A 144,179-nucleotide genomic window follows, 5' to 3' on the forward strand; every position below is an offset into this window, starting at 1 on the left:
CGGGACAAGTCAAAGTCTGGAGATAATTTCAGAGGTCACTCGATCTCAGGTTAGCAACCAGTCAGATCTGGATGACTAGTTTAAGCTAACAGCACCTGCTGGATCATATTCACGTTAATATGATCAGCCTGGTGGCAACTCTGTTCTTTAGCAGCAGCCCTAAATCTGAAAGCCAGAGGGAGACGAACAAAGCCCCTACTGGGGAGTTCATCTCGTCTGACGAGAAGCAGGGGAACGTTCCTCCTAGGGGTGCTCCCTGAGGGTCTGATCCTCCCATAAATCTCTCATTAGCAATGGTGATGCACACCACCTCCAGGTGGTTTAAAGGCGCGCTGTCCCCCTGGGCTTTTGTCTTCTGCAGAAGGAACGCTGCTCCTGGGCAGGAGGCGGGGAGCCCACCGAGGCGCCTCGTCAGCCCTAGAGCGTTTTCAAGGTACGGATTAAGCGAGCTCAAGAGGGAAGATGGCCGAGGCTGTGGCCGAGGGCCGGTCTCACGCCTGCACGCAGCTCTGCAGCCCGCTGCTCCGCACCTTCCAAACTCGCTTTCTCCCGTCTCGCTCACAAAAGCCTCGTGCGATTAAATGCCGTTAGATAAAGGGACCTCTGCAAAACTCAACACCTCTGCAGACGGTGGCCCCCAACCCAGGCGAAGCACAAATCCCAGGGCAGACCCCCGAGGATCTCTCTCTCCTCCCCCACCCCCCAAACACGCCCGGAGCCCCTCCCAGCCCGAGCTGCCCGCCCCGCACAGCTGATGGGCGCAGCGCAGCCCCCGGCCCCCTCCCACCTCCCCGCGGCCCGGGCCAAAAAAGGGGCGCCGCGACGGCGAGCTCGACGCGCCTCCTCCTCGTATTTCCTCCCCCGCCCACTTCCAGCGGCGGAGGGGCTCGCTGCCGCCGCCGGCTGCCGCCCGGCATGAAAAGTTCCCGGCCGCAGGATGCGCGGCGCGGCGGTGAGTTCCCCCGGCGGGGCCGCGGGGAAGCCCGGGCGGGGAGGGACGGACGGAGGGAGGGAGGGAGGAAGGAAGAGAGGGAGGAACCTCCGGGATCTCCGCGTCAAGCCGCGGCGCTGCGTGTGCGTGGCCGTGCCGGTGCCCCGGGGGCCGGGCGGCGGCAGGGGGGAGTGCGACGCGCACGGAGCCCGGCGGCAGCGGAGCGGGGCTAAGGGAGAGGGAGCGCGGGCACGGCCCGCCGGGCGGTACGGAAACCCCCTCGGTGACCCCTCCCCCACCCCCCTCCCGCTCGGGCCGGCGGCGGGGCGTGGGGGCGTGGCCGGGAGACCCGGTGACGTCACTGCTCCGGCCCGGCTTCCTGCAATAGAAAGTGAGGGACGGTAAAACACCCCCCCGCCCCCTCCCTCCCGCTCGGCCCCACCTCCCCGCCCTGCCCCGGTCACGGCGCGGCTCTCCCCGAGGGGAGCCCGGCGGGGGCCTCCCGCCCCGCCCCCGGCCACGCCCCGCCCCTCGGCGCCGGGGGGGGCGGAGCCTGGGCCGGCCCGGGAGCGGCGGGGTGGGGGGGGCACGGCGCGGGGAGGAGAGGAGAAGAGGAGGGCCGGGGCCGCGCGAGGCGGCGGTGGCGGCGCTGGGTCATGTTTGTGTTGGAGGCTGTCAGGGGAAGGAGGCTGCCGCCCGCCCGCCCCCCAGCGCGCCGCCATCGGCCGCCGCCGCCACGGCACCTCCGCCAGGTTTGTAGTGGGTCCGGGGGTAGGAGGGGGGTGCTGCCCTGGAGCCGGGGGGAGGCGGGCGCTTTTCCTTCCTAATCCGCAGGGACCGAGTGCTTCTCTAGACCTGATTTTAATTTCTTAAATTTCATTTTTTTTTTCTTTCAATATCTCGTTCTTATTTTTTCTTGTTTTTTCTTTTCCCTTGTGTTCCCCTCCCCCCATCCCCCTTCGGCCCCGCTGCCGTCAGTCCCCCCCTTTACCACCCCCCTCTCCCCCCCCCCCCCCCCCCCCCCGACGCGTACACGCGCAGCGCTTTGTTCGCTGTTCGGCGCGGCGTTGCGGAGGGGTTTTCCCAGGCTCCGCCCTCCGCATTCATTCATGTTTTTTTTTTCCGCTCCCCTCCCTCCTCCTTTCCCTTCCCTCTCTCCTCTGTCCTACCGCGGTGCCGCCCGGCTCCCCCCCTTCTTCCCCCCCCATTCCCTATCGGCACCTCCCCCGTCCTTCGCACAAAGCAGCCCCCCGCTCGGTATTCCGTCCCCGATCCCGCAGTTCCCTCTTGTTGCTCCCTTTGTGTCCGTGCCTGCCCCTCGTTGGGTCCGTGCTGCAGCCACAGACAAAAGCAGCGTTAAACATTAATGCTCCTTTGAGCTTGGGGCTGCGAGTGGAGTTCTGAATTCGGTTTTTAACGAAGCGTCTGTTGTCCGGCTTGAAAATGCTAAAAACCCTACACGCTCTCTCCTATCAGCAGTCATTGTGCCTGTATTAAGAGCTGTGTTGGAGTTTATATAAATTCAAGTAAATTCTTCCTGCTGCTAACTAAGAAAATGTCTCAACTCGACGTTGAGACTATAAAAATAAGTGGCGTTTTGTTCAGTTGAGCTGGAACAGTGCAACAGCTCCACTTATACTCTCTATAAGTTCTGTAAGTGCTTTGCCATAGGTCTGTAAGGGATTTCAGGTAATGAAGCATGCTGGAAGTATAGCAGCAGAACATTAGAAAAGGGAGAAAGTGCTGTGAGTGTTCTGTTCCCTGCTGCAAGCATAATTCTTCCCTGGGAGTTCCTCCAGACCTGCACTCCAGAACTGTGGGTTTCCCTGTGTGTGCTGGTTCTGCCTTCCCCCCTGCAGATGAGCATCCCTTATCTTGAAGCCTGATGTCAAGTTTAGTTTAGTTTTCTGGATTTATTTGTGTGGGACACAAGTTGTTGGAAGCCGTTTTCAGGCTAGGTAACAGCTGATGAATGTGGAAAATAAAGGATCTTGTTTTTCTCATTCCTTCTGAGAAATCCCTAAAACAGTGTCCCCCTTTTTTAATTTCCTTATCATATTTGAATACGCCATTCCATAAAAGGATAGGTACAGAAATATTTTGTGCTCCTCTCTCTTTTCCATAGCTGATTTAGGCAGGCAGATATCTTTTTTCTTTTTTTTTTTTTTTTTTCCTCCTTATTAATTCACACACCTCTTAACTTTTTTTTTCTATTAGCATATGGATTAAGTGAGCCCTCTGACAAGTTTATGGAGCTGCCACCTCTCTGCTTGCTGTACTTTTCATTTCTGGGAGGAGAAAGCAGTGTACGAGATTAGAGGAAAATGCCTCGGACGAAGCAGATACATCCCAGAAATCTCAGAGGTATGTTGCTGTCAGCTAAGGGAAAAGGGCTTTTTGGGGAACTTGGGTGTGCTTCCAGCTATGGGAGGTTGAAGGAATATGTGCTTAAGGAGGTTGCTTTGATCCAAGCACTGTTTGCCAGCAATTCTAGGAGTAACCCAGGAGGCTTCTCAAATTTTGAGAGAAATAAGCAGAATCTGTTCTTATTCTTGCAGTGTGCATGACAGCACTCTCGTTCTGCTTAAAGCAGTAGCCAGCTTGAGCTTGGAAAACGCATTGTTTCCTTACTAAAGAATTTACAATTGAAATATACCAGGAGATGGGAATTGAGTATGTAATGTAGGGGCAGTGTGAGAGCTGTCAGCCAGGGGTTGTTTTTCTTGATAGCAATCAGCGTGCCTTGCTGTTGGGGGCTTTTCTCCCAGGCATGCCCCCGCACTATTTATCACCTCTGTCACTGTGCTGCCTCAGGAATCTCTGGGTTTGACCTTGGTCTCCTTGCTGCACTCCCTTACACACAGCTGAGCTCAGAGAGGAGCAGGAGCGTGAGCGACCTCCCCATAAACTGGGCATCTCCTTGAATAGTATCCCAGCACACTGCGCAGAGCCAGGGGTGGCAGATGAGCACCAGCAATCTGATCCTGCGATTGTTTGTTGCTGTCTTGGTCAAAGTGGCCTTGGAGGAATTAAATAAGGGGGAAAAATACAGATTAGTTGAAGAGCAGACGTGTGTGCAGAAAGAAAGCACTCTTCCACTGCTGCTCTGATCAGCAGCAGTCAGGAGGCACGCTTCCACCTGCACCCTCACGTGTGGCTGTGATCAGCCCTTGTAAGGTGAGCTTCACAGCTGCATTAGGGAAACATCCCTTTAGAAAATAAAAGCAGTGACAAACCACAAATAGCAACATGAAGTTTCAGAGGCAGGAACAGCATTTGTTTCTGTGCTACGTTTTGTTTTGATGGGTGGTTGTTTTTTTTGTTTGGTTGTTTGTTTTTAACAGCAACACCCAACAAATGTAAGCATATGTTTCACTTAGTGTACAGTTGAGAGGCTTTTAAGCACCAGTGTATGCAGCTGTACCAAAGGCATTGCATTTGTGACCTGTGTCACTGCTTGCTACCACGTGGCAGCTCTGCTGTAGAAGACATTTTAGCAGTGTCTTCATTCAGGAAGTGCTGAGTAGTGTTGTTCAGCATGATGGATCAACTTCCATCACAGACCCTGTGAAAGGAAAAGCAACAGTGGGCAGCTCAGCAATGGCTGATGTTTGGTGATGCTGCTTCCCCTTCTGAGCAATAAATTAGGTCTCAGTTTTTAATACTGCTGCTTAACAGCTTGCTGATACAGCTGATGTTATGTTTTCCAATCAAGTAGAAAGGTGATAGGTTTTTAGTGTTCTGTTATCTACTCTTGTATTGCTTCAAACTAAAAGGAGTTGAGTCTGATGTGAAGTTTTCTAGCTTTGTGTTCACTTCAGTAAATGCTTAAATAATCAAATTAAATTCTTAATTGTGTAAGAAAATAATTGCTTTTTTCTTTCTTTGTGTAACTTCCCCAGTCACTTAGCTTTTATTGCCCCTATTATAGAAGTTTTCATCAATTTATATTTCTCTGTAACAAATGGAGGTTTCAAATAAATCAAGTTGGGTTAAATGTTGGGAAAAGAAATACAGGTAGAGAATGAGCCCATAATTTGAAAGGACAACGAAACCTTTCATTAACAGATAGAAATGGTTGTTGAAGCTACCCAGATTCTGCAAACCTCACCATGTTGTGAGCATATAGTGCTACTAAATGGGTTATTAGAGGTGAAGTGATTTGAAAAATCAGTTTACTTCTCATTAGTTATGCCCTATTTCCATTTTTAGTCTAGATAATGAGGAGAGATGGATTTCAGTTTATTTTACTTGTTTCTGAGAATGTATCAGAAGATGCTTGCTGAAAACATCAGGTTTTGATGGAATTGGAAGAGGCTGAAAGATTCTGTATTTCTGTTTTCCCACAGCTTATTTTTGTGTATGGGAGGTTGCACCAGCCTCAAATTGAGAGCTTTAACCCTGAAAAATAAAAACAATCAACCAACCAAGTGAACATGTTCTATGGCTGTGGTGTTTTAATTTGTGGCTGTTGGTACAGATAATAACAAGATCTGTAAAAAGAATATGTGGCTGCGATCTAAGATGAAATGAAGATGCAATATTAAGTGGCTTTTGTTCTGAGGATAAAAGGCATGTTTACATTGTCTAAACTTAATTATTACCTCCTGCACTATGTGCTAAGAATGCCCCATGCCCCCACCTGGCTTCTACCTTCCTTGTCTCAACCCCTCTGGTTGCCCCATAGTGATTGAATGGCCGGTGGCTTTACCTGGGCTTGTCTGGGATTCATCAATGTTTAACTTTTCTGAGAGAGCGCTGTCTAACAACCCTTGGCTGCTCTGTTGTGCGTTGGATGAGTTGCTGAGTTTGCACTTGCTTTCCAAGTAAGCCTGAAGAATAAACAACCGAGTCCAAGAACCTAAAATATGTATACAGATTCTGAAGCAAAAGAAAACCAAAGCAACCAAACACATAACTTCACCTCCTCCTCCTCTCCCCCCTCCATCTCCCTACTTCCCCTCCCCCAAAAAAAAGTTAATTTGTGGGTTTCTGCAGCATAGAAATAAGTTCTGAAGGTTCTAATGTTGCCTTTGTTTACTGTAAGTAATGTTTTTGTCTGAGGAAAATGAAATTGCGTTGTTTAATGTATAGAGCTAAACTTAAGGTTTTGGCAAGAAACCTGAAGGCTCTTCTTTTTTTGACATGGCTTTATTTTACTTATTTTGTATGCTTTTAATAGCATGGATGGCCTCTGTAAAGATCGGATTTGCTTACTTATTTATTGAGTGTGTTTGATTTTCATTTTGGAGGGTAATGAGGTCCTGTACCCTCTTCCTCTGTCTCGGTTTCCACCTTCTGTTTATAGATGAGTCAATATATAGTGCCATACTAACCTGATTTTCACAGCAGGAAAGAACCTGTGTCAAAAGGGCAGGATATGGGAAGCATTATTTTGCAATTAAAATTTATTTATCTGTATATATGTGTGTAAAACCAACAGAATAAGTCAGCCGTTTGTTTTCATGATTATGTGCTAGTGACATGGTTTTAATGCTTGACTGCAGCTGAACGAGCATGTTATATCTGATGCCTTATGTCAGTGAGGCATCAGCTATGCTGTGCTTGTTTTGTTATTTTGTTTTGTCACGTCAGTCTTCCCTGCTTCTCAATGCAAATAGGTCCTTAGGTTTAAAAGCATTAGCATCAGCAGGGGACTGCTTTGGTGAGGAATCATGTGTGGTATCAGACTTAAGATGAAAGGGGGGGGGGGGTGGGGAACAAAACCAAAACGCTAACCAGATATCTGAGTTACCTGTCAGCCACACAACCAGAATGGATTTCATAAGCAGACATTCCTGATGTTGTCTCAGCCCCTTGGATGGATGTTTCAGCCATATATCGCGTTGCTAACGAAAGTGTTGTCATCCTCCAGAAAATGAGTGTGCTGTCAAAGAGGAAAACATCCGTCTTGCTCAGGAGGTGGGCTGGAAACAGTGGGATCGTTGCAGTCTTTACTGCTTACAAGACATCCAGAGCATTGTCTTTCTTAGAATTAACCTTTTTTGTTGTGTCATGTTTTAGGCAGCTGGTAGACTGCTTTGCGTGCAGTCACACTGTATGTTTACATGACCAACGGATACATGGATGTAGCAAACATTTCACAGAAGCAGAATTGTATTCCCGGAGGTACAGCTACATTAGAGAATCATGCTTTTAACAGTACAGAGTGAGCTGGGTTTGTTGTCAGATGGTTGTGAGGATATAGGAGGAAAAACAGCTCATGTTTTTGTTTGCTTTGGTGTACCCAATTGCAGAGATTAAACTGAGAAGTTATTTATTCTTTGTATTCTGTTTAGCAGAACTGTGATGCACTGATATGAAATTGTTGCAAATATTTTGAACTCGTTCTTTTTCCTAGATAAGCTTTTTTTTTTTTTTTTTAAATACAAATTCTGCTGTTTCTGTTTTTCCTTGTCAGTCCAATTTTTCCATTTGAAACAAATGGTGGATGGGCCCATAAACCTCAAGAACTGTGTCTAAATCTCTTTAACACTTTGTGTTTGTTAAGGAAGTGCAAGTATAATACAAGCTGTTTTGTTCAATAGCTTGATAGCTTTGTTGTAATCTGAAAAGTGTGCCTAAAGTTGCTGGGAAGGCAGTTACGTTCTGTGTCTGATTTCCAGGAGAGTGAGATGTCTGTGATGTCTGAAGAGTAATTTAGCAAAGGCTTTTAGAGTTGGTTGAAATTTATAATGTGCTTTCAATATTGAAATAAGCCTGTTGACATTAGAAGCTGATGGGTTAATATTTTGCATTAGTGCTTAGTCATGTAGTCTGTAAGACTTGGGAATCGATCGTTGTGCTGTGCTGTAACTCATGATTTGCATTTCAAAAAAAAAAAAAAGGGAAAAAAGCAGTTTTTTATGGGATTCACATCTGTAACTTGTGCTTGGTCTATGTAAGAGAAATTTGCAGGTGTAACACTTGACTTTCAGCTCATAGTACTGTTTCTGATATAAAAATAATGCACCGTGATAGGGCAGTTCAAATACGTATCTTGCTGAAATTTCGAAAGCATGTGTGACACAGGTAGAACAAGAAGTTAGAGCTTTGTCTTGGTGATTCTGTTAGAGATATGCATCAATTTGGCAGCAAGTGTTGCTTTCGTGTATTATTGTTTCTAATAATTTCACTTCAAACTAAAATCTCCCTCATAAAGATGGAAGGATCACCTGGTCCTGTAGGTATCAGCTGGCTGGCCAGGCCTGCCTGCAATGCAATGCGTAGTCTGTATCTCCTGTAGACCATGAAAGCAGTCTCTCTGTGCCTTGTATTTCTCAGCCTGGATGTGGAATGATGGAATTTCTCTCTCTGTTGTTTTTTGTTTTGTTTTATGTATTTGAAGTGTGAATGCGAGCTTGCATGTTAATAACAGAGCTTCTTGGCTGCAGCTGTTAAAGTCCATTGTAATGTCAATACTATATATTTTTATGTTTGAGAAACTAAGATATTCTGCAGTGTAAGAAAGTCTGAATTAAAAGCTATAGTTTGCCATCTTTTACCTGGTATACATCCCCAAAACTGATAGTGTAAGCATTTTTGACAGGGTCTGATGCAGTTCACTGCTCAGGACGGCTGGGCCCCTTCTGTCAGTGGCCACAGGCGATGGTCAAATGTCTGCTGAGAGTGGATTGCAACAGAGGAAAGGCTGGCAGGATGGATAAGACTGCATTGCCTTAAGAGAGCTGCATTTTGTTCTTGCCTCTGCCTTCAAGCTTCTTGTGTGAGGTTGAGTGATTCTGTTAAACCAAGCTTCTGCAGCCAGCTGCTAATTGTATTCTGTGTTTTGCCAAAGCTGAGGTGCCACGGCATAAATTCTCAGTTTTTGTAACTGTGGTTTGTGTTTTATGTTCGAATTGTAATCATGGTCTTGCGGAACACCCTGAAAAATGAATTAATTCAACTGGGACCTAGGTGACTCAAGTTGAAGACCCAAGATTAGCCAACTCTTTTGGTGCATCTTTTATTCACTGTTTCCTGCCTGTAAATTGGAGATACCGCATCAGTTGCTAAGGGCCTAGAGGATAAGGTGGTTAGTATTGTAAGGCAGGCACTCAGTGCCTAAACAGTGGGGAAAAAAGAACAAAAAAAGAAAAAAAGAGCAAAAAAGAAAACAGTAGGAAATCCCCAAGAAATTCCATCATATCTAACCACAGCGCTTCCCATATGAGTCAGTGCGGTGCCGGGACCCTGTGAGGCAAGGGCAGGCATTCAGCATGTAGGCTGTGCCCTCATGGAACAGAACTGGGGATGGAGGAGGAAACCTGTCCTCTGAGTGAGCTTTTTGACTATTGGTGCTGGTGTTAAGAGCCACTAGGGCCTTTGGAGAGAATAAGGCTTATGGGTTTAAAACGTTTAGACCATTTTCTGTAGTAGCCTACTTCATGTGCTTGGCATAATGTCCCTGAGAAAGCCCCTGGGTGCAGGGAGAGCCTTTAGAGAGGAACGTCATTAAGGTCATAGCTTCCCAAGTGGTACTGAGGTTGTTTTAGTTCTGCTAAGACCGAGGGCAGGAAGCAATTTTTAGGCTGGATCAGCCCCCCCCGGTCCCACACACCCTGCAGGGTTGTGTCTAGGGAGAGAAAGCACAAAGGCAAGCATAGCTAAAACCCTCCTTGTTTCACGTTGCTTGGGCTTACAAGTGTTTGTGCTGGTCTAAGAGTGGGGAATGGAGAGGAAAAAAAAGTGCCTGAAGCAGAGCAGGTAGAATTACTGAATGTTTTTTTTTTTTTTGTTAAACCTTATTTCTTTCAGTGTGTTGAATTGCAACTTGAACTCATTGTGAAACTATGCTGGAAACATGTATTTGCCATGTATAAGCAGGCTTTTTGAGAGTCTGAAATTGCCCAAAGATGAGTATATATTTTTATCAGGATAGCATTAGATCTGTTCCTTACATCTGGGCTGTTTGCTTTTCCCCGCAAAGCCTCCTTCTGGCAAATCTCAAAACTGAGAAGCAATGGAAGTTCTTAAAGGAGTGACTAAGAATTTTAGTATACTGGTAAACCAAGAGGGAACTGAATTTTTCCTAGTTACACATTAATGAAAAACACAAGAAAATACTAACAAGAAAAAATACCTGTTCCTAAAACTTGACATTCAACTGTCATGCAGAATGGACAAAGTATGACTAAAGTTGAAGTAAACCATCAAAACACAAGCACATTTAAATGTAGTTGTAACTGATTATTTCTATATATAGATTGTTGTGTAGCACGTGCTAAATATTAGAAAAAAGGAATAATGCAGAGCGAGCCTGCTGGATGCAGACAGTAGCAAAAATAGGTGCTTTCAGAGGGAGAAAAATAACATTAGAAAGGGGGATAAAGAAATGGTGTTCCAGGTAAAAGGATTGCAGAGGCACATCTGCAAGGATGACTGTTGATTTAAAGGGGAAAAAAAAGTGGAGGAAACAGCTTAATTCTGTTCTTTTGATGGTAGAAAAGAACAAATTGTTTGTTTTGTGTGGACTGGATATCTTTATCATTGCAGTTCGAATCATGATGAAGCTTGAAGAAATTATTGAAGAGTAAAATAAAGGTTAAAAAAATAATTCATACAAACTAAAAAGCGGCCACAGAATGGGGCTTGAATATACCTTAGCAGCAAGGTAGATTTGAGGAATAAAAGTGAAGTGAAACAATGCTGATAGATAGTGGTCTTAACTTTGCATCCTCTATCTTGCTGATTGTTAATTGAGTAAAGCATATGAAATGCTACAGGACTGGGCATTTGCTGAAGCACGAGCTCCAGTGTGTTTAGAAGGTTTGGGGAAAAAAAAGATGTAATCGTAGCTGTGCAAAGAGAAACAAAAAGTAAGATTTCCACAGTTCTTTCAAATGTTTGTATTAAAGCAGGCATTTGGCTTTGGGGTGAAACTGAGTCAATTTTTTGGACTCTGAAACGTTTTGTGAGAGACATCTTCTTGTGAGCATTTACAAGAATAGAACTTTAAATACAATTTTGCCAACCTGTATCATCCTCTCAGCTTAGTCTAGATGTTGGTTTGCAGTGGATGTGTATGTAGCATAGCTGCCTTAATGTCCTGTGTGGGCAGTGAACTTGCCCACGCAAACAACAATGTAAAAGCTATTTTCAGGATGTCACCTTTAGAAAATAGCTGGTAGATAACAAAATCTGGGTAGGCCAGAAGAGCTTATTTATCAGAGCCTCCTCACAGTTTTATGGTCACTGATGCTCTGAATTATCTGTTACAAAAGAGGACAGACAGGCTTGGGGTCTCACATTTTTTTTCTCTGAAACTTCACAAGTTTTCACTTGCATCTGTATTTTCAAAACTTCTATACGTCAGTCTTTATTCCACATTTCCTTTTATATCTAGCAAAATAAGCTTTCTGAGTACATTGTAAGCACTTAAAAATACACAGTTGCAATGAACTGTCTGTAAGAAGTAACAAAGGAATATGTAGCAGTTTCCTTCCATCTGTACCTTGATCCTACTTCATGGCGCTTGGAAAGAATAGTATGGGAAGTGCTTGCTTGCTGCTCTAGGCAAGCACCCCTGGGCTCTGGGATGCATTCCTCCTCCTTGGCAGGAAGGAGAGGAGGTGTGCTGGGCCTCCCTCTGCTGCCTGCACGCAGGGCTGGTGGTGGGGAGTAGCATCTGTCTGACAGAACACTTTGCTCAGTTGCTGAAGGGGTGAAAACTCTTGTTCTAGCCACAGTCATCTGTTACCATCAGAACAGTCTCCTTGTAGTCTGACTTGAAAAGGGTAGTCCTCTGGTTTTGGGCTTCCGCTGTGTTTGTGTTTGAATCCTGAAATTGTTCCCTTTTGGTGCAGAAGGCATGTCGCTTGAATTTCTTGTGATCAGACAATTTGATTTCACATTGCAAACTGCTCTAAATATTTATGCCAGGAAACATAAATGAGACTTTCCAGAGCTGTGCATTTTCAAGGAGCTAGTTATACAAGTATGTGCTTTCTAGACTTGCTCGTTCTTTGGTATGTCGGCCTTCTGCAGCAAGAATTTTAGCTCAGTAATGGCTTTTGAGGTTATGAGGAGGGAAATTGAGGCTCTCTGCTCATTTGGAAAAGTAAGGCTTTCCTTTCTTAAAGGAGATGAATCAGCTGGGCTTTACATTTCCAAGTTGTGCAAGGTGCAGTCTTTCCCTTCACTTGTTAAGGGTACCATAACTCAGAATATTTACATTAAGAAGGAGGAAGGGGGGTAAAAAAAAAAAAAATATAGCAGATGCTTGGAGCCTTCAGTGATGCATTTGTGGAGGGAGTGGGGAAGCTCTTGTTTAGTAGGGCTGGGTGGGACTGTTTGTTTTTGTACAATAACTTATAAAATGTCTGTAAAGTTTCTCCCAGAATGAGACGGCTCAGAGAATGTGCTGACATAGCATTCCCTTATGACCTCTGGTGACTGAAAAAGAAATGGCTTTGTAATGACCTGCAGGTGTGAACAGTGGAAGACTAAAGCTGAGAAAGTCAGTGTGTGTCTGTGTGTGTAGCTTTAATCTTTGACTTCAGATTTTGTCTATACTTCATAATTGCATCTGGTTAGTGTAATAAACTGCACTTAACATCTTTGGTTGACAGCTGAAGCAGCGAGCAGAGAATGTGTGATAAGGAGGACCGTGAACCCATACGTTAAAACGCCCTGTGAACCGTTTTCCCCCAAATTCCTATGTGTTTAAAAGATAAACTTGTGCTCAGCCCCCTTTGTGAATCCTTCTGTTGGGCCAAAACTGCACAGAGTTTGGAAAGAGGTGCGGAAAGGAAAAAGTGGTAGTTGAGCAGGATCCTGTGGTCTAACGTAGCTACAAAACAACTGTGTATGTGTTCCTAGTTACCTATGAAATATGTGGCTCGAGCCCTGCCAAGCAGTGGTAGTCATGGAATATCCAGAGCATGCCACATGATTTCCTCTGATTTTTTTTTGACCTAATTTTGGGGGCTAGGAAGTAGAAGTTAATGCTGAGCTATATTGTTTTCAACTACCGAGTGCTGCTAAATCAGATGGAAGATCAAACGCTTGCTCTTACTCTAAAGATTGTGATGCGGTTGTGATACCGAGCCAGGAAAAAGGAAAGAATGTTTAGAAATGGCACGTAAAATATAGTTTCTCTGATGGTTTTGCTATTCCAATACCTCTGTGGAATCTCTGGCAGTTGTGCCTTTTGAAGAGGAGCACATCTCAGAGGAGCAGATGTACAGTTTTTACTCCTTGCTTCAGGATTTCATACAGCAAGAAGTGTTTGTGTTTCTGTCCTGGTTCTATCGAGGAAACACAGTGGTGTGTATGTAATAATTGTGTTTAAAATATTTTTACTCTGCAATTTTTATTAGTAAAATGCATCCTATGTCAAAATGTTCCTGTAATTCTCAGTTGTCAAGCGGCAGAGCTAAGTATGCATGTTGTGATAGTTTAACGCATCGAATCTTAAAAGAGAATTGCCTCCTTCAGTGTAAGGACAATGCTTTTCTGAGGCAGATTTGGAACTGTGAAAATACAGAACTTTATTAAAGGGCTGACTTAATAATTTTCCAATAAATCTTTGTGCAGTGTACACAGTGAATTTGTCTTGCACACATTTGTCGATGTGTTCTTTTTCGTGGCACTGATTCATGGAACATTTCAGTTTTCTTATGTTGTTTTTCCTTTGAAGAAAATAAAAATAAAAGACAGTATATTTCTGTGTACGTGAAATCATCCACTTTAAAATGGTTTAATAAGTCCAGATAATTGTTCATCAGTATGTTTGAAAATAGTGTTTCTTTGTGGATTTTTTTCATTTTTTTTCTGGTAATTTTGGAATATAATGTGCCAACAGTGATGTAACTTCTGTCCTAAGAGCTTCTTCAGCAAAGTTCTGTACCAAGATGACAGCATTTAAAGAGCTTTCTGCACAGGCAAGAAACCCATCACCCCAAGGATAGCGAGAGCAAGCCTGTTTGTTGTTGGCTGCTGCGTACACACCTGCTTCCTGCCCAAATGGTCCATCTTCTCTCTTTCAAGCTCTTTAAGCAGGCTTCTCCTTTTCTGAAGCATTCGGTGGCTTCAGTATGCTATTAACATATGCAGGAAGGCTCCCCAGGCAAACTCTCAAATTGTGGGCTGGAGGAGGAATCTCCCTCTGGGGGCCTTTGCCTGAGGGATGCTGTCTGCCCAGGTGAGTGGGTGGGCAACACCCCAGGCAGAGCTGGGCATGTCCCAGTGAGTGCTCCTGGGAGGCTTTCACAGGCAGGATATGGCCACAGCACAAAAGAAGTTTTGATTTTTAATGTTCTTTCAGTGTATGGCTGCCTTCTACCATGCTTCTTCAAAAACAAGTGAATAGAAAATTCTTTAAGACTACCTGTTCAGCTTTTTTGACTTAACAACTCTTAGGTGAGTTGTTTTTTTCCTTCTCTTTTTCTCCATAACAAATTCTCACTGTCTACAGATACTGTTTGGTTGCATATGGCCTCCTAGCAATCAAGTTTAAAGCTTTAAAAACCACACTGTCTTTTTATTCCTTCCTTACTTTTCTTCCTATTCTTAAACTTTATAGACCTTTTGATATTGCTGACATCTTACGTGTTCTGGTTTTCTCACTGACCAGAGTTGTAGATAGAAAGATGCTTAAGAGGAGATGACCCTGAGTTTATGTGAGGAGGCTTTAAAATTACTAAATTCTTTCAGTTAACCAAGTGTGTTCCTCAGGAACAACATCTCACAGTGCAGTGAGAAAGCAGAACAAGGAGTTCTCTATAGAGAAACATGGTGTATTAAGAGCCAAGGCTCAGAGGTTTGCAGCATGTGATATCTGCCTGTAACATACTCAGAAAGCGTTGCCAAGTAATGGGTTATCAGTATATCCCAAAATGGACCCTATTATTTTAAGAGGTAGTTCTGCAGTCTCCTCAAAATAAAAGAGTGACCGTGTGGATGGTTATATTTCTGGAATGTCTATCAACACACTTAGAACTGCTAGGAGTGCAAAAGGTGCATGAATATTGAAACACTTTCCCAATCTGCACAGTGATTATTTTTTTGTGTGTGCTTTTCTTCCATCTGTAAAAATTCTCGATTCTCCATTCAGTTGAAGGCCCACACTTGAGCAGCTTTCCTTCTGAATGAGCAGCCTCTGAGCTTCAGTAAAGCACTGCCCAGGTTTGCACACTAGATAGCTCCAATTTGCTGCCTTGAACTGTCAAAAGAACTTCAGTAAAAGGGGAGCATGTGGTGAGCAAGCTGGTGTGCCCCTCACAGCTTCTTCTTCCATGTATATTTGTAACGTCAAGGGCAAGAGAGGTATTGAATCTGTTGGGGTATTTTCTAGAGAACCTTAGTATGCTGTCTGTGGCCAGATGTTAAAAGCTTATGCATGCAGCTTGCAAATTTCCTGTTTTCAGTTGGGCTGGGATAGTCTGAGCTCAGTGATGTTGGGCTTCTGTAGCTGGATATGGTAATTATAAAAAGCTATTTAAAAATCCTTAGGAGCAGGGAGGAGTCTGAAAGTTAATGTCTTTTTGGCAGGAGAAAATGGCTCAACAATCATGTAGTGGTCAGTGTTTTCCTGAGCTTGAAAGTTTCTGGTTAACCACTTAATTCTGTGAGGGCATGCAGAACTTTGAAATGCTTTAAAATTTACCAATGCTTGGAAAAAGGGCAGAGAAGTCTGCTTTGGAGCTACTAGAAGGGGTTAATGTTTGTGCACAGTTACGTACGTACTACCTGCAAGTTAATGTGAATGTTGCTTTGCTAGCAAATGCTGACACACAACTCTTCTCTTAAGCCAGTAAGATAACTGATCAGCTTTTAATCCATGAAGCTCTGGATACACTTTTGGTGACTGTAGCTACGATGATGTCTTACAGAAGAACCCTCAGTAAATGGAAGGAAAGCTAGCAATCAGTTTTGATTAACAGATCTGCATTCAGTGACTTAAATGTCTCGATTAGCCTGTATGCTGCATTTAAATATGCAGTTCTGTATAAACAGAATGTGGTGCTCGGGGAAAAAAGGAGCCTTTTGAATGGTGAAGACTGAGGATGTGAGGTAGAAATGTGCAGGAGATGCACCTGTCTTCCACACCAGTCCTTAGGCACGACATCTGTGGGACTGATAGTTTCAGTTAGTTATGGGGTTTCCTAATCAGATAAGGGAAAAGAAAGTGTGTGTGTGTGTGTGTGTGTGTGTGTGTGTGTGTGTAGGTAGGCTGTTGTTAGTGTTTGGTTTCTCTTTAGCACCAAAGAAAGACAAGCGTGTACAAAAGCTAGAGATGTTCTGGATTATTTAGCATCTGCTCATTTAAATGTGCATTCTCATTGTGATATTTGCTGCATATGTGTATGCAGAACAGTTACTCTTATGTTGTTGGTAATGCTTTATTCTTTCTTGTGAAAGCACAGTTCTTTGGTATCAGAATATTGTGGCTTGCTTTGCTGACTTGCTTGTGCTGATCCTTTGGCCAAAAGGCCAAAAGCCTCAACTTTGCATGTGTATCTTTCTGGGTTACAGATCCTGGCTTTGGGGGAGACTGACTGAGCAGAGGTTGGCCTGCCACGTAAGCACACAGTAAAAAATGAGCTTTGGGCAGCTCTGTGGCTTTACGTAGGGGATCTGACAAAAGCATATGGAAAATTCATGCAACGGGGATACTGTATCAAAACAAATCCTGTAGAGAGGCAGACCCAGGGCTTTTCCCTCGCTTCTTCCCTCTCTTGCTTTCTGCGTTGTTTGCTTCTCATCTTCTGCATCTTAAATGATTCATTTTTAAAGAATCAAATTCTGAACAGTTCTCAAAAAAGTTTGAGGCAAGAAAACGATTGAACTTGGAAGGGAAATAGCATCAGGGAGGTGAGGCACGCTGGAAAAAAAAAACAAGGTTTCCTTTCTGCTCACTAACTACCCAAAAAGAGAGAGCATGCTATACTAACACATCAGAAAGAGAAGTCCTGTTATAATAATCTTTTAATTATTTTTACTTTAGCAAATGTTGTAGCTTATGTGTATAGTCTTCCAAAGCATGCTTGGTTCTATTTCTGTGCCTTCTGGCTACTCAGGCTCCCACCTGTCCCCAGGTATGTTTTTCTTAGGTTACTTTTGAAACTCTGTGGAAGGTTTGGAATCCACCTTCTTCCTGGGCTTAGGGAGCAGAGGCTTCTTTCTGTTTGCACAGAAGGGCTTCTGTTGTTTGTGGTGAACTGGCAGTGGTTTTGAGCACTGAGAAGGAGTAGAAAGAAAACACATGCGAGCAACAAATAAAACAATCGCCTTTCATAGCAAGCAAGTCTGCAACTGATCTTGCCAACTTCTTTTTGTAGGCATTTTCTTTTCTTTTCCCCTCCCCTTCTGCTTCAAATGTTTTAAAAACTGTTAGACATAAGCAGTACCAAAAATAAGTAATTTGCAATTGTCAATCTTTCTGCATATGCAATATCCAAACTTCTGAGTGCTCTGTTGGTACACTGTTGTTGGTACAGAACCATTCATACAGCCTGCTCTCTTGTCTCTGCCAGAGAGCAATGAAGAAAATCACCAGAACTGACTTATGCATTTATCCTGTCATTTTTCTCCTTATTGTCCTCAAAGTGGTCCAAAATCAGTAACAATTGAACAGTAACGTTTTTCACCATCTGTCATTTGGGCTCTGCTGTTCTTCTATTTTGCTTCTTTTAACTGGCCCTGCAAAATAAGGTGATTCTGCTGCGTCCGCTCCAGGCAAAGAAGATGAGATGCAGAAGAGTTGAGAGGGTTTCTGACCAAGCTGTGTGGACACCTCCTAGCCACTAAAGCCTGAGGAGCTGCTGTGGCCAAGGGCTTTGCTGGATCAGGCCCTGCAGTGGTCATCTGGGGTCATGCTGGAGATTGTAGCTGGGTCAGGCTATCCCATGCAGCAGCATTCCCGCTTGACTTGTTGTTTTCCAGCAGAACCCTTTCCTAAAGTCTTTGAGCTGCATGGCTCTCCTTATAAATTTTATTTTTTATTTGCCTCGTGAGCATAGGGCATGAACAGGCAGAAAGTGCTGTGCATTCTAAGACCTGTTTCACATGCTCTTCGCTCTGCCTGTGGCAGGGTTATATTGCCTTTCGTTTGAGGGAGGCTCTTCATGGTGAATGAATTATTGAAATGAAGTGCCTGAAGGTACAGTTAGGCTTCAGCTCATGCTGAAAAGTAATTAACAGCTGGATGTCTCCCCGCTGAGAATTAATTCCTTTCAGTAGTGTCCAGGTTCTCCTCTGTGTCCCTGCAACTACATCAGTGTTTCTTCAGCTGAGTGGGTCTATGGCAAGAAACATGGCAAGTATCTCTGTAGATGTACTGGACCTTGCATATAGCAGGCTTGTGCTCTTCATTCAATTTCTGCAGCAAGTGCTGGGAGCACAGGCTGTGGCTTTTCCATCTGGCTGCAGCCTCTGCTTCGTGCCTGGGGACCTGTGCTCTCCTAGCCTAAGAACCACAGAACATGAATCATGGGGATTAGATCCTCAGAAGAAGATAAAGGGAACAGGCTTCTGGCTGTGTGAAGGTGGGAAAGGCTTTTCTTCATCGCTGTTGCCATCTTTGTGCCCAGGTGTGTGAAGGAACTTAGTGTGGCTATGCGGTGAAGGTTGTTGTGAGTTGAGTTGTTTTTTTTTTTTAATGTGCCTGTGTGAGAAAAGGTTGCTTTTGTAAATGAATTCTAAAATATATTCCTGTTTCATATGTAAATCCAAGCGTGGGAATTGCATATCGGCTAGCTCTGCACTTGGAAGCTGTACAGGGCTAACGGTGCTGCAGCATGGGTTGAGTGAAACCATGCTCTGGCTTTTTGTGTCCTTGTGCTGCACAGCTGTTAGCAAACCAATCAGGAGTCCTCTAGTGAGGAGGACACGGGGGCTGAACCTCTCCTGGTGCGTTATTCCTTTGCTCCTGTGGTAAATCTCTGATAGATAACAACTGGCTTTGCTTTTTTTGGAGCTGTCGTAAGTCATACTGAACAATCATTGCAACAGCACCACAGACTTTTACATGAAAAGCCCACTGGAAAAAAGCTGAGTGTTTTTCCAGAGATGCATCCAATCTTTCCACCTCCTTTCTTTCTTTTCACAAATTGCATCTCAGAGATCATTAATACAGTAGTACCTTCTCAAGTTAGTGTTCATTTTACCCCATTCATACTAACCCTGCTGCTGTGCTGGTGAGGAAGTGAAGAAATGCTCTGGAACTCACCCCATCACCCTTGGTACAGTAACAAAACAAGTATTTGTTTGAGGTTAGGTAGATAAACATACTCCGGAAGCACAGCTTTGCCCATACCTGTCTGTAGCTGCTGATGTTGGAGCATGCTGCTAAGGGGAAGAGGTGAGTAAGTATTCCAGCTGAGTTATCCTTGCTTCTTAGTAGTTATCCTTTTCCATTTCTGCTTAAGGCCCATGGAAATGCTGTGTAATTCCTTAGATGGAAATCTGGAAATTAGGAAAGTGGATGTGTGGCTTTTTATTTGATACCGATTTGTTTTTATGTGTACTGCTGTCCTGTATTGAGCTGAGTTTTTTGGTTTGTTTTTTCCCTTTTACTTTCACAGGAAAGGGAGGCATGTACTCATGTCAGGAGCATAATTCCTGCTTGTTTTCAGCAGGTGCTTAAACGCATTTGTAAGTTCCAGCTTATCACAGAACAATTCACCTTCTATTCCCTGTATGTAAATTCAGACACAAGGACTGGTTTGAATGTATAAATTATACCTTTCCTAAGAGTGGAATTCCCATTGAGAGACCAGGCCTAAAAATACTGAATGTTTCCACAAACAATTCCTGTGCACAGCATGTTGAGTAATACAGCTACAATAAGCAGAGAGTTTCTACTGACAATTTCCCAAATGAATGCAGGAGTCCAAGCTGAGCTTGTTTATATATAGTTTTTATTATTGGTCATATGCTTTTTACCAGAAATCCGGGTGCATTTGAATCATGCAGCTTAGTGACACGAAATGATTGTTTGCTGCAGGATGGAAGATTTTTGCATGGCATAGATGTGATACGGTATCTTCCAGCTAATGGCTTGAAAATATTTTGCAGAATGCAAATGAGCGAGTTAAGGCACGTAAACAAAAGTTGTCAGACTTCTTTTGAAGGTCGGTGTGTGAATTGTGTGTTTCTGTAATGTGACTGGAGTTAAAAAGGAAATTCAAAAGATAGGGCTAAAGCATGGATGTCCAACCTTTTGGCTTACCTGGGTCACATTGAGTAAAGAGGAACGGTCTAGGGCTCCAAAAGTAATGCTTGCTATTTATTTCCATGGGAGCTACAACAGAAACATAAAACTAATTAACACAGGACAGGCAAAATTTATTCTGAACTAGTACAAAAATCGTGTAGGAGGGAACCTGAATTGGTTTGTTTTCAGGTTTTAACATGGCAAAAATTTGGGTGCCAGCTAATCTGGAACACAAAGTTTAGCGTGAAAATAGTTGGGGTTATGAGTTCAGATACTTGTTGGTGTTTATGTCAAGTAGTGGCATAAGCGTATTTGTGCTGCATTAAAAACCCTAATTTATTTATTTGTTTTGCCCTACTGTGCCACCTTTGGAAAATCCTGGTCAAGTGACCATAGGTGATGTAGAGAAGCTGTTTGTAGTGATAAAAATGATGGTATAGATGCTTCTATCACCTATAAATTTTCTCCTTGCTTGTTGGGAAAGCGAGCTTTTTTCACTCTTACAAATTAGATCAACTAACATATCTGCATTTCTGCTTGTGATAGTCTACGTGAGATGTCAGGCTGTCATTCATGAGTGACGCTGCTGAAGGATGTTGGGTTGGGTTTTTTTAAGGGGGGGGGGGTTCATTCTTCCATCAATGCCCTGTCTAGACTAGGGGCAGAGCAGCTTTTGGGTCAAAGGCACTGATGGCAACTCTGGGGATGGTCAGATGCCTTCCAGCCTTTGATCATTGTGGTGGCTAATGCTATTCTGTTTAGTCCTGCTAAAACTCACTGAAAATAGTCAGAGGTTTGTGCATGCTAACATCATCTTCTTTCCAAATATGATAATGATGTTGGTAGGAACACAGAAATTCCTAAGGCAAACACAGTGTTGACACAAGTGTTTTCTCGTGGGACATCAGCATTGAGTTCATTCTGAGTTATTCCTTACACGTACCTATACTTCTGGGCTTGTAATATTCTCTGAAAAGCAGCTTTATTAGATGTATGCTTTCTGAACTCTCCCACTAGGTTATCTTTGGTATTGTAGTCATAATTGAAGTCATATCTAGAAGCAAGATAGCCCAGGTCACATATAAGTGTGGGAATGATAGAAGGGGGCAGGAGCGTGACAACAGTCTGTGGAGCACTGTAGTTTACTTCCCAGTATGAAAAATGTCCACATCTGTGTATGAATGAAAGCTCCAAAGGCCTTTTGCAAACCTGAATTTTGTATTTGCTTGAAATAAAGGTAGTGGAGAGAGATATGATGTTACCAGAGAATATGGAGTACGTTCTCATAGGAGTACAGATTGTCCTGTTCTGAAGAAAATTTTTTTAAATTATTGGTGTGATTGAACAGCAGATCTGAAAATATGTACTAAAAAGCTAAAATATGTACTAAAAAGCTAAGAACCAAGGACAGACAGTTAATGATAAATAAATGAAAGCCAGCTAATCCCCCCCAAAACAAAGACAAACAACAAAATACAAACACAGCCCAACACAACTGGATCCAGATGGAGGAAGTGGGATCTATATTGTTTAGCCACAGAAAGACTGTCCAATCTTTATCCCTGTTTCCCATTATTTTCAGCACAATGTGAGGAATTCTCCTACATTCATGTATTGGAACCGAGAGTAAGAAAGTAGTAACGAGTCTGTTGTCAGTGTGTTGTGCTTTCTTTAATTTATAGCATCATCACTGTGTTGTGCTGCCTTGAAGGACAGAATATATCCTTTGTCCTTACTCAACATTAGCAGAACCAACAATGATGCATGCAGTTGGCAAAGGCCTAAATAACAAAGTCCCCATTCATTGTTGCGGAGTAGTTTGTTTTAGCTTTGTGCATGGTGCCTCTGTTGCATAAGCCATTTGTGGTATAATTTGGGATATCGCACAGAATAATATTGGGCATGAACATCTGGCTGTTGTGCTGCCGAGTTGGGGGAAAAAATACCTTGTTGCACTCTGGATAGGCCTTCAAACATTAGCTGAATTGAAATACTTTGATCAGTTCCCTTGGTAGCATCATATGGCAAGTGCTAACAGAAATAATGTGCGAGTGCAATCGATGTCCTACTTGCAGAAATATATAGAGTTTTACCCTTCATGAACCTACTGCCAGCGCAGGTGGTTTGTCAGGTGGAATAGATGGAATAGGAGAAAGTTTATCCTGAAAATACGTACTGTGAGTTACCAGCCTCATAGTGTAACTGCTGTGTTTTAGTGGAGCTGTAGTAACTACAAAACAAACAAGAATTTTGTCACTGAGGTCTGGAAAGTTGCTGCCATTAGACATCGTTTGTCCTGAAGGTATATCCACCTGCCTTCTGCAATTAGCATTCTGAGCATGCAAAACAGTATGAAGTAGAATAGTTTTGACTGCAAGGGAAGGCAATGCTAAGAAGTTAAAAAGAGCCCCTGAAATACATCAAATGATGATGTATGAAATACATCAAATGACTGGAAAAACTGCTTTGTTATCCTGAATGCTGTTTAACAAAGAAGTAAAATGCTGTACAGGACTCTTCAGTTAAAGTGAGGAGTCTGTGCATTGTGTTTTGAAGGGAAATAAAGAAATACAAGCAGGCGTTTCCCAGACTCATTGATTGCCTTTGTTATGTCTGAACTTTGCTAGGAAGGCACTGGATGTGTTCTGCTAGGGGAAAAAAAAAAAGTTTATTTTTCTTAGCATTTGTTATCACAGGTCCTCAGTGTGATCTTGCAAAGTGGCTGGAGATGCTGGAGACGCTTTAAGTGAAAGCAGATTTTTATCAGCCAAGTGATGGGTTAATTTGTTCATTGCTGAGTAAGCACAAACAAAAACCAATCAGCATTAACAACCAAGCATAGACTGGGTGATTAATGCCATATTGTGTTTCATTGTTTCTTCAGGATTTTGTCTGAGGTACTTACAGTTACAGAAACCTGAGGGTTCGTCTCTGTGTGGGTGTTCTTCATAGTGCTCACTTTCAAAGGTGGAGAATTTTGGATCACATTTCTGTTGATATTTTTGAGTTTTCTTTTTTTCCTGTTTTCTCGTCTTTAGTTACATGGCAACCATGATAGCAGTGGTGTGTTATTCCTTAAGCTTATCTGGGAACAAGTCTTGATGATGAGTAGGAGGACGCTCACAGTTCCTGTGCTTTACCTCTTAGGCTCTAAGTTCATGTACCGCTGTTTTCTAGAGCTATCACACTTCATAGTGATTATATATGACATTAACATGCACTGTTAGTTTTACTTCAAGACCAAACCTGACACGTTAAATCGATGACAGACTTGACCTTAAGAGGGTCATATTTGTACACTGTCTTCAACTGTAGCCTGTTCTACATTTTGCCACTTTTGGGGGCTGGCCATCGCAGTGGTGAATTATAAATACCATTTGAGAACCTAATTTCAGTGTCACTACAGTTTTTTTGCATTCATAAACGGCGAGGGATAGAAATGCTGATGACAAATTTCAGGTCATCTTGATGTTTTTGGGGGCTTCTTCATTTGGCTGTAAAATTGAACATACCCAGCTGAATCAAGTTTTCTGTACGTGGGGAATGCGTAAATAAATGAATGAGGAGTTCTGGTATTTGGAGACTAATTAGGATGTAAAGGAGGCATGACTAAAATGCAGGGAGTGCTCCACCTTCATGGACATGCTTATTCTGGGACCAACTAGGCCTCTGTGTATGTTTAGCATTGCCCATTTTTGAAGTATTTAATCAAGAATAGCTTCTAGCTGTGAGTAGCTGGGCTTTGTGTATGGAATTTGTGTGTTTTGCTTGGCTTCCTAAAGAGGCAATATCCAAGTATTATTTCACTATCAGATTTCAGGCTGAATATTTTGAGTTCGCTTGTTATGCAAGCCCCTGAAATTGCTGTAACTGAGAGAAAGGAAGCAAAAAGTGTAGTTTATGCATTTGATAACAGTATGTATGTAATCAGCACCTCCTGTTTAATGAATTAGTTGACTGTTTCTTTCACACATCAATAGGAGGGAAGACTGCTGGGATAATCAGCAAGCATTGGCAGAGGGATTCAGCAATGTGTATCAGCTAATATTTCTTTTAAATAGCTTTTGTGCAGACTAGATCAAAATTTTGTCCCTCTGTGTGTCTAATTATTTTCCAGAAATGGAGTCAAGTTAAATATTGTGATCTGTACAGTACTTACGTTCTTAAACCTGAAGGAAGCACATTGAACAATTTTATTTCCCTTCTACAATGCAATCACTGCCTACAGAATAAACTCTTAATTTAGATTTAATGTTGTTAACATATTTGAAGGCTTTCCTGAGAATTTTCCTGTAATGTCAATATCAATACCTATTATTTATTTTTTTTTCTTCAATGATAATGAAAATGTTCTTTCTATGGACACCAGTTGTGCTTGCAACATAGTAAGTACTTGGGTTCACCAACACAGAAGCAACGGTGCACACAAACTACTTGAAACTGTTGAGCCTGAATGTGTGTGTATTCATCCCATGTCTGAAAGCTGCCAAATTCTAGATGCCATCTTTCCTGGGAACTAACCAATGCTCTCTGGCATGATTTTAACTTCCCCTTATGTCTATATTTGAGGGGAAAAAAAACAACAACAACAAAAAAAAAACCCATATGTGTAGTCCTTAAACGAATATAGTGGTTAACAAGCTATGGATTACAACCCACGAAACATATTTTAAGTTTCATAATGCCTAATGGAAAACAAATATCAGACCTACTAAAACAAGAATATTGCTGTACATACATGTACTTCATGCATAATAAAAGCTGCAGGAGAAATCCCCTTCTGAGTTTTTCTTGACTCTGCTTCTTCCTCCTGGCTTTACTTTGCTAAAAATCTGGGGAAATAACCTGTTTGTTGCTGCACGTATATTTCCTTGATAGGGCAAGATGTTTGTATGGTGGGAACTGCAAGCTGCTATCATTACGTTCCCTGCTCCCCATACCAACTGCTGGATGCTCTTGGAGAAGATGAGGAGCAGACCTAAGCTGGAAAGGGGTGTGCTGGGATAGAGCAAATTTTCCTTCCATCAAATTGCCAAGCTTGCTTGCAGTTCTTTGCTGCCCATCCTGGGTAGCACTGAGTTAGGGAGCTAATTCAGCTAGCACACAGCTAGCTTGAACACGGCACCAAATTAGGGGGTTTTGATTACAAAGAGCTTGTGTTTAGTCACGTTCTTAACGTCAGGGGCTCTGTCTTGAGCTAAGGCTTTCTGAACTTGGCTTAAACTATATGATTTTTGAAATTTCAGAAGGAAGGAACCTGAGATGTGTTTATTTGCCTTCTTTCATCTGTTACTCTCACATTTGCTTCTTCCATGTACTGTTGTGAAAGTTAACTTAAGAAGCAAATGTGAGATTTCTGTAACCTTTTGATTCCTCTGTCAAAGCTCTTAAGAAATTATCAAACGCTGCCAAGGTTTATGACATAACTGAAGAATTGAATACATTTTATAATTGCCTTATGCTCCAAGTAGAAGACAAAAAAATTGGTTGTAGAATAATGTGTAATCACACATACATATTAACTTTTAGGTGCTTGTGTAAGCATTCTCAGTTCTGGTAAGTGGAAATTGTAAGATGAGATGGTCAGCACTTCTGATCTGAACCACACCTTCCCACCCCCACCCCACCTCGCCATTAGTTTCTCAATAGTTTGTTGACACTAGTGCAATTTCTATTTAGGAAATAGAAGATATCTTCCACATTAGCTGCCTCTTTTGATTCAGTGGCTACTATGAAACATCTACCCATCTTTCAGAGTTCTTTTTGTTTTTTTTTTCCATTTTGTGTGTAATAAAACAGCTTTTTGTATATGCATGTGTACCCTAATGTATATACATATGTTATTTAGCTAGGAAAACTGTAGTTACTAATGTGGGAAGTTTCTGTGGTTTTCTGATATATAACTTTATACAACCAGAAAGAGCTTGCCTTTCTTGTTTCAAAATGAGTTGAAGCATGGCTCCTAGGTACTTTCCAAATGAGTACATCATGACATCTCATGTAGCTAGCCAATACAAATCTCACTCAGTACCAGCTGTTGTTACCCTGTCAAGTACATCTTGTGAAGCCAAAGGCCATATCTGCCATGGACTTGTTTAAGGTTTTGGTTATTTCAAGAAAAATGAGGATTGATGTGACAGTTATAAATAAAAGTATTACCACAGCTTAACATTGTTTATTTTTCTTGAGCTTTGGAGCATATGTGCGTGTGTGGGATATAGAAACTTTCCATCAAGCAAAGCTCAGTATTACAACAATCCTAATCTACTTCCGTGGAACGACAAAAGGAAATAACTCCTTCAGTTGAGCCTGTCTGTACTATAAAACAAAAAGTATGTGTCCAACAGTCATTCTAATAAATTGGCAAAAGTTGCTGTATCTAAACTCGATAGTTGCTTTGCATGAGATGCGAGTCCAGAATGATGGTGATGTATGTGGCCAAGGCTTTGGTAAATGAAAAGTATGGTAATACTGTAAGTGCTGAGATGTTCTGTGCTGTCTGAATTATTTCCTTGGAAGGCTACAGTTCTTAAAACCCTTCCACTCACCGTGTTGCCAGTAAGAGCCAGAAAAGCATGTCAGTACTATGGCTGAGATCTTCACTAAGGTTGTAGCCCTACAAATTTTTCATAAAGCTATAGTAGTTTTAGCAGGGTCTTTGTAATCTACCATGCTTGGAGAACATATTTCATCTCCGGACTTGTGTTGGAAGCCATACTGTGAAAGACAGCGTGTATGTGACAGTACTCTTGCCTTTAAGACATGATGGTTAGTAAACAAAATTCTCCATAAAATGGAGCTCCGGGCATCCAGGTGATGGCAGAGCCTCTCCAAGCTTTGGAGCAGTCCAGAGACAGGAGAGCACAGAATGGTTTTTGAAGCCACTTGCGTTGTTCTGTGATCTGTGATTTGTCCCTTAGAGGCACAGTAGTTTGTATCCCAAATTTTTAAGACCTTACTGCAATGTCTGTCTTCTTACCTAGTCTTACTAAGCGTTCTGCATCTTCCATCACTCCTTCAATCTTACTTCCTTTTTCCACCCTTTCCCTCTATGTGAAATATTTCTTAATTTACTCAACCTTGATAGAAGAATGAAATTTGATGTTGTCTTTATGGATCACTGAAGCTTGGAGATGTTTGTTTGGAGCAGGGAGGCACTGGGAGTGTCCCTCTTTTATTGGAGTTCAATTCGCTTGACCCTTCACATTTTTCTTCTCTCCTCTATTGTGTGGCATAGGGAAATTAGGAGCAGCAATTGAAAAGAGGAGCTAGTGAAAACCAGAAAAGGTTGGAAGGAGAAGAGAGAGCAGAGAGAAATAAAGGGAAAACAGAATTAAAATAATAAAAAAAAAAAAAAAAAAAAAAAAAAGAAAGCTTAGTTGTGGAATGGGGAAAAAAGAATACTTTTTATAGGATAAACCCAAACTAAACCCAGGGAGATGAGAGATATGACTCATTTGTTTGGACATCTGATGGGTGATAGATCTCTACGGTCCAATAGAGAGAGATCCCTGTTTTGCTAGGTATGATACAAAGAAGCAAGTGAATTTTTAGCTCCAACTGCTAGTAGTTTGTGTAGACAAAATACACCTGTGAGAGGGGAAAGCAGTATTGTTAACTTAGATGTGCAGAGAAGCTAATTTCAGCAAATGATATGCATTCTTTGCTGCTACAGTGTAGAGAAGTCAGAGGTGATGTTCCAGTAGATTTTTGCAGTTATCTGTATGTAGACCTTGTGATATCTAACTATGAACTACTCCATTCTGTTTTCTCTGTACCGTGTTAAGTGGACTTTGGCTTTTTCCTTGGTTCAGGTGACTCGCAGGACTCACATCGCTACGTCACTGTTTGCTGTTCAGCTGTAGGCTTACTGCTGGGCCAGGGTGTACCTGACCTTTGCCCAGGATTACTGGGGACATCGAGACCAAAGCCTCTCCTCTTTCTGTATTTTGAAATTAAAGGACTGCTCCTCTCTTGGTGGGGACTTGCTGCTGGGAAAAGAGTGAAGAGGTCTGCATAAATGCAGAGTTACAGGGGCTGAACTAGATCCCCAAGAAATGATCTAAACAGCTTGCCCTGAAACAAACCTGGCCAGGGCTTCATCACTGCTGACAGGATCTAGCATCTTCATACATAGGTGTATATTCTTCATCATACATACATACATATATATATATATATATATATATACATATATATATAGAAGATAACTTATGAAATGAGCAACATGGATGCTCTCTCTCCCCCCTCCTATCTCTCCCCCCCCCCCCGATCCCATACAATATATAATATCACACACACATGTTCTGTTGAAGTGCATTTCTTTGTCAGAAACATTTTCCACTGTTTTGGTTACAGTCTTTGGTACTGTAATTTGTTATTCTGCTGGCCATGGATAAGGAAAAGTTTCTTTCCTCTTGGCGTTATCCTTCTGCACAATTGAAGACTCTTTACCTTGGCTCCCTTCAGTTTTCTTTTGTTTAGGTTAGATAAGTAATTTATCCTTTCTCTGCTCTTTTGGAAGTATCTTGTGATTTCTCTGTGCCTTTCTGAATGTAGCAACAACAGCTGACCAAAATGCTTCTGCTTTCACCCAGTTATAGAATCACAGAGTTGCCAAGGTTGGAAAAGCTCTTTAAGAATATTCAGTCCAGCTGTTCACCTATCACCCATTTCCCAGTGAACCACGTCCCTCAGTAGAGCAGTTACGCTGGGTACAGCAGAAGGCTTTCCTCACAGACCTCTGTTGCTGTCTGTGCGCTCTAACACAATATTAACTTTTTTGCAAGGATTTCTTATTGTGCACTGCTCTCTTTCCCAGAGCTTCTCTCTAGCTGTGAGATTGGAGATGGAGTGGTTGATAACAGGTGGAAAATTTGGTTGTGAAACTAGAAATGGGATCGTGGAATGGGAGGAAGGACAACAATTATTCCATTAGTTGGAGGAAAACTATTGGAGTAAAGAGTGCAAAAATATTGCAATGGATAAAGCTTAGAAGACTTCATGCATATGTTTTCCATGGTCACTAAATTTGATGCCAAAAGGATTTCAGCAGTAAATGTGCTGCAGTCTAGCTTGGGTGTAAATGATATGATCTGACTTAGACTAGGAGATAGCCAACAGAATCTGTTTTTGTTGTATGTATAAGACGGTACTATTATTGGTATTAGTGTTAAAAGTATGAATGTTAACATTTCCTTGGTTGTGTGCCTGAATGCTGTCACTTCATAGCCCAAGTAGCTTGACCTTTCCATACCCTTTGTTCAAAAAACATTTCCGCTGAAGTAATTTTAATATGAAGTGCTAGAGAAACTCGCTTTGTTTGATTTGTGCGTATCTTCTTTGGAAAAGTAATAGTAATTTGGTACGTTTCAAGAAATGGTACATTACAATTTTTCTGATTTTTTTTTGTCTCACATTTGGCTTGCCAATGTGTCGCTGCTGCGTTATGGTCTGGGGTGGGTACATGGGGGTACCTGTGCAGAACAGGATGTTCTTGGCTGTCTAGGCTATGTTACACATGCATAGTGAGTTTCTGCATTCTGAAAAGAGGGAAGTCCTCACTCATTGAAACAATTTGTCTTTCAGATTAGGCAAAAAACTGTGGGTCTTTGTAGTGGGCTAAAAGCCTGCAAAATCTCACCACTGTATTTTTTCCACTAATCCGAAGATTGTTTGCTCAGCTGCTTCCATTCAGCGTAGCACTTAATATGAGTACTTCAAAAAAGAGAGGTGGCTAAAGCAAGGAATAGATATATATTTTGAAGTTGACATATACTGCTTGTTTCAAACCTCCTTCCATGGTTATGTTATTTATTTTGTGTGTGCATGTGTGTGTGGGGAGTTTGTTTGGTGCATAAGCACTGTGGGGAGGGATGTCAGCAATTTTTGCAACTGAATCAGCAGAAGTTGTTGGAAAATGGACAGAAGTGTAGCAACTGCTGTGGTGAGCACTGCGGTTCACATAGTGTCTGATTCTGATTATGGGCCTTAAGCTCATACTGACAGGCACACTCCCATTGTTTATGAATCGGCCTCTACATGCTTTCTTTTGGAGATGCACGCAACCATGAGCACACTGTAGTTTGTTTTGATGTTTCCTCATTAGCCTTGAAGGAGCTCTCCCGAAACCTGCTGCCCAGTCGTCGTCTTCCATCACAGTGAAAGTAACTGAGTAATGCTGGGTAGGGACTGGTGCTGGTCCTAGGTCAGGGACCTAGGAAGAGCACAAGGGAAGGCTCCCCAACACACCCACCTCCATGGAGGAAGGTGTGGGTTGAGACTTGCTGCCTCATTGACTCCCGCCTTTCAGATGGGAGAAAACCCAACTGGTAATGCAAGAATCTGAGAGCTTTAATTTCTCTATTGATACTTCACTTTGGGCCGTTTTGAGCCAAAACTTCTGCTTTTATTTTTGAATAAGTGTGCTGCTCTGAATGCTTGCACATGGTGCCATTGGCCACGTAGCCCAGGGGTGTTGGTTGCAGCGCTGACCTGTTACTATGCCTTGCAATGCCTGCATATTGTTAAGTACATTATTTGTTCTTTAGCATGTTTTGTGATCAGTGCTGAACTTCAAGAGTTACACATTTCTCAGAGATGCTGAGTAACTACTGATTCTCTTTTATTTAGTTGTAAATAATTCAAAAAGATGCTTATACAAAGCTGTGGGTGCCCTACTGCATAATTAATGCTACAACAAAACCACAGCAGCGTTAAAATAAATTAGCTGAAGAGGAGCTCTGCCTGCCTGCTACCTACAGAGAAAACTGCCCTACCTTTTTAACGTACTGGATATGTATCTGTAGGTCTCTATAGGAGCAGTTCAGATAGCATGGCTGAAGTCCTTGTGTTGGTGTTTAAGAGGGGGTAGAAAGAATAGGAGCAAAGATAGCATTCTCACAGAGAGTTCAGAGGCCACTTGGAAAGGACCAGTGGATGTGAGGTGAGATCAAGGCTTTGATCAAAGTAAGATGAGATCTGCATCCATCAGTTTCAATAAGGGGACCACATTTGTAAGTAGGAGGTGGGATGCAAAAAATTAAGGTGGGCATTGGGTGTCAACTTGGTAAGTTGCACAGTTCTGTTTTCCATGTTGTTTGCAAAAGAACCTAATACGAACTGCAGACTGTACCTTCATTGTGAACTTTTTTGGATTTGTGTACTAAGTACTTTCAGTACAGATCTTGAAAGTTAGCAATGATTACTTTGCATGGTGATCCTTTTGGAAGTAAAGAGCCCTGTATCTAGAAGAAAACATTAAACAGAAGAAAGCGTTCTGCTTTTAAGTCTGTATTTTGTATATAGATGTTGTCTGAATTTTTATAGCACAATATGTTAACATGAATATTTACATATTTTTACATACAAAAATAGAATTTTGAACTATTTATTTGAATATGCAAGTATTCTGCCCTGTTTTGTTTTCTAAGTAGTCAGCAGACAACTTTAAGGCTTTGGTATTTCATGCCCTTCTCACAGTAATTTCAGCTCTTGAGTGCTGATACTTTTTGTTCTATCTTAGCTGTCAGGTACTGAAGTTTCTCAGAAAGCTTTTATACCCATATTCACTGTCAGAAACTGCTCAGCTCATTTCCTTCTTTTTTGCTGTTCATTTGTTTTTTAAACCTCATTCTTAGCATTCATCACAGCATTTCCTAAATCACTTCATATCTCACGGTTTCAGCTAGAAAATTGGTGACGCCATCTGTGGCTGAACGTCCCAGTGCTGTAACCTGCAGCACTGTGGTGGTGCTGGGACCTGGTGAGGAGCTGGTCTGAGAACATCAAGAGTGTTAACAGTCAGCTCTCCTGAACCTTGCTGATCGCAAAGCTCAGTGAAACTGTCCAGGTCATGCATCTGTGTCTCGCCCTTTGAAGGCTGTGTTGTCCCATTTCAGTGAATACTGTTATTGGTCACTTCAAGCATTTTTTTCCTACTAGCAGCCTAGTGGCCCATCTTCCACCTGAGCTTCAAGGCTTATTCTTCCAGAGCTCAAGAGATATGTGTTCACCTTAGCTGCGTGCTTGGTGAATCTGTTTCCTTTACCTTTGTGCTCAGGGAAAGCTCAAACACAGCTCTTCCCTTCCTCAAGGCACCTCACGGTCATTAGTTTGTGCAGCAGGACACTGTTGTGATATAAAAGAACCTTTTATACACCTTCATACAAGACCCTGAAAGATTTTTGGCCACCTCAGGGATGAGCACCACAGAAGTCCTTCTTGGAGAACCAGCATCAGCATGGGGTGAGCAGCCATTCTGTTGTCATCTCCCATGAAGCTGCTGAAAAGATGTGTAATAAATACATGCGACTTTGATCAGCTCTGCAGAATGCCTTCTGACAGACAGCCTTGCTTAGGGGGCTGTATCTTCGGGATTCTGTTGAGTCATGCTGATGATTATTTAAATGTAAATAATAATTGACACACTTGAAAATCTGAATTTCATTAGGTGAGGGTATTAGACGTAGACACATGAATTCTTTTTTACACAGCACACTGTAACATGCATACTGGTTTTGACAAAGATTTCCCCCCCACCACCCTGACAGAGATGGCAGATAATAATAAGCAACCAGACAGGGTTATAAAACAGGGGAATATTTTAATCATCTTTGTCTGGGAGGAGACAGGCCAATGTGAGTTAGCTCTTAGACAGTCTACTTTACTGATACTTAGCTTCAACAGATTGACAGCATCTCAGAAAAGAAAATAAGTGTTTGCTATTCCTGTCATAGACTTCTTTCAATCACTGCGACAGATGTTCCAAGCATGTTGTTCCTCTGTTAGGTTTCTCTAGTAGTAAAAATACTGCAGTTTAAATATAGTTTAAACTTGTTGAGGTACTTTGAGCATGGTTCAAAATTGCATTATACCCGGTTTAAATCACAGCGTAATGGGACAAAACCACTGGATAGACTATGCAAGATTTTTTTTCAAAGCCAGGTAAAACTTTTTATTCAATCATTTTTACAGCAGTTCCAACAAAGTGCCATGTTTTTCTACCATGTCTTGCTATCTGAGTTAGGATGAAGGCTATGTATCGTACTGAGTTTTTATTTCCAGAATTTGTGATTTAGAAATGGAAAAAAAGAGTTAACTAGCTCTCTCTCCCTGTATCTGCAGTGTTGTCACTTGTGACAGCTGTATGTTATGCATCAGAAATGCACACATTTTGTTTCAGGTTTGTAATGAAAATAGAATTCAGAATTTGGCAATAGATGAAGTAACTGAGCTGAGACTAATAACCGAAATGTATATGAAAGGTAGCTATGTTAAGTATGGGGAAACTCAGAAGGTAAAAGGACTGTGGTCCTCCCCACCCCTGTTCTCCCTGTCAGTGAGTTGCAGTTCAGAACTCCTCTCTGTCATCTCCTCTGCTCATATACCACTGGAAACCACTGGGACAGCCAAGAAGATGGTCAGGCAGAATTACGCTGGACAAGTAGATGCTAAACAGCTCCTCCTCTTTATTACTCTGCTCACTTGCTATCTGGATGACTGCTTGATATTCATGAGACCCACTCTGGGAGACTAGCACCTCCCTGTAGCTGCTGCTGCTGGCTATGCCTGGAATTGCATTACAGGGCTCTTCCAGTAAGCTCCGGCTTCCCCTGTGATTTCAACTGCAGTTCTAGTCAGTGACATCGATCAGGGATGCTCTTGTTTGGCTGCTGGCTCTCTGCAGGCTTTCAGCTCTCTCTTCATGACATCTGTCATCAGGACACGTGTACAGATCAAATTGCTTAAATTGCACTGTCTGGGATGAGGCATTCATTTGTTTCGAAAAGCAATGAGTAGATCAGCAGTGGGACACAGTTCAAGGTTTATTTCATCACCTGGACTTTCACTCTGGTGGAATAGGTTGGGTTTTCAACTTTAGAAAATGGAGACTGTCACTTTGCAATCTGTCTCATTACTGGTTCATTTTGTAATACGCCATAACATTACTCCAAGAAGGAGGTAGAGAAACAGCAGTGCTGTGGTCCCTAGAGCCTAATGACTGCAAACAGCTGACATCCTTGGTGTTCTTGGAGGAGGGGAGAGAAGCTTGCACAGCAATCCCCATTTTGTGAATCTGGTGGCACTAGAAGCAGTGTCTTGAAGGTTCTGCTTCTGAGTGAAAACTCGCTTAATTAAGCAATTTTCTGCCTTCGCAGGAGAGAGTAGCCATTTGGGTCCCCACTGTCATCTCATGTGACTTTGTTTTTTGTTTTTTTTTCCCCCCTTGGCTTGTTTTACAACCTTAGATCAGTATGAATGATCTCTTTTTTGTTAATTTTGAGGGGTTTTTGCACAGCAGTGATCACAGAATTGTAGGGTTCGGAAAGGACCTCTGGAGACCATCAAGTCCAACTCCCCTGCTAAAGTAGGTTCCCCACAGCAGGTCACACAGGAAAGTGTCCAGATGAGTTTTGGATATCTCAAGAGAAGCGGACTTCACAACCTCTCTGGGCAGCCTGTTCCATTGCTCTGTCACCCTCAAAGGGAAGAACTTCTTCCTCGTGATTGTATGGAACTTTCTGTGTTCTAGTTTTTGTCTCAGAGCAATGGCTGTAGCTATTTACTCATTTATTTCTTCATGCTACTTGTGTTGATTTAGTGCCTGTATGTATTTAAACTGTGAGAACAGTGGGGAAAACCTTGAACATTTAAACTTCTGTCCCTTTTTGTCCCTTTTTGCATTAGTATTCTGATTTAGCAGCAGCATTGCCACATTTGGCCAAGGAGGTTCTTTTTGAAGTTCTTGGGGTAGTTTTACTACCCACAAGCTGCTGAACAAGCTCTCTTTTTTTTTTTTTTTTTTCCAGGGTGATGGTGGCCTTCTCTTAAATGCTTTTGTGAAACATTGTGAAATGTTTTATGAAAGAAAATTATTTGTGCAAGATCGTTAACTTTCTTCTTTGGGCTTTAGTCCCTTTTTTAAAGAGCCTAAAGAAGTGTGGTGGGGCAGCTGCACCATGAGGGTTTCAGATTAATTTCTTTTGTCCAGTTCATGTGCGTAACTGCAAGAGCATGGTGAAACCATTATTTCCTGAAAGGTAAATCATAGAATCATACAATTGCTCAGGTTGGAAAAGACCTGAAAGATTATCAAGTCCAACTGCAACCTAACTATACTACCCTAAAACCAATCCCCTGCTAAATCATGTCCCTGAGCACCACATTCAAATGTTTTTTTAAACATATTCAGGGATGGTGACTCAAATAGGGACAAATGCCTGAGATTCTTCCTCATTTATTTGTCCCTACCCATTTATGACAGTGGGGTTTGCCAGAAGGTAATGTAGCCTTTAGCTTGGGATTGAACAGTGCTAATTACTGCAGGTGAGAAGGGGTAAAGAGGGTAATAAAGATGCTCCTGCGTGCCATAGCACTTGGATATAGCTAGCAAGAATGGGAGATACCTTGATCCTAACGTAATCTTCTGGCAGGGTGCTTCGCCATCTGTCTCAAGGCCTGCAGTAGATCATTCTGCCTCCCACAAGCTCTCCTCCCAAGGCTGTTTCCCCCAGAGGCAAAAAGGAACAGAAGAGCTGCATAGAAATGTTTGTCTTCAAAACTCTCTATTATAAAACTCTTCCAAAACTACGACGAGCTGAGTCCAAAACTGGTGCAAACTGTTTCCCAAAGTCCCTTTTTCTGTGTGTATGAAGAACATAAATAAAGCAATAACTTAGTACGTGGGGCACAACATTAATAAATGACAGCAAGGAGAGCCACAGGCATGGATTCACTATTTAGTAAAGATCTCTTCCTCTAACAGGATACAATTTCTTTGTAGGAAATCAGCAGCTGACAGCGCTGCTGGTGTATTGTGAAAGAGAAACTGACACAGTTGCAGCCGTTTTACCTCACTGGTGAACGTTAATGAGCTGTGATGTTTGTAAGGCACGGAACCTATTCCCTGTGCTATTTGTCAGAAGTTTTGGGGCCATCAAGAGCAGGTTGGGTGTCACTTGTGCAACCGGCAAAGACCTCAGCCTTTGCCTGTGACCTCGTTTGAACTGAGAAGCAGCGGTCTTATCTGTGGCTGTTAATGGCAAAAATACGTTCCGGCTGCAGCATTTTAAAGTTGGTTTTGGAAGGGATCATCAGTGGATAAAGAAGATGCATGCATTGCTCTGTGTGATTCCTCCTGGCTTGCAGCTACGCATTGAGGGAACCGTGTGGGCTTGTCATGGGCACTGGTGGTTCTGCTGGCTTCAGGCTTCTTCCTTTTGAAAGGTACTCATTGGTAGCGACGTGGGGCAGCGTGCAGCCTGTTGGTCCCACAGATTAAAAAAAAAAAAAGGACAAAATATGAAGTTGGGTTTGTCCTCTTAATGGAAAGTGAAACTTTTTTTCTGTTTTCATTCTCTGGTTTAATTTGAAAGAAGGCAGAGAGGGTGTTAAAATTACACGAGGGCAGTTCATTCGGTTGGTTCAGGGGCTTGGATAGAGTTAGGGAAAAAACCGTCCGTCCTTCGTCAACACGGTGCTTAAGGACTGCCGTTTGAGAACGCTGCGCGTAACCTTCAGCACACGCTTACGGGCTGCCCTGAGTAGCAGTGGGTTTAAGAACACGCCGACGTGTTTTCCTGCAGGAAGACCTAAGTCTCCCGAGCTACAGCTGGGCATATCGATTTTTGCACTCCTCGGCCGGCTCCCGAGGGCTCCGGCTGCAACCTGAGCGGCCCGGCACCGGCCCGCGGCCTCTCGGCGGCGGCGTTCCTGCGCCCTCCTCTTGCGTAAGAGGCGGGCCCGGCCGCGCCGCACCGCGGTTGCCATGGCGCAGTGGCGGGGGAGGGCCCGGGGATCGCGGCCGGCCCGCGGCCTCACCTCCGCCTCCGTGGCCGCCGAGCCCGGAGCGGGCGGCGGCCCCGCGGCTTCGGCGGCGTGGGGGCCGCCTTCGGGGAAAGGACGCGCCGTGCCGGGCGGGCGCGTTGAGGAGCGCGCCCGGTTCTGGGAGCCGCGCGCTGCGTGCGTAGGTGCCGCGCCGCGAGCCGCACGACGGCATCGCGTGCCGAGGTCCCGCGTGGGACGGCTGCACCGTGCATGGCGGCCGTCGCGGAGGGGGACGGCGGCGCCTGCTCCGGTGAGTCCGCTCGGTGCCGCCGCCGGCTCGTTTCCTCCAGCAGCTGGGGACGGGCGGCGGCTCGGCGCGCTCCCGGCCGGGCTGTAAGTTGGGAAAAGGCGATGCGTCGTCTAGAAGTGGAGCGATCTGCTGTAAAAGCGTGTCGGGAGAGCGAACCTCCCCTGCTTAATAGCGCCGTTGCGTCGAGCCGCGTTGCCAGAAAACAAACGCGTGTAGGGGGGAAAACCGAAGTGGATTTAACTTGCTGAAGCTGTTTTCCAGCAGAGGGGTGAGAAAGGCGTTAGGATGTGAGAGCATGCTACTGGGAAATAAGCTTGCATTACACCCACGGAGCATTTACTGTACGTTAGTTATAACCCTGTTGTTTTTGTTGTCTGCAATTAATGGAGTAATTTCTTCCGTGACTGAAACTGCGGGTTGAGCGTGTTTGCTCTGAGACAGCCCTCCGGAGCGGGCGGCCTTGGGCTTATGGCATTAATGAGCTCTTGTGCAGTGCTCTGGGGATGGATTCCTGAAAGGTGTCGGTGGGGGTTAATTCCCTGTTACATAAACAGCCAATAACAGCATCTGGCTACGCTGGAGCAGCTCAAAAATAGTTATTAGCTCCTAGGCTATTACTGGGGGAAAAGGCTCCGTTGGTGTGCATGAGCAAAAGTACTTTGTCGCAAACGTTATTTGTAGGAAAAAAGACAAAAATGGATTAGAAGAATTTTCAAGAATTAAAGCAAAAATGCAGCTGTATAAATAGGGAAAGCCTGACCTCGGGCTGTAACACAGCTTTAGCACTTGATTTTACAGCTGGGATGGTTTCTATTTCCCTGGTTGAAGCGGGAGGGTGAAGCAAAGTCCCCGCAAACCAATTTTCAGGAAGCTTGAGCGTTGCACAAAGACATTTTGAAACAGTGTTATTGTTTCAAAGCGCTGCCTGTGTGTTACAGGTGTGTGCATGGGCATCTGACAGTGATGTCAGAGCTTGCCAGTGCATCCAGCCGAGTAACATCACTCCAAGGTATAAGCACACGAGCAGCAGGGTGAAGCCCAGCCTTGCATTTATTGCTGCGGTATGATGCAAGAGTTCAGCAGGCTCTGGGCCGTGCAAGGAGAGAACTGCGCTGGAAGCTGAAGTGCTGTGACAAGTAAGGTGGGTGCTTCAGCCCCAGGGGTGTGCTGGGAAGTGAGCATTGCTCCCCATCAGAGCTGTCTGAAGTTTCAAAGCAGGAAGCAGCTAGCTGATGTGGTCTGGTGTGTGAAACAGGCCCGCTACCTGTTGAAGAAGCCTGCAGAACCAATGCTGGCTGGCATTTACATGCTTTTGGCTGACTGTAGAATAGCATACAGCTGTTCTTTTGGGATACTGAAGATACTCCTTAGGATGCTTCTCTATGAGAAAGCAGCTTTGCATTTAACTCATTAACTTTTTCATTTATCTGATGCTCATTAGTATTGGCAACTACTTTTCAGGAGAAGTAAGTCACGTTTCAGTTGTTTCAGCTCTAGGGATTTAACACATCATTTTAAAAGACAGCATTAGTGCACATCACAGCAGCTATTTATTTAGGCTTGTAAGGCAAACATATGCTTTTGCATTAACCTTTCTTTCCCTCAACTCCCCTGACCCCAGAGCAGTTCAGGCTGAAACTCAGTAAGTTAATCGCAGTTACCTTGGCAAAAACTAAAAACAAATGAAGATGGATGAAGCTTTGATATTATTTTGGATAGGCTGGGCACGCACAGCTGAAGGAATGAGTCGCTGCTGTTTTGGCAGCTACTTTTGACAGTATAGTGTTTCACCATGTACTTCCTCCGTGGAGGAGGTGACACCTGCCCTGTCATCTGCTTTCCTCCTGGAGCCTCTCTGAAGCTCCCAGGATTGACAAAGAGCCTTCAGCACAGTCGTATAGATGTGCAAATGTCTGAACAGCCTGACCATGGCACATAGCTAATGTCAGGGTCTTAGTCTTGGTGTAGGTGTGCTTATCATAGCAAATCGAGTGTCTGTGCATTACTTACAAAGAGCAGATGTTTAGTACAGTCGATATAATTATACAGGAGTTCATGACGTTTTAAATTAGGAAGAGTTCTTTTTCCTTTGCCTGTTATGTATTATGATTTGATTATTAATCCCAGCCGTGCTGATGGTGCTGGAGATGACAGATGACAGGACACAGTATGATGTAGAGAGTCAGCTATTAATATCAGCTCATCCGTTCCTGGCTCAGATTGTGAAAAGACATTGAGAAGGCGCCTACAGTACAACAGTGGGATTTATTTTAAGGGAGAAACCACAAGAAAACCCAAGCTCAAATCTTCCATTAATATATTTGGAGATCTTTTTGTAATATCAGGTTTGATGGGTAAGTTCATGAGACATGTTTTACCAAATATGAACGACAAGCTTGCTTTCATCTAGGAAGTGGGTTACTCCAGGGAGACTGCGAAGCAGAAAGAAGTCTTTTGGACTTTCTCTCTGCCAGAATCATTCTGCTAACAGGGCTGGTGGAGGTTGGGCTTTAAAGCAGTGCACCCACTTCTTTTGGTGTGGTCCAGCTGTCTAGTTGAGACTCCTTACGGGCATACCATGCTGTTTAGATCTTGACTCTCTGGATCACAAACTAGCTCACGTTGAGCACAGTAAGATTTGATTCTGGTTGAACATGCCTTTATGTATGAAGTCTTTATTGCTACTGTGAGTTAAAATGGCACTTTTTTATTACTTCATAATTAACTTTTATCTTTAAAGATCACTCTCAAAGAGATTGAAATAGACTATAACCACGCCTGGAAGTTACGAGTGTAGCCATCAGGAGCTCCTTGAAGTTGAGATGGATGATTGCTGTTGTAATTGGTGTTTTACTATTGTAAAAACTTGGAAAAATTAGTTAAAGCCCATCATTAGGATTCTGAAGATACTCAAGAGTTTTGACTGTAGAAGTAATTGCTGCAGGTCAGAAGAAGAGAATGTTTTCTAACTATGCTAATTTTGTGCTGTGCATGCAATAATTAGCTTACACTGTATTTAGGAGGCCCACACAGAAGCCAAGTGTTTTTGCAAAAGAGGTTTTGACAGTTTACTTTGCATGGGTCCAACTGAAAACAATTTAGTAAGGCCTGATTTTTAGAACTCGCCTTGCTGAAAATCAAGCTGTTTTAGGAGAAATGTGGTTGCTTACCTTCAGTCACCAGCTGCTTTGGAAGCCCTTGGCCCAACTATTTAGCAAGCCCTGCCAGAGTTTTTAAGGGCAGGAGGAGTTCATGCCTCCGCTTTAGATACAACAGCCATATGTGATGAAATAGTAACTACTCAGGCTTCCTTTAAAATGCTCTAAATGAGAAGATGCTAAGGAGGGCGTATAATGGGTTAACTTGAGAGAATGTTTTATGTGAGCTCTTGGCAATAAGCTGTCTAAATATCTCTATGAGACTTCATCTCTGCAGCAAATGTGTTCCTTAGAAACATCCAATAACTCATCATTACAATAAATCACGGCAGCATGGAAATGCTGTTGTGAGCCGAGACGCACGGGAAGGCTGGGGTTGGCGCCAGCACTGAACCCGCCTGATCCAAGGCAAGTTCCTTAACTCTGAGACTAGGATTTTCCCTCCATAAATATTCCCTTGTGCACCTCCCCAGCCTCATCCTGCATGTTCTCTTCATTTCTCTCACTGAACTGCACAAAAGCAAGCGTCCTCTTCCCTGTTCTTCATCTAACAAGGAACACTGTGCTGCTGGTAGGCATATTGCTACCTGTTTTCATTGCTCCATTCCTGGATGCTTTCCAATGCAGCCAAGTCCTTGCTTTCATCTATGCCTTGGGATTCCAGAGGAGCTGTGAAGAAGCAAACCTTTGTGTGAGATTTGGCTGCTTTACAGAGTCGCTTGCCACAGGGGAATGGAAGTAATAACAAGGGAGTTCCCACAGATGGATGGATATTGTGGAGTTGTGCCAGGAAGTTTGGTTTCCTAATAAAACTGTGAGATGAAGTCTTCATTCTGCTAAAATTGTTCAGAGGGTTGCAGCTGGCCTGAGCACGGCCTGAATTTCGGTGGAGGAGCACAGTTAACAATTTTCTGATACTCAGGATTCCCTCTGCTTTGTGGATGCCCCAGTTCCAAGCGTGGGATTGCTGTTCTCGGTCCTCCGTAACATCTTGGCGGAGGAGCAGTGTGTAGAAGTGAGTTAGGGGTGGGACGTCAGCTTCACCTCATTTACTCCATGCAGCATAGTTACCTCCATACAAGTGTATGGAACGTGTATATACAGCAAAGAAAAAGCTCAGAATTTCAGCATCTTTCATCAAGGTTGTAGGTACGTAGAGCGTACGGTGCTTTTTGTGCAAAAAGCAAAACACAGCCCTATTAAACCACTTAAAACCCAAGTATTTTCAGAATGAATCCTCTGAACATCAGTGTATCTGTTAATCGAATTGAATGAACAATAGGTATTAAATCCACAGTTGCAAAGTATGTGCCAAACTGTTCCTTATGAGTATCAGATGATTGGAGTAGTAGGCTTGGAGTCTACTTATGTATCTGCACTTAAAATACATTGGAATTAAGTTCACAGTCCACTGGTGACATTTCTTTTAGAAATGTGCTTTTGTTATTCTTTACAACTTCTGTGGTTTTGCTTTTCACGTTTGAAAGAAAACAACATTCCATGCTTCTGCAATTTGTGATGGAAATAAGTATCAATGCAGAGTATTTAACTGTTAGAAACTTTAAACACTTGGACTTGAATCTCACTTCTTGAACTCCACTTGGCTGTTCTTCACATAAGTTAATCAAACAAATGAAAGCAAGCTTTGGATGACACATTTTTCTTCTTCTTCAGTTGGGAAACAACAAAACTTTTCTGGAAAAATGCTTCATAATGCAGGACTTGCAGAAGCCCACAAGCAGCTTAGATTTGGTAACGTATTTTCTGATAGAAAGTGTTTCTTTATAGATTTCCTCAAAACAGCATCTTCCTATCAGCATAACAGCCTACAGTGTTCCTGGGGAAGCAGGGCTTCAGTCTAGCCTATGCCATTCCCTAAGCTATAGCAAATTGGCCAGCTGCTACAAGTCTACAGTGCTAGCAGTGCCCTCAGTAAAATTTAAATTCATTTTAGGGTTTTGAAACACCATAATCCTGAAATGAGTATTGACTCTTGTGTTCTTAATGCTCAGTTGCAGGATGTGCATGTACCATAACGTGTTTCAATTTATTTTGCTATTCATTTTATGGACATGTGTTCCTTGATTTGGGGATAATTCTGGGGATAATGTGCCATATAATGCATTTTACTCTGCGATACTAAGATATCAATCTGACCTTTTTGAAAACAAGTTCTTATAAAAGAATCTTAAAGGACAGTGTATGGTTTGATGTGCATCTATTTCTTGTTACACGGGATTTGTGGCACAATACTTAAAGCTCCTGTGCAGAAATTCTTATTGGCATCTACAGGGTACTCCCAAAATGTGTTTATTAGTGCATTTTACTGCAGCCTTCTGGGTTTTTTTGGCATTAAGCTTTACTGTTAGACTGTTTGGTTTCAAGTTTTACTTCTAAAATGTAGATCAGACATGATATATTTATAAAGCAAAATTTTGTAAATGTAATGTGGCCAGCCATCTCAAATCTGAACAGGAAGTAATATATTGCCAATAAAATTTGTGTTTGCTTTGCCTGAGTCTTGTTAAATGGTGCAATAAAGAGTTACGGTTTCACATTTTGTGTCTTCAGCCATCAGTAATATAGCAAGAATCTAATGAGTTACTTAATTTTTTTATTTTTTTATTTTTTTTTCTGTAGATGTTAAGTTCAGCATTGAAGAGAAACACAGCACATTCATTTTTATTGTATATTTCTTGGTCACGTAGATCAAAACATGAACAGCTTTTTGGAGCTTGCATTTTTAAATCCTGACAATTTCATGTTTACTCTCCTTCCTATAAAAATGTTTGATTTCCCTCAGACAGCTGAATGTTTTTCTCCCACTTGAAGCAGTGCCAAAGACAAAATAAATATTTGTCAGTGTCTCTTCAACCTGCTGGTCCCACTGGTGTCTCAGAGGCCAGGAGGAACCCTGCAGCAGCCCTGGCTGTAGCTGGTGATGGACAACATGCCACAGGGCTAGAAAGAAGGAAAGAGGTAGACATAATTAAAATATCAGGATGTGCTTTGCTGCTGATCCCTGAACAGTCACTTATGCTTGTGTTTAGCCTATGTAGAAGCCTCTTAGTTTCTCCTCTACTGCTCTGTAAGCTCTCATACAATCTGATGGCTGTTCTTGAGTATTTGTGGAAATGAAGTCGTTCTTCTGCTGCAGAACATGGAATAGCTGAGGAGTACTGCAAGGAGCAGGCTGTGATGTAGTGATGTACTGTGTCTATTGTGCCAGGCCTGTTGGCTGTGAAACCTTAGAGATGAAGTCAGGAAACCTTACAATACTTTTAAAGATGTTTATAAAATTTGCCTTTGGGTAAGATGACTGAAAATGGTGTTTTGGATGAAAGAATGAGTGGTACCTCAGCCACAATGATTTTGTCGTGGTGTGTAGGACCTTAAGCACAGGTATGGATTTCAGGACTATGGAATGCTTATGAAATATAGTAACTATTTTTGATAGTATATTTAATTTAACCTTCTTGGGAGAAGAAGGGCTAACTTGTTCCCCCTTCCCCTTTTGTACTGTCTGGTGCCGTGCTCGATAAACAAGGTCTTGATGCTTAGCAGGTTGTGCTACTAATAGTAATTTCCGTTTGTGGTCTCCAGACCTGTTCCGTTATAATCGTGCATCAGCATTGGGGTGATTTGGGTTCCTTCATACTTTTAAATACTCTGATCACCACCTCCCTTTCCTACTTAAAAGTGATCAGAGATCGGTTGGATGCTACGTGGCATAGATGGGGGTTGGTCCCGATGATCTCTAGAGGTCCCTTCCAATCCCTACAATTCTGTGATACATCTGTTGATGATGGATGTGATAAGTATCTTCATAGAGTAAGTGTGTTGTGTTTTTCCTGGACATCTACCCAAATTGAGGGTATCCATAGTTTTTGCATGGCCTTCAGCTGTTCAGAAGGGAGAATCTATTTTAGGGAAGCTGTGGGGAGCTGTAGTTCCCTGTGGTAAGGCAATTTTCTACGTCTTGCTACAGCTGAACATTATGTATTGTCTTGGCTGCTGCTGCCTCCCAAACTCTCTGTCCCATTGGTTTTTTAGTATCCTGCCCTTTGCCACTTTCTTTCTCTTGTAAAATGAGTTAAAGGCTTTCATTTAAGATAGGATAGGTCAGAAAGGTGCGGTTTTCCTCTCTGTGAAATGGCAGGCGAGGCCTTTGTTTTGGATGGTGAGGGATGGTGAGGCTTGCTGGCATAGCTTGCTGTTTTATATGGCTTCCAGAAGAATGTTCCATCGAAACTTTGATGACCTGCTGTAGGAGGAAGAAGGTGCATGGGTGAAGATGGAGGAGGTTCCTGTGAGTGTCGAGGCACTGCCAATAAGCTAATTTACACATTTGAGGGGGTACTGAGGGTTTTGGTTACACCATGTTCAGAGCACTCCTGTAACGTTGCTTTCAGACCTAGGTTTGAAAAGAAGTTCCATCTGGAATCAAACCATATTTTTTAAAAATTTAAAAAATAAAAAAAAAAAAAGTGCCTTGGAGTGCTTTGGGTGTGTTGGGTAATTGTGTACACAAGAAATGAAGTTACATAAGTGAAGACACTCCTGTAACCCTAGCCTGGCAGGAAGACACAGCAGAAAACTCACTCATTGCCAAAGAACTCTGGTAGGTTGGAAAATGGGGAAGTTCCAGCACTCGTGTTGCATTTCGTCAGTGAGAGCTGTTGTCTTTGGCATCTCTGCTTGGTTTTGGAGGAGTCCCGGTTTTTAGCCTGGGGAGCTGCTCCTTCTTGCTGGAGTTGTGAGTCTCTGTCTCCTTCTCCATCGCGGAAGGGGAGAGGTGGGCATTTTCTGCAGCTCAGCTCAGTCTCCTGCTGCCAGAACCCAGGTAAGGTCCTTCCGGATGCAGGGTGGTACTTGGAGATGGAATTTTGGGCAGCAGCTCTGGCTGCCTTCCCAGTGCTGCCTGAGGAGGAGAGGGGAAGGACGAGGATGGGTTTAGGGGCAGTGCTTGGGACAGCACCGTGCATCAGTTCCCAGGGCAGAAAGGAAAGCCCACACGAATTCTAATTAGAGGACAGTGACACCCAGCTCTAAATTACACTCTTAGCAGTGTGGTTTAGAGGAGTTTTAAAAGAAGGAAGGGTTTGGGGCAAAAAAGGTATATGTATTTTCCAGGCTATGCTACATTAAGAGGTATGAGTATTTTCAGTTATCGTGGTTTGTGAAACATATGAGCAGAGCCTGACTGTTTGCTTATGTTGCTTGTGCTACATATGGCAGATTTAAATGAATATGGAACTGTTTCATGTGTTTCTTATGTTTATTTCAAATGTAATTTACTTTGACTGTGAAAACACTTCATGAGTTAAGTTTGGGGTGTGCAGCAGAACAGCAAAGATATTTAATACTTTGCTTAATTTAGAAAAATGACCTTTCAGAGAAAAGCACTGTGCTTGTCAGACATATACTGATGAATTATTTTCTTATGATGCCAGTGTGTTAGCTGACTTTTGAGAACAACCTTGTAGATAATGAGTCTTATTTTTATCTTAGATCTGTCTGATTGTGGTGCCTCTCACAAATCCAGTCACTTTAGGACTGTAAACACATAGCAAGATTTGGAAGCAAACAAACAAACAAACAAAAATGCAACAAAAAAGCCAAAGAAAACCCAGCAAAAGGCCATCTAGAGCCCTCTGATCAGCATGGAGGGAAACAGTGAGACCAGCTCCCCTTTGCATCCCTCCGTTCCAGTTCCTCCAAATCACCATTGCAATGCTATCTGAACATTGCACACTCTTCCCTGCTTTTAAGTGGCCTTAATAAAAACTGCTGTATGTGTATTACCTGTTTCCACAGACAAAAGCAATGACAAAATGACAAAGGCAATCTGTAAGAAATTTTAAAAAAACTAGGTTTCTGACTGCTTTAATTGATTTACATTTTGTAGCTGGTCTGCTCAGTAAGAAGTCAGCAACTTCAGTGTCTTTATTTGTGCAAATGCAGTGAGAGATTCAGCTTTTGGTTAAAACAAACAAACTTGCAGCTTTCTGGTCCGTGAGAACTATTTTCTTACTGTTAATTCAACATCATGCAAAATGTGTGCATTCCTACACGTATACAAAGGGAGAGATGGCAGCTTTGCTTGCAAGCTGTTGAGCTTTGTTTTGCTTTTAGTTTTAGTTTGAGTCAGGACAGTCTCCAGGATGGTCAGATAACTATAACTCATAAGTCAGGGGACAAGCTAACATAGGTCGTTATCATTTACTGTATAGTGGTGTTAGGAAGCGCCATTGTACCAAATTATCTCAGTATATTGCTTTGCCAGTTACTCTTGTTTTGCCTGGTGTGGTCCCTTGAGCGCTGCTTACCCAGGCAGGGCTGAGTGGCAGCATGTAAGTTTTCTTTCCCTCCAAGCCATCTGCTGTCCATGGGGCTCCTGGAAGATTGCAGGAGCTGGCTCAGCACAGACAGTCTTGTGAATGGGTTTATACAGACTAAAATATTGCACATCTCTGATAAGCCCACCACTAGAGACAGAAAAGTTGCTGCTGAAAATAGGAAAGCCTGCATTGCTGTTTTGATCGGTGGATTTATTGTTTGACTCAGTGGGCTATGAGTTATATTTTGATGCTTGCAGTCAGGTCCACTCCAAAGCAGATGCAGCTGAGCGTTTTTGGTAATATTGAGAGAGCATACTCCTAACTTTGCTACAGCAAACTTACTGTAAATCTGCAGTGACCTCTTTTTGGGTGGTAGCTTCTCAGAATAGCTTTAGTTGTTGTTGGAATAGTGGCAAGTCTAAACTGTATTGCACGCATGTAATGTTATTTCATCTGAAGCAAAACAAAGGATTTCAGTTTCTAAGGCAGCCAGAATAATTTTTAACTCTATCCTTGTTTCTTCAAAGCAAAACTGGACTGATTTATCGCTGTTGTAACAGTGACAAGCAGAGTGTTTCTGAGGGAGAACGCCAAGTGTTTCAGTGGGCAGCTTTGCAAGAAACAGCTGTGGACCATGAGTGTTTTGTTTTCTGTTTTGCTGTTGCTGTTTTTTAGCTTTCCACGCCATGCAATTAGTAGCTGGTTGGTGTTCTGAAAATCACGTTTGATCTCTGTCAAGAACACTCACTGTTTGCCTTTCCCAGGGTCTGTTTTTATTAATAGGAGCATCAAGATTCTCCTGTACGTACCTTCAGTATTGTGTGACAAATACCCAAGAGCCTATACCTTGTTGTGCTCTAAAGGATTTCTTTTCAATGTCAGTGGACAGAATTGATCAATGAATTCATTTGTGGTAGGAAAGCTACATCTAAAACACATATGTTATAAATATTTGCCTGATAGCAGGGAGGAAAATGAGATTTGAGATAAATTGGTTAAACAAAGCCTGTGGGAAGTTCAGCTGCTAAGGCTTACATCTTGATATTACAAATAAGATTTATGAGTTTTCAATTTGGTCTTTTTTTTTTTTCCAGTAGTGCTCAGCTTGACCTTCCCTAAGACATTTATTATTTTAGATACTTGTATTAAGTCAAATATTTTCCACCTCTCTGTAAATTAAACTGCTGTGCTCTTTTGGACTTTTCTCATACAGACTCTTCAGCCATCTCCTAAGTAATTTTATTGCCCTTTGAACTTCTTCTGTTGCTGGTACTTCCCTTTCAAGATGAGGCAGTCAGCATAGAACACGGTCCTTGCTCACAGCACTGCAGTAGTTGGATCATTGTTACTATTGCCAAAAAAATTGCCATTTTTTTCCTAATACACCCCCAAAATTAATAAGAACAAGTAAAAACAACAACGAAGCTTGTGCATTAAATGACTGTTTTCAGAGAGTTGGCAAGAACTGTGGGTCAGTTTTTCAGTGCCATACACCAACAGGTTATAAATTAATTATGTGAGTAGCTGAAACAGATCAGGGATTTGTTATCTTCATTTCCTTCTCTATTTCAGTGCTTTCATCTTTTTTCTTTCTTTCTTTCTTTTTTTAATCCCTTAGCATAATTTTAAGACAACCTTCCCGATAAAAGCATTTTTCTATAATTCACAACTTAGGCTTCTGATGTACTGGTTGGGTTGCATTGCTCATGCTGTCTTATAAGGAGGTGACTCCTGTGGTGTCATGTAATAGACTGTATTTAAATTGTGGATTAAGTTAGGTACTTAAATTATTTGCATACTGAGAACTATATTTTGTTAATAATTTGAAAATTGTATCTATTTTTCCTTATTTCAGCCTTGCTTTTTAAAGGCTTTTTAATGAGTGCAGTTGGGTTTGCCTCTGCTTTTGTGCTACGTTTGCAGTAACAATATCCAATCGTTTACCATAACATGTGAGCTAATGAAATTGCAGTCACCAAAATCTTCAAAATTATCTGCTTAGGAGTGTGAAGGTGTAAATTTTATCCAGCTGGTAATTAGCAATTAAGGTCAGATTCTGTTACTGAATTCTGACTTGAGTTCATAATGAATATTCTGGAGGTTAAGAAGAAAACAGAGTTTAGTCTAGTTGGAAGCAACCACTAAATGGGATAACCCAGCTGAGAACTATTTAACAATAATAATATTTAAACAAACCATAAACTGATCTGATTTGGGGGTACTGTAATTGTTTGATTTGGTTATTTTTGGAGGAAAGGTATTAGATGCTTAAAATTCATTCTACAGTGTGAGGCCAGAAGCAAAATACCTGTCTACATATGAAACTGCTTAGTCTTGAGTCATGTAATAAGCAATTAAGTTTGATTAAGTTTGTGATTATGAATTGTAATTACAGAAATTGAGAAGTTGGACAGAATAACTGCCAAAGGTGTGAAATCATCAGGACATCCATTGTGAGAGTGTATCTTCAGGTTAACTACTGCTTGCCAGTATAAAATAGTGTCCAATGGTTATTTCCAAGGGAAATCATGTGGTTATTTTCTGTACCTTTTCCTAGGCAGAGACCTGAAAGTGTATGCTGATCTATGGTCTTCTTACGAGGAGGCAAAAATTGTGATTTCTGCTGTGTAGATTACACTTACCAGCTTTGAACTTCTATCTCTTTTCCCGCTTTTGTTTTTTCTCCTTTTCCCTCACCTGTTTCAATACAGAGCAGTGTTTGCCCTGCTGTTTAAAGAAAACACAAAAAGGAACCGAGGTCCTCCTCCACGTATCATGTTAGAGAGGGCAGAAGCTTCTGTTCTACTGCAGCATGTGGTGGACTTACAGGAACAAATTTGGGGAAGATACAAGTATTAGGGAGAAGATTATTTGGAGACAACTAATTATTAGGGAAACAGGACTTGGTCCTTGGCAGGTGATTATTAATGGTTTGTTGAGAAAATCCAGGAGAATAACACCCATACAGTAGGGCCAGAAGGCATCTCCAGTGAGATCTCCCACCGGGCCAGCTGCATGCGTCAGTGGAAAGTGATGCATCTCTGTCTTTCATCACTGCAGTGGCAAACTGACAACTATGGACTGTTTTCTCCTCTCACCTAACACCTTTTCGCTTTCTCCAGGTGTCATGCTTCTTAGGTTTGGTTAAAACAGCATGCCCAAGGGGACAGCCATACCCTGGGGTGCATTGGGTCCAGCCCTGCCACCGGGTGAGGGAAGGGGTTGCCTGAGCCATTCTGGTCAATGAGCGGCTCCAGGTCAGGGAGCCTTGGGTGAGCCAGTTGCTTATTGGCAGGTGTGATTCTTCTTGGAGAAATTGAAAAGCACAGTGTTGTCTGGTTGGCCTCCCTTTCTCACCCTTCTGTTCTTCATGTATGTGAAGTTTGCGATGTTATTTTTCTTCCTATTTACATTGCCAAATTTTTGTTTCAACTGCCCTTCCTCTGATTGGAAATGTGAAATGTTTGAGCAGGCGTTTATTTTATCTGAGCTGTTTAAAAAAAAAAAAAAAGAAAGAAAGAAAAAAAATAGTTCTGTAACTAGGTAAGATGTCTCGAATTTAAACCTGAAATTAACAGATTGGGATATATATGGGCAGAAGGCTATTTAAAAGCTTAATAGTATTATGTGTTTGAGGCTGTTTCTTAAGGGATTAATTTTAGTGCTACCGTGGAAATGTCTGAACAGGCATATTAAAAACGTACACAGAAAGTAGTTCCAGGCCATTATACTGGTTTTGAATTTTCATTATTTCAGTCAAGCGACGCATTCTAATTCCTCTTCCCACTCACCGTATTTTTTAGAAGCCATCATTCCAAAAACAACAATTCTTACCATAAATGAGTTAATGAAGTTGGGTGCGAGTCTTTCTACTTTGTTGTGGCACAGGGTTTACATGGGTAAAATCTTCTTGCTGGAGGACAAAGCTCTCGAGGGCTTGCATCCCTGGCCGCACACTTTGGCATGGGGCTCATGGAGCGAGCTCCCTGCAGGCTTAGTTGTTCTCTTCCCCATGCGACTTGGAGTTGGGTGTGTGGCAGCTTGCTATGGCTTTCTGCCACGCGTTCCTCACCGCCCCCTCATCTTCAACCAGACAACGCAAAACGGAGCGTGAATTCTAAATAAGAAAGGCAAAAACACATGGGGTGGTGTTCGGATTGCAGAGTGCCATCGGTTTGTAGGCGTCTGAGAAGCAGCGAGTTAATTACCTTTCCAAACTTGCAAGTAGATAAAGAAAATTTCAGCAGCGTGCTTGGGAAAGGAGTAAGCTTTTGTTTCAGTTCACGTTTTTCTTGTTTTGTAAGAAATCATAGCAGTTTGTTGTTCTGTGGGAGCAGGAAGTGTTCTTTGTATGGGGTGATCTATAAAATGGTGAAGGAGATACAAAACGCAAGCAGTTTTGTAGAATTGTAGCTTTATTTTTCAAAAGAGATCTCCATTTGAAATAGTGTGTTAATAATGTATGCAAATACTGCATATGACTACATTTTTTTCCTCCTCTTTTACTAGGTAAAACCCGGTTTCTTGTAGTGGGTAGTTTTTTGTACTAAAAAAAAGAAAAAGATTAATGAACTAAATTTGCAGTGTCAGTGTTCCAGGATGTTTTTCCCTGAGTGCTTGTTTGTTATTCAGGGATATCTTTGAGATCATCAAAGAAGGAATGCTGAGAAGATTCCTCAGCCTACTTCCTTTTTTTTTTCTTGGGGAGAGAAGCAGAGGAAGCAGTTTCTGGTTTGTTTTGCTTTTTTGGAAGTTTTGGGTTTTTTTTTCCCTTCAGATTTGGTGCTGATTAGAATCGAGGATATAGAGGATTTTCTTTTATACACATATATATATGTATTACCAACAATGCCTTCTAAAGCTCCACACACAAAGGCACCTCCAGGTCATGGTGAAGGACCTGTTGCTATCTGTTTTGGGCACTCTGCAAGGCTAGAGTGCAGTTTCTGCTTTCATTGGTGGTTAGTGGCTTTGTAACGTTAGAACTCATTCCTAAAAGCTCTAGAAGGTAGTGAAACAAAATGCTGCAGCATTGCTTGTAATTTCAGATCATACTGGTTTGCTGGGAGCATATTGGTGAATGTACAATCTAATCCTTTCTTAATTCCTTTCTGCTTTGAATCAGGCCACAGCGAACTCCTCCCTGATATGTCTGATTTCATGTCTGCATGTCTGCTAAATTGCCCCCTTCTTCTCAGAGTAGCAGCTTGGGAAGTGTCTGGTAGAGTTGCACAATTTAAGCCAATCTGCCCACGACTTTCCTGCTGATTTTAATTTTCTCCAATTAATTCCCTCATCTTTCTCCTACCTGTGTTGTACTTTTCCCCTAGGAGCCGTTTTATCCCTAGAAATGCATTGCCAGAGAGCACTGGAGGACACCGTGGGCTCCTCACATCCTTCCCACAAGTCTGCAGGAGTTCCCATGCCCAGACTTCCATATTGCCCCTGGCTCTTCGTTGTCTGTGTTCCTACACCCAGGCTGCTCACAATATTCCTAAACAGACTATCACTTTTTCATGCTCAAAATTCCCATCTGCATTTTAACTGTTCACCCAGAGAAGCAAATGTCTCCTGAAGTCAGAGATGTTTGCAAGTCCCTTTGAATGGCTGATTCCACGTTCGTGGCTGGAGCACCCAGCTGACAAGAACATCACTCCATTGTGCCTCTGCTTAAGCTTTGTGTTTCAGGTGCTCCTGCTCCTACATCACACTGTAGCCTCAACAGTTTTTCAAAGTATTTTGCTTTCTGTCAATCCAGTGTCTGTTCTCTGTTTTTCTAGAAAGTGACAACCCATAACATTTAATTAAAGAAAAGGTAGATGAGGAAAAAAAGAGATTACTTTGTAAAGATAAACTTGAAAAGTCCACAGAAAAAGATCTAGTGTAAGACCTTGGGTGTGAGATTTTGGTTTTCTTTAGCAGTAAGACTGAGTGATGCCATTCTGAGTGTCATACGATGGTTTATTCGCACACTTGAGCAGGTAACCTGTTAAATCCTTGGAAAAAGAAGCAAACAAAAAATGAGGTGCATTAGTTTGAATAATGGAAAGCTTTAAATTTGCATTTAGAATATGGTTTACTAAAGAGGGATTGAAATATCTTTTAAAGATAAATGTGATGCATATGATTGTGTAGCAATGTTCCAAGTGGATTTACTGAACAGCGTAGAATTTAAAAATGAGATATTTTTTGGAGAAGCAAGTATTGACATGTTGTGTTTCAATTGGTATAGAGGTCAGGCAGGAAGAAAAAAAGGGTGGAGCAGAAACAACTGAACATTCTTCTAGGAAAGACCTCAGACTGTGTTAGAGTGGGCCCAGTTATAAGGCCCATTAATGCAGATGTTGTGGTTCTAGTAAGAGCTGGTGAGAAGAATGCTGTGTGTGTGACTGGGGATGAGGGGACTGAGTTGGAGCAGACACTTAACGGTCACCTAGTCCAACTCCCCTGCGACAAATGGGGACACCTACAGCTACATTAGGTTGCCCTGAGCCCTATTCAGTTTGACCTTGATTGTCTTCAAAAATGGGGCTTCCACCACCTCTCTGGGCAACCTATTCCAGTGCCTCACCACCCTTACTGTGAAAAGTTTTTTTCTTACTTCCAATTGTCCTGTCCTGTCCTGCTCAAGAGTGAGTCCCTTTTTTGTAGCCCCACTTTAGATACTGAAAGGCCACTCAGATTTCCGCAGACCCTTCTCTTTTCCAGGCTGAACAGCCCCAGCTCTCTCAGCCTGTCCTCATAAGGGAGTTCCATGCCCTGGATGATTTTGGTGGTCCTCCCATACTGAGGACTTCACATCTGGATGCAGTACTTCAGGTGAGGTCTCACCAATCACCTCCCTCAAACTACTGGCCACTTTTCTCTTGATGGAGCGTGATTTTGAAAGAAGATGGAGTATTGAGTGAGCTCTCCCTATGCTCATACCCCTAAAAACAAAATGTATCACGTGGTTGATATTTACACATTTTGCAGTTAATACCTGTTCCTTAGCAGGCAAACACTGCCTGTCATTTTGCAGTTAATAAAAATGTGCATCTGTCAATTTCAGTTCTTCTGAGTGATTCGGGGCAGAGCAGCATTAGTGAGGTGACAGTGTTGCTGATTTGATGCACTTAGCCATGGTAGTAAAGACGAAGATGCAAAATGAAATGCAGAGGATTTCAAAACGCAATTAGGTTGCTGTGCAACCATGTTATAAAATGACAAATGAAATTCAGTGCAGATAAATGCAAAGTGATGTCCATGGGGAAAAAAAATATTCCAACTTTTCATATAAATTGAATTGCTAGTTAACAATCAGGCATGAGATCCCTAGGTCATATATTTGTGTGGAGATGTCAACTGTATACTCAGTAGCTGTCAAAAAGCAAATAAAACATTAGCAATGTTTATGGCAACTGTAGAGGAAAAATAGAGGAAAAACGTATCTGTCACAGTATGCATCTGTGATGCGCCTTCATCTTGAATAGTGGGATTGATTCTGACATCTTTCTCCTAATTCTCTTCTCCTTCCTCATTTGCACCTACAAAGAGCATAAAATAGTACTGCAGAAGCTGTCGGTCACACAAAAGGCTACTGAACGGCCTTTGCGTAAGGGATGATGAAGTAGATGCAGCTCTGTAGTCTGGAGAAGAGATGATGGGCAGAAGAAGGGTAGGAGGTTCAGGCCATGGCAGAGCTGTGCAAAGGCACTGGAGGTAAAGGTGTTCTGGAGTGGGAGGTGGCAGGATGAGGCCAACCCAGAAAGGCAGTCCTGTGTGGCAGGAACCTAGCTGTGGAGCTCCTTGCCAAGAGCAAGTGGGGAAAATTAACAGAAGAATTACTTGTTGTATGCAAATACAGCTTCTGGGGCTTGCAGCACAGCTACATTTCTATAGTTCAGGACTGTTGTTCAGAAGATGTTCATTGCTATGAGGCATCTGGAGTGCAAGTCTTTCGAGGAGCGGCTGAGGGAAGAGGGATTGCTTACTCTGGAGAAGAGGAGGCTCAGGAGAGGCCATATTGCTCTCTGAAGCCACCTGAAGGGAGGTTGTGGTGAGCTGGGGAGAAGCTGCCTCTTCTCTTGGATAACAGCAGCAAGATGAGGGGAAATGGCCTCAAGTTGCACCAGGGGAGGTTTAAGTTGGATGTCATGAAATACTTCTTCTCCGAAAGAGTGATCAGGCAATGGAACAGGCTGCCCAGGAAGGTGGTGGAGTCACAGTCCCTGGAGATGGTCAAGAAATGTTTAGATGCTGTAGTAAGGGGCATGGTTTAGTGGAGAAATGTTGTTGCTGGGTGGATGGTTGGACTGAATGATCGTGGGGTCTTTTCCAGCCTTACTGATTCCAAGACTTACACTTGCTCAGCTGTTTTTTCCCTTGACTCCAGCTCTTGGCAGCTGCTGGAAGCAAGATACTGGACTGGACTTTGGGCTTTAATTGTAGGGGACTTCTTTGTACTTATTATTTACTTTTTGAGTCTCATCAAAATTGTGTTTTGGTCATTTTCATAGCTAGTAATACCACTTACTTACTTAATATCTGATCATTAGAACAACTTCAGTATCTAACATCCTACTGAAGATTTAATTATTTCAACCATTTATATCAGTCAAAATTTCGGGATCTCAGTAAAGAGATCACTGCTCAAATGTGCCAATCTTAAGAAAATTAAGATGTTTTCAATAGTATTGCTGGTGCTTTAGGTTCCTGAATGCTGAGTTTATCTGCTTGCATGGTTTCTGCCTCATAAACTCCTTGCACTTGAGGAACTCCAGAAATAGAAGGAGAAATTAAAGAGCAGTTTGACTCATCAGAGAACTTGAAGAAAGTCTCCAACCTGTTGTGTCAGGTGATGAAACACAGGCTCTTGATGTTGCTCTGCTTGCAGATCCAGTCCTGGTACTTGCTAGGTTTGGTGAGCCTTCCTGCAGCAGACTTGAAGTCAAGTACAAGTGCTTTTGGAGTACCAGAAAGGTTAATGGAAGTTGTTCTGTGTTTGGCTGGGGAGTCGCAGCTTTGGCTCCTTGGCGTAGAGTGAGTGTTTGAGACAGTATTATAGAAATTACTCTTTTGGACTTCATGCATTGTTATTTAATTTCTGTGTCAGTCGTTAAATAAATGAATGAAAAACACATTTCTTTCCAGTTTTGGGGCATAAGATCAAGAGACAGCAAATAGAGCAGTGTAGAGGAAGGAGAGGGGACCCTGGGACAGCACAGGAGGTGTGCAGGTGCTCGTGGCAGCAGCCTAGAGAAGGCAGTGAGCTAAGGGCAGCTTTAGATGTTTAACTTTTAACTCGATACTGGGGTAAGTATAGAAAAAATCATAAAGCCAGAATGAAGCCTGGAGTAGTGAATGTTTTAAGAGGCTCTTAAATAATTATTAAGCAAAATGCAGCGATAGCAATCACACCGGTAGAACCTGGCTGACAATGCTCTAAACATCAGCATAGCAATGCTGTAATTACTTTACTAGATGGCTGATTAGAAGCTATGCAAATGTAAATGCAATCAGTACCTGTGTTCCTGCTTTGTTTGAAACAATGTGTAAATGAATTATCTCTTGTGTCAGGCTCATGTCTCTCTTGGGAGTAAACACAGGAGCAAGGACTGGCCTTCAGAAGCATAGCTGCTTCCAGAGGTGAAGGGATGCCTGTGGAAAGATGCTGAGCAGGAGCTCATTGTGAGGAAGAGCCTCACCTGCATGTCAGTTCTTGTGCTAGATGGTTACCCAGCCTCTGCCCACAGGTGCCTCACTGTGCACTGCATTCCTCCACTGGCCTTGGAAGGAGGCATCCAAAAATCCTTCCCTGCAAACCTCGTATGCTCAGCTTTTCATAAGTCTGAATGCTACATGATAAAAAACCAAAACAAATAGCAGTTGTATCCAAAGCAGCTGATCGTTCCATGGTCATGTATCTATGAGAGAGACTGAGCTTGGGTTCATATGCAAAGTGTATACGTAATTTATGCACATAAACCATGCCAGTCTCATCAGGAGTCATTGCTGTGCTTAAGTAATATGTATGTGATGGCAAGGATAGAGCTGTTATATACATAATTTATGTACAACCTCTGCATTGACTGTTTTATTGTATATGCAGTATAACCATACATTGCTGATACTAGTCTAATCTCTAGAGTACAGATTGCGTCTTCAAGTATGCAAGCAAGCTTTTTTTTTGTTGTTGTTAAATGAAAAATAGGGATTTTTATATTCTATTTTTAAGGGAGTTACGTAAAGTATCTGTCATCGGTTTTTCATTTTTAGATGCAAATAATTATATACGGCAGGGAGCATGATGAGCAGTTAAAGTTGACATTAGAATGAAAATGCATAAGGTTTTCCTGAAAAACTGATCAAATAGGTCATCAGTCAAGGTTATGATCACGACTAGAACATGTTTTAAATCTCATTTGAAATGTATTAAAAAAAAGGAAACAGATAACTGCTCCTGCATCTTCATGCTAGTTACTGAGAGGATTAAATTCACATTTCTTAATTTTTAGGGAGATTTTTCGATTTCCCCTACCTTACAGCTGCATGAGGAACCTTCAAACCTATTGCTGACTGACAGACAGAGATTTAATCTGTTTCACCTTGCATGTATGGTGGGCTGGGATCAGCCTTGCTAGCAGCTGTCAGGCTCATACCAGTGTTTCTAACCTATTGAGCCCCGGGCTTTGACTCTCCAAGCCCCCAAGGTGGAAAGGAGAAACCAAAGCAAGTGCCAGAAGATGTCAGGTTCCCACACTGTAAAATTAAAGAGAAGATTCAGAGACTGCTTTTGCTTCATCTGATCTTTCCTTTTAATCTTGAACATTCCTCATTAAATGAGGGAAGTGAAACGTTTGGGGACAGAAGAATGGTTTTTAATTAGAAGCAGATTTAAATTTGAATGTCATATAGGCTTTGCAAAATGTCTTTTTGCTGCTGTTTGCCAACTTCGCAGGATTTAATTTTGCAGCAGAAAGTCGACGGTGGGAATTTAGGGCCATCAAAGAAGTCTTTGGCACAACTGGCATCGGGTTCTGCCAGGTCTCCCACCTTTGCTTGCTCGGGGATGAGCTCATCCTGCACCAGCACTGCTGCTGCCACCTCACCCTCAGTGAAGGGCAGGCTTCTTCGGTGTTGGCAGGCACCTCTGAGCTGAAGGAAAACCAGAAGGCTTCTATTTTCTTTGTCCTTTTTCTCCATCCTTCATCCTACCATTATAGCCTGCTGCTGTGTTCGCTTTAGTACACTTTCTTTGTTCTTTTTATTTTCCTTTTTTTTTTTTCAATTAGCTGCAGGGGAGTCTTAGGATTGATCTCAGTTAGGATTCATCTACTTAATGTTTGGACTGAATGATGCCTGCAGTGCTCAGGGAAGAGCTCATGGGTATCCCCTGCATCCTGCTGTGGCCTGCTGGAGCAGGGTGAAATCATCACCCAGGGCAACAATCCAAGCTCAACATCAACTCCTGCATCCATGGGTGAGCTTTAGAACACAAACTCCTGAAGCACAAGGGTTTTCTTTGAGAGGGGTGGACAGTTGCTCCGCATGAGTGTGGAAATAGGTTGTGATCACTCCATGGAAAGTCACAGCTGTTCTCAGTGCCAGTATGCATAGTTCATGCAGAGCTGGGTATTTTATTTTATTGTAATTCTTTTTAAAAAACCTGGTAGTATTCTTAATGCTTACAGAAGCAATTCTTGTGCACTCAAATACAGAGCACTGGCATAGTGGTTTTAGTCTGATGGGTTTCAATAATCCGAAGATGGAGATTTCTGCAGTGTCTCAACCTCATCTCACTGCTCTCAAGCTGTGTCTGCCCCTGCTAAAAACCACAAAAATCCCACTTAACATTCTGATTTCAGCAATACTTCCCAATGCCCATAGCGTGATTACATTCGTGCACTTGAACAGAAGAATATTTGGTCTTAGCAGCTTTCTTCTCTCCCAGTGATCCAACAGAGAAAAACTAGATTTTATATCTTCCGTGTTGTCCACTGAAAAACATGCAAAGCGTTTTTTAACATTATGTTTCAAATGTCATCTGACGGAGAAAGGTAAGAGAGAGTGGGTTTTCTTTAGAAAGTCTCACGAAGCCACTTGTCATCTGAAGTTGTTTTGCTGGAGGTATTTTTAGGATGAGTCAGGCGTAAGGTCTGAGATTTCTTCTTGCATTAAACTGAAGGGGAAAAAAAAATGCTGACATTTTCCTTCCAGCTGTTTTGGTTAAATATTTGAATAAACAAAAACAACCTTTTGAGCAAAAAAGGTTGTTTTTATTTTTAAGTTCTGGTACGGATTTGCACCATATTAAGTGCTAATTCTCCAGTTACCCATAAAGTAGTAGGTTATATGTGAATACCAGTGAATATTTACCACCTCCTACTCCCTTGTCAAATGTCCTGGTGGCTTAAAAGTAGGATTGTTTCCTTTGTTTGTTTGTTTAAAAACAACAAAACTAAAGCCATAATCAAACCCACAAATGAAAGATTGCACTTGCTTCATCTTAAATTGTTGACAGAAGTTACTGGTTTCGTATTCTGCAAACCTCACGCTTTTCGGTAGTTTCGCTTTACTTGCTGAAATTTCTAAACCTTTATTTATCAAACCTTTCTTTATTTTTCTTCGCTGACCACAATGCCTTTAAAGTTTTTCATGTGTGAAATGAACATTTTAATACGTGTAATCACATTTGTATTTGTAGGTGTTGATGTCTTGAAAAAATCTGAAAGTCTTTTTTAAACTATATTCTGTTTGTGATGTATTTAAATCCACGTGGTTATGTCCTCAGTGAATACTGCAAATAGAGAACGTAAAGCTGGTGAAAGTTTTATTTTTGCTTTTATTTTTCATCCATCACAGCCCTACCATCTCAAACTCACTCTGTTGGTATCTTCTTAAGGATCTTCCATAGCGGGAGACATATAAATCAGCAACCATCTTTTCCTGTGTGTAAGCCTCCTTGCTCAAGTTCCTAGAAAGCATGGTTACATTATATATGGTTACGTATATTTAAAACCCCAAGGAATTAACTGTTTATTCTATGCAGCAGAAATCTGCTGGTGGATGTGTTGGACAGTAGCATGAAAACCTTTAAAACTAGAGAAAGAAAAACCATTCCTTTGCTGCAAATGCTGTAAGAGAAGTACAAGTCTTCTTGTTTGGATGGAGCGTGATGGTGGTGGCACTGTGATGGTCCTGAGCAAGTTGCATTCATAGCTCAGGCAACCGGACTGCAATATAGTACTGGTGGTGCAGATACTTGAACTATCTTGCTGCAGGGGAAAGGACTGAATGCAGCCAGGACAGACAGACAGACAGACAGCGGGAGTGGGTGTTGGTGTGGTGCTGCAGTTCTTGGACACCTGCAGCTACAGCCAGGCTTGATTGGGAATTGCTACATCTCATAGGTGCTCACTGGCTTTTCTTTTCTCCTCTTTGTACTCATGTTGTGTCATTGTATTTTATATATATTGCTGTTATGCTGTGTTACCTACAGCTTACTATTTTGTGGTATGCACCTGTCTCTGATAATCAAGAGCTGACTCCATGATTGTTATGTGATGTGGCATCTTCGATCCCTTCACATCACGAATGCACGATGATTTCATTATCCTTCCTCTCTAGTGAGCACTTGAGAAGTGTCTTCTCCCTTAAATAAGAGTTTGTGTGTCACACGCTCATCGTTTCGTTTAGATGTGTGCCACTCCAGCAGAACATCTACTGGCAGCACTAGAACGTATCTTACAAGAACCCACAGTCCACTGAAGCACTGTTCATAGGATCACAGAATAGACTGGATTGGAAGGGACCTTAGAGATCACCCAGTTCCAGCCCCCTGCCATGGGCAGGGCTGCCACCCACCAGATGATGCTGCCCAGGGCCCCATCCAACCTGGCCTCAAACACCTCCAGGGATGTTCTGTCACTGTATGGGCAATAAAGAGGGAGCTGCAACTGCAGCATAGCAAGAATTTCCCTTAGTTGTATTATTTTCTGTTGTCCTAGCAAAAAGCAAATGAAGTTCATTTAGCTCACCTGCGTGCTTTTCTTCCAGTTCCTTGGTGTTTCAGGGTAAGTTCTTTCAGCTTAAATCTTCACACATTGAGGAGACGGCCGCCAGTATGGCGTCTGGAGCTGTAAAATGTAATGGGTTGTCAACAAAAATTTAGTGCTGAGTTGTGAAACATGCCTCAGTGCCTTGGTAAGAAAGGTCATGACCCTTATCAGATGGCTGTCAAGGGTGTAGTGCTGTTTGCAGGTAATGGCTGCACAAAGATGCTTCTACAGGTAAGAAAACATCTATGCAATGGATGTCACTCATTGAGGAAGGCATTTGAGGAGATGCACAAAGTATAGGAGATTTTTTGGCCAGATACAGAGTATGTGGTTACCTAGTTATTGTTTCAGTTATCTGTGGTTCTTTGTTTGGAATGAATCTGACAGAGAAGCTATCGGCAGTTCTGATACAAACTCTTTCTCTTTTTTTCATCATTTTTGAAATAAGAGATAATTCATTTGGGGAGTTCAAAGTACTTTATCTTCCTGGCAATCTAATGTAGCACGCTTCCAAAATACGTAAATAATTTTATCTGTATAAAATAGAATGATTATGAATTTAAACACGTGGATTTATGGTACCGTTTATGTGAGGTATGCTTGATAATACTTTTAATAATGAAATTGCATTTGTCTTTGTAGCTGCATATAAATTTTTGTGACAAATCTTTTACGTCTTCCCAAGAGCTGGGCGCTCCCTAGTGCATTACATACATTTCTAAACAGGGGAAATGAGTTTGATAACCATGACCAGTCTGCACATTTTGTTTGTTTTTTTTTTGGTAAAGCGTTAGTGGCATACATATATAAAAGATGCTTTGTTTGTTTTATCAGTACTTGGTGAATGTTATGGAGACCAAACAGTGGATGTGAGCAATGTGAGGCAGTGGGTGGTGTGTTTCAGCAGTGGAGGCAGTGGGTCATCTCCACTGGTTCAGATACCAGAACATGGTATGCAGCTCTTGTTCATCATTGCTGAAAATGCATAGCTTATGCTGGTGACTATCAAGCTGGTGAAAACTATTGTTTTGTAACAGAGAATTTGCTCTATCAAGTAGTGTTATTGTGCTCCTTGTATTCTGTTGTAGTTCCCATTGAAATGAATAGGAGGCATTACTTCTGAAGCAGCCTACGTAAAATAATAAAATTATAGATTCATACAGTATTTTAGCTGTTCTTTAATCCAGGAAGCCCTTAAACATGAAGTCTTCATTGGTTAAAGCATATCTGTGTAACCAGGTTGATAATGAGCCAGAAGAAGGTTGTTTTCTTCTTGAGTTGCTCGTGTTTGTATTCAGTGGCCAGTGTATAGGTTTAGCAGAAGCTGTGTATAGGAGAAGCTGTGCTTTATGTATATACATTTTGCTAGCTCTGGAAGGAAGAGATTTGGCTCTTAAAACTGTGGTGGTTTCTTTCTTATCAGCAGCTCAGCTCGCTCATAGCTGTGGGAGTCTGCCCTGTAGCCATTTGTGTGGGTCAATTTGTTAAGTTGCTGAGCTCCAGTGAGAAAAAGAACCTGGAGCTAGATTTAAAAGGCAGAAACGAGGAACTGAAGCATGCTGAACTCAGTCTTAAAACCTCTGAGAAGGGTTTGATTTAGTTACAATTTTCTTTAGATCTGCTTATAGTATAATGGGAAAACAATTTGGGGCTGAAAACAAGTGGTTCGAACTTCCTTTAGTGGTTCAGCTCATAAATATTGGAGAAGTCATTTAAAACCACTTATTTCAAGTCTGTCGAAGAAAGGGCTGTAACCTTGCATGACATAGCATTGGTGAGTAAATGGACCGATCACATAGCAGCCCTCCCACTGGTGAAGAGAGGTGAGGCCTGTGAGGAGCCATCCTGATCTCTTGGTTATGGCAGCCAGGAAGCCCGGTGTTTCCTGAACTGGAGCAGTACTGTCAGAGAAGTTTAGGATGGTTGCAGTCCTCTTCTGTTCTTTCCACTTAATTTCATAAAAACTGGAACCCCCCCCCAAAAAAAAATATTTCACAGGCATTTTGGGAGATATCAGTGATGTGTGAAAGCCACGTTCCAAGCTCAGGTCCTGGTCTGTCACACCGTAGTGCTGCTGCTCCTCGTCCTCATCGACGTGACCTCTTTTTCCTGATGCTTCTCAGAGGGCAGTGTGCTACCAAGAAGAAATGGATCTCCAATTTTTCGCTCGTTCCAGCTGCACTTTTCCTTGCTTCTTTCTCTGCGCATAGAAGCACAGGCATACACAGTATGACACTGCTCCTCCCAGCAGGATCTGCTGTGCGGCGACAGCAGAAACACAATTCCTTCTCCTGCACTGATGAGTTTGGGGGCAGCAGGCGTTTTGCTGAGAACAGTGAGCATAAAGGCTCAAGGCTGCTTTTTGCTCCTGCTGCGTGCGCGTGAACGATGGGTGGTTTCGCAGAGGAATGAGTGCTGGGCTGCTGCTCATCCCCCCACCACTCCCATGTGGCCACTTCGTGTATCAAATCCCATTTGCTGTTTATATCACCATGCTTAATGCTGCATTGTCTTGTTCTAACAGCATTTCTCACAATCGTATTAAAATACTCCGTGTGCATATTAACATACTCTGTAATGCATGATAATACCTATTCCGAAGAGTCCCCTGACTGCATAAATTCTTACAGATGGCATGAAACTACAGAGGGATTAGCTGTTGACTGCAGATCTGATGCCATTGCTTTTCTCTCTGCAGTTCCGTGTAATTTAACATGTCAATAGCCTTGCTGGTAAAACATGATGAAATTTTATATGACAGTATTACTCATAATGTACTGCGTATTTACGTGTGAATGGTGTCATTCCTAAATATAAACAGCTAGTTTGAGACAGACTTTGGTAAATGACTTTCTCAAAACTTGCTTCTTTTCTAATATATTTTAATAATTACTTCTTTTTCTTGCAGACAAAATTGAAGAAGCACAAAAACAACTTAATGGAAAAGAAGACCAACAAAGAGGTAATAAACAAAATCAAAATGAAATAGAAAAAGCACATTGTGATTCTACAGGCTGATGTAAAGCTTTCCTGCATCAGTGAAACTGGGCTCCACTGGGCTGTGGGCATTGGATGAAGCCCAGGGTATGTGTATTGCTGATCAGATGCTGCGATCTGTAACACCCCAATTTTGTGCAGACACAAAAGCTTTGTTCTAACCACTTGAGTAACTGTATTGACCTAGATAAGGCTGCTGAAGCTATAGCACTGGAACCTGCACAGTTTATTGACTAAAGCCTTGTACTAACAGTTTGGTTCATAATATGATTTACCTAATGGTTAATAACCATATTTGATTTATGACAAGCAATATGTGATGATTTCTAACAGATGCTGAAAGGAGATTGATCCTCATAGGCTATTTTAAGAAATAGTTGACCTGTGACAGATTAAGCCTGTGTGTTAGGATTTAGAAAGCTGGTGAAAAGTCATTGTATTTCAAGGCTGGCTGAATGCAGGAATACCTGTTAGGTTTTGTGTGATAAAGCTCATCTGTGCACCCATAAACGAGTGCAGAGAAGCAGCATGGGGAGGGAGAGACCAAATAATCGCTGGCTAGGCTCCCCTGGGCAGAGCCATGGAAGACTCATCTCCACAAGCCCAGAGGAGCACAGGGGTATGAGGGCAGGTGAGAACCCCAGTGAAACACTTGAAGAAAGCAGACTCTGTCCAGGGCCATTGCAGCAGAGCCACAGCCCTAGCATCCAGATGTGAAACCCATCACCATGAGCCATAGGGAGCCATAGCCAACCTTTTGGACTGAAAGTGTAGTACTTGAAAGGGGATGCATGAGAGGATGTAGGGAAACAACTCAGGGGCTAAAGTCTGTGTGTCAAGACCAGGTTGGATGGGACCCTGGGCAAATGGTCTAGTATTAAATGGGGAGGTTGGTGGCCCTGCCTGTGGCAGGGGGTTGAAGATTCATGATCCTTGAGTTCCCTTCCAACCTGTGATCCTGTGTATGCATATGAATGTGGTGCATATGTGTGTTCTTTGTGTTTGTGCCTACTGGGAATACATTTTCACAATACTTTTCACTGATGATCGGGCCTGGTGTCATGGAGCAACAGCATCACCTTTCTAAGTCTGGTGGGTCCAGAATGCTGTACTTTCATCTGTCAGTACCGCATGTCACTGGTTTGTCTTGCTCTGAGTAGATACTCATTGCACTCATGTTAGTGACCTGTCCTTCGGAGCTCTGACACGTCTGTGAACAGCATTGTTGATACTCCTGGACTCAAAGCATTTTACCTTTTCAAACAATGAATTTAAAAACTTACTGAACATTACAGAACAGAAGAATCCCAGGGGGGATGGATCCCAGCAGGGCCCGTCTGACCCATCATTATGCTCAGGACATACAGATTGAGGACAACACCTCGGCTTGGCCACTTTGTGCAATCTGTTTCCTTCCTCCCAAGGCTGTCCTTGGGTCCTTTTAGGACCTGTTACCATGAACCCTTTTCTTTCAGTGTTGTTTGCCTTCAGCATTCTCTGGCAATGAATTGCAGAAGTTCACCACCAATCACATTAAGTACATTATTATATCTTTTTTTTTCTCCCAACTTCCTACTAGTTTTAACAGGTGTCCTTTGGTTCGAGCATTGTCTGATTTGTTAAATAAAAGCTCAACATTCGTCTTACCAGCTGCTTTTGAGATTTCGTAAACCTTGTCCATATCCCACTCAGCTTTGTTCTCTCCAGACTCATGATTGAGTTAATTTTTCGAAAGAAGATTTGATACAGGCTGCCTTGAATGGGGACTAACACTATGATGTCGCTTTATGCCTTTGTAAAAAAGGTGAAGGAGAAAAAAATATGTGGCTGGGGGATAAAAGAAGCCTTCTAAACATTTACAGAGACTTTCCAACAAGCTAGGCCTTCAACTGAATAGATTTGTGATGTATTTTGTTTAGCGTACCATAGGAAAGCAGCATTGCCATCCAAACATAAAAGCTCAGTGTGTAAAGCATTACTGTCTGCTCTTGTTGATGCTGGTTCTAAAGAAGTAACATTTCTCTGGGTTGATTTATTTATTTTTGGATAGACTTGTTAAGCTGAAGATGAACTGACCTCTATTTTCAGGATTTTCTTCTCAGCTGTGCACCAATACAATCTTTGTGATCCCACACAAAGGAAGAAACTTTCTCCACTGTGCTCTGAAAGGGATTGGGCTGCAAAGATTTGCATGATGATAGCACATGCCTGTCAGGGGGTTCAGGAGGCAGAAAGATTATGGCTTAATTTTTGTGTCCTAATCTAAATTTGTAGGACTAGTTGTTAAAAAAAATTATATATAAAATTGATACAGAAATGACTGGGATAATACGGTGACTTTGTACCTTTTCAACTAAGAAACATCCTTTGCCATTTTTATCACTTCCTTAAGTGTCTATTTTTTTTTCATTATTTTTTGTAATATGATGTAAATTAAATGTTTGTTTGAAGGCCACTGAGAAAAAGGAAAGTGTATTTTGAGCTAAACAAGTAAACAAAATGTGAACGTGCTCACATAAGGTATTTTAATCACAATGCAGTGTATACAAATTCACCTTAAGATGGCTGTATATTTTTATTGCAAATTAAATACTGCCCTGTCAATACTGGAGCTGTTAGAGGGTGTAGTGTGTTTGTGGGGAGGAATTCCTCATAAGTTCAATCATACTGGGTTCTTTGCTGACTGGTATTGTACACTGGCCAGTCAAAACTTTATACATGTGTGGGATTTAAGATGAATTTAATTGACTACAAAAAGATATGTATATTATGCATCGCATTTTGCCATTAGCTGTAATAATCCAATTAAGTGCAAATTGAAATAGATCTCTATTGAACACAAAGACAGTAAAGAAACAGACATCGTGTTGAAGTTAGCAGAATTCAGTTACTTAGTATGAATTTGCAACTGGAAGATATACATATATTTTGAGTGATAGTCCACAAATACATTCAGGTTGCAGATAGGTAACCTGCAAGTTGAGACCAGAAATGTGTTCTTTAGGGACCAGCTCCACTCTTTTCCTGCTCATCAGCTGTGTAAGGTGGATAATTCTTTCATCATGTCATCTTGTTGTAATTGCTCAGTTGCCAGTATGAATTTTTAGTAGAAGAACCTTAGCATCTCTTCAACTTTGATTGTTGTTGACATAACAAAGAAAGTCTTGTTTCTCATGAGTGATCTGTGTGTTGTCCTTTAAAAGCTGGAAGGGATGGTGGTCTTCAAAAACCAAAACTTTCTCCTTGTGAAGGCAATGAAAGCTTTCCCTGACGGCACCCATTTGGGTATCACGGTCTGGAGAGCAGTTAGCTGAATCTGCTTTGGCTTTGATCTGCTGCTGGCCTCCTCCTAAGAAATCCATCCCAAGAAAGTCTCTCTGTCTTCTCCCTTCCAGACTGATAAAGTCAAGTCCTCTCAGATCCTTGTGGTTACCACAGAGGCTTCTGTTTTGATCATCCTCTGAACCAGTTCAGCCACTGAAGTTCATTATGAAGCACTGTAAGCATTTGTTTTCTTCTTTATCCGTTGCAGCAGTTCTCTGCTTATCACAACAGGCTGCATCCTAGGGGCACCAGTTCCACGAGCATTGTCATAGGATTTTAGTTTAGGGCTAGTGGCCCTTACCCTAGTTATCTTGATACTTGGCACCAGCGATGCTAAGGCTGTTGAATCTTTCATGCTGCTTCTGAAACTTTTCAGGGAACTAAAGTTTGGTGACAAACTCCAGCAACACCAAGATTTGCCATGAAGAGGGGTTGCAGATCCTGTACAGACGCTCAGCACTCTGGAGCTCAACAGCGTTGATATGGTGATGTGGCCTAGCATATACTCCACAAAACCCACTTGTCCCACAAGCTCTCTCTGACTCTTAGTTGTATTATTTTGGATAGCTACTTCTTCTGAAAAAAAGAAGCAGTGATAAATGGCAATGTCACAGGGAAGATAGGTGTTCTTACTCTGCATCTCCATTGTGGTGATGGCTGTATCTTAAAGTATGTAAGGGCAAAGGTGATATGGGATGATCTGGAAATGTGTGTGTGTTCTTTGGCTTCATTGCAGTTTAGACTTGCAGGCTGTCTTGGTTGTTTGTCCGTTATAAATTCATCCCTTTAAATAAGCTATTGTTTTTGTTTGAATCTCTACTCATGTTTTTTCTTTCTTCTGACATGGATAGAGCTCAAGTACCAGTTTCTTCAACAGATGAAGTTGTAAACAGTTTGTTAACTCTCACTGCAAGCTGTGTGCAGTGTAACAAATCCATCCTGGACTCAGACTTCCAGTCCCTCTAATGGCATGCAGATGTCTGCCAGACTCCCCTCCTGATCTCTTCCCAGTACTGGTAGGTATGTCTCTGTCCAGCTTCAAGGAAAAGGCACTTTTCAATCTATTTTACCAGCAGTCAGCCGCATTTCTCTACTTTCACACTTGATCACTTTCACGTTTCTCAGAGAACTTCTCCGTTTTTTTTACTTCTGCTGGAGATGCTTCATAGTGTAATTTGAACACGATGCTGTATATTCTCATGAATCCTCCCTTTCAGATACTTGGCATTGCTATTCACTGGTTGGTCTGTGAGGTTGCCCTTGCCACATTCCAAGTTCGAACTGTTGTGGCAGATCTGTCTTGATTATAGTGTTCCCTTCCAGAGTCACCACAACTTTCTCCCTAAGGTTGTTTTGGAATTTTACCCAAATCAGTTCTCTTTCTGGGGCTTCGTGCTTCAGTGTTAGTAGTACTCTCTTCATTTGCATCTTTAGACATAGAAACATTCTTGACAGATCAGATTTGTTTAATTTTGATCAGTGCTTGTGTGGCAGCAGGGTCTTACCTATATTTGCTGAGAAACTACCAAGATACAACCATCCAGAACCATGGTTTGGACTCCAGCAAAGTCCAAGCCATTTCTATGGTGATGTTGGAAAAAAAAAACAGCAACAACCAAACAGAAAATCCTATACTTCCAGCTTCTGTCTTGAAGGTGCCCAAGGCCTCTGTCCACTCTTTTTATAGGTGCTAGTCAGTCTCAAGCCTTAACAGGCTGACTTGGCATTTGGTGTAGCAGTTCTTTACTCAGTAGCAGCTTACAGGACTATGAAATTCACCAATTATTGGCTTATGACCGCACTTAGAGTGTGAAACCACTCATGGTGTAAATGTACATTTGAACTACCATGGAAGGAAAGGATAAAGAAAGATTGCTTAGCAGCAGCAAGCATTCTCTGAGATGCACAATCTACTTGCACATATGTTCTCCTCCCACACTTACAGCCCCTTCAAAGTAGCATATTGGCATGGAGGAGAGGCAACTGAAATCAAATGCCCTTTACCTTGTTTGCCCATCTGCTTTTTTTTTTTTAACTAGAATGTTGTGGGTTTTTTTTCTAGTAAATTGTACTGCACTGAGATTTATGGGAGGTATTGTAAATAGAAGCAGGAGAGATTAGTTCGGAAATGCAGGTTCTGCTGCTGATGGACTGTAGTCATATTTTTGTGTGTTCTGAGTCCTTCAAAACCCTTCCTTATCCCTCTTGTTAAATGGATGCGTTACTGACAAAATTACAAGGGGACTTTCAAATACAGGATTAAAAAATATACCAGCGTTCTCTCTAGTTAATCAAAATGCTGCATACATCTTAAGATTGAGTGCCTTTTTTATGTAGCCATGTCCCAGCTTACAGCTGACTCTTATTGGCCTACCATCTGGCCTCAAAGGAGCAGCCAGGTCCCTTCCCTCCTCTCCCATCCCCGCAGGCACTCCTTATCCTGCTTCCTGCCACTGCCGCACTCCCTGCCAAAAGGCAGGTGGGAACACTGCATGCTAGTGATGTACCCTGCCTCACAGTTTATCTGCTGTGGTCAGGGTTGTATTCTTTCATCCCAGTATTCAGGGAAGTGGGAAATCACAGAATCGTAGAATGGCTTCGGTTGGAAGGGACCTCAAGGATCATCAAGCTCCAACCCCTCCATTTCAGGCAGAGCCGCCAACCTCCATATGTAATACAGGACCAGGCACGGAATAAAAAGGGGATAGGGTAAAATAGTAATAAAATCTGGAAGTGGGGCAGTAAACAAGCGTTTTGATTTAGCGTCTTAGAGTGGTCTCTTCCTCCACAGATGTTTCAGAATTTTTCATGTTTCTTTGTAAGCATGTGAGACTTCTGATTTTTTTATTTTATTTTTCTTCTTTTGTACTGTTGTACTATCATTAGCCCCACATATTTTCTTTCCATTTTGTATTCGTACGAAACTGAGCCTTACATTTTGGACAAGAAATATAACTGAGATCCAAAGTTACATTTATTCTTCTCATCTTTCTGTCCTTATCTTCAACAACCACACAGGCTAGAAATGTCGTTACTCTAAATGGAAGCACATTATCTTCAGAAGTTGCAGGTTACAGCACTGTCCTGTTTGCTGCTTAATGCTGGTGAGAGGATTTTGCTGGCCTTTTTATTTTTCTGTTGATGCACACCAGAGCTACCTACATACCTGCCTTTTACTTTCCAAGTGTTCAAAATGACAGATAACAATGCTATTTCATGCAATTCGGTTGTGCATTTACTTGATGTCTGATTTCATAGTGTTTATATCTCCATTAAAATATGTCAATACATGTATCTGAGAGGTAATTTATTTAAATTGTTTTGTGTACGTTGAACTGTAAAGTCTTAAATCAAGACTGAATTATCTTCCTCAAATATTTACAGCAGCTCAGACAGCAGTGATTGGCTAAATGGGGGAACTCTTGATGTCTGTAACTCATGTAATACAAGATCTCACATTTTCATGAAGTCCCACCTATTCCTAAAATCTCTGATGGTTGCAAATTAAGCGAATATTGTATTCTGTTAATAGTAACCAGGATGGCTTCAAAGGTTCTTTCAGGCACATTCATGGTTTTGTGCCCAGGAAGGACAGTGAGAAAACTCTGCTGACTTTTGTGGGAGCAGAAGTAGTCTCTGATATCATTTATCCCCATTTCTCTCTGTGTTCAATAGTTAAATACATTCTAATGTCCCCATGGTGCCTGTGCAGGAAAACTGATAAAAATGGAGATGTCTACGTGTTCTTTACACTAAGGAACATTATGAGAATATGAGCTTAACCCAATGAGTTTGTTGGCTTCTGTAATCCTCCTGGGTTGTGAGTCAATGTCTATCTGTTATTTCTCATTCTTTGTTTTGTTAGTACTTTTAGTTTAGACTACTAGCAGCTGAAATCTACACAGTTAAGTCCACTGCTGGTGCTAGACGCAGCAAGAACTGGTATTGTTTTGACAGACAGACAAACAGACTTACTGTTTTAAACTGAACTTTTCATCCTTTGCAGGCTGCAGGGTGTTAAAATGTTAACGTGCTGTTGAAGTAATAGTATTTTGACTCTTCATCACAAATGTAGCACATCTCTTGAGTGATATTTCAGCAAGAGGAATTCCATCCTGCAAGTATCATTTTCGAAGGGGCATTATAGAAATTATCACTCAAAAACAATCGTCGAAAGAGAATCTTCCTGATAGAAAATGAGAAGAGGCTTTTGCAGCGTAGGTACAGCATACTGTTAAATTAATAGCTATGTACACAGACACCATTTCCATCTTTAGGTTGGCCTGGCCAACCTTGGCATACCTACGTGTGTGTTGTTAGCTCTAGGGTTGCTAATTTTAGTTGGTGTGAACTGGGAGCAAGCCAGCTGTGGAAATGCAAAATTTTTTGCTTGTTAGCTTCCTTGTAGTCTTTCTAATGTATGAGTAATGACTGTGTTTTTGGTACTTTCCAGATAATCCTTCAGTTCACGGAGTTGATAATTTCCTTCGGTCTTGTTCTAAAGGAAAAATACAACATATAAATGAATAGTGAATTAGATACAGTATATCCCTTTTTGGTAGCTATATGCTATAGGCTGACTTGATATAGGAGTCTTTCATAGGTATCTCCTAGAAGTTTGTGTACATGTGCATATTTTCTTTTTACCCTCTCACATCTGTGGAAAAGGACAAGACAGGATAGGGAAAGAGCTGTGAGCAGTTCAATTGACCATTGAAGACCTCCAAAGCAAACACTCCCTGGAAGGAAGATCATCCTTCCCACTTTTGGCACAGAAGAATGAGCTTCCATGGTAGGGACATTCCTGGTTTCCACATTTCCAGCAAATCAACTATTCCTGTTTTTCTTTTTTTGTCCACAACACCATTTAGCTCTAGAAGAAGGGTCCATTATGTAAGGTTTTTTCTACTCACTTTGCCAGAGCTCTTATTCTTTTCTGTATTTTTAGATAGTACTGTTGTCAGATTTGAGCTCTTTGCTGCTCTCCGTTGCGTTTTATTTGCTATAGGCAATATGGAAATTTCTTCATTTGATCCCTGTTTTTCAAATGGAAGATGATGTCAAAGAAATGCATAGAATATGACTAAGAAGATTTTTCTGTTTGAACATCATTGTGCGCAAAGACAGTGTAGTTAACATCTTGCTCCTTTCATTTCTGTTTTTTCCCCTTCTGACTCGTGTTTGGGGAGTTTATATTCAATATCTCAGCTGACCAGCTAACTGTGGCTGCTTGCTGATAACCCGTACGTTGGTCGTCGTTTCTTGAGCTGCTCTGTAATTCTGTGTTAATGGCCTTAATGTGCTAGGGTAGAAGTTGCTCTAATGATTTATTAGCCAAACCTATCTTATCAGTAATAACTGATAATCCTTAAATTGCTAACATAATTTATTTGTAAAGCTGTTCATAACATTGAATAATGTTCTAAGAAGATTCTTGTATGTCCCTCGGGAAATTCCATATTCCCCTGTATGTACCTATCCCCTAGCCATTTCTAACACACTTTCTCCAGCTAGTTATATTTAAACATCTTTATTCTGTGGATGAGTGGGTGATACGGGCTTCTGCTTAGGCTTTGTCTGAGAGCCCTTCTGTTTAGGAAGCTTAGTCCAGTTGTCAAATGGCTGAAATGTAGAGCAGTATATAAACTCCATAGGGCTAGAAATATCAACTATTTTTTTTATTTTTTTTTATTTCAGCATGTTTAAATGAAAACTAGTGCATGCCCTTCTTGAGTGTTCACGTGTTGACATTTTGTGTGCATAGCTACACGGTAAACATTGCTTGTATGGTAGGCAATTGCTGTTCCTGTGTTACTTTTTGTTTGTCTTTCAAAGAAGTGCTGGAGTCTTGTGAAATTTCACAGTGATTCAGTCTCTGCTCTTTTTCTTTTTTTTCCCCTTAACATGTATAATGTTGGGAAATCTCGACTGATACCAGGTTTAATGTACTGTGTTTCATGCTGGGCAGGAAATTAACTTTTTTAAGGAGAAAAATGATGTGCTTTCACTTTGGTGACTGGTCAGTCAGGTCAGTGCAGATGCACTGATACATTTCATTCCTGTTCCTGTATGGAAGCTGGCCTTTCTCAGCTGAAGCTCTTGTGTTACCTCAGTGATCAGATGTTTATTTCTATTTGTTCTTGATGGTTTTCCTCTTAGGAGAGGTGCTCCGGTCCCTTCATCACCTTGGTGACCCTCTGCTGGACTCTTTCCAATATTATAGAACATTAAGGTTGGAAAAAACCACTAAGATCATCTAGTCCAACTGTCAACCTATCACTGTCACGACCACTGACCTGTGCCCCTCAGGGCCCCATTCACATGTTTCTCAAACACTCCCAGGGATGGTGACCACCTCCCTGGGCAGCCTATTCAAATGTATTACTGTTCTTTCTTTCCTAATATCCAGCATATATACTGGTTGTTGATTTTCTTCACCCAAGCCAAGAAGTTAATTGCACAAAAGTTTTGAAGATGGTCTTGGTGTCATTAGTATAGAGTCCTTACCCCTGAGATCTGCCTCTGTCAAGCCTTACTTGATGTGAGTAGCCACAGGACTTGAAAAGATGCTGTCCTGCAGGCAGCCCTGGATTGCAGCATGTCATTTACTCTCTACCTATCCCAAGGGGGGGAAAAAAAAAGTTGGCAGGCTCTCAGGCTGGATGAAACTATATCACAGCAGAGCTTCCTGATAAGTCCAAGTTGTGTGCCTGAGGCAAAGGTGTCCTGCTTTCTTTGTGCTGAGGTATTATTGCTCAATGCCTAAACCTAATCCACTCCGCACTTGCTAATGGTTGCACAGTGTTTTATTTACTGTGTGCAGAGCAGCCCACAGTACACCTTCCTCTGTGGCTGCACGTTTAAACCTGTCACTCACTTTACTTTGCTCAGTTGGTATGTGTTCTTGATTTTCATGGAAGAAATGCTTATGTTTTTGGTTACCCAGTGGAACATTTGTGTCTCTGTAACTTAGATATGGTCAGTTCTTTCATCACTCCCACCGCAGCTCTTTTATCCTTCATGGAATTTTAAAGTGTTGCAGGCCTTGTATTTCAGGAAGATGTTACTCCAAGGTGAGAAAAGGGTCTCCCTTTCTCTAATGTTATCTTCAAAGTTACAATTTGCTTATTATATTATATTAATATAATTAATTCTGTGTTAACATCATTGATCATGTGTTGATATTAAATATTAATATAGTTAGTATTCTATATTAATGTTGTATATTAATATGGGATTATTGGGAACAGTAGATTGGATAGTTGAAATGCTGCAGTTTATGCTAAACATTGTTAAACAATATTTTCCTGTTCTTAACTGTTGCCTACTTTTGGTAGCCAACACTGTGAGTGTTTCATGGAAAATCACTGACTTTTTCTCCCAAGCAATTGAAGGTTACTCTCAGATGTTGTGCTAGCTCTGTCCTTGGAGATTTCCAGGATCCAGCTGGACAAAGCCCTGACAACCCAGCTGGCTCTTAGAGCTGGCCTTGCTTTGAGCGAGAAGCTGGACCAGTTGAGGTCCCTTCCCACCTGAATTATCTTCTGAAATACTAGCTTGTAATTTTGAGGAAATTTTAGTGGTAGAGGCACTAGGTTTGTTGGTGTAACTTGAGATGCAAATATTGTAAGTTCATCAGTCTGTGATGGAAAGGAGCAATAAAATTTAATGTGACTTTTCAGAAATTAATACTGTCACTGTGCTTAAGGGAACTATTCCAATGACTGCTGATGCCATATTAGCATAGCTGCATCTTCCTTGAATCTTACGTTGGCAGGATGTTCACTATTTCAGTTAACAAAGGAAAAATATGATAATGAAAGACTTACTTCTGCATGGATTGAAATGGCTTTTAAAAGAAGACTGGGAAACCTTTTCCTTGCTGAGGGCCAGTGTAATACCTTTGGTGGGCCACAATTCAACCCAGAGCTTAGTGTTGTCTCTTAAAAATACCAAGAAAAAGAATCATGTATTTATAAACAGTACAAAACTATAAACTCACTTTTACCTATCTGCCCTGTATGGAATGATCCAGTATTTGCTGATGTGAACAAAAGGACAGCCATCAGCATGGATTAACCTTTGATCCAATCCCTATCAGACTACTTTAGTGTTTGAATGTCAGCTCTCCTCCCCCTTTTTAAAAATGAATTAATGTCAAATTATGATTTACATACAGAATAAATGAGACTCTGCTCTGTATATGCTTGAACTGATGTTCCCAGCCATAAAAGCACTTTATCATATGTTAAACCTACTGGCAGATTTGCAGATGTCACTGTTGAGTGCCCCAAGTTCATTGACTTGCACCCTGCTCTCTAAAATGGTAACTTCCCTGTGACTGTCCCCAAAAGTATGAAGTGCATCTGAAGTACAACTGTGATCCATCTTAAACTTGACTCTAAGATCCTCTCTGTGCTTAAAATTAAGCATTGTGCCAGGCTTGTTCATGTTTTACTGTTGACTGAGAATGTTTTTATAGTTATGTGTGCAGTACATGTAATCACGTTGTGTTTTGGGGTTTTTTTTTTTTAAACACTTCGGACAAACTGTAATTTCAGGAAAAATACTTGTGGCAGTACTTAGCTTGCATGAAGCTAAAGAGGTCATTTAATAATAATAAGAAAAAATAATAATGAAAGCTTAGTTATGCCCTGCTGCGTTTAATGTAAGTTCTGGTGGCCTTAAATTTGCTGGTTAGACTTATTTCTTTATCTCATAATCATGTTCTTTTACTTATTCATGGAAACAGGCCCAGTGGGGTGATTTATGGCTGCTTTGCAATGGTTTCACTGAACTCAAAATTAAATAAGCATCAGATGTCAAATACAAGAATACTTTGAATATTTTAAAGCACTGGGAAGCTTAGCTTTAATCAGAATAAGATCCTCAGTTCCAGCCTCTCTCTTTTGAAGAGCCTTCCATCTTTGAATTTCTACTGTTATTAATTGTCTGTAACCTTTTGGCTGTGTGTTTAAGATACAATATTAATTCATTAATACTTAAACACATTCTGAACACGTTGATTTTGCTTCCGGGAGCTGAAGTTCAGGTTTAGGCTCTGAGATTTAGGTACATATGTTGAAAATCTTTGTGTGCAGTGATTTGAAGAATTCTGCAATATTAAGTAAACACAAAAGGGGATGGAAATTGTGCCATTCATTGGACTGTAGGGATATGTAGTGGTTGCTGGCTAAATGCTTCACAGTGTTCTGGTGGGGAAAAAAGGGAGTTTGGTGGTTTGCTTCAGTTCTTCAAGTACAAGCACAGAACTCTACTGGAAGGGAAAGAAAGAGAGTGGGTGTTATAATAACTTACAGGCTTTGAGACAGGCAGTTTTGAAAGCTGCTTAAACAAATCCATTGAGATCATTTTGTCAAGACAATGCCTACTTCACCAGCGAATGCTAGAGAAGAAAAACTCAGATCTTTATTATACCCCTCCTTTATTTGCTGCATGAGTTACTTCTCTAAATTGCTATCGACACCATCACACTTGTGTTCTTTTGCTCTATTTCCTGTGCACAGAGCCAGGTTCAGTAAAGAAATTATAGATGAACAAAGTCATGTTTAGAAATATGGAATATTTTGAGTGCAGAAGTGATATTGAAGCAAAATAATTAAGAGAGTCCTGAGAGCAAAGCAGAACAAAGCAGAACCAGATAGCACAAGAAAGAGATGCTCTGGTATCTGAAAAGTGATATGTTATGCATAATGGCACTGTTACCTCTCCTCTTAGACTGGGTGACCTGATCCTATTTGATGACATGAATAAGATGCATTTTAGACATCTGACTGAAGTGACAGCACTTGGCAACAAAACCACTTCACCACCTAAAAAGAAGAATTGCTGTAGCAGCTTCACCACCAGGTGAAAGGCTTTGTGAGTGAACGGGGAGGCGAGCAGAGTGGAGTGGGAAAGAGTAAGAAAAGGAAATCCGCTTCCCCTCAAACCCCTTTCACATCGGGTTGTTTTGCATTCCCTTTGTTGAGTTTCACCTTGTTGGTTTGTGACCCTGGCAAGGTATCAGCCTCCTGTGGCTCCCAAAGGCACAGGAAGGGTCAGCATTCTGGGACCCGTGCTTTGTGCCACTGCTTTTATCTCCTGTAGAAATACTGATGCAGCTGATCTTTCTACAGCCATTTAGCTGCAGGTTAACAAGTGCATAATGGAATGTCTTCAGCTTAAATGGGGAATACAAAAAGAAGGCTTACAAGGAACAAAACGTTAAAAATAGGTGAAAATATGTTGTCAGGTGTTCCTTTTGTGTTTTTGTTTTTGTTTTTTTTTAAATATGCTAGAAATTTGATTGCTAGCAAACATGAAGAGAGTATTTCCTTTAACAGTAAGTATTTCTAAGCTATCAAGGAGTAAAGTTCAGCACAGTGCTTGTATTATCATTAAGCTTTGCAAAGCCATTGTAAAGAAAGTATATTTAACAGGATTTTATGGACAGACATAATGAAGTAAAGATGAGACCCCATCTCTAGAATTGCAAAAGATGTAGAAATAAGAAACTAATTCTCATCATTTCCGTAGACTGGAATTTGACCGTTCTAGACAGAGCAGAGTTATGAATTTATGAAGACTAAAATAAGTGAATATTACTATATGTAATGCATAACTTGCCTTTTCCTGTATTTTTTTTTTGTTTCTTTTTTGAATAATTTTTATGAGTTTGCATGATTGAATGATACTTTTTTTTTTTTTTTTAAGTAAAGCAGTAAATAGGTTATAGAAAATGCTGGTGTTATTTTCATAATGACTCATGTTTTTAATTGCTTAATTTTGTTTTTTAATACTGTTTTTAAGGCTTTTTCAAGCCACACCACATCCTTCAGCCATGCTGTTGGCTTCCAGTTCTCTGTTGTGCTGCTTGTAAAGTGTGCTTTTTCCTCTGCAGCACTGACTGTAGCACTGATGCCCAGGCATGATAGCTGTTTAACAGCCTGAGGCACTGAGGAGAAGCACATCATTTGATTGTTCAGTTATTTCATTATAAAACACCTTGGTATCTCTGCGTATGTCTGCCTGGATGCTTGCTGTTGGTGGCACTTTTGTCTTCCTAGTCATATGTAATCCACCCAGCTTTTCCCCAAGTGCTCAGTCCAGCACCACCACCAGCAGTGTGATGATGGCTGTGGGGGCGTGAGTGTGACAGGATAAAAAGCTGCAGCGTGTGCATAAAAGGAACCAATTTACTTACAGTCAATTCATGCGGTCATGCTTCTAAGAGATCACCAAGCCATGGCTAAAAGCACCTTTTTATATAATTATCTTGATGCTTTCTCTCTGATTCATGTGAAATTGGTTTTGTTGTTATTGTAAAAAACAGATGCAGTAGACTCTCACCAATTTTAAAGAAATTGCCACTAATAATATTAGTGTAAGACACACATTTAGTTGGGAAGTGGTGGAAAGTACAAAACATTGTGATGGAAGACAGCTGTGCTTTGAATTTGCTAAATCCAGACTAATACGCATAAGTTCTGGTGCTAAAGCAATAACTGCAAAGTTCATTTAGTGGTTAAATGAGCAGTCGGTGCAGAAATTTCTTCCTGTGTGCACAAGATGAGCATGAATTCCTCACAGCCGGAATTTCAGAGGTAGTATTTCTAGAGAGGGATTCTAGCACCTCTGTTCCATGATGGCAGAATGTGACAAAGCCCTGTCTCACTCTTCACGGTGAAATTTCCTCTTGTAGGGCTGGGATAGCAGCAGGTCAGGTTCCACAGGACTTTCACATGTGCATTGCATTACGTATGATGTTTATTCATTAATCATTCTGTTTGCTGGGAAATGGTCTCAATAGCCATTTGCTCTACCTGAATGTATGTGTATGTTAAGTTGGCAATGAGTTGAAAACAAGATTTTGGGCTTCTCAAGCCCTGGCCTTAGCACACAGTCCAGTCGGGTTATGTTTTTGCACCATGTAGTCATGTCATCTTCTTATCCTTCTTTTCTCACTGGTCACTTTCTTTTCTCATTCCTAGACAGGCTTTAGACATTGCCTGAATTTCCTTTAAATGGAGCTGGAATTTCATGCTGGATTCATCAGCACCAGTATATCTTGTCAGATGCACATTGTGTGTTGGCTTTCCTCCCACCATGTATTGAAGCCAGCTGGTGTTTCTGCTAGAGGATACAGGATACTCCGTGCCACTGAAGGGGAGTTGTAGGGTGGATTGGTACTGGGAAATTTGAGTTTTCTCCATGAATCTGCTTGAGAAGTTAACTGAGAATCTGTCCACTTGTATGTAGTCGTAAGGCTTTTCTTACCTAGGAGAGTACGTAAACCTCTGTACCTGAGTACCTCCGTGTGCAGGTAACCATGCTACATGGAGTTAGTACTGCTTCCCAAAGTGTGTGTGCAGCTGAATATTTCAGAGGTATCAGACTTCTTGTCACATCAGATCCTTACTTTGCATTGAACTCTGGCAATCAGACAAATATGTTTTTTAGCTAACAACCAGTTACAAAAATTGGATAAAATGGATTTGTACCCATTTAATATTTAGCTTTTTCTGCAGTAACTGCCAGTGATGCTAGCTAAGGCAGTGGCTCTGATGAAGTGTTTGTATGCTGGGAAGTAGGTTAAACATAATCAACTGGCAGATTGTTTATCTTAGCAGCATCATACTTAGAGGTATATTGTAATGCCAGGTAGCTAGTGAAAAACAAGTTCATAAAAATCAAATCTGAAATTGAGTCTAAGTGTATTTTTTGTTACAGGGAGGTTGGGCTCTTTAGAAGTACATCTACTAGCTACAAGTCATTCTGCTGAATAATATTTCAAACTGTTTGCTCTTGGCTACATTCCTGAAGCCCCTTGTGCATACCTGCTTAAGATCAGCAACAAGTGTAGCAAGTAATGAAATAATTCAAATTTAGTTTATTTTGTTTCATGATGCACAAATAGAAAATCATTGAAGTGTGACTGATTTTATTTATCTGCCGTAGTTGCTCATCTGAAATGCTATTGGAAGTTCAGTAACTGGAGGTCTGAAATACAGTATCTGACAGATGGTGTGGGTGGTTTGTGTCATTTCCATGATAAATCTACTTACAAATATAACGACAAGGAACATGTCTGCAGTCCTTGAGTAGTGCGACATATAGACAGAAAAGGTGACAAATACAACATGAAAATGGATCTGTGTCTTGGTTCTTCATTTTCCTTCTGCAGTGGTTTCAATTTTTGAGCAAGTGCGGAAGAGAGATTTCTTTTTACTTCATCTGAAAAAGAATTGCTATGAATACAAAAATATTCTTTCAGTAGCCTTTCTTTTATATATATTTTTGAAGCCTATCCTATAGTGTATTACGTTTGTAATGTCTTGTAACATCAATAAACATTACACTTGCTAGATGAAAACAAAATAGACCTTTGGTAAGATACATTTACAATTACAGAAATATTGGAGGCAGGATATTTGGACAGTCCTGTTGCCCCAGAGCTTTCTCTGTGAACTGCTCTTACAGTTAAAGTTTAGAGATGATAAAATGGTATAAATAAAAATATGACTGCATTATTCCATTTTAATATTCTTTCTTACTCTCTTTGTGTTTTAACAGAAATCACAGATTCTGGTACTAGAGGAAACCAAGATACAATTAAGGGTGTGAAAAGAAAAAAAATCGTGACTGAAAACCATCTAAAAAAAATACCAAAATCGCCTTTGAGAAACCCTACGGAAGCCAAGGTTAAACAAAATATAGACCCTTCACCTCTGAAAGTTCTTCAGGATGCCTCAGAACATGCCACAGCACAAGATCACTTACCTGTGGAAAATGGAAATCAGTGCACCAAACAAAATGGGGGAGTGCTTAGTAGCGAGATAAGCACTGAAACCAAATCTGAGATACCAATGCGGACAAAGCTTTCATCAACACATCAGTCCTTAGACTTGAATAAGAAGGCAGTGGAGGATTCTGATGTGAACCAGCTAAGCTTGCCAGAGAAGAAGTCTCTCTCCAAGTCCTTATCAAGTAAAACAAAGACTGACAGTAATGAATGTATTACTTTTGCTGATGGTAGTACATCATCCCCATGTACACGTACTGCTTTTGATGTCTTATTAAAAGCTATGGAGCCTGAACTGAACACCTTAGCACAAGAGTGTCCCCCTTACGGAATGCAGGTAGAGAAACTGAGACCAAATAAAACTGTAAGCACCTCTGCTAGTCTCGTGTCCAATACAGTGAGCATCCAGAATCAGTCTGCTTTGTCACAGAATGAGTTTGCTGCTGGACCTCGTTATTTCCCATGTACATTAAACAACATGCATGTAGCAACAGCAGCCAAGAGCGGACAAGCACAGGTCCACACCATTTCTCCTTCGCAGGATCTTGTTACTAAAACCAGTCAACAAAATCACCAGGTTGTTGTGTGTCCAAGTTTCACTGGATCTGTGGTGCAACAGCAGAGCCAAGAAAACCCCAAGCTCCAGCAGATATACAGCATAGCAGTAACTTCATCTGGCATTCACACTTCATCTTCCACAGTAACTCAGGTTTTTCCTCAAAACCAGTTAGTAACAAGTTCATCTTCACCTTTGTCAATTAACACATCTAGTTCAACACATTTGTCTATAGGTCCCGTGTATAATTCAGCCCAGATAGCATCAGTTGTAAACCATGGTGTAGAACAAATATGTAACCTCCTGAAAGACCAGAAGCCTAAAAAGCTAGGGAAGTATGTCTGTGAGTATTGCAATCGGGCCTGTGCCAAGCCCAGTGTTCTCCAAAAGCACATCCGATCCCATACTGGAGAACGACCTTATCCTTGTGTGACATGTGGATTTTCATTTAAAACCAAAAGCAATCTGTACAAGCACAAAAAATCTCATGCACATGCTATCAAACTTGGACTTGTCCTACAACCGGAATCTGCTGGTCTCTTCTTATCCCATGACTCAGACAAAGCACTTAGCATTAATTCAGATGTAGAAGAAAGTGGTGAAAGTGAAGATGAAGGTACTGCTGATGAAAGACAAGACGATCAGGAACTGGAACCTGCACAAATAGTGAAAGTCATTTCAAGTGCAGAAACGTTACAGAAAGAAAGCCCTATTCCACTAAGCAATCCAGACTGCATACCAGGTGATTCTTCATTACACGATACAGAACCTCAAGTAAGGGCAGCTTTGCCAAAAGTAGTAGTTCACCCTGTAAGTGTTTCTCCATTAAGGGCTGACAGCCCCAAAGTAAAAGACCCAACACCTGAGCTTGCAGCAACACAGAGAAAAGGAGATTTTAAAGCAACAGACCTTCAGTCAAATTTAACACATACAGCATCACTCAAAGACAGTCACGTAAAGCAACATCAGAAAACAGAAATGGGCTCATTAGAGGAGCAGCTGGGATCTGCAGTAGGAGCAGTGCATGCTCAGCTTCAGAGACAGCAGGCAACAGATTGTTCCCAAGACCAGCAAGGAAAATGTCTTCTGAGCCCTAGAAGTTTAGGTAGTACTGATTCTGGTTATTTCTCTCGTTCTGAAAGTGCTGATCAAACAATGAGCCCACCAGCTCCTTTCGTAAGAGGACTGCTGACCTCTGAGAAGGACTCAAATAAGAGTTTGGCTTCTGCGCCGCGAACAAGTGGAGTGGTGGCATCAATGGTGCAAACTGTTTGTGCTGAGAAAAATTTGATTCTTTCTGGCCAAATGCGACCTCCCATGGCAACAAAAACCCTCGAGGAACGTATCTCAAAGTTGATTTCTGATAATGAAGCCGTTGTGGATGACAAACAGTTAGATAGCGTGAAACCAAGAAGAACGTCTCTTTCAAGAAGAGGAAGTATAGATTCACCGAAATCCTACATATTTAAGGATTCTTTCCAGTTTGATTTAAAGCCCATGGGAAGAAGAACTAGTTCGAGCTCTGATATACCAAAGTCTCCTTTCACACCCACTGAAAAATCGAAGCAAGTTTTTCTTCTCTCTGTACCATCTCTTGACTGTTTGCCTATTACACGGAGTAATTCCATGCCTACTACCAGTTATTCAGCAGTACCTCCAAATGTAATACCACCATCTCATCCACTTCGAGGAAGTCAGTCATTTGATGATAAAATTGGTTCTTTATACGATGATGTTTTTGTATCTGGACCTGCTGCTCCACTGAACCAGGGTGGACATCCTCGGACTCTTGTTAGACAGGCAGCAATAGAAGATTCTTCTACTGGTGAAAGCCAAGTTCTTGGACCAGCCCGATCTGTAGAAGAAGGTTATCTGGGATGTAATTTATCAAACGACTCTTTATTGCAGAGAAGCAAGTCCCTGGCGCAGGCACCAAGTTTAGAAAAAACAAAGAAGACCCCTCAGGTACGAGGAACAATGTTTGAGTGCGAAACCTGCAGAAACAGGTATAGAAAACTGGAAAATTTTGAAAACCACAAGAAATTTTACTGCTCAGAGTTGCACGGACCTAAAACGAAAGCAGCAATTCGAGAGCCTGAGCATAAAACTGTTCCAAATAGTACACAGCCTCAAATTCTGCACTACAGAGTCACTACTTCAACTGGTGTCTGGGAACAGACGCCCCAAATAAGGAAAAGAAGAAAAATGAAAAGTGTCGGAGATGATGATGACCCACAGCAGAATGACACAAGTATGCCATCAAAGAATGCTGAAAGCCAAAGTAAGCCAGCAAATTCTTCCAGTCTGTCAAAACACAGTGCAACAGTACTAGGTTCACAACAGCCAAGTAGCCTTTTACTTCAAAGTTCACAGATTCAGCTTGTGGCTCAAGGCACAGATCTGACTGCCGAGACAAAGATGTCTCCGCTCGCTGAAAAGCAGACAAGTTCAGTTATGCAAGAAAAGGTGGAATTGAAAAGGCAAGGGACTGGCATTTCAGTAATACAGCACACCAATTCACTGAGCAGAAATAGCTCGTTCGAGAAATCTGAATCCTTTGAAAGAGTATCACCAGTTTCATTTCAAGAGCCCAACAAGCTTGCAAAACACCTCTCTTTGAACGCACTTGCAGTCCAAGAGGATAGACACTCGCATCTGACTACTTCCCAGCATCATCAGCCACTGTCATCGGAAGCAGCTAGAGGGGAAGTGCAGGGAAGCCAAATAGTTTCTAATGAGAGAAGCATCCCAGTGCAGCCATCAAGACTCGTTCGCCAGCATAACATCCAGGTTCCTGAAATACTGGTCACAGAAGAACCAGACAGGGACCAAGAAAACCAATGCAGCGATCAAGAAAAGACAGAAAGATTTAACTGGCCACAGCGCAGTGAAACACTGTCTAAATTGCCGACAGAAAAACTCCCACCAAAGAAGAAAAGAATTCGCTTGGCTGAAATGGAGCATTCATCTGCTGAATCCAGTGTTGACTCCACACTTTCGAGAAGTCTGAGTCGAGAAAGTAGTTTGTCTCATGCTTCCAGTTTTTCAGCTTCACTCGATAAAGACGAAATTTCAAAGGTGGACAATCCTTCCAAAACAGAGCTTGCTAATAAGTCAGCAGAATTCCTTATGATTCCTGCTGGCTCTCACATTCTGGGCGTGCCTGGCCCTCACTATAGGGAAATGAGGCGTGCTGCATCAGAGCAGATCAGCTGCACACAGCCCTCAATGGAGGTAGACTACAGGAGTAAGTCTTTTGATTGTGGAAACATATCTCCATCAAAACCTGCCTCACTCGCAGAGACAGCTGCTCCAAAACTGTCATCTGGAAATGGGGTTACTGGACATGTGCCTCTGCTAGAAAGAAGGAGGGGGCCATTTGTAAGACAAATATCTTTAAATATTGCTCCAGAAAGTCATCCAGTTAAATCAACTTCTTCTTTTCAGACAGCCCATGCTACTGATGTGCCATTTCACAGGCTGCAGACCTCCAGCAAATCCTTGGTGAAGTTTCCTTCAAGTACTCAGCATTCTCAAACACACTCAAGGCCTCACTCAGCAATTCAAAATTGCAATCCAGGTAATATGTCTTTAGTTCAGCAGCCTCTAGATCATGTTTTGAATAATCAAGGACAAACATCTTCAATGCATCAGCTTTCCCAGGCCTCTACCAAAAAATCAGCCCAAGGGGGACAAGTGAATACGAACACACTGTCTTGTCATCCTGATGAGAAGAGAGATTGCTTTGCTCCAAAATATCAGCTCCAAGTTAAAACATTACATATAAGTCAGCCATACTCTTCAAAATTGCTAAAAAATAATCTATCAAGTCAGTCCGTCTCAAGTCACGTTGGGGTGGACCAGAACATGCCCTCTTTTGAGCTGCAGGCTAAACTATCCGACAGTATGTCTAACCCGTACTCTGTGCCTCCTCTAAAACAGATTATCCCTAACAACTGCAGCAGTCAGTTGCATCAGATGCCTCCTTTTGTAGTTCCTGTCCGTATTCACAGTAGCATGCCATCGTATGGCTTTGCAACTGTTACACCCCTTCCTCACATTTTAGTGACTCAGGATCAGGTAAGCCAATCCGCTTGCAAAACAACTGCTGTGACATTGCCAACACTTGAAGGCAAAGCTCAGCTGCCAAAATCTCACAAAGATCATAAGAGGACTTTGCCAAATTCATTTGAATTTGAAAATCCGCTACCAGAAAGTGGAACCAGAAACTCACCTTTGTCAAGCTCTTTGAATATTATTCAGAAAGTGCCAGTGAGTGGACTCTTCCCTCAACAAGAAGCTACGGCTTCAAGTAAACGAATGCTTTCCCCGGCCAACAGTTTGGATATTGCCATGGAAAAACAGCAGAAACGTGTTAAAGATGAAAGTGGAGCTGCATGCATGACAGAAGCTGGGCCACTGCATCCACTGAATGTTCGATCTAATGACCCTATTGGTAAGCAAAAGAAACCTGTTTTGGTGAGACAGGTTTGCACCACAGAACCTCTGGAAAATCACCTCTTAGATCCTGATGGTGTTGCACAGCATGAAAAAAGCAGCAAAGCCAGTACTTCAGACCTGCTGTTGCCTAATCGTCATTCATCTGAAACTAGTGTTTCAGAAACTCCGAAGGAATCATCAGAATCAGAAGACCTTAAGTCTTCAGCATCACCGGTGTTTGTAGTTAGAAAACCATCTGAACCATCTCCAGTGAGTAGTCAGAGTTCTGTTGGAAAGGCAGTAAGCAGCAGTCAAGAAAGAAGGTCCCCAGGCAATAGTCATGAGAGTGAGCTAATTAATAGCCAGGGCCAAGCAAAGCTACTGACTACACTAGCTGTGATGAATGCAGGAGAAATGCAGAGGTTGTCATTTCCAAGCCTCAAGACCTCAACAAGTTTTACCTGGTGTTATCTCTTGAAGAGGAAACCACTACACCTGCTGCAAAATGATCAGAAGATTTCAGCCTATTCTACGTGGACCATTAGTCCCAGCAATCCCAATCCACTAGGTTTGTCAACAAAGGTAGCTCTTTCTCTCCTCAACTCAAAACAGAAAGTGGAAAAACCGCTGTACACCCAAGCAAGAACTACTCATCCCAGGTCGGATATACTGGTCTATTCAAGCAAGTGGAAGAACAGCTTAACCAAGGTACTTAATCTATGCCTGATGTATATTTATCATTTACAGAGGATTTGCTTTGGAAATCATGCTGCTTCATAGTTTGGAGAATGCAATATGCCTGACATGTATAATATATGTGCTTATTTATTTCTGTTACGCTGGATCAAACCGCTAAAGAGATCCAAACTAATTCCATTAAGAAACCTCTTCATAAACATTTATCTCTTTTCATGGAAATTAGTTCCTGGATTTAAATCTGTATTTGAAGTATTTATTATCGCAGAAATGCGTTTGGCTATTTTTTAAGTACAAAGGATATAACAAAAGTAGTTCCGGTACAAGTATTTTTTTAAACACTCACAACTTAAAACAGGTCAATTTCAGATCATAATTGCATATTTTGCCTTAAAAATCTGCTGGTATTTTCTGTTATAAGAGTGTGCTTAGAGTGAACAGGTGTCCATGGATACGTAGTAAAGATATTTTTCACCACTGCTGATCATTTAGTGTGGGAGGAACAGTGTACCACTTCCCTTTCTCCCACCTAGGTTAGTTGACAGTGTGAAATAATGCCAAAAATAATGAAGTTTAAAACAGAATTGCAGCTTCCATTTAAATACTGACAACTTCTTAGATCAGTATGAATCCAAAAATGCTATTAAATCTTGTGCAATGGAATATATTCAGAGTGATGTTTATGATGTACATAAAACACTATGTAATTCCAGAGTCAGATGCAGTTTATTTCATTAACCACCTTAGGGCTGCATAGATACCAGCAGGATTTCATTTTCATTTCACTGGACCATATGGAGATTTGTGTTGAATTTGACTTTCCTGCATAATTGATGTGCCTCTGTGAATTGGTAAATGCAACACTTGGCCCTGTAGTATGGCAGTGGGTGTCTGTGTCTAATGGATCAAGTGCTAGCCTGCAATGGCTCACCGATCGAAGCCATAAAGCTCACTAAGGAGAGCCTTGGTCTACAGTGTGATTTTGTGCTCTTCTTTCCCCTCTGCCCTGCACTGGGTATGATTGTTTCTATGCTTCTCTTCTGAACCTGCAAAAATTGGAGGCCGTGGAGCAATGTTCCTCCAGAATCACTCAAAGGCTGCCTATTTCATATAAACCATGTATAAACCATTTGGGAGGAAGAGTAATTACAATTATTGCTTGCCCTAATCTTGCAGTCTGCTCTCAGAAAATCTTTCTGGGCTTCAGGCTGGGAATCAAGACCTATAGGGCCTGTAGTCACTCTAGAGGAAGCATACCGCAGCCTTGGGAAAAGACGTATAGTCCTGGTGATGTTGAGTGATGAAGACCAATGCTGTTAAAGATCACAGCAGGATGTTCCTGTGTTTGCTAAATGTTTTGCTAAAATACAGAGTTGACAGTGGGGAAAAGAGCTGCAAGATGAGAAACGGTGTAAGAAATAGTAAGAAATAGTTTCAGAATTACAGGAAGATTTGAGATGATACCCAGAAACCCTTACAGCCCAAAGAGCTTTAGAGTTAAATCTGGGACATCTTGATATCAGTGAGAGATTTCACTAACGTTCATTTTGGAGGTCAAAACTTTATTTTCTGTATAACACATTACAGATAAATAGACTGCTGACTTGGTGCTAGTGCTGTAAGTGAACTCAAGTACTGGTTCCATATTAGCATGCCTCCTTTTACTTGAACTCATACTTTTTCAGCCTGCTTCCTCATGTGATCTATGAGATGTACTTAAATAGTGCTTAATTATTAAAAAGAATCATGTCTAGTTGAGCATTTTGTTCTAAGGAAGGCAAGTCAAGTCTCTCTTTAGTTTTGTAATTGAGTCGTATTTGTTTTATTTTTAAAGAATGTCCTATTAGTTGAAATGCTCTGATTACAAAGCTGTTGTGTGCTTCATGAGGAATAAATTTTATCAACAAACAAATTCTGTTTAGAATATAAGTAATAGGTAACAATATTCTGAAAAATATTTTGACAGCACTCTTTTAAACACTTTAGGAGTTCTTAAATGCTGTAATAGGCAGCTGTCAGGTACATTTATACTGCTTCTTCCACAAAAGAACCATAGTTATCAATTTTTCTTCATTCTTTCTTGCTGATGTTTTGAATGAAGCATGCTGGCACAGGGAAGATGAAGAGTTTTGAAGCTCTGCTTGGGGCTGATTTATAGGTTTCCCTCAGGGTTGTTACATAGGAACAGCGTACAGTGAGAAATGACCAATTAAAGATTAAATGGCATCTGAGATTGTACGAGCAAGGTTTAGAAGGCAGGAAAAAAGAAATGAAAGGCTTGATAGGCACTGTGACCTAAGACCTCCAGAGTTTGCCTCATTTTATTTCAGTGACTCAGGCAGGAGCATTTCAGCCATTTTCAGGATGATGAGGATGCTGTCAGAAGACAGCTCTGTATTACTGATCTCCAGTTTGACCTGGTAATGGAATGGCTGGTGCCCTCAAGGAAGAGTCTAGTTAGTGTCATCTTAGAAGCTGTCCTGGATGAAAACAAAAACTAACTTCCCCATCCTGTTCATGCCCATTAATTCTCTCAGTGGCTTTTCTAGTAGAGAACATCGACAGTCCTTTGGGAAGTTATTATTCCATTTTAAACGAAAATTGGAAAAGAAAACAAATTAACAAAGTGATTCTCTTGTTATCTCAAAAAAAAAAAAGAAAGAAAGAAAGAAAAGGAAGAAAGAAAAATGTGATGGATTTCTTGCTTAAAAGCTTGGCAGGGCACCAAGATCCTTGGAGAACCACAGTTCGGGCTGCCAGTTTTCTGGGGTTTGTGACCATCGTTCAGATGTTTTATCAGATGGCTTGCAATTTTAACCCTGACCGGACAGGCAGCTTCAAGTATTATCACAGTGCAGTTTATAAGTAATAGCAGAAAAGTGGTGCTGTTATCCCTCACCTCTTCTCACACAGTCACAACTCTTCTTGGAGCAACGTGTAGCATTCTGCTGGGGTGGCTGTGTCTGCAAATCTTACAGAGATAAAGCGACTTCATGAGCAACCCCTGGTTTTGCCCCCAGAACCTGGTTGTGTTTAATGAGAGCTCACGTTGCTGACCACTGCTAATCATAGCCAAGAAGGCAGTTCTTTAGCAGTGGGAAACGAAGAGACACGTGAGCAAAATGCAAACAAGGAGGAACCCCAGCACGTTGTTTGCTCTTCACAGTTCACTGCTCAGAGGCAATAGGTAAAGTTGCCACGTTCCAGTGGTTCGAAGAACAAAGCACAAAATGGTACTGTGAAAGAAGTTTCTGGAATGAATGCAGCATGTTAAAATGTAACGTGGGGCTCACCTGTATGCAAAAGGCTTGTTTCATCTCCTTTGTTTGGTTGGTTTTTTTCCTCTCTACTGAATGGTTTTGTTGCCTGAACTCATTGGTGTTGCATCAGGGGCTCTTTCTCTATTCTCTTCATTGATTTTGGCTTCCCTCTCTGAAATGAGTCAGTCAAGTTTGGAGTATGCCAGCGTGAAGATCTCCCAGTGTAAATAGGCTGAAGAATGGACAGCTTCTACTGAATGCAAAGGTTTCCTTTCTTGGATAATGAGCCACAACAGTCCAACTCACCGCTGCAAAGTAGTTAAATGCAGAAGATTTTTATGTGTGAACTAGTAAAAGTTTAAAGATATTAAAAACATTTCTCTCTAGTGGCTTCGTGCCAGTGGGAAAAATGTTTAGTAAATACTATAATCTGAAATTTATAACTTCAATGATTCAGGCTCCAAGCATGCTTGGGTTTTTTTGTTGTTGTTATTTTTTTTTCCAAGTTATGTTTTAAAGTACCAGAAGTATCTATTGAACTTGGTCTCTGGGCAGCCCTAACAGCAGGTTTTTTCCAGTTTTATACCAGTAATTGGAGACTGTGGGGTGAAATTGGATCAAAACGAATAAAGTAGAAATGAATCATGGTCTTTGTCTCTATGGCAGGAGAGAGAAAACTGCTACAAATGGAAGCTGTAAGCAATTGTGGAGAGGAACGTTTTACAACATGGCCATTTTTCTGCCCTTCCCACTGGCATGTGTGGGGAGTTCTTAGGTTTTAGGTGAGGTATGGTAAAGAATTTTCATGCGGGAAACCCATGCAGCTTAGAAACTGATTGCACATAGATTTACAGGGGAGCCAAATCTTCTTCAACGTGGAAATTTTCATAAAAATTAAGCAGTTTTCTTCATTACCTGTGAGCACCTCTCTAGATTTCTTTGGGAAACTCAGTGTTTCTATCGGAGCATTTCTGGAAAGGCAGTATTTTGCATGTTAAAGACACTGAAAGAGCTGCTAAAAGTAGCATATAACCAGTAAATTAAAGTACATCAGTGGGAGGTAGATAGTAATTTGAACATGTTAGCTTGTCTTATCTCTGTACATAATTGTGTGTATTAAAAAAAAAAAAAAAAAAGTGGGTGGAGAGGAGGGGAAAATCCCAGAGGTATTTAGCCTGGTGTTAGCTTTTGCACTCTAAGTACTTTTGTGAATATATTATATATTATAACAGCGTTTCACCATAGTTTATATAATGACATGGACCCAATACATTTGGAATCTTTTTTTTTTTCTTTGTCTTTTTATTATTGAAATTGAAATGTGGAAAAAATATTTAGTATTTATCCTTGATCAGTTACTTAATGATTGTGTTATTCCAGCTGCAGAGGATATTTATGTGGTATTGGATTTATTGCATATGTTCTGGTTTTTTTACACTACTCTTTTCCTTGTTAAATTACAGATGTCACCTGGTTACTCTTTGTTTGCAGTGGAAACAAGAGCAATTCATGTGCTAGATAGTGTTACAGGAACTGTTACATAGTTGAGTTGCAACTGGTAGAGTAAGCTCATCTTCTGATATTTCCTATCCTGTACATCACCACCCTCCACTTTGTATGAATACTGTTAAAACACATAGGGTGAAATTTCTTTCTTCCTACACTCAGGCGTGATTGTCATTTATGCTTTGGTAGGATTCCTCATATGCTTGAAAATCCAGCCCAAATCAGTGTCAAAACCATGTGAACGCATATGGCTTGGAGCTGTACATGCAAGCCTGTGCATATTCCTAGGTCTTTGAATCTGATAGACAGTCACTCTTCCTCTGATTTGTGTTAATTCCTCATCAGCCATGGTCCATCTCAGAAGGGAAGGTGGATGCTGAGATCTTGGGGTGGATGATGAGCAGGGACTGGGTCCCAGAACAGCGTCACCCTTCAATGCTCGTAAAGCATCAGTCATTTCAAGTCAGCCAGCAAAGCCATTCCTCTTGGCAAGAATTCGCAAGCTTGCAGCATTAGATTTTATAATGAGTAGAAAACATAAGGCCAGTCTTTTTTCTCCCATCATTTTATTCACTTATCAATATGAGCAAATGTGGTGAGTATGCCAGCTCTGTGGGTAGAACAGTTTATAAATACAGCAGTAATAATTGCTGGCTAATTGGATCTTTCCTTCATTGTTGCCCATTTTATAAATATCCTAGACTCTGGAAGGAATAGATGTTATTTGGCAATTTTAATTTTTTTTTTATATTTGAGAGGAAAAAAGTTCATTAGTAATTGAGAAACATGTTTTTGTTCTGCTAGACCACTGTTACACTTTCTCTTACAATTTGGCCTGGCAGTGAGGATTAGCCATGGAGTCATGCTCTGGAAGGGTTCTGGTTGTCCATTATTACCTTGCCAAACAGAACAGACAATACCTACACCACAACAGGAATATATTGTGAAAAATACTAGAAAGCATATGTTACTAGTTAGTACCTGCCATTAGTTTTCCCTTTTTCTTCTTTGCTGGACCACAAGAAATGAGTTTCTCAGTGATGGACTTCCTTCTCTATCCACGTCCCTCGTAGGCACTGGGAAGCTGGAGCTGGGAGGGTGCTACTGAGATGTCGTGGGACTTGAGCCTTGAAGAGAAAGCATCACTAATTGGCTGTGAGCTAAAAAAGGTCACCTGTACCTTCCCAAAGGATGGAAGAGGCAACTGCTGTACATTCAAAGCATTTCAGTTTTCCGGCTGAACTTCCATATAGATTTGCCACTCCATTAATAGTCAGCATTAGTAGAAGAGAAATTTAGTTAAAGATATTTTTTGATTCTCGTATCTTAAAATATGTTAAAATAATCAGTTATTATAATGGTGATTTGTGAAAGGAGTTATGCATTTATTCCTAATGCTTTACATATTTGAATGGTTATGAAAGATACTAATTTTAATGATAAATGTATGAATATCTCATTTTCTTTCAGCGAGCGTTAAATAGGAAAAAAATAACTGCATCTGAATTCAGCAATAAGGAAAGCTCCGAATCAAGCACTGAGCATGATAAAGAAAATTCCTTTATCAAAAGCGAACCAAGAAGGGTGAAAATCTTTGATGGAGGGCAAGTATTGTGCTTTATATATTAGATATTGCTGGGAAGATATTTTATCTTGATTTTAGACCTTGCAGAGATGTTGCTTCCTGTTAGATTTATTTTAAACAACAGTTCCCATTCTGTGGTCTGTGAAAGTTGGTTTATGCTTCTGTGAAAAATGGAAATTCATCAGAAGCACGGAGCCATGAGAGTTGGGAGAGAGTAATGAAATAGAGAACAATAGGCAACGTGATTCATTTTTTTCCAAAGGGCAAACATTAATCAGCAGTAAAGGCAGCTAGATACTGCCATAGATGTAAATTCTTTTCCTGTATTTCTCTTCTGTGATAAATAATGTGTATTCTGCAGTAAGCTGGTGTAATTGTAGCCAGAGAGGACACAGTCCAGGGCTTAGCAACAGACTGCAGTTCAGTTGCTGTCTGGCAGTTTGCTGGGGTATATGCAGGCTGCAGAAGTCCTGAAAAGTGCCATGGAAATATTTACTGAGTCCTAGTCCATGCACTGCAATAGTTTTAAATCAGTTGCCTGATCTGAATAACAGTTGCTTTAGCTTTAGCCACAATGTAGTGCCGTGTACAGCATCTTATAAAACAGGATTTATAGTAGAAGAATCTCCCAGTAACGCGTAAAAGCTTGGGCACAAATGGTGCATATTTTATTGTTCTAGTAGTTGTTAACAGTCTGTAGGCTTTCCATTTGCAGGTTTATGGTTTGAGCCCAGTCCTGGCCAGCAGGTAGGCTATTGCCAGCCACTCTGGTAGAGCACTGCTATATGCCTCTGCACAGCCCCAAATGTTACAGGGAGCAAGTTGCAAAAGCTAAACATTTGGCATCCATGAGCAGAGAGATGAATGCTGGGATTGCATCAGGGACTTTTTCCATCGAGAGACAGTCCCAGTAGGCTGAGCATGAAGCACATTAACAGAGCTTTTGAAAGACTTTCCCACTGTCTAAACTGTTGTTGTTCCTTCTCTGTATCCATCATGAAGCCTCAAAGATGCTCCTTTAGAGCTCTCTCGTGGTCCTCAAACTTACTTCCAAGAGCTGACTAAAGTATGATTCTGTGTTGTGAAGATGAAATTTGAAATCTTGAAATGATTTGTCTCCAATGGTACCTTTATTTTAAAAGATACACCATTGATTCTAAGCATGTTCATGACTGTAAGTTTAGCAAATAAATGCACAAGTTGTTTTTATGTTTTTTATAGTTTTTTTAAATTTGATAGATCATGGTTTCTAACTAGTTTTTTTTTTTTCCCCTACTACAATTGCCTTATTCTTACGGTGCTGCTACTAGGTACAAATCAAATGAGGACTATGTGTATGTCCGGGGGAGAGGAAGAGGGAAATATATCTGTGAAGAATGTGGAATACGTTGCAAGAAACCCAGTATGCTGAAGAAGCACATTCGCACACATACAGATGTCCGTCCTTACCACTGCAATTACTGCAACTTCTCTTTCAAAACTAAAGGTAGAGGCACTTCCCCGCGTACATTTTTTCCCTCTTTTCCTTCTGTATTAAAGCACAGTTCTCAAATCTGGCTGCCATATGCTAAAGAAGTTATCTTGCTGCAGAGTTTGACTGTCTAATGTTTTCCAGTGTTTGCAGTCCTTTCTGTCTGCTTGTTCAGACAATCATGCATTTATATGAACAAACTGTGGCATCTCATCTAGGTTAGAAACTGAAATGGAAAAGGAAAATAGAAGAATATGATGAAAGCCAGGTCTCATCTAAGCAAAGATAGGAACACAGTTTGAAGTCCCCACTGATTATTTGGACATATGACATGGACATATTTTGTGCTGCTGTTAGCACTCAACAAATAACTGTATTAAAAATGGTTTTTAGACCCTGGAAGAATGGAGTTCATTTTTCTCCTTAATCTTGTAACTCAAAGATGGTGTTTAAAGTCTGTTTACAACAATATTTAAACACATCCAAATTTAAATATGTATATTAAACAATGGTAGATCCAGGACTTGTAGTAAGTAGAAGAGATGGGGTAAGTTCACAGTCAAAAGACTTCTAGTGAAAGGTTCTAAGCAGTCACACTGTTTCCAGCTTTGAACATCATTCAGGTGTAATCTCCCCTGCTGTAACCTCAGGAACATTTGTACCTACAGAGGATTTGAGACTACTCTGCAATTAGGAGGAAAACTTCACAGGACTGCAAAAATAGGATTGATAGTCTTCAGGTGTGTGATGAACTAACACTGCCTCCTTACACCTTAAGGCACCATGTTGCTTTGTTGCACCATCTTTAAAATTAAATGCTGGATTGTGAACCCAATAAATACTGATGAGGATTTTTGCATAGTAGGCTTGCTGGCCCAATTCCGTTAATTAAGCTCTGCCCATTTTAAAATTCTCTTATGCTTCAGGTGTAAAAGGTACTTGTACTTGCTTAATGTTCTGCAGTTGCTAACCATGACTGTTGCCACTGCTAGCAAAGTTGGGCCTAGGACTGGATGCCTGAAGTTTGTTAAACTACCCCACATGAAAAGCCAGTGTAGGCAGTAATTTCACACAGCATGTAAAGCCAAGAATTTTGCTATTTGTGAGCTTATAGCAATACCACATGGCTTCATAACAATCATTTCAAAATTTGGAGTGAAATCCTAGTCTTCTTTCAAAGTAGGAATTAAATATTCCACAGCTATGGAAGCATTTCACCCGCTGTAATTTCTTCCATTTGCATACCTCAAAGAAACTGGATTTTGTAAGATAATGTGAAGTTTGAAATAGAAATAGTTACAATAATATACATACATTGCCCTGAAAGTAATGCCTCCTATTCATTTCCATGGAAATTACAACAGATACAAAGAGCACAGCCACATTATTTGGTAGAGAAGATTCTTAGCTACAAAACACTGTTTTTCAACAGTCATCACTATTAGCTATGCATTTTCACCAGCAACCAGCAGGAGCCTGCATTTTGCACTTGTAACAATCTCTGTCACCACTGCTGAGACACATCACCATTTCATCTCCACAAAGGTTCACCAAGCATTGAAGAATGTCAGCGGATGCCATTTCTTCCTCATGGAGGAATTCATTGACACACCTTTGCTTTACCTGCACTTCCATGTCAGCTGTCATTTTGTCAGGCTGCCCCTTTGCTGCCATCTGTCACGTGGCAGGAAAATGCAATGGGATATTGGTGGGAATTCTGGTTCACATTCTACTGCCGTATTACCAATATCTGTCTGGGATGCTGTGGGCCAATAGAATAAAAAAGGAGGAGATACTTTTGGAGTGGCCCTCATACATTTCACATACTCATCATTTAAAACTGTGATCTACTTTTAACTCTTTCGTGATGATATTTGCCATACTTCCTTTCTAAAGGGAATGGCAGCACATGAAGCTTCCCAAGAGTTATGCGTTCACTTCTGAAATTCAGAGCAAACATTTTCAGGCTCATATTTTGAGTAAAATTAATGTATTTGTCTAAGTTGGCAATGGAAATAATTGCACTGAAATAGAATCCATAAAATACGAAAAGAATTGCAAGATATGAACTTTAGTTCCACATAGTCGTTTTCTGTCAATATTAATATGAAGACTGAATTAGTCTTTCATATTTGCCAGAAACAAGTGACTTTTTTACACATATGCAAAATGCATAATCTTCCATGATTTCCATTTTATTCTATTTTATCTTGCTGAAGAGCTGAGCCAGAAGCTGGTAGCATTCAGGATGATGAACCTGCTGTAGCCCTTGTCAACTTACATTGAAGGGCAAGGCTCTGCCAGATGTGAAATCAATTTATGTATGTGGTTGTAAATGTAGCTGAATGAGATACGGACATGCTGTGTTAATATCACCATACATTTGTGTAGACAAAAAGCAGTTCATTTTTGCTTTTGTTTGTTTCTTAAGGAAATTTGACAAAACATATGAAGTCAAAGGCACATAGCAAGAAGTGCATGGATTTGGGAGTCTCAGTAGGCTTAATAGATGACCAGGATGGAGAAGAAGAATTTGGTAAGAATTTAAATATTTTCTTTGCTGCATTGTTAGATTTATTTTATTGTCACCCTTTATTACCCTTTTTTCCAAAGTTTTTAAATTAATGTACAGGAAAAAGATACAGGGAGGAAAATCTTAGAAGGTACTGAAAGGGAGCAAGAAATACTGGAAAAACCTTCACCAAAAGAAATGATGAGCATATGCTAAAGATATGTTGCTGCTGAATTTTTCACAAAGTGTTATGCAGTTTAACTTTATCAGTTTCACAGACAAATCTGAGAAGATTTTAAATACCAGAAAAACAGCTGTTTGGCTGGGAAAAAAATAGTAAAATGTAGGATTTTTTTAAAATAGCTTTGCATAAAATTGTCAAATTTTTGAATACATGTTTTGTAAATTGTATTACTGACTCACCACCCAGAACTATAAATATTTGCTGAGTGCTTTGCATAGGCTTTTCAGGGAGGCTGATGATCTTCTGATGTAGAGTGCTGACCTTCTTCACAAATATGAATGGGAGTAAATCAGTAAGTAGAAACAAAAGATTTTCATCTGGATCTTCCATTGATGTTCTTAGTGTTATCAAAATTATTTGCTAGTAGTTGAAATTCTGTATGTCCAACATACCAGAACAGCTCTACTGAAATGGAGGTGAGATTGAGGAGAGTTGAGGAGGGCCACACTGGGTTCACATGGACTCTGCTCAGCATGCTAAGAAATGTGTATCTGTACCAGATGCAGTGAGCTGTATGACAGGGCTGCGTGCTAACACTCTGTTTGGGAGTCTTGACATGTCTTGGTGCAGCAGTGGCATTTTCTACATGCTCCTGCTTTTCAGCAGCAGTGTGGGCTTTGCGTTGTGTTTTTCTTCTTGAAGTGGAATAGTTTATTAGATTGCAGATGAGGTTTTGAGAAAAGAAAGCTGTGGCGATCTTCATTTAAACAATAAAGGGCAAGAAAGATGAATGCACTTGCTCCCATATGACAACTGCTAGCAGAATAAGCGAATTGGCTTGAATCTAATTCTAAATAATTCTGGGAATATGACTCAACTAGTGTGATTCAGTAGTGCACTAGGTACCAAGAAATCTGCCTTTTCCTTTTTTAGCATTGTTAGATATATTCATTTTTGGTAAGCTAAAAACATGTCCTCCTTTGCAATTGAGGTACCAGAAAGAATAACACAGAAGATAAGCAACAGTAAGCAGCTTGTGATCCTTCCCCCAAACACAAACAGTGTTCATAAACCTTTTCAGCCTTCACATGACGGAAAAATTGTCGCGACTCCTGTAAGCACCGTTTTGAAGCTGTGTTTAATTTGGTTTTAAGTAACACCAGCTTTATCTTTTTCCTAGGCAATGAAACCATGTTACTGATCGATACGTTGATATTTCCAATTGACATAAGTTTAGTATCATGGTAAAAGCTCCAAATGTTAACAAATTATCAGTAATACCCTATAGAAATAAGCCATTTCAAGCAGTTGTTGAAAGTCTGCTTTTCTTTGGCTCTAAGACTACATAACTGAAAGACAGAGAGTCCTTACATGCAGTGTAATGGTTTATTACAGGTGTGTGCAACTATCCTATAAATAAACTACATTCCCAGATATATAATTTTTGTTTCAGTAATTAATAAGTTAGAATCTTTTGGAGAGAAATAAACAAAAGCCACAGAGCAAGGCAAACAATCACTAGGATTTGCCATGTAAATCCACGAAGTTCTTTCAGATATTGAATTGTAAGGCTGCAGTGCATTTTTTTCAGAGCAAAACAGGTAACACTTCCTTTTTTGTCTCTTGTTTTAACTAAGAGCTCAGAAACAAGAAACAACTTAGTGATAAAGTCCCTGTCTTCTCTAAATGATCCGACTCGGATACCCACAGAATCACAGAATTGTAGGGGTTGGAAGGGACCTCCAGAGGTCATCAAGTCCAACCCTACAGGAAAACCAGCTGTTGAGGACAAAGCTCGGCACTGAAAGTCCCATCCAAGAGGCAGGGTAATTAAGCCCATGGTAAACACATCTGTCCCAGCTAGACCAGTCCAGCCTTTCCAGTTACCACAGAGCACAGTGCATTTACAATTATCCATAGACATTCAATGAGTAGCTCAACATTTAAAAACTGTGATTGAATCTTTCACCTCACCTAGCCATGCTGGAGGGTGTTTCTCTGGGTAACTCAGAAACTTGCTTGTTGGCCCATCTTTAAGGCAAAGTGGAGGGAAAAAAAAGAAGTGTGAATTATTTCCATGTGAGCTTTGTAAATATAGGTGGTTCTGCTGCGCTCTCTGAAATACTAATTTTTTGGCCACATTTGAACACAAGTGAGTGGGGGGCTTTTTTGAGGTGTGTAGGTGGTCTCCTTGCACCATCCCTCGGTCCCCTTACCCAGGCAGCCCCACTCTGGCAGCAGGGCTGGCCTTGGGAAAGGAGTTTGCCCTTGGCAGCCAGAGTCAGCTGGATCTGATGGCTTTTCCTAGTTGAAAGGCAACGGGAGATGATGTGCTGGAATGTCAGAAAATGTAGTAGGAAATAATTCTGACCTCAGAAATAAAATTTGTTCTTTCCCATAAGTTGTGCATGTTTGTCTGGTTTCCTGACCCACAGAATGTCTGTCTGTCACTATTTTTTTTTTTTACCCAAATGCTGATTATTCTCTGATGGCAATAGCAGTATCTACAACTTTCCTTCAAATTACTAAGTTGTATTTCTTCTATCAGACGTGGAATTAAAGAATTAATTTTGGAGAGTTGGCCATAAATTTAACAAAGCCGTCAGCCTTTTATTTACTAAGGAATTTGGCAGTTCTGCAAGTATTTTGCACATGATTTTTAAGCACAAGCTGTCATGATTGGAATATATCATTTTTCAGATTGACATCAGAAGATAGCTTTGACCTGATTGTAATCAGATTAATAACATCAGCATATTGAGTAAGGAGTGCAGAATAGTGCACGATCCTGAACACGGGCATGTAAACACAGAGCCTGCTTTTTCAGTAACTTGAGAAGCTGAAATTTGGTTGTGCTGTCACATTGAGGGAAAAATAAAGAGATGCTCTCTAGCTGTCTGACAATATATGTGATCAGAGCTTTTAACATAGCATTCTTTGTGTTTGGACTTGTCATCATTTGGGTATTAGTAAATACTTTCTGGCCTGGGTTTTTGTATTCAAAACCATTCCCTCATCCACTTATCTTTCATCTTCTGCTCTGTGGAATGTTCTTGTCACCAAAATACAGGGTTACAATGTAAGGAATGTTAATATCTGAATTAAATTGTCAGGCGAGGTGAACTATTTAGTGTGACGGACTGCAACTGGGGATATCCTCTTCTGCCATGGTGACTGGACATCTTGCTATTCAGTCTGAAAAACAACAATTTGTCTTCGAATTAAAACAGTTATTAAGCTTGAACCCATTATGTTTCACACGTAAGTTAATATGTGAATGGTAGAGTATGCCTGAATAAATGTAAATAGTAGAGTTATTTATCAAGGAAATCTTCAGATGTGGAGAAGTTGTTTAAGTGGTCTCTGTGGAAAAAAAGTTATCTAGAAATGATCAGTACATTACCTGTAAAAAACCCTAATTTTAAGTTTCAGATGGGTATCTATATGTATGCATATATATATTACATATATACAACTACATATATATTTAAACTTTCATTTTCTGCAGTATTAAATAGGCCCTTCTAAAGACACAGTGTTTCTAAGTTAATTAGCTATACCTTACTTATCACAGCAGATATTAAATTAGTTTCCATGGCTCTTCATTAGCTTAATCATGACTCAGTCTGTGTTTTCACTGCACCTGCGTATAAGAAGTAAAAATAAATGGAAATTCTTACAGTGATATTCTCCTTTTGCAAGTAGAGTGGAAGGCTGGGTCTGTGTAACTCACATGATTAATTATTATTGGTTTTTTTTTAGTTTTTAATAGCACTGCCTTATCTTAAACTAGATATATGTTAAGTATGCTGGAGCCTTACACCTACAGCCTGTGAGTAGACTAGCTAATGCTAGGGTGGCTTTACAATATATAGGATACCCAGGAGGATTCAGAGATAAATAATCTCTTTAAGCAACAGAGATTGCTCTTATTTTTTCTCGTTTAGTTTTGCCTAGTTATTTTCCACACTCATAGGGGTGAAAGTCAAAAGCCCACTTTTTTTCCCTCTTCTCTGAGAAGCAGTGGCTGTTACCAGTCTGAGTTTAACCCAGTAGATGTCACTGTGAGTCCTGCGTGGTGATGATGAGCACTGGACAAACAGTAGCTGAAGCAAGACTGAAATCAGTCAATGAAAACCAGTGAGCACAGTTGAAAAGTCAAGCAGACGGAGAGTTTGGATGTAGGTGCTAATGTTGTTTCACCCAACAGCACTTTGTTTACCCTCACTTCTTTTTAAATTTGTTGGAATGGTTGTGAAACTGTCCACTGTCAGACTAATACGATAGGCAAAAGGCAAGTCTGAGCTTATATTTCTTTAGCAAAACAGACTGTGTGTTGATGACATACAGACCTTATTTTCAAGTTCACAATAATATGATGCCATACTCAAAATATGTCTGCCTTCCTTGCCCTAGTGTATATATATATTGTTACATCTGATGAAGAACATACATAGAAAGAGAACAAATGCATGCATTACTAGATACTGTATATGCTCACAGAGTATATAAATTTTGTATTAATCCCTAACTGAAGATAACTACACAGTTTGATCTGGTAAGTCCTGCTTTGAATTACTCTGGTGGTAAAAGCCATCAAATTTAGTGTAATCAATTGTGGAACTAATTATGGAACTAAAAGCTAGTGGACAGACAAACAGATACTTAATAAGATATACCTTTAATCTGTGTAAACAGAGCTAATAGTGATACCTATAGTTAGTCCATATACATTTTTCCATTTACTCATATACTTGTAAAACTTAAGCAATCTAGACGTGTGTTTCCAGGTTTTCCTGGCAGTGAAAGAAGTAGAATGCACATTTTACTTTTCTTCAGAAAATCTACCTGATTATGATCAAGTTAAAAGCCATTGAACTTAATGTCATTGTAACCAGTGCAGAAATGGATCATCTGTAGGGCCTGATGAGTCAGGTCATGTGATGGACTAATATATGGATCTCTCTCTCTATTACAATTACAAGCTGTAAGTTTAGATTCTGAAGACCTGTCTGATACTTTGGTCTGGTACTTTGTGGTATAGCAGTGACAAGATGACTGTTGGTAAAAGCATGTGCACTAATGATTCCTGTAGGAAAAAAAAACCAACTTTAAATTGTATAGAGATCCCTGTATCAGTTACCTAATAGCATCACAGGAAAAGCAGTGCATGGACTTAAAAAGCAGTTTGCTAATGGACATGTTAGGATGCTGATAATTCCAACTAATGCTATTGTGCTAAAGAACTTCAAAATTTTTCTTTCTTGCTTTGGGGTAAAATATCAGTATAAAAGTGTTCTTGCAGATCTCTCCAAATTCTCCTGTGAAGCCCTAGAAGAAGTTTTTCTAAAGGTTTAAAAGAAAAGATTGCAGCTGACTGAGGATGGGAGACATTCCCTCTTTTTTCAGAAACGCTCTTTATCAAAGATTGAGGCTGTCTTGAATGGTTTTTCTGTTTAAATGCTAAGATTTGAAAGAGAAGTAGCCTTCAGAAAGCATAACAGCTTTTGGCTGTTCGTGAGACATGGGAATTACAGGTTCAGATCACGTAGGATATGCATGGGTATGCATTTTCAGTAATGTTTGCAAGCTCTCAAAGCAAAGGGTAGGAATGAGAGAAGTCAGCACAGCCAGGAAAGTGCTTTGGGAGCCCCACTGGGAGCATGCTTTGCTGATGGCAACTACTTTGTCCATGCTGAAGGATATGTGTAGAATGACTTGAAGAGGCTTTGGATCAGGCATGCATTGAAGGAAAGAAAAGCATTCTTCCTTACTAAGTGTTTTTCCTACCTTTTTTTTTTTTTTTTTTTTTTCTTCCTGTTTTTAATTATTGTTGCTATTGCTTTTTGGTTTTGGTTTTGTTTTCAGAAAAATCTGGGACTTTTCACACCAAAAGCCATTTCCTCACGTGCTGGTGGCCCTTGAATTCATGACATATCCCACAGCCTCGTGCAAAGTTGAACACAAATGGAACAGTAGTTCCATTTGGAAACTGAGTTCTAGTTATATATTTCAGCTACATAATCATATAGTTGTAATTGTGCATAGTTTAAGACAGGAAGCAAAGAATTATTTTTTTCCTAATAAAAACTTAAAATTAAAAGCCTAATTTAAAAAAAAAAAATTAAAGCCTAATTAAAACAAGGTAACTTGTAGGCAGAGTGGAATCATCAAAATGGAGCTGGGCCAGCACTCCTAGGGTATCCTAAGATGGTACTTAGGAAGAATCTGTCACCGTGTGTGTTCACAGCCTTGATACCACTTTCAAGTAGACCATGCCTGGTTTTGCCACCTCCTTAAACTGCAGATTCAGGTCCTCTAACAACTCTCTAACAACTCCACTGGTGTACGGTGATGCTTAAAGGGATGACTGACTACAAAAGCTTGGGCACCTCTTGTTTCACTGGATGCACACAAAAGTGTAGAAGGCAAAGCTGTCCTTTTCACATTGCCAGAGCAAGCAAGTCAGGAATGCTTTGTTTTTCACATCTGATGTTTCAGAGCAGTGTGGGAGTAAGGGAGCTGTATTCACTGCTGTCACCTCGCCTACATTGCAGGCTCTGGCCCCAGGTAACCACTTTTAAATAGAAGCTGGCAAACTCATAAGGGGTGGAGGTAAACAGAGAAACAATAGAGGGAAATTATATCCCACAGAGCACTGCATTTAAGGAGTCTGTGTCCCACGCATAGTTCCCCTTCTCCTTTTCCATGTTTTCCTTCCAGAAGGCCTCTAGAATGCAGAAAATGCTCTGCATAAGCAGGGTTTTATAGTAAATCTTGTAGTGTTTCTAAATGCTGATTTGAAAATTAGATTTCTTACTTTAAATCAGGGCATGTTCAGGCATATATTTTGCCTGCTTTAAAAATGTGGTGTCAGTCTAATTACTTCAAGTAGTTTCTTTTGCCAATGGAAACAGTCATTTGTGATGCCATCCAACTTGATAGAAAAGGTGATTCGTTTAGAGAGAAGGAGAAAAAAGAAAAGAAGCAGTACAGTTTCTGAGAGGAGATAGATGTGTGTTGTTAGTAAGGAGAAGAGTAACCTACAAAGAGATCCAATAAAAACTACAGCATGAAACCCAAGACTTTGCAGTGCCCCTTTGCAGTATTTAAAAAGATGGAAGAAATGCATAGGTCACCCTTTAGATGTAAAACACAGAGCAATTTGTGACATCTGTCACAGAGGCATTGAGGGAATTTATTTCCATTCAGAACTCAAACATATGTGAGCATTCTAACTTCATAGATTGTTCTGCTTTGCATGTTAATTATCAAGAAGTATTAAACAGCAAGAAATGAGGAACGGAAATGACAGAAATGAAGACAAAATGCTGCTGAACAAATTACGTATTTTCTTCTTGGAATGATTTTGTAGATGACAATTATAAATGAAGACTGGGTAAAATCCTAAACCATATTTTTGTTAGCATTATTCCAATGATCTGCAGGGTTTAACGGATTTTTTAATAACATTTTAGTTTCATGCCTGCTGTAGAAAATGTAGAAAATCTATATTTTCCATATTTAGTTAATGTACAAATTACTGTGTAGGCAAGAGAGGGGCAAAATCATTACAGAGGGATTTTTTCAAAGAAGCTATTAGTCTTGTTCCTAATTGCACTGCTCATTTGAAACCATAAAGGGTTATAATGGTAGGTAGCTTGTTGAGAGGTAGCTCAATTAAACCCATTTATTTTACCTACAGCTCAAGATGCTTATTTTCGTTTTGGTAACTTAGCAGCCTAATGTATTTGTAATGCATTCTACTTCTTGAAAAGGTTTCTTTTTTTTTCCAGAGTCGTTCATTTTGATAGTAAGTTGCTGTGCAGATTTCCCCAGAACAGAATCTCGACATTTTTGGCTAACCAGCCATCCCTCCTTTTGCAGAGCCAAATGATTTTTATGCTGATATTTTTTTGGGAGCTCAGCAGACAGACCTTTAATCAAGTATGAAATATTAGTGCATCCAAAGCATTTTGTCTTTTTATAAAATGTGATCCCAGACAGTCTGGCTTGGAATCAGATACAGCAGATGGGATTTTGTCTCTTTACTAAAGAAGATTTTCTCTTTCCAAGTTGTGGTATAAAAGAAGGAGAAAAGCTGCAGTAGAACTGCATTACGTAGAAAAATTTACCTACAGGCAGCACAAAGTATCTGTACCAGTTTGACTTTAAGAGTTGAAGTCAGGAAGGCTTCTTCTTAGGAGTAAAATTTCATGCATAAGTAAGTTTTTATAGGATTAGGGCTTTCTTGTCTCCCAGGACATCTCGGGTGACTTGCTCATAATTCTTTCAAAACGTGAACAAAGTGAGAAATCTGGTAAGGTCTAATTTGGTCTCTTTTGCCTGCTAACGAGACAGATTCCTGACTAACAGCCTCCAGTCTTTCTGTTTGTATCTTTCAAAACCCTTTGCAGCAGTGATTCATACTGGGTACAAGGACACCCACTTATGAGTCAGAACCAGCTAGAGAGTATCCCACTGTGAAGGTTGGCAGACGAGCTTCGCGTGTCGTCACTAGGAACTTAATGAAGCAGGAATCTGCTCACTTCTCCCCCAGCGAAAGAGCGAAGGGTGACTTTGAGCAAAAGGCTATAAATGGCTTAAAAGAACAACCAAACCCAGAAGGTGGAAAGCAACAGGAAACGGGAGATGAAAGATTATGTAACTGCATAACTTAATATGTGTGCTGAAAAACAAAAGTGAAAATCTTCCTTGTTGTTTTGATGACGTGGGAAGAAGTTGAAAGATGCACATGGCATGCATTTTTTTGGCATTTCTAATCACTCCCTCCGACCTCTTTCCTAATCAATCTGGAACCTTCGTTGGCTTAACTTCCGGTGCTTGCTTTTGCAGGTGAGAAGCAAAGACTGGGCTGTGATCGGTCAGGGTTTGATGCGGAGGAATCCGATGGTGCGGATGAAGATGAAAATGACAATGAAGATGACGATGAAGACAGCCAAGCTGAGTCAGTCCTATCCACAACCCCCTCGGTGACGGCCAGCCCCCAGCATCACCCCTCTCGACACGGCCTGCAGGATGCCACAAGCGCTGATGAGGACAGCAGACTGCCGGACTGCTTTGGTGGGATTCACACGGACTCCATGGATGGTCTCCCAAAAGCACTGCTCACCAAGATGACTGTCCTTAGCGCAGCGCAGTCAGTTAGCAGGACCTCCAGGTCACCAGCAGAGTTTACCCACCAGGAAGAAAACGAGGACAAAGCCCAGGAGAGAGGAGCTGGTCCCCACAGTGCGGGTACTGCATTGGTAGACTCTGCTCCTGCTTCTCCAGGTCGCCATATGTCTGTGGATTACCCCGATCCAGAAACAACTGTGGCCCACTCCTCGGTAGCAACCACAATCCTTACAAAGGTAGGAGTCCAGTTCTGGGGGTCAGAGTGTTATTTAAAGATCATGTTGGTGATTTTTCACAGGTCTAGCCCTTCATTCTTAGAGTTGTTGGCTCATGCTTCAAAAGAGTTGAAAAATAGCTGAAGCACAAATGTGTAGACTGTAGAGACAGCAGTGTTGTAGTGGCACTGGCACTACTTTTTAAAATTCTGTAATTCTGTCTGCATCGTTTCTGAAAGGATTAATTGTAATGCGGTCATTTCAGATGAAGTTTGGAGCTAGTAGAATGTATTGCAAATGAGATTGGATATTGCAGATATGTAGAATGAATGTATGGTGGGGGTCATGAAGTTTTCAGTGGAAAGTGATGTAATTCAGAAGTCACTTTACTCTGAAATACAACGTTGGAATCATTGGTAACTCCCAGGGAAGACTAATCTAGTCCCAAAGGTTTTTGCCTTATTGCTGTACAAAAAATTGGGCAGTTGCTTATCTCTCCCCAAATATGTTTGACAGTAAATTTAGAATGAGCACCATATGTTCAAGGAATCTAGGGATTGCCTTTGCAGAAAAACAATAGGGAGAGAGAAGCACAGATCTGAGACCTGAGTTCCCACTGCTCCCAGTTTTTCTCCAAATGAAGGAGCATTTTGATAGGAAAAGGATCATTTTTGCCCATCACTATTCTGGGCAGACAGACATGTGGAAAGGTGAAGTCAGTCGATGAGCAAGACTGCAGGTGTATTCAGTAACATTTGCAACCAGTGCTTGTAAAGCTACAGGGAGCCAGCAGGTGTTAAGCATTTTACAGTTCAGCAGTATTCTAATGGAGTTTAATGGGGACAGCATAAATCATATACTTCATTGACCCTAATGATATCTTTTGAAAGTTTTGAATTCTTACTGTGACCATGAGGGCAGTAAGGCTTCCCAGGGTAATGCCCAGAAAAATACGATGCAAAATATTGCAAAGTTTTAAGTAGGGGAGTAATTACCTCCCTGTCTGTGATGACTTCAGCAGAGGTGCATGCAGTTACAGAAAAATAAGCGGCAGGAAATGTTCAAAATCATAAGCAGCAGGTAAAGATTTGATGATAGTTCAAGTACTTAGTGACTTGTTCTTTGAAAATCTCCACTGCTGAATTGGTTTTTTAAAAGAGTTAGATAATGAACTGTTGGCAAGGAAAGCCAGTAAAAATTATTGCTGCGTTTCATTGTTTGACGTATCGTCATTCCTGCTTGTGAGAACTGTGAGTGCCGTGTGGCAAGTATGAGTTGGAGCAGTTTTGTAGCATGACAGGGAATAAGATGTAGTGGTCTCTGGTCGCTGCAGACATCTGTCACAAAAGGTAGGACCGTAATATTTGTGTTGTGTGTCCAGTTGTTATCCATAGATACCAAGAAGGCATTTGACTGATTTTACTCTCTTAATCAGACAGAACTACTGAAGGATCAAGAAAATATTCACACAGACAAAATCGTGAAAAGTTCTTAAATTTATATAACTCTAACAATTCTCCACATTAATATTAAAAAGGCATGTAAGTGATAAAAGGCAGTCATCCCATACCAGACTGCCTCCTTTCCCAGTCAGAGGAAGTGGTAGCTGTGGTTCTGATGTTTAATCTGCAGTCTGTTGCCATCATGCATGTTTGTGGATCCAACTTCTTGCCGTTGAGACAAGGGATTGAGAAAGTTTAGGAAGGCTGTATGTTCTTTCAAAGGTATCTGTACCAGCTTATGAAGATTTCTAGTGAAATGTCAGACACCATTTAGTCCTGAGAAAGACTTTCACTTCCTTCTGACACGTCTTCCCATGTAGAATAGATGACACTGCATGGTCAATAAATTCTGTTTACCTTTAACCAGTATGTTTCCTACTAGCTGTTTTCAAAAACTTTTGTTGGTAATTTGTTTTTGTGCCTCCTCCAGAGATTTTTTGAGAATTTGGTCAAAGCCACTGAATTACAGTTTAGGACTCTGTAAACCAAATAAAGTTGTGCTGTTCTTTCTGTATTACAGGCAGGCCTAAAATTAAAAATTGACTTCAACTGCAGTTTAAGATTTCTTGATTTGGGTGTTTTTAGGAAAGGAGTTGCTAGCCTTGGCCAGTAACAGAGTCTACATAAGAGGAAAAGAGAGTATATAATACAATTGTTTGTCCAGGTCTGTGCACCAAACCAAGGCAAGATGGGGCAGCTGTGGGATGTGGGTCTCACACCTCATTCCAGTGTCCATCCCTCACCTCAGCCTCAGTGGGTGCTGCAGTTATCATCCTTCTCTTGTCACCCATTTTCTGGGCTAGGGTAATAAATGGGCAAATGGATTGTGATGCTATCTCTGCCTTCCTGAGGCTGCAGTACCTCTGCTAAGTGAATCTGGTGTATCAGAAGTGCCAGCTTATTTAACATTTTTGCCTGAGGTGATTTTCACAATAAACAGCTCTCCAAAGCTGCCTTCCTCCTTTAGAAAAAACAGCCACGTACAGAGGATATTCAGCAATGTTTTTGAGTCCTGTGCTGAAGAGAAACGAGCAAGGATAATCATGAGAGGAAAATTCAATTAGTAGGAGAGGAAGGAGTTGGAAAAAGAAAGGAAGGAAATCAGTTCATTGTTCAAGCTGGGCAGCATTTACCGTGAACCAGTCTGTTGTTGTTTTCATCTAAAACGAAGTGTGAGGGGGTGGGCAGCACGCCAAGCAACCTCGAGATTCCATGTAACCTGGGGGCAGCAGCAGCCATCCTGTTAACACGTCCCTCTCGTTCTCTCCCAGAGCACGCCTTCTGCCACCTCTCCCTCCTCGCCCGCGGAGCAGAGCCTGCGCACCGCGACGGCATCGCCCTACACCGAAATCCAGGAGGAGAAGCTGCCTGGCGCCCCACTGCGCTCTGCCGAGCTGAGGCCGAGCCAGACTCACCTCTTCAGCCACCTTCCGCTGCATTCTCAGCAGCAGGCCAAGGCGCCCTACGGCATGGTGCCAGTAGGGGGGCTTCAAGTGGTCCCTGCCGGCCTGGCCACCTACTCCACCTTCGTGCCCATTCAAGCTGGCCCGGTGCAACTCACCATTCCCGCCGTCGGCGTCATCCACAGAACTACGAGCGGCCTCGGCGAGGTGGGGTGCACCGCCTCGGCTGCCGCCACGAATCCCATCGGGGTTGCCGAAGTGAACAGCGTGGTGCCATGTATTCCTATTGGCCAGATCAACGTGCCAGGCATCCAGGGTCTCAGCACACCCAGCTTGCAGCCTCTCCCACCCTTGGGCATGGAGACGGTGAACATCTTAGGCCTGACAAACACGAACATAGCCCCACAGATGCGCCCTCCTGGAATCACTCTGAATGCTGTGGGCCTCCAGGTCCTGACTGCCAGCGCTACCCCCCAGGGCAAGCCCAGCCCTCAGGCGCACATCCCGGGCCTGCAGATACTGAACATTGCCTTGCCCACCCTCATCCCCTCCATCAGCCCGGTCAGCGCGGATGGGCAAGGAGCCTCCGAACCACCAGCTTCAGGCGGCAAAGCTGGTGACGTCCAGCAAGAGCCAGCTCCTGCCAGCTTCCCCGACGTGGGCCACGCGGCCAGGGCTGCTTCTCCTCAGGTGGTTGCCGGTGGCCAGCGGTACAGCGTGAAGAGCCTTGCAGAGCCTGCCCCCACGAGCGACTATGAAAGACTCGATGGGCAGGGGAAAGGTGATGCTGAAAAGACTGACCTCGCCGACCACAGTAAGCCAAAGTGCGACGTCTCTTTGGTTCAGGTCAAAAGGGCTTCCCCGGTACAGCCCCGCTCAAAGGTGAATTCTGACGTTTTAACCAAGTCCCCGGTCCATCGAACTGTCTCTCCGGATAGACAGGTACACAGGCCAGCAGCATTGCCCCGGAGGCAAAATACGGTGCAGTTTAGTGATGGCAGCAGTGACGATGAGGATAGACTCATAATAGCAACCTAGTTTTTGTTTTCCATTGTGTTTATTTTTTTATAACACTTACAGGTTTCTTTGCAAACCTTCCTTTCCTTAAAGCACATTTTTCTGACACAAACCCATTACTAATCTTTGTGCAATCATGAACTCTTGACCAATAATTGTTGTTTCTTGTCAGCTCCAGCCATTTTTGTACATGTTGTATAGACGATTGTGCCTTTTTGGAGTTTTATGTTTAGAAACCTGTACAGATTGTTGAATATATATATATAAAATATATATATATAAAATATGTATATTAAACCCAGGTAGTTGCTTGTGTTTAGTAAGTAAACATCTTATGTCAGATAAATAAATGATTAAATTATATGTTGCACTGTTAAATGTAAATTTTTATGGCTGTGGGACAAAGTTTCTGTGTACAGATCTAGTATGTAAAACTCCATATTTATTGTATCCATATTAGTCTTGGAAAAGGGTCTGTCCATCTTTCTTGTGTAAGACGGTAGCTTTACACTTCAAAGAGAAATACAGTATCTGTGTTATGAAATATTACAGTAAAATTTTGTTTACTGACTTTATCATTGCTTACGTTGTACCTTCTTGATGCAAAGTTGGAGAAGTGCTCGACTCAGTCATTTTAGTGTCGTTCCCATTGCTTTCAGCTTGAAAGGATTTGGCGATGGCATATGCCCACGTGGTTTCACCTGCTGTAAGAGAAAGGGTACCTTCTGTAGGCTTTTGGAAAAAAAGCTTCCTCTGCAAAACATCTGGTGATGATGAAGCAGGGAGGGAATCCCTCAAGTTGTTTTTTTTTACAGTAAGCATCCACCAGCCCAATTTTTTTCCTCTTCATACCTTAAATTTGAAAGCTTCCCTGAGGGAAGAGGGTCAAGGTGACATATTTTTGTAATGTTGAACTATAAAGCCACTTTTTATTGAAATTAAAATATTGTTAAACAAGAAAGGAATAGTTCTATGTCTGTTTTTAATTGCAAAATCTGCCCAGCAGTTGATAAAGCAGGACAAAGTTAAAAAAAAAACAAAGTTAATTGACTTTGCCTCATTCATTCAGGATTTAAAAAAGAAAAGGAAACAGGTTTTACACATGCAATTCATGTGCCCTTATATTGACAGACTCGTGGGCATACAAGACATGGATGGATCCAAGAGTCCTGCAACTGAATGAAAATTGTGATTGCACACAGTGAATGCAGTTCAAGGGTGCCGTGAAAATTTTCATATGTTCAGCTACTTGAGGAAAGAAGCCTCACATGCTGTAAGGAAACCCACTTGTGAAAGTTTCGAGCTGACCTGTGATCTTCAAAGTGCTGTTTTTTATGCTGTGCCCTTCCATCACATTCTTGCAGTGATAAAAAGTTTATAAAACTGTTTTAACAAGCTAATTTCAGTCGAAAACTGTTAAGATGTCAATTTGAAGCGGGATTGCCTATATGAAAATAACCAGGATGAGGGCACACAAAGCAGCTGGAGGAAAAGGGTGGGAAGCAAAGCATCAGGAGCAAAGCTGAATGAGAGCTGAGCTGTGTAGTTCACAGACCAACTCCTGCATCCAGCTCAGAGAAGTAATTCACACCTTGTGCTGCTTGTATTCAGGAACGGCAATATTCAAGATCCCTTCGTAACCTTTCTTCATCTTCCGTACTGTACTTGCGTTGTACTCGTTGCATTATTCCATTAAGGTGTGTTGTGAATCTGTAGGCGATGTTGAGTGAGCTTTATTAACTTTCAGAGCACTTCAGGACCAGAAAATCCTTTATATTACTGTGATCATCTGCCAGTTTTACTAATCCAGCGATTAGAAACGCACATGCTAGAAACGAGAAATTGCTGTCGGGTCAGACGTGAACGTTGGTGACATTTCTGGTTGTGTGGAGCCTCCGCTGAGGGCTGAGCACCCAAACCACAAAGCCAAACTCTCAACTCACATTGAGTTAATGGGAGTTAAGAGTTCTCAGCGCTCCGCAGCATTGGACTCCAAAGTTGTGAGTGTCTCGTGTGCAGCCGCTGTGTGAAGTGTCGCTGTGCTTTTGTATGTTCTTTCTATAAGCGTGTGGTGGTGTCGATGTGTCTAACATCATTATCATTTATACCAAACGTGAAATTACCTCAACCAGCCCAAGTTAAAGAAAACCATTGCTGCATTACATATGATTTGAGAGCCTTGCTACTGGAACCAGGGGAAGGTTTGTTGTTAATCAACCCTATGCATTAGTTTTGATTTCTTCAAAGTGAGCATATACCAGAAAACTAGAGCTATGCTGATTAATTCGAGGCTATTTTCCTATAGTGTGACAAAAAGATAACTGGATCACACAGGTTTACAGCAATGTGAGCCTATCACCAACATTTTGATTGCTATTGCAAGGATTAGTATTTCTCTGAATTTTATCAGGAAGCATTAAGAAGTAGCTGTTCCACATGCCCTGAAGTTCTGATTCATAACCATTTAGAAACTCCAGAGATTTACCATTGACGTATCTTAAATATTTACTTAACTAGCAATTTTTCTGTGCTCTTGTTCTGAGAATTAATGCCAGGAAATGCTGTACTGGCACAGAGAAGCAATCACCAGTTTAACACAAAATTCATCCTGGTAAATCAGATCGTCTACATGTGTCTCTTTTCTGTTCCAGGTGTTTTGAAGACAACAAGGTCAAGAGATGGAAGTGGTATCTTGAAGAGTAGGAATGGCAAGGCAACAGATAATGTCATAATGAGGAAAGTTAGATGTCTGTCATTTGGTAAGTCAACAGCAGTAAAATAGAGGAAAAGGACCAGTAGATAGCGAGCAGTCACCACACTTCACCATGTAAAGCAGATGAAGTACTCATTTGAAGCAGGATCTCTGATATAGCTAACTTTGTTCAAGCGGAGTTGGGAGGACATCACACTTTTCTAGAAGATTTGCCACCCTGATGACTGTACTGTTTTCCTTCCCTTTAAAATGTTTCAAAATGAGTTTTCCTTGAGGTACTTCTATAGCACTGGGCAAAGGGGAAAAAAATCCTAGGAAAATGACTAGAGTAAAGAGAAGGTTACACTCCCTACCTCTCCTCTGTGAGTGCCTATCAGTTCCATTTTTATCATGCATGTAACCAGTATCTATTCTGTACACCTGCACACAGGTGTCCTGCATTTGCACAAACCTGGGAATGCTGCTAGCAGTTGTATTTTCAATCTGAGTTCTTTTTCTATTTTTAAATTGCATTTTCTTCCTTCAATTCAGTAGTAGTGCACTGTGGCAGTAATGCACAATTGCACTTCCCTTGCCACAGGGATCCCTCTGTTCAAGTTAGTAGCAAACATCACAGAGATTTGCCAGTTCAGGATTAGGACTGGCAGTCTTCGGATGGTGTAAATTATCACAGCTGAATTGGAGTAAATAGCATTGGGTTGTTTACTCAGGGATCAATTTTTAACGACTGTCAGACACCCTCTGGCAAATCCAGGACAGCTGTTCAAACATTAAAAGGCCAGGGTGAGTGTTTCTCCTCTGTGCACCCAGGCACAGTCTGGCATCTTCACACAACCTATTCCCATCAACAGGGTGCAAACAGGTGCTGGCTAAAGACTGGGCACAAGTACAGCTACAGTAAGGACATGACATGGTCAGCTTCTGTGAGAGGCATGCAGATGCTTCCCTGTTAAGTGCCAGGGGCCCTCCCTAGAAAAAGAATCGAGCGGTTGCCTGGAGCTCTCCTTTCAGCTTGGACTGCAGTTCATTTCTCATTGCAGGACGTGATGTTCGCTGGTAAGGTGGATATCAGATTTTGAAGACGGTTTGTTCCCTTGCAGTCCATGTGACAATATTGGTTTTAGGACAGGGACTCTATTAAAATAATGTGACTGTATTCTGTATTTGGGGTTCATAAGCTACGTCATGACCCACCTGTTCCTTCTTAGTACAAGACCTAAAACACCGGCAGCCGCTTCTCCTATAGTCAGCCTGAGACCTCTCTACCTGTAGCATTACAACCCTATGCCTGACAGGGGCATTTTGCATACATACAAATTGAAACACACATTGAATGTGCTTTATTTCAGACTGCATTCGTTGGCTGAACGCAGCCTGGGTCACCGCAAAAACAAACCTATACCTTAAAACAAAGACTTATTTTGCTTTACATTCAACTAAAAGTTTTGAATGGTTTCTTAATATAGCAATAAGAGATGTGTCTTGCCTGCAGTGTACTGACATGGACGTTAAACACAAAACAACTCTCACAATACTTTTTCCAGAAGCCCTCATTTTTGCAAGATAATCCTCACTGAAAGTTTTATCAACACTTCAGTTTAAACCCATGAAGAGCCCTCCAAAGATGCTCTTAGCATGGGGATGGTTTCCTCAAAATCAAAACCTAAAAAGACAGGTTTTGGTGTGACTGGCTTGCCAAAAGCCAGGGAAGCCAAATAATCTACAGTGAAGAGTGCTCGCTTGAGACAGCCTTCACCTGATTCATCTGCAGGGCCCCTACTTCTGTTGCATTTGAAAGTTCCTTCGAGACATCCCCTAGCAGGGGATCTTTACCTTGCTGTCAAGCTTTGTAAGATGAACATCAGGTGTCGGCCACCATAGACTAAGTGTTATGGCCAGTCTGTAGTTGTGAATGTTAAATTAGGAATACCTTAAAAAAGCATGTGGCAAGAACTGTCCTTCTGCACCTTGAGAAATTCTCCTTTGCCTAGTGTGGCTCTCCACACCTATGGATGGCCATCTTTAGTGATATATAAAATATTAGAGCCTCAGGTCACATAGAAACCATTAATGGCTTTTGTGTCAAGGGTCAGACTGCTGTCATAGACCTGCAATTGTTAGCATAACACTGGATTGCTAACTATTCTTGGCTGAGGATGAAAACAGGCTACTCTAAAATACTTCAGATTGTTTATTAGATAATCTTAAGTGGAATGGCCGTGGGTGGATGAGCAAACAGCAACAAGGATGTAACAGCATGTAATTATTTGATTTGATGTTCGTGTTTTGTTCCAGAAATGCTGAATCATAAAAAAGCCTTATGGCAAACATGTTGCTGGCGTTGTTTGCCCCTCCACTTCTGCCCTCCAGACAGACAGGACAACTCCACGTGTTAGGAGATGAATGGCGATTTGCAGGTACTCCATGCGAGACCAAAGGAAACCATGCTAGCTGAAAGATGAGCAGGCTTCACATTCCTCAGGTTCTGTCATGGAAAGAAAACTTGCCCTAAGATCAGTAAATTAGCCAGGCATGCTTAGTTTTCTTTGGTAATAGGAGGCTTCTTTTCCCTAAGAAGGTCAAATGTTAAGGCCTGTTTGGTTTTGTAGCTGTGTTCTCTTAGTGAATTTGAAATCCATTACCATGCACCAGGCATTGATGCTGGAAATAGGCCAGCTGAAGGCTGTTTGTGACTTCCAATATATCCACCATGTCCTCTTTTTGTTAAGTTAGGTGCTTAAGACATCCTCCTTGTGCTTTAGGAGTTCCACCACTAAGCCAACTGCAGGCATTTGTGAGCAAGTTTCTTCAGTGTCGACACCAAATACCTCCTGAAAAACAAAACCCAATTTAGCAGAGGTGCCAGTTGCACCCTATAGGTAGCATCTCTCTACTTTTGATTAAAGGATGTGCATGGCAGGGAGTGTCGCTGCTCACATCCACCCACCTGCCCAGGAGCACAGGGCTGCCGGGCACCCTACAGGCAGTGCTCCATGCTGAGGGCTGGGGATGACCAAGTCGCTGGGGTGCTTGGGCACAGGAAGGCAGCATCCTGTGTTTCAGCCCCGTTGGCCAATGCTAGGTGTGTCCTCAGTTTGGAAAAACAATCTAGAAGCCAAAACAGAAGCAAATGTTGAAACAGCGGCTCTTTGCGATGTAGATATTGATGTTTTCTTCTGGGCATCAGAGTTTGCTTTGCCAACAGATCCGGTGGGCGTTCAGAAACCATTTTTGACGCTTGGAGGTTTAAATCATGTTTCTTTGTTTACCCCCATCCTTATAATATCCTCTGACTCTCTCTTATTTACAGTGTTTCAGAGCAAGAGCTCCCACACCTAGTGCTGATGAATTCTGCTGGACTGGGTACCTGGCTTCCCTGTGGATATCCTGTTCTCCTGTGAATCACTGTTCCTACTCAATACATCCTCCAGCTCAGATCAAAGACACAGAATATATTAGGTATGAAGGCATCAGACAGCTCAAGCAGATTAGAAAAGGCACACGCAAAGAAATGCATCCCAGCTTCTCTCTTGTGTCCTGCTGAAAATGGGCACACGCAGAGCATTTGCAATATAGAAACAGCAGACACAGGAAAAAAAAGAAGAAAAAAAAAACCTCTTTGGAAATCATGTAGTTTAACCAGACCCTGCTACAAATTACCCTTTCTAAGTATTTGCGTTCTGTACTTTGTTCTTCCTTGCACTTGGGAACTCATTGGATGGAGGAGGACACCTGGGAGCGCCAGCAGAGAGCACAGCATCAGCACAGGCCTTGGTGGTGCTGGTCTCAGTGTTGAGCCTTGCCTGCAAACACACAATTAAAGGAACATGAAAGCACGTGGTCTGTGTCTTTCAAGTTTATGCGTTCCGTTGTGTTCTTGGTGGTTTTATTCAACAGTCCATTTAGTGATACGAACAACTGAGAAAATGCTGCACGGGTGAAATGCCAAAACTTGGGCACACCAGGTCAACACTGATTATCTTAATCACCCCTTCTCCCCTTGCAGTCTCTGAACACAGGTTTGGGCTAAGTCGGTTGAGTCTTCATTTCAGCAGTGTTTGATCTTGAAGTCTGCACAAATAATTATTCTTTTAAGATTCTGAACGTGGTTGCTGGTTTTTCTTTTTTTCAATAGAATTTTAAACTCACCTTTTAACGTGTGCCTTTTGATCCTTATTCTTTAAGAACAGGAGCTGTGTCTGATTTGGGACAGCAGACGATGTGTTTGGATAATGAGAGCCCATTTTTGTGGGAGTGCTGGACAATCTATTGTGATTTTTCAAGAAGCTGTTCCTCCAGTGAGTGCAAATAGCCCAATGGTGGACCAAAGGCTGCATCTGTCTTCCTCCAACTAAGTATCTTACTCCAGTCATCAATGCACCAGAAGTAGTGCCTGATCACATCACTTTACAGTGCTGGAGAGAAAGAGGGGCAATGGTTGGTCTTCCAGTAAAGCTGTCTGCATGATGGTGGTGCCAAACATGGGCAATTGAGCTGAAGCCAGCTTTGCCCGTATCCCTGTTGAGTACCTTTTGAGCTTCTGGTACCAACAAAAAAGGGATGGGATCTGGGATGATGGACTTTGATGCTTTGAGGAGGAGGTTGAATACTTCCAAAATGATTCATTTTCAGACCGTGACCTCGGTGCACTGGGGAGCAGTGTCCTTCTGCCTGCAGGGTGGCCAGGATTTCACTCATGGATCTCGAAAGGCTGAAGCAGGGAGGGTAGCCAAGCACAGAACGTGGCTATTTCTGGCACAATGGGGATTGCTGTTAATGACACAGGAAAGTGATTTTTTTATTTATTTTTTTTTTAAGCCTGGCATTGCTCCTTCAAGCAAATTAACGTCTGATACATTTGCATTTCTCCGTGTCATTAACCCAGATGCATACTGCAGGCCCTACAAGCTTGTGTCTGCTGGCAAGGCTAAATCCTGCTCTCTCACGTTCCTCACACACTGAGGGAATTTGGAATCTCTCGGTGTGAAGCTGACTTGCTATTTTGACTAATTGCTTCTGGTAACAGTTAATAGCGTTCTGCAAAGGCGCTTCATCTGCTGACAGCAGATTGATGTAAGGAAGGGACACAGTTCACGTTTCCAAAGGGAGCATCGGGAAACCCATTACCAGCTTCATTAATCTGTTAATAATAAAATTAAAGTACAAATAAAATGTGACAAATTGGGTTCTGTTGTGAAAGTCACTTTCACAGGAGGGTCTGAATAAAGGTCAAAACAGACTCTGATTTCTGCTGTGTTTTAATAGTAGAATCAGAGGAAAGCAGTGTAGAAACACTGTAATTAATCCAGCAGTACCATAATTGTCCCCAAATTATACAGAAAGAATTTGACAAGTGTTTTTTTTTTTTAATCTTGAGAGCATTTACAAAACCTGGGACGTGCTAATCCAATTTCACAGGAGGCTTCCAATAATGAAGGTACAGGAGATGATCAGATTTTCCTTGCCTGCATATCCATGGCTGCTCATCCAGTTGAAACTCAAGTTTACCTGGCACAGGGACGAAAGAGGGAGGAAGAGCCTCCCATGTGCTGCTGATCTCTCAGCAGCAGTCTCAGAGATGAGCCTGATATGATAGAGAGGCACTGGAACGGGCTGCCAGGGGAGGTGGTGGAATCATCATCCCTGAGGTGCTCAGGAACCGTGTGAATGTGGCAGTGAGGGACACAGTTAGTGGGCATGGTGGGAATGGGTTGGACTAGATGAGCTTACAGGTCTTAATGATTCCCATGTTCTATGATTCTGTGATCAGAAAGAGGCTCCATCAAAGAGGCTTCATCAATGGCACGTCTCTTTTCTGGTAAGACAAGGTTGGCTCGCTTAGGGACACAGCTGCAAGGAGCAGAGGGCTCCCTCCCTGCAATCTGGCAGAGCGTGGTCTGCTGTGGGCATCCGAACCCACAGCAGCTCCCGAGGGAGCCCAGGCAAGCAAACACAGAAATGCATTAACACGAGGTATTTGGAGGGAACGACTCATTAAGTCACGCAGGGTGACTGCATGCAAAACTGCTAGCTGTATTTTAAAAATCAGCAGGCTGTCCTTTCGGTTTATGTGAGTCAGGAGTCTGCACAGCCTTCTTCTCTGGTCATTGCAGAGAGCAGCACCGTGTGGAGTGAGCCATGTCTGCAAGGGGAGGAGGGGGCTGGCAGCAGGGAGGGCACACTTGTCACCTCATCCCTGAGAGAAGCAGTGGGAGGTGTGAACATCGTGGAGAGGATTTACCCCTGTTGATGGGCTGCAGCCTGCAAAAGGCAAGAAGCCTGGAAATCGGATCTGAGCTGTGCTCAGAGATCTGGAAATGAGTGGACTGTGTGACAGGCTATTAAGCACCAAGCACAATACAGGGAGGGAGACAGCAGGCTGCTCTTTCTTGGGTAAGCCCTGTAAGCACAGAGCTGTGGGAGGAAGGGGCTGGAGAGAGGCTCAGGCAGCCATGTTGCTTTGGCACAAAATGTTGTGATGCTCAGGAGCACCATCCTGACTCCAGCTGCTTGCTTTATACCTTCAGTTTCACATTTAATATTTACTGGCCATAAATGTCAGGTTAGCTCTCTGTTCCTTATTCTGGAGTTTGGAAGTGCTGCTACCCAGGAATGAGATTTCAACCTCTGTTGGTAGATTTGGGTAAACTTGGGGGCTGCTAAAGATCAGTGTTCTAGCTAAGCACTTACATGTGCACCTGGTGTGCCAATCTCATCTACAGAAACCATCACAAACCTTCCCATACAGCCTAAGTGGCTGCTGTCCCTTTCATGAGGCTTTTTTTTCTGCTCTCGTGGGCTTCTCACAGTCAAACAAAATAGTAAGAAAATAAATAAGGTTTCAGCAGTAAAACATTAACCAGCCCAAGGAAGAGTAGAGGGAAATTTAATACACCTGCTCATAGTTTGGAATACCAAACTATTATTGAAATGATTTAGAAGAGCCCAAATGAGGGTGGATCAGTTTGTTGTTGTTTTTCCAGGAGATGCTTAAGAGGTGACTAGCTCAGTCTTTGTATAAACTATATGAGAGTTTCAGAAAGGAAAGGGCTATTTCACTGAGCAAAGGAGCAAAATGCAGAAGCTGGAAGCTTGTTAGACATGTGTGTTGTTGTAAAGATAGAAGGCAAATGAGGATATGTAATCGACATGTGAACAGTTTCATGTGGGATGTTTGCCATTCCTTTCAGTCTTATGTCAATATTTGGATATTTTTCTCTATGGTTCAGGCAGTACTGTTGAGCTCAACAGAGAATTTACTGAATGTGACTTTTTTGGTCTGTATTAAACAAAAGACAGGAGAGAACCTGAATTGTCCCCACAGCTGAAAAATTGATGTTCACATGAATTTATGGGACCGGAGCTTCCTTTCTTAAGACCAGAGCTTATGGCTAGCTGTCTGCCCTCTGGGAAGGTTGGGTACCACCTAGAGGTGCATGTGTTGGGCATCAAGCTGTTACTGCTCTCAGGACACTCCACTTCTCAAAAACATCCCCGGCCGAGTATTTTCAACACACTTTTAAGGGGATATTTTGCATCCTAAAGCCCAAGCCTGAAACCTGCAATGAGTTATGTCACTGACACTCAACAAATGGTGTCACTGCAAGACTGGGGGATGGTCACCAAGTCGATCGCAAACCATAAAATCAGTGCATGTCAAGTCAAAGGGACAAGTCACTGCTGTTATGATCAAAACTCAGCAATGTGAGTAAGTTTATGAAGTTTCAAGGCCTCGAAGGGTCAGAACAAGTACAGGGGGGAAGATACTGCTGGGCCCTGTTGGACCTGGGCAGTCACTGGTGCTGCAGTCTCTTAACAAAATTATAATTCTAGATTATACCCTGATGCTGGAGGAGTAAGGGAAGATCTGTTGAAAATTAAAAATAACAAAATACAACAGCAAACAAACAGAAAAAAAATCAACGCCATGTTAAACTACTATTATTAGACTACTACCAGGGGGAGGCTGAGATCTGACACAACATCCTCTTTTTGCCCGGGCAGAGGATGATGTCCTCAGAGCCAGGAGTACAGCCTGTGGGTAGGAGGAAAGGTGGGATGATGTGGGGCAAGAAAAGCACAGGTTGGCAGGCCCATGCATTTCAGGCAAAAGTCCTCACATCTTCAGAGAAGTGGGACTTTCTGACCTTTCTCCTCTCTGAACACCAGGTTATACCAGAGGTACATGTATATTTACATACATGGGTCTCCACCACAACTGTCTCCCTCTAAGGAGAAAGAAGGCCAGGCAGGCCTCCAGATTACTGAGTGCTTTGGCAGCCCAATCTCTGGAAGAAACCTAAGGCTGGGATCCAACCACTAAGCCTTCATCAGGGCCATGAGACCATCCCTAATGGGATTCTCTCCCCTACATCCCTCCCTTCTCTTCTTACAGTTGCTTTAGCTGTGTCCCTTTGCTCCCGATGCTTCTTCATTCATGTCTTCTCTAAGTAAGCCTGTGCTTATGACATTAAATACATTTGCTGTGTGTTGGTATCAAGCAATTGCTTTTAAATGATTATCTTCCCCTTTCTGTTATTACCCCTCTATTTCCTCTGCTACTTTTCTTGGTGAGTTATGTGAGGAAGAAATTACTGCTATTTTGTCTGGAGGTTTCCCTGAGGAACCTTGTCAAAACGAACAGTCCTTTTACTAAGCTTTTCCATAAAGATTGAGCAAAAATAAAACAAAATAATTAAATAGCTCCTGAAAGAATTCAGTGTCTAAAACCCTGGGGGGAAATAATGGCTCCATCTACGCTGTTTTGAAAGCCTTTATTGTAGCTCAGCATTTATGTTCTGCATAGGGTCTTTCAGTGTCATCATCATCTCCATGAGATCTGAGTACTTTCCAGGCATGCAGTTAAGTGACGTGACTAACAGGTGTCGTGTGTTCATTCTCGTATCCTCTTCCCAAAGGGAGAAACCAATGTGCTTGGAAGCCTTGTTTTGGAAGTATATTGCTTTTATTTGAGGCATATTTTATTTTTGCTTTTAGTGTACTTGTTATCATCTGTTTCTGTTGAAGGAGTTTAGTATCACTCCAGGAACAAACGTGCCTCCTAGCTGCCCATTCTCTTGAGAGCTTTGTTCTTCAATACAAGATCAAGCAGAAGAAAAGAATATTTGGAAACTTTTTCTGAAGTTAGAAACAAGAGGCTGCTGAATACATAATCTGTTCCTGCAAACCAGTAGGACAAATAGTGTCTTGGCTCTCTCCGGTGTGCAGAAATATCCTTCATCCGGGCAAAGTCATGGTTGCCACAGCCCCAGGCTTGTTGTGGCAGGGGAACCTTGAACTCCCTTTCTCTTTTCCTTTCAAAGTGCATGAGGATTCCTATGCTTTGGAATTTGCCCTTCTCATTGGATGAAATGCTCCCAAATTGTTTAGTTTTCTGGCTCGTCTGTATCCCTGCTACTTCTCCGAGAGCAAGAATTAATGTGTTTGGTCCTGCAAGACATTGATCTTGCTGGCACCGGTTCAGCAAACCACTTACGCAAGTGTTTAAATTTTAACCAGGCAGAGAAGCTGAGCCACAAAGGTTAATGGGGCTGCAGCAGGGACCGCGGTGGGATCATCTTCCCTGACCCACAGCCTGACCTGCCAACATCCCAGTGATGCCATAAGTTGAGGGTGACCTCAGCACGTTTGTTTGTCCTGGAGTCAAATGAGTATATAGAGACTTCTATGACTCCACCTTAGCTGTCCTGGCCCATAAGTTGACATCTACACAGAGGAATTACTGGGAAAAAGCAGATATGGATGGGATTGGCTCCAAGATTTTGTCCAACGGCAGCTGGTTATGAAACCCTTGAGGGATCTTTGACGTGGACACCCTCCAGGGAGTGCACCCTCCTAGCTGACATGCTACATTTTCTGAGGTTTTCTCGCCTCCTGAAGGGGTTACGTGGCACAACAATGGGAGGCTGGCACCATATTTTGGGTATTCAATTTTCTGCAGGCCTGGACTTCAGCAGTTTCCTCCAGCCCCGTACTATAATGGTGAAAGAAGAAGCCAGCACTATGCCTGCAGCACAGATAGGACCTCGTGCACATTCTTTGTTCTGTACAGAAACAACAACAAAATTCATCTTAAGCGTGATCACTCATAAGCCTTCTGAGGCAGCCAAAATTGACCCATTCTTTTTTTGAGCAAGCGGGTGGAGGGGAAACAAGTTCCAGTGGTCTCAATTACTCCGTTCGGTAGAAAAAGAATTTTCATGTAATGACCTCAGCAGGGAGTGAGCAGCTCCTTTTGTGTATTAAATTAAAATCTCTGGGGGAACATTAGGCCTTGTAATTTGTATTTCTCAGATGCAATTTAAGTCTTTCATCAAAAAACCTCATAATGACTGAGCTCTGTTCTACCTGGTAGATTCATTTTCATCTGAAGGATGAAAATATCCAGCAACATCCTAACAAATTCCATGGGGAGAACAATGTAATGATAAAAATAATCTGATGTGGGCATGAGTTCACAAATGCAAGCACATGCCTTATGGATCACCAAAAAGGAAAAGGCTGTCTAAAACATCTTCTTTATATTAAGAAAGAGGCAGGGAAAAACTCCCTAGCCTGCTCATTAAGGGTGAAGTACACAAGCAGTTTCCGAAGAACTGAGGCCCCAAATGATGCATCTTCATATCTAACTTAGAAAAAAAAATCTTATATGCTAGGATGACTGCTTGCATAAATGCCATCTTTTAATGCTGCATTAAATTGACTGAGGAAAGGGGAGATCTCCCTGAGTAACAACTTTCACATACAGGTAGCTGCAGAGAAGAGGGTTGTGCTAATAACTGATGTCAGATCAGACCTCATGCTTTGAGGAGCATGTGTGCTATGCCTGAAGTTGTAGGGCTTTTCTAAGAATTGCCTGTGAGTGTAGGAGAGAAGCAAGTGTCAAGATTCTTCCTTCAGCTGCATCCTGGCTGTTAGCATCAATAGAAATGGACTTCAGACAGAGGGGTTTTCTGGTGGGAAAAGCATTCCTTCCCCTCCAGCTGGAAACCTTATCTAACCTCACTGTTTATCAAAGCACAGTCATGAAGGCATGCTTCCACAGTGATTCATCTTCTGGGGAGAAGCAGAGCCTTTGGCAGGACACATGGTAATACCTCCTCAGGGGACAGGTATACCTGGGCAGCCATGGCCTGAAGGCAAGCTGCAAGCTGATCACCCAGGTCAGGAAGGAGGAAAAAGGGAGAGAGAGTGAGATGGAACAACACGAGGGAACACAACACAATTTTTAAAAGCACCAGTCAAAATAATAGATTCGGTCTTTGTGTTATGTTGTGGTTCAAGTGACTTTAAACATCTGGCAATCTCAAAGAAAGAAAGATGATCCAGTATATCCATGGCTTTGTCTACAATCATTTCCATTACAAATTTCAGTACAAAATCTGCTTTGGAACAGGTTTGTCACTTGTTCTTGAAATATTTTCCATCAGAACCCTCAGTTTTTGTGCTCGCTCTGCTACTACATCAACCAGAAAAAGAAGACCCAAGAAGGCAAAGCCCTGTTATCAATATAGGCAGGTTGGTAACAATGGACAAGGAGAAGGTTGAGGTACTGAACAACTTTAAGAAGTTGTGTTCACTGTAGCTACTCTTCACAGACCCCTCAAGTAGATGAGTTAGAAGGTGAGTCCTGGGGGAGCAATGTCCCTCCCATTGAAAAGGAAGATCAACTTCACAACCACCTGAGAGTCTGTGGGTCCCAGTGAGATGCATCTCAGAGTCCTGAGGGAATTCACTGACGTAGTCATCAAGCTGCTCTCGATTGTATTTGAAGTCACAGTGTTCAGGTGATGATCTAGCTGTAGATGTCCCTGTTCGTTGCAGAGGAGTTGGACTAGATGGCCTTTAAGGATCTCTTCCAACGGTGCATAACTGTGTTATGCTGGTGTTTCTGGTGATGACTTGCTGTGCCTGTGCTACCATGGTACCAGCAATATCTCCTTGTAATCTCTGTCCTTCATAGCTCTGTCAGGAAAAACAAACAACAGAAGCCTGAATTTCTGTTTGTCATAAATCACTATGACTGCACTCTGTCTCAGTCCCATTTCTTACTAACCAGATCCTAGGAAACTTACCAGCAAGTCTGTACTTGACACCACGCTGAGTGGTGCAGTTGATAGGACAGAAGGAAGGGATGCCATCCAAAGATGAGGTTTAACAAGGCCAAGTGCAAGGTGTTGCACTTGGGTTGGGGCAATCCCAGATATGCATACAGACTGGGAGAACTCCTTGAGAGCAGCCCAGCTGGTGCACTAGAAAAGTTACCCAAGTGACTGCAGTTGTAGCTACAGCCTGCAGTTCCAGGTTAATCTGCTGAGATGTTAGACTGGTAAAAGCCAACAAATACCAAAGAGCAACAACAACAAATAGAACACAGAATTGTATCTCTGCTAGAAGCCGTCTCCAGAGATAAACCCAAACCAAGAAGACCAAGCTAACATAGGCATGGCCCAAGCTATGTGATTAAGCCTTTAAAGACAGAACATCCATTGCCATCATCTGTTCCTAAGCTCCTCAGGGGTAACAGAGCAAGTGAAACCATTGGCCTCACCAACTCCTGCCAAGTCATTTGTCCCCACAGAGCAGTCTGTTAGCCCCAGACATGCCCTGAGGCAGGGAATGCACCAGCCCCCTATAACTCAGTGCAGGCCAGCTGAAGCCACCAGAAAAAGAGATGTATTCCTGCCAAGCTTCTTCTACTGCTAATAAATTCTTATTTTCCTCACTGCAAGGGATATATGCCATTTCCTTCTGCCTTCTTTTTAACCATGGATACCTGAATGCTGAGTTTCTACAAAGCGGAGCCAGTGAGCAGGCTGTTCCTGTTGCAGTTCTCACCATCTTGCAGGAAGGAAGCACCAAACCCCAAACCAAGGAGGAGATAAACAGGCAGAGAAAAAGGCCAGCGTGTTATATTGGAATTCCTTGTAAGCAAGAATATTAAAAGGATGAAAATCAATTCATAATGAATTCAGGAGGTTCTCTCTACATATTTTAACTGCTTTATCTCACTGAGGAGGCACTCCAGCCTCACTAATGTACTTTGTTACACAAGCAGAGCACTCTGGCATTGATTTTTCTTTGTAGAGGATTATGAATCAACGTGATTTAAGCAACTGAGAGTAATGGTCAGCCCTGAAAATTGAGCCAAGCACAGGAAATTTCTGGAGAGAAGCAGCTTCTTTGTATCAGTGCTTTTAATTACATTTGAAGACATGTACTGTCCATTAATATTTGACCTTTAATCATGTTTTTAAGAGGTGGCTCTATTGAAAACCAGTTATATCACGACAATGCGTGCAGAAGCTTAAACCAAACCATTTTTTTTCTTCTTCAGCACTTTCAGGAACAAGTGTCTGAATTAAAAAGCAAATGACTGCGGCCCTGTCTCTCATCTGGAGGCATAAAAAGGATGTGATTGCACAGGAGTGCATGTGAGGTGCAGCAACCACAGGATTCTGGAGAGTCCCAGAGCAGCCCAGAGCTGGCAGCCCTGCAAAGCTACCTCTTTCCTATCAGCAGGACTGAGAAAAGCTGCTCCAAGGCATCCAGCACCTTCCTGTTGTGCAATACTTCTTAGGCAAGAGCAGGGAGGAAACCTCCCTCTGCAGATCCCCAAGAGCATAAATACAATCCGTAGCGATGGTGTAAGTATTTAGGGCTGGAAACACAAACAACATTGCTCGGGCTTACACTTCCCGCTGTGGCGATCAGTAGTTATTTGCTATCTGTGACGGATGCCAAAGGCAGTGACCTTCAGAGCAGAGCTGGACAGGGTCCTCTCAGGGGTGACAGAGGCTGCAGATCTCCCTCCAGGACTCCCCTACCTGCCCCAAGCTGAGAAGACCCAAAGGTTCTCCTCTGATTATCTCCCCTTCCCTCCCTTGAAGCTTCCCAGTCTCCTTGCTGTCCAGATGTGCTGATACAATCCAGCAGGCTTTGCATAACTTCCCTCTTGAAAAAAATAAAATAAAATAAGAAAAGTGCTGTAGTAGCAGTTCCTATGGAAATTTATTATGTTAATAACATCCTCTGAAGTTCTCAAAACCAAACTAACAGCTGTTCAGAGACCAGTTGTTTCCTCTGAATTCATTGAGTTTCTGGGTGAACATGGACACTTGGGATATAAATTTGAACACTGCTAAAACAGATGCTCAGAAAACATCCAAGCCAGAAACAGTATTCTGATAAAGCTGAAAGCTGAATTTAGCAGTTGGGTCCCTGTTTTCTCTTCCCTCTGAACAGGAGGGAAAGGCTTACTGGTTTATTGCTGTGCTATTAATGGCAGCAATTAGCTTTACATGTGATGTTGGGAAACTTTCTGTGTTAGATATAGGGTCAGCCTGCAGGGGTAAGGCAGAGCTCACATTAAGAAGTCTCAGCATCACGTTCTGTCCTGTGCTTTCTGCCTGGCATCTGTGGATGTCACTGCATTGCTGCTGGCTTACCCCACTGTGAAGGTAAAGGAAGCCTTCCCAGTATGAGGGATGACCACAAGGCTATGGTGTAGCCCATAAGAACCTTCCATGGTGGAAACTGAGGATCATAATGAAATTACCATGGTGCAGATTTGAAATGAACTCAAGGCAATATTTTCTTCACACAGAACACAACTGAACCATAGGAATTTACCATGAAAATCTATGAGCACTAAAACCTTTCTGTTCAAAAACTAGATAACTTTTAGAAATAAAAACACACGGAAGACCACTCCATGACAAGTAACACGAGCCACAATGGGATGAGCAAGGGAACTGAATGGATGCACATGCGGATGCAGTGTATACCTGGACCTTGGGAAAGAGGGAGCAAGGGGAGCTGATCCTCTTAGGCAGGAATGGGTCCAAAATCTGATGTGTCTTTTGGTTCTCAGCTGTCCTGACTGCTGGCCAACACAAACCCTCTGGGATGCCACTGAGGAGATCATGGTATAGCCATGATCAAGCCCTTCTTTTTTTTTTTTTTTTTTTTTTTTTAATACAAACTACTCAGGATGGCATTTACTACACTTCATTTATGTGAATTTGGTAAAGCGGCCGTAGCAGAATTTTTTTCATACACAGACATCCCCAGGCATTAATCAGTCTATTTCCCTTCCTGCTTAGAAAAAAAAGAAAGCATGCTGCCTTAGGACCTCCTGGTGCATATTTTTCCATCTTATATTTGGTCTTAATTTTCTATTAGACAAGTCACTGGGCAGCATGACTTATACAGACAGACCGTTTCCTTCACAGTGCTTGTCCAGATGCAACTCATTTTCCTATCTATCATGTGTGATGTTTCATTAAACCCCAAACATGGTCCTACAGCAGATCTGCAAAATAATTGCCATAGATCTGTGCCACCTTTCTTTATAGGTTTGCAAATGAATGTGAGAAGTGGTTATTGCTTTTGCTCACATAGAAAGCCACTGTGAGAGAGCATAATCTGTTCAGAAACTGCATCCCTGGCAGTTTTATTTATAGAAAGAAAATGGACAATCATTCTAGGCTGCACAGGGAAATACTGGTGCCTTTTCAAGTCTGGCAGGGGTATCTTTGCAGAGGGGTGTGGGATGAGCTGTGGCAATGACACTGCTCCTCACTTGGTTTTGAATATAGCAACTGTGAAAGATGGGCGGAAAGGACTTTTGCAATTCAAATATGCTTAAGCCATCTTTCTTGAGAGAAAAACTGGAGTATATCCTTAACTTTAAAGGCAGCGTTAATGCCTTTAAGGCTAACTATAGCCTCATATGAATTTAAGCAAAAAAGCGTAGTCCCTGCTTTTCCTCCAGACATGGGTTTGAAGATGAACTACAGAAGGAAGCGTATTGATCTGTCTGTGCAAAGACCTGAGCCCAGAAGGATAAGTATGGACAATTAATCCCCTGCAACAGTGTAAAATGCTTTGAAAGAGTCCCTTCCGTTCCTCCTGCTTCACGTACTGACAACAGCAGAAGCCAGGCAGACAGTGGGATCTGGCAGTGCTACCTGTCTTTGGGAGGAAACACTGGCTGAAGTCAACTGAACCTCCTCATGGATGTGCCATTAGGTGGGTAGCATCCTTCAGTGCCTCAGAATGACATGAGCAGGATTAGGGCCTATGAGAGGCACCAGCACACAGCCCTCAAGTTGGGCTTTGTAGGAGGTTCTGCATTCCCCCCACACCTATGTCCTCAACGTATTTTACCTTATTCATGTAACTAACTTCACATCCATTTTCTCCCCAGAGTTCTCGACAGTTCTTTCATTTTCCTCCTTGTCCCATCCACAGCCCAGCTATATCTGGCCCCAGTTAGCAGCTATAATCTTCTTTTTTTTTTCCATGTTTCTTTTCTTCCTCTTTTGGAGCTGCATAATCCCTTGGATCTGGAGGCTGTGGTGAAAGGTGAAGAAGTTAGAATAAGGGCAAAGAAGTTGGAGATATTCCTTAGATTTATCATAAAAGTTTAAGTTTAGCCCTGAAAATCTTTCATATCTGAAGTCTAGCACCCTCACCAAGCAGCAGCTTGCACCACAACTGCTCAGGCTGTCGTAGCCCAATGGGAGGAAGAAGCTGGCCCAAAGCAGTGAATGAGCCAGCTCACCAGAAAAGCTGATGGAGATAAACAAGAGGTGATTTGGTGAGACTGGGAGTCACGAAGAGAAGGAACGGGTTATTTCTAAAAGATTAAAAGGTCAAAGGCCACAACGTGGAGAAGTCAGTCCAAACCCAACCCAAGCTGTTAGCGTGGAATCATCTGAAAAACAAATCCAAGGGCCAATCCTTCAGCTTGTTCAGTTCTCCCCACCACCTTCTGGGCACACCTTGATTCAGGGATGAACTCTTGTGATGGCACCATCTGATGTCCCTCTGCCCATGACACAGTGACAGCTGCCCCTCTTTGTCCAAGGTTTGCTTCCCCATTGGATATAAGTATGTGATAACAAGTAGACGCGAGGAAGAAGCCCAAGGGCAAATTCTTCCTCCTCTGACAAAAAACAAACAAGGCACTGTCATTTCTCTCAGGTGGTTAAAGTGGGGAAGAAAACAGCACATCTTCCAGGACAGCACCTGTCTGACAGGATAGTACAATGACAGAATATCTCAGGTTGGAAGGGACCCGTAAGGATCACCAAGTTCAACTCCTAGCTCCACACAGGACAACTCAAAACCCAACCCCTACACCTCAGAGCGTTGGCCAAACACTCCTTGACCTTCATCAGCCTGGGGCCGTGACCACTGCCCTGGGGAGCCTGTTCCAGGGCCTGCCCACTCTCTGGTGAAGAATCTTTTCCTAACCCCCACCCTCCCCTCCATGTCCCCCCTGACAGTCCCCTCAGGCACTGTCACTGTCACACAGCGCAGAGCTCAGCGCTGCCCTCTGCTCCCTGTGAGGAGCTGCAGCCTCCATCAGGCCTCCCTTCCATTCCCCAATCATTACACTGCCCTTCCTCACAGTCAAGGATGGAGAACAGCTCTGCGCTATCTACAGGCTTTCTCTGTTCCGCAGCTTGATTTCAGGTGTTGCTCCTGTACCATGATTTTAACACAGACCAGGTTCCAAAATAAATAGCAGCGCAGGAAAGAAAAAAGGCATCCACTCACATTCATGACCTACCAGGCTGCCTATTTGACTTCTCCAACACTTCATCCTGAAAGTCAGCATCTTTGTTACCTCTTCTTACAGACACCAGTGCTTTTCAGCAAGCCCGAAGCAAAGCAGCTGATGTTACTCTTGGTGTTTAGGGACCTGTGCTGCAGTTTGCTTTAAAGGAAGGGGCCTCAGTGGGCTCAGGATAATGCTCTGAACTGGCAGACCCACAGCCTATGTGGGATCCCTCTAGTTTTCACTGTGGCTCCTTGCCTAAAGCATGCCTGTTTTTCCAGCAGACCTTTGGTAAAGAGAGCTCAGCAGAAACGCTCAGCAGAATCCAGCCTGAGGCTGCTGCTACTCAGCCCTGGCATTAAACCCGAGAGCAAGGCACCACCTAGAGGCATATGCTGTGCAGTAAGGCTGGAAAAGAAGCACAAGCAGGCTCCAGCTTTTCCCTGCCCAAACAACGATGTAGCACAGTGCTACCAAAAACTAAAAGCTCCAGCGTTCCCGTTTTCCTGTTTCTTATTTTGTCTGAACGAGTTGATTAGTTTGAAAAATAAATGCAAACCTGGAATCGTCTGAGAGATCGAGCTGCGTTCAACGAGTGCTGGGAGGGGAAAATGAGCCAACCGCATGGAGTCTGGAGGGAATCTTTAACAGGAGTATAATCCAGGCAAGGTGTGCTCAGTTCCCTGGAGGCTCCCCCGAGGCCCTTTGCGAAAGTCCCAAAGTTTATGAATTAAACAAATGCCATTTTTGCAGTTGCTCGTTCTCATCACCCAGCATATCACAACCTTTTCCCCTTGAGTAGCTGGAGCAGTCTCTACAGGCCAGAAAGGATAAGCATCACAGCACTGCTGAGGCAAAGAGCCATTTTCCTCACACAAGCCATTTCCTCTGGCACTCTGGTACTGAGCTATCAATTCCCTGTTTAGATTCACCACCCAGAACCTGGTGAGCAAACACCTCCTGAAAACAGAAATGTACGCCTTAGCTTTTTCCCTCCTCATTTTCCTTTTGCAAGTTATTCTTTTCCTTTTTACGACCTCTTTTTCCATTGTAAACCTGTTACTGGCCTCTCCCAAGTGAGGAGTTAAGAAATAATTGCCAAGCTTGGGAAAGCAGAATTTCATTTGTTTGTTTTGTGCCCTGGAGTATGCATCATGAAGTTTATTTCACCTCTGAAAACTGTTACTAGTATGCAGTAGCTCTCCATAACAGTAATTATCACAACTAGAGACCATCCCTGGATCTATTTCCACCTCTGCACTGGCATTTTCTTAACTTGTTCTCCTTGTTCAGTCACGCTTTTGAGAATAAACTCCAGTGCCCACTTTAATACCCAGAATAGTGGCCTGTGTAACATTTCTAATACCTCCAGGCATGCTGAAAACATCACTACATCCTTGCAGTGAGAGAACCACACCTCTAACAGAACTGAATTCCTGATGCCCCTTCAACAAAGGACCCTTTTGCTTTAGCTGCTGTTCAGTTTTCCCAGGGATATACTCCATAAGAGGCCACAACAGGGTGGCCATATGCACTCGGAAGCCCAGAAAGATGAACTTCCTTCCTCGGTGTTCATAAGGCAGTGCTTCTACAGATGTTTGAAACAGCTCTATTCCCCTGCACTCTGCCATATACTGGCACCACAAAGCAGGAGGCACGTCATGGCTTTGCTCTGCAAACCACTTGAGTGCATGCTTAAAGACATTCACGTCAATGGAACTGGTCTTACAGTTAACTCTGCTGAGCACAGATTAGGAATTCAAGTGAACCCACCTAGCAATTTTGGCAGCTGCATGGATTTACTGTAAGAATTGTCTCTCTTGAAAGCCTCAGCAATTAATATTTCTTCCTGTGTTTCATTTTAAGCTCTCTTTTGGGAAGTTTTGTATGTGGCCCCTCATAGAAAGGTGCTCCTTATCAGCAGCAGTTCTTGGAGATGGGTAGTGCTGTCTGTCTTTGCTCTTTTCCAAGAATTTCTCGTTTGCACAGGGACATTTGCAAGGTGCCAGCTGATTTATTCCAAGTTTGTTTCCACTGTTTTCTCTTTTCCACATGCATACAGTGGCACATACAGAGCAAACCCATGGCTGAGATTTGTTTCCAGTAAGTCTCTCAACTACTAGTGCTGGAAATTCTACCTTCTTATTGTAAAAGATATCATACACAATCCTGAACACACCACAGGGAAAACAGGATGTTACCTCCATTAAAGATATGAGCGATGTTTATGGAGAAAGAGGAGTGGAAGTAGAAAAAACCGTGAATAGCACCTACAGCAAGAAGGGCCCTTAGATGCCCTGCCTTGTCCTTTTCCAATAACAAGGGCAGAAGAAGAAAATGAAACATGCCAATTAACACATAGTGTAACTTTCCTAGAAAAGGGAAGTGGGGATTTCTGTTTTGCCTAAGTCAGAACTGGTTTCCCATGAAGACAAGTGGGTTCTGACTAGGCTCACTTTGCCTTGCTGCTTTTGGTGTAGATTTCGCCAGGGAAGCCAGCTAGAAATAAATATGCAAAGCCTTAAGCTGTGACATATTGCCCAGTTCAAAGAGCGACTATCAGAAAGGGAAGCGAGGAGTTCTATTATTTCTTTCTTCCATTATGTGAAACAATACGTTTTAAAAGATCCAGCTCCTCTTCTGGGAAACAGCAGTTCTGGTCACTGGTGGTTGGAGCAATTTAACAAAACTTGATGACAAGAGAAAATCTTGAAATATGAGGTCTTTGAATCGTACCTCTGCTGTTCCTTATGTTTGGCTTGGACTTTCTCTAGATTAAATTTCCTTGTTTGAGGGAAAAGCATGATTTTAAAGGCAGGAACAAGACTGCATGGTTAAGTCACTGCAGTTATGTATCAGTAATAAAATTTCAAGTTTTGCTTGAAGGTTTTGCTTTGAAGTTTGGGCCTTTCTTACTGTTTTGTCCTTCTAAAGTAAAATCGAACTGTTCCTGCTTGGTTTCAGCTGGTTTAAAACTAGCTTCACTTTTCAGAAAGAGTATTTTTACTGGAAAAAAAGGGAAATACATTTCCAAGAACTTGAGCAAAGCTGCTCTGCTTTGTCAGTTGGCAGCAAGAACACTATCCCATGACTTATACAGTCCTCATTTTCACAAGACTCATCCTAAACCTGTGTAGGATACAGCTTGTTCATTGCTATCTCTGTTGAAATCAGAACCAGTACTACAATTCTACAGTGTAATTCTGCTAGAGAAGGTGGAATACATTTGTCCTTGAATAAGAAAAAGATGTTGGTAAAAACTGGGAAGGGTTGATTAATGTTATGAGGATGACACTAAGGAGCAATTTTGAGGCTGAACACCTATAGGAAAATGAAGAAGCCGCGTCGCTTTCTTTTGCCAAGGAATACAAATCTCCTTGCAGCTGATTCTGCAACAGCAGGAAGGTCTGTCTGCAGCCATCAAGCCTGCAGAGGTGTTCTTGTCGCTACCAAGTTGGGGTCTGCTGGTGAAGAGCTCCTAATAGGGATGTGCCTCAAGCATGCTGAATGAAGGCAGCTGGCCTCAGCCCTATTCACTGTATGTGTATGTCATACATGGGAAATGTTGTTGCAGGAACCTCAAGTTATATATTGCCCCTTCCCTGCCAGAGGTATCTCACCCCGTCACGTTTCCCAGGCACTTTGCTCTGTGCTGGTGGATGTGCCAATGTTGCTGGCTGCACACAAACTTGAGAACAGGCTCATTGCTGCGACTGGAGACATGGGGTGGTGGATGTAAAGTGATTGTAGCTCAGAGGCACTGGCAATTTAAAAGCTGCCTTTTTTACTTTCCTGGCCCTGTCAGGTAACCAAATCTCCTCTTGGTCAGTGACACCCCTGAGTAATTGCTGTAACAACTCCTTGGATCCGTGCAATCTATGTTTTACCACAGAGTAGAGTAGATATTTTAATACGTGCAGTCCCTTTAAATATAAGACAGTGTCCAAGACAACAGGAGAGCTTCTGAATTCTATTCATTTTTGTTTATCTCACTTTATCTACAGCTTTTCTCCTCAGACAGTTTTTGGTATAATTTGTTCAAGCTGAAGGGTGCAAGAAACAGCTGGAGAGTGTTTAATGTAATATTTTCTTGCAAAGCTGACTTCTCTGGGAGAGACAAGGTCAGATAAAGACTAAGAACTGGCAGCTGGAGAGATGCAGTCAGCATTTCTTTAACCAGCAAAGTAGGCCCTGGTCAAAAAAAATGAGACTCAAGCATCTGCCCATATGGACAATGAGTAAAGCTTTAGTGCTTGGAGCTCTGGTACATGCAAGGCTACTTTCCTACTCACCTTGCAAGCAATAGAGCTAACAGATCTGGGAGTAAAGCAAACATTTGGAATATGTAAGGAAAGAAAAACAAGACCATACCCATGGCTCAGGCTGTGTCTCAGTGTTTCCTGATACATGCTTGTGGTCTCACAAAGCAGTGGAATTGGCAAGGCTGCTCACCTAACTCCACTCAAAATGGAGGTGTTAAAACAGCCCCAGAGGGGCTGCAGCAAGAGGCCTGCACTGTAAAGGAAGTTCAACATAATTCTTGGAACAATACATTTGCTAATTGCCTTAATTTCAGCAAGGCTTTTAGACACAAAGGAAAGGGTAGAGCCAGCTAGATCTCAAAATTCTACTAAGTTGAGTCTTTGGAGACAGTCCCATTCAAAGGTGGAGCAAAGCTACATAATAGGTGGAAAAACACCAGGCATGTGAAAAGAACCACAAAAAGTCAATTTAACTCATGGATCCAAACAGTCTTTGAGTGAGCTGCATGAAATGAAGATCTTGCAAATACTTCCTATGCAAAGCGACATAAAATCCAAGAGACATAAAATCGAAAGAGTTAAAAACTGAGTTGTCTACTGGAGAGGGCAGAATACAGGTTTGGGGAGCTTGGTTCATTTCTCCACCCTTCCAGCGATTTATCGAGGGATCATGGACAGGTCACTGACTCAGACTCACCCCTAACTCTAGACCTTTTAAGGATGATGCCTAAATTTAGGACATCAGCATCTTAGGCCTCTTTCTACCGTCAGAGAAAGCCATTTGTTTTCTAGAGGGCAATTCAGGTGAGATAAGGTATTCATCTACTTCAGAATCTGTAGCAGAATACCTGTTGTTAGGCTGAGTGCTGGTCTCCTTGTTTCCAAACCCAGCTCTGAATATGGGGATGAATTCTTTAACTAGAAGATGGGAGACGTGAATGTATTGAAGACCCTGAAACTCTCTGATGAAGATGATTCATCAGTTAGTTGTGCACTGTTGTTAGTGATTTCCTTAGGAAGATTTTCCAAATTGATGCTTTCTTTTTCACTTCCTCGCAAGCCAGACGTGCCAAGACATAAGTAAATAAACCTTAAAAAGCACATTTTCTTCTAACCATTATTTGCAAATAAGTACTCTGTCATATGTTGCTGCATTCACAGAAGAGGTTGTATATAGAACCAGATCAGGTTTTGTACAGATGACAATTTCTGTTATTTTCTTTTACTTCACTGAGTCCTTCTGTTGCAGTCTTTGAACAAGTCTCTTCTATTTACTGATGACAGTCTTTACTGTAGTAAAGTTTCCCTGTTTGCATGCCCATTCTTAGGAGGCTGATTATCAAAACGTAACTTTTCGGCATCTTTTCACAATTCTAGAAGACAAAAGTCATACTGCTGCTATTTTGACTTGTGATGGACCTCCAGACTATGTAGAAATACATCTCTTTTTGTTGCAAAACAGAGTCCAAGCATAGCTATGAAAATACTCATCTGTCCTACTGGATCAAACTATTATCTCACCACATTGTGTCCAACATGGCCAATGCTGGATGTGTCTGCAAGAGCAGAATGTATGTCAGTTCAGAAAATGCAATCCAAGTTAAGCTCCACAGCAGATCCAGTTTATAATGGAAAAGAGTTAGGGCCTCATATCCTCTGGGGCCTCTGCATGCAATCACACTCAAAGCCTGAGAGAAAGGGCTTTGGTTGGCCCATGTTACACCCATAGGGCTTAACCTTGTGCCTGCCTCCTGCTATTATACTTGCTGCTCCTGCCCAAGAGAAAATGGATTCAGTAGAGGAGCTCCAACAGCTTGCTGGGACAGGGAACAGCCCAACACCTTCCATACCTACAGCTCACTTCAGTGGCAAGTGGACATACTTCTTCTCATGACATCCAGAGGCAGGTGGCTAAAGTAGGGGGGAAGTCCCTGCTAACTCTCACCTAAAAGTATCCTTCTTCCCTACTTTCTAATACTTGCCCTGGCTTCCAGTGACACATTTCCCTGACACTTCCAGTTCTTTGTTGTGGAAATTAAGGGCAGAAGGAAGGTTTCACAAGGGTGTCTCTGACACCTGAACCTTGTAAACCATCCATCCTTTTTGTGTTTCTACTAACAGCAATTTAAGCCCTGGGAGAAACTGTGACCTTTGCTCAGTAAAGTTGATTTTCTCCTTTATTTGAGCTCTGTGCCATTCTGATTTCTGCTATGACCATGTTTTGGCTGCTTGCTTTCTTTTAGAGCACTTTACAATAATTACAACTGTTGTAATTACATTTATCAAGTCCCTTCAGCAAGGAGGACCCAACCTCCTCTAATTTTAAATAAACACAAACATGGTGGGAAGCAAAACTTGGACAACTCTGACAGCCTGTCCTCAGCCTCACCTTCACACTAGCTTGCCAGTAGTCTCACTCATTCTTGACCCAACTTTGCCATGGAGATGTAGCAAGTGATATCCAAAAGGTGTGCAAAACAGGGAAGAACCCATCACAGAATTGGCTTTTTCCTCCTCCTTATGTGCTGGGGCTCTAACAGCATGAATCTAGTAACTAGTACGTCTGAATCTGGTACTGACCCTTAGGACAAGAGAGGGTCCTGATGCCTGTTTTAAACAGGGGGCTGCAAGTGCTGGGTTAGTAGCAGTGCTTTATGAAGTCCACAGCCATAATGTGAGATGAGCATCTGCATCTTTTGAGAAACCTTGCTAATTGCAGATGAGAGGAAATGAGAAAAGTCGGTTGGTTGCTGTTCAGCCTGGAGAAGATCGACAGGGGATTTTATCCCTGTTTATAAATATCTGAAGTGCAGCAGTCAAATAGATGAGGTCAGGATCTTTTCATTAGTGTGTAGCAACAGGAGAAGGCACAAGCTGGAACACAAGAAGTTCCATACTAATACAAGGAATACCTTTTTTACTGTGATTGACAGAGCACTGGAACAGGCTGCCCAAGAGGTTGTCTTCTTCTCTGCAGATATTCAAGCCTGGATGCTTTCCTGTGCAACCTGCTGTAAGGAACCTGCTTTAGCTGAGGGTTGGTCCCTTCCAACCCCTGTGATTCTGTGATTCTGTGGCTCAGGGAAATTGCATGTCACTCTAAGGGCCCCAAATAGCAGAATTATCTGGTAAAGGGAATTAGAAGCTTTGTAGGCTGGATAGTGACAAATGAGAATAAGGCCATTTCCCAGAAGGCTAGATTAGTTAACTCTTTAATTTGCATGTTACCTTAGGGAGGAAGAGGAGTCTTCCACTTCCTCTTGTGTAAGATGAGACTGCTAAGGGGAAAAATACTGTGAGAGAGTCAGTCAGTGAAGTAAAGGGAGAGCTAATGCAACTTTCACTTCAGAATTGTGTTTCAAATCCACAGAAAACAGCATGTTGCTTTCCTTGCTCCCTGGACAGAAAGGCACAGTTTTACAATCTCCTTTCTTTGTTTCACTGATAAGCAGGCATTTCAGATTTCTGACACTATACAAAATGTCCTTCAGAAATTTCAGTCAGCACCACGGCCTTTCCAGCTGGAACATTAAGCTCGATCCTGGCTGGCTAGCTAAGTTTTCACACCATTACAAAGTGTCATAGCTGTGGCAGGTACTTGCACTAGAAAGGGAAAAGGTAGCTTCCAAATGGGCAGTAGTGCAAACACAGAGCAAATGTTCAGAGCTTTGGGGCAAACTGACTTGGCATGCACCAGAACAACCTGTTGAGCACAACTTTGTACTATTGTGTGTGACTCTGCACTTCCATTTTGCAAACACTGACTGCTAGTTGAAGTTTAGTCCTATTCTGCTTATTTTGTAAGACCCCTACTGTGACTCATACTGTGGATTCCCACTGTAAATAGCTACAAAATTAGCAAATCTTCCTTTTTTGGCAGAACTTCCCAAAAATGTTTCTGTGTAGTACACAGCTGGGACTTCCCCGCATCCGAGGAGGGCTCGGGGTTACCCCTTCCAGTGGAAGCCCATCTCCTGGCATGGTATTTCCCCTTCTGCACCACTGGCAACTGCATGTAAATTAGTTTTTGCATTCCTCTGACGAGCAACAGGCTTGCTTGATTCCGGTTAGTGTCAGGACCTGAAAGCAGAGCAGAAATCACTGCAAGAGAGGACGTGGAGCTCTGACAACAATACCAAAGAAATGTTTGGGGATTTTTTTATTTTCTAAAAGAAAGAAAGAATGAAAAGAAAGAAAAGGGAAGGAAGGAAGGAAGGAAGGAAGGAAGGAAGGAAGGAAGGAAGGAAGGAAGGAAGGAAGGAAGGAAGGAAGGAAGGAAGGAAGGAAGGAAGGAAGGAAGGAAGGAAGGAAGGAAGGAAGGAAGGAAGGAGGGAAGGAAGGAAGGAGGGAAGGAGGGAAAGGAGGGAGGGAAGGAAGGAAGGAAGGAGGGAAGGAAGGAAGGAAGGAAGGAGGGAAGGAAGGAAGGAAGGAGGGAAGGAAGGAAGGAAGGAAGGAGGGAAGGAAGGAAGGAAGGAGGGAAGGAAGGAAGGAAGGAGGGAAGGAAGGAAGGAAGGAAGGAAGGAAGGAAGGAAGGAAGGAAGGAAGGAAGGAAGGAAGGAAGGAAGGAAGGAAGGAAGGAAGGAAGGAAGGAAGGAAGGAAGGAAGGAAGGAAGGAAGGAAGGAAGGAAGGAAGGAAGGAAGGAAGGAAGGAAGGAAGGAAGGAAGGAAGGAAGGAAGGAAGGAAGGAAGGAAGGAAGGAAGGAAGGAAGGAAGGAAGGAAGGAAGGAAGGAAGGAAGGAAGGAAGGAAGGAAGGAAGGAAGGAAGGAAGGAAGGAAGGAAGGAAGGAAGGAAGGAAGGAAGGAAGGAAGGAAGGAAGGAAGGAAGGAAGGAAGGAAGGAAGGAAGGAAGGAAGGAAGGAAGGAAGGAAGGAAGGAAGGAAGGAAGGAAGGAAGGAAGGAAGGAAGGAAGAAAGAAAGAAAGAAAGAAAGAAAGAAAGAAAGAAAGAAAGAAAGAAAGAAAGAAAGAAAGAAAGAAAGAAAGAAAGAAAGAAAGAAAAAGAAAGAAAGAAAGAAAGAAACCTTTGGAGCTCCCCAGGATATCATGTTTCTGCTTTGTTACTCAAAGGAAATGTGTGTCATTTTTAACACCTATCAAAATGCTTTCTAACAAGGCTCTTTGACAAAGAAGCAATTATCTGACATTGACGTGAGTCACTTTGGCTTTATGTGCACATCTTAGAGAGAGAAACCTCAGGGAAAAAAATATTCTTAAATAAGAGCTGGCATGAAGCAGAGTTCCTAAGTGACAGGCCTGGAAAGGCCATGCCTATTTTATACAGAAACGATCGCTATCTTTCAACCCACATAACTGCATTGCATTTTTCCTTTCTTAACACCAAGCAAACAGAACAAAACAGAACAAAAACCCACCTGATTTATTTCCTAACTTGCAAATACTGATAAAGTTTATTATTTCAGCGGGCTAGGATTAGTTTTTATTTGTAGCTAGGTGACCTCTGCTGGTAGATTCTTATCATTACTGTAATAGTTCACACATTCAGGCTTAGATACAGTAATATCCCATGGGGTAAGCACTGCTCTGTGTGGACAAGACGACAGTGCATAAGCAGATACAATTCCAGCTCTCAGACTCCCACACTGGAAAGGTGTAAGCGACCATCCAGCTTAGATTTCTTCACTCACAGAAAGCTTTAGAGAGCAGCTTTTAAGAGCCGCATACAAAAAGCTACAAGCATTTCAGTTGAGGGTTAGCTAACATTTCAGTTTATTCAACATGTTGGTGGAAATGGCAAGTATTGCTCAGAAGGCCCCAAAATTTCATCCCTGGAGGTACTGGCAAAGGGAAGGGTTTGTCTCCACTTGCGTTCCTTTCTTGTTCTTGTCCCACGTGCCAACACGTGGAGAAAGCTCAGCAGCAATACAAGCTTTCTTCTGACTCAGCACTCCGCAGACGCTCTGTCCGCTACGATAGAGCAGCACAGAATATCACCATACCGAAAAAAAAACCACGGGCATTCACCTGAGGTAAAACAATGCGACTCGCAGCTCGCAGCCTCGGTCTTTGTGATACCCAAGGTCACTCCTATTCTTGCAGCACAGTGCGAGGAAATACCACAAATACCGAGAGGGCCTTATCTGTTTATCAGAGGTGGAATTGGCACGCTCTCCGGGGCCGCAGCTCCGCGCAGGGGCTCGAATTCATCCCAGCAGCTCCCCTGAGCCTGGGTTTGGAGCCCGCACGGTGCTCGGCGTGCTGCACACGCGTGTGCGTTCACCGTGACATTGCACCGACGAGGCAGCGGGTGCGAAGGTGTTGAAAAAGACTCGTTCAGGCGGAGTGCACCAAGAATTCGCCCCTTTCTGACCTCGCTGTTAGGCGCCCACACCTCAGACAGCTTTATACCACCGCTGTGCCACCGCGGGCCCGACGTGCATCCCGCGGGCACCTCCGCGCTGCGGCCCCGCTGCCGGCACCGCTGGGGCGGAGCGGCTGCCGCCCGCAGGTGCGAGGTGCGAGGTGCGGGACGGCCGTTCTCCCTCAGCCGCTGCCCAGCCCGGTGCCCCCCTCATCCCTCCCCACCCCCCCGCCGCCCGCCGCCGGCGCTCTGAAGTTCGCAGGCGATTTCCTCCCCGGGCCGGCCTTATCTCGGGCCGCACGTTGCCGCGCGGTGACTAATAGCGGCACAACATTGTCTCGGGATAAAATAGCGCCGGGGCTGTTTACCCGCTCCATGGGGGTTCGCTATAAAAGGGAGCCGGGGACCGCCGCGCCAGCCAGACGCGCCGTGCCGCCCCGAGCCGCCGCCTGCCCCCGCGCCCCGCCGCCAGCGGGAGCCAGCGCCCAGCCGGCCACAGGAGAAGCCCCGTCCCTCCTCCTCCCAGCTCCTCGGCTCTCTCTTAAGCCAGTCTCGCCTCCTTCTCCCGCCGCCCGCTATGGATTGCAGCCGTCTGCTCCTCCCGCTGCTCGTCGCGCTGTGCCCGGCGCTGCTGCCGGCAGGTAGGTGCCTTAACCTCGCACGGGGGAGCCGGGTGCTGAGCCTGGTGCTGAGCCGGGTGCTGAGCCGCTACCGCTCCTTCTGCAGCCCCCGGAGCCGAAGTGAGCGCCGCGTCGCCGCCGCCGCCGCCCCCCGCCGCCGCTTCGCATCGTCGCGCCCGGCGCTGCTCCTGTTCGTCGCTGCTGGACGAGGAGTGCGTGTACTTCTGCCACCTGGACATCATCTGGATCAACACCCCCGAGTGAGTGCCCCGCTGGGCTGGGGGAAAGGGGGGTGGAGGTGGTGGTGGGACAGGGGTTTGGGAATGCAACAGAAAGGGGAAAACAAAAAGGGAAATTTCTGTGCGCGGGCTCTCCTGTTTCTTCACCCCACCTGCTGCTTTCCGGCTGAGTTCAGCAGCGAGCCGGTTCGCTAGGAGAACACAGAAGGGATCTGAGCACCCAGGATGAGTGAAGCTCTCCTCGTTTCCCTAATGCACCTGCGCTCCCCAGAGCTCTGGGTTGCTGCTCTGTAGAAGGTGCAGGATGCTTCTCACAGCCTACGGAGTGGTTTTGCCAGCTTGCCTTTGCATGAGCATTTTGTCAGGCTGAAGCCTTGCTTGCACACGAGGTGACCCCTCACCAGCTCCTGCAGTGCCTTGCTGTAGAGCAGTGCACCCACAGCGTTCTGAGCTTTGTCCTCTTCTGTCATCTCCAGGCTGGATGTGGCTCTGGGCAGCCCGGTCTGGTGGTTGGCAACCCTGTACATAGCAGGGGAGTTGAAACTAGATGATCATTGTGGTCCTTTTCAACCCAGGCCATTCTAAGATTCTATGATCTCGTCCCCAAAAAACTGGGGAGCCAGAGCCTCTGTAACGTTGGCTTTGGAGATCTGCACTACCACGCTGAGCAGAGAGGATCTGTGTTTTTATTGCTTCTTTCAGCATTGGCAGTTACCAAAGTTCAAAGAGATGAAGCTTTATCACACAGGGAGGGATAGCAGCCTTATGAAATCGCAATTAGAAGGTCATTAGCTGTGCTGGTAGCCACTCTAATTACTATGTTGCAGGATCATCAGAAGTATTCGCATGGAAATTATGACCAACAAGTTATTCCCAATTCCACAACCTTTACTCACGCAATCAATCCCATTGATAAGTCTGCCCAATACACCCTGCTATTCCAAACCCATCAAATTATTGGGGTGACTTTCATGTTGTCTCTTTGATCATAGGAAGACTGTTCCCTATGGTCTTGGAGGCCCTTCCCGGTCCAGAAGATCGCTGAAGGACATAATGCCTGAGATGCTTGCTGGAGCCAGCAACAGATGCCGATGTGCCAGCCAGAGAGACAAGAAATGTCTGAACTTCTGCCAGATGGGAAAAGATCTCTGGTGCGTCTATTGTTGCTACTCTTTAAAAGGCACCGTGCGTGAATAGGGCTGGATTGTGGTAGACTTACTCATTTTGGCACTTGCTGAGTGAATAATCTCCTCAGAGCCTTGCCTCCTACCTTGGCGCTCATGCTGCTATGATACACTCCATGGTTTGGCCCAGAAAGATTGCTTACTGCATGCCTTGAGGAGTGGTTGGTGAGACACCTCACCTTGTGGATTGCAGACTTGTTTTTTGTTTTAACAGCAGCACCTTTTCCCTTTTAACAGGGCTCAGTCCACAGCAGAGAAAACCTCACGTCACCGCAACAGAGCTGGTGGTTGTGTTGGACCTAAATGCATGAACCAACAGTTTGTTGACAGCAGGAAAATGAAGAGGTGAGTTTTTTCTCATCCTGCTGTAGTTCCCCAGGGTAGCACTATAGGGTGCATAGTTCTCTCCTATTTGGGTCAACTCTGGCTTAGCTGTTGATTGCAAATGGAGAGTTTTCTGGAAGTCAATGAGGATCTTTTCAGAGCTTTGTTCATGCATTGGAGCCTTTGCTTGAAAAGACAAGAGTACCAAGCTCTGCTTGGTGTTATCCATCTGCTTAGAGGGAGCAAATTCATATTTAAGACAACTATAAAACAATTAAATTATGAAAGAAATAATAGAACTTGGTATTCTAGTATGTTTGGCTGTTATCTCAATTACTTAAAAATATGTCCCAACTATTATGAAATGGACTCTGGTTGCTTTTCTTAGATACTTTCCTACATTCTACTGGGTAAAGAAATTCTATCAGGATGTTCAACAGGACAAGGAGAAATGGTGATAGGACAAGGGGGAATGATTTCAAACTAAAAGATGGGAGATTTAAGTTGGGTAGAAGAGAAAAGATTTTCACACTAAGACTGGTGAGGCATGGGAACAGGTTATCCAGAGAGGGGATGGATGCCCCATCCATTCAAGGTCAAAATGGACAGGACTCT

The 144,179-nt window shown here is 42.2% G+C and overlaps 2 protein-coding genes across 6 annotated transcripts in view; both read left to right on the plus strand.

Moving 5' to 3' along the window:
• Positions 1 to 833: 833 nt before the first annotated feature.
• On the plus strand, positions 834 to 110,890 carry HIVEP1 (HIVEP zinc finger 1). Of its 5 annotated transcripts, none has more exons than XM_052697741.1 (9): positions 834 to 952; positions 3,149 to 3,295; positions 63,614 to 63,667; positions 80,599 to 86,534; positions 92,759 to 92,892; positions 94,184 to 94,359; positions 96,776 to 96,880; positions 105,897 to 106,414; positions 109,167 to 110,890. In XM_052697741.1, exons 2-9 carry the CDS (start codon positions 3,256 to 3,258, stop codon positions 110,334 to 110,336), a joined length of 8,133 nt encoding a protein of 2,710 aa, XP_052553701.1. In that variant the 5' UTR covers positions 834 to 952; positions 3,149 to 3,255; the 3' UTR covers positions 110,337 to 110,890. The 5 variants fall into 5 exon arrangements, with proteins under 5 accessions (XP_052553701.1, XP_052553700.1, XP_052553703.1 ...); XM_052697740.1 differs by lacking the exon at positions 834 to 952 and adding an exon at positions 1,615 to 1,683; XM_052697743.1 differs by lacking the exon at positions 834 to 952 and adding an exon at positions 1,615 to 1,683 and having other exon boundaries at positions 80,602 to 86,534.
• A 30,619-nt stretch (positions 110,891 to 141,509) lies between these two features.
• The window catches only part of EDN1 (endothelin 1), a 4,972-nt gene continuing 2,302 nt past the window's right edge, over positions 141,510 to 144,179 (plus strand). The window contains exons 1-4 of the mRNA XM_052697852.1: positions 141,510 to 141,838; positions 141,924 to 142,077; positions 143,049 to 143,207; positions 143,478 to 143,585. Of these exons, the coding sequence (XP_052553812.1) occupies positions 141,775 to 141,838; positions 141,924 to 142,077; positions 143,049 to 143,207; positions 143,478 to 143,585 (485 nt within the window). The 5' untranslated portion in view covers positions 141,510 to 141,774. The remainder of the gene's footprint in view (positions 141,839 to 141,923; positions 142,078 to 143,048; positions 143,208 to 143,477; positions 143,586 to 144,179) is intronic.

The sequence above is a fragment of the Tympanuchus pallidicinctus genome, unplaced genomic scaffold (assembly GCF_026119805.1).
Source record: "Tympanuchus pallidicinctus isolate F22 unplaced genomic scaffold, pur_lepc_1.0 scaffold31, whole genome shotgun sequence".
NCBI classification, from domain to species: domain Eukaryota; kingdom Metazoa; phylum Chordata; class Aves; order Galliformes; family Phasianidae; genus Tympanuchus; species Tympanuchus pallidicinctus.

Excerpts from the sequence above, each read along its gene's own strand:
- HIVEP1 (XM_052697741.1), top strand. The coding sequence starts at position 3,256 with ATGCCTCGGACGAAGCAGATACATCCCAGAAATCTCAGAG. Across the intron at positions 63,668-80,598 it reads AAAAGAAGACCAACAAAGAG|CAGAAATCACAGATTCTGGT; the intron begins GTAATAAACAAA and ends TTTGTGTTTTAA. Across the intron at positions 86,535-92,758 it reads GGAAGAACAGCTTAACCAAG|CGAGCGTTAAATAGGAAAAA; the intron begins GTACTTAATCTA and ends ATTTTCTTTCAG.